The 144,179-nt window shown below is 37.3% G+C and overlaps 6 protein-coding genes across 8 annotated transcripts; 1 reads left to right on the top strand and 5 right to left on the bottom strand.

Moving 5' to 3' along the window:
- Positions 1–2,477: 2,477 nt before the first annotated feature.
- On the bottom strand, positions 2,478–36,584 carry tdrd3 (tudor domain containing 3). 2 transcript variants are annotated; one of them, XM_067387685.1, is made up of 13 exons: positions 36,405–36,584; positions 33,383–33,473; positions 33,137–33,202; positions 31,997–32,157; positions 26,351–26,492; positions 24,302–24,373; positions 24,073–24,222; positions 22,640–22,789; positions 19,932–20,103; positions 17,389–17,511; positions 11,480–12,345; positions 11,263–11,388; positions 2,478–5,575 (listed from the first exon to the last, which is right to left on the bottom strand). In XM_067387685.1, the coding sequence occupies exons 1-13, from the start codon at positions 36,440–36,442 to the stop codon at positions 5,543–5,545; spliced, it is 2,190 nt and encodes a 729-aa protein (XP_067243786.1). In that variant the 5' UTR covers positions 36,443–36,584; the 3' UTR covers positions 2,478–5,542. The 2 variants fall into 2 exon arrangements, with proteins under 2 accessions (XP_067243786.1, XP_067243785.1); XM_067387684.1 differs by lacking the exon at positions 2,478–5,575 and adding an exon at positions 6,926–9,337.
- A 5,647-nt stretch (positions 36,585–42,231) lies between these two features.
- Positions 42,232–43,464, bottom strand: LOC137021834 (GTPase IMAP family member 3-like). Its single transcript, XM_067388811.1, has 2 exons — positions 43,377–43,464; positions 42,232–42,842 (listed from the first exon to the last, which is right to left on the bottom strand). The coding sequence occupies exons 1-2, from the start codon at positions 43,462–43,464 to the stop codon at positions 42,232–42,234; spliced, it is 699 nt and encodes a 232-aa protein (XP_067244912.1).
- Positions 43,465–53,919: 10,455 nt separating this feature from the next.
- LOC137021835 (NTPase KAP family P-loop domain-containing protein 1-like) lies at positions 53,920–58,366 on the top strand. Its single transcript, XM_067388812.1, has 4 exons — positions 53,920–53,935; positions 54,523–54,657; positions 54,772–56,597; positions 58,169–58,366. Exons 1-4 carry the CDS (start codon positions 53,920–53,922, stop codon positions 58,364–58,366), a joined length of 2,175 nt encoding a protein of 724 aa, XP_067244913.1.
- A 9,519-nt stretch (positions 58,367–67,885) lies between these two features.
- On the bottom strand, positions 67,886–74,061 carry si:ch1073-365p7.2 (GTPase IMAP family member 8). Its single transcript, XM_067387686.1, has 6 exons — positions 73,787–74,061; positions 72,908–73,588; positions 70,768–71,577; positions 70,621–70,680; positions 69,106–69,210; positions 67,886–68,176 (listed from the first exon to the last, which is right to left on the bottom strand). Exons 1-6 carry the CDS (start codon positions 73,815–73,817, stop codon positions 68,040–68,042), a joined length of 1,824 nt encoding a protein of 607 aa, XP_067243787.1. The 5' UTR covers positions 73,818–74,061; the 3' UTR covers positions 67,886–68,039.
- A 2,192-nt stretch (positions 74,062–76,253) lies between these two features.
- Positions 76,254–94,762, bottom strand: zgc:158270 (uncharacterized protein LOC791213 homolog). Of its 2 annotated transcripts, XM_067387688.1 has the most exons (13): positions 94,637–94,762; positions 88,716–88,990; positions 88,169–88,303; positions 85,784–85,888; positions 85,651–85,701; positions 84,616–84,672; positions 84,437–84,529; positions 82,985–83,123; positions 82,621–82,748; positions 82,490–82,546; positions 81,104–81,175; positions 80,588–81,019; positions 76,254–77,072 (listed from the first exon to the last, which is right to left on the bottom strand). In XM_067387688.1, exons 1-13 carry the CDS (start codon positions 94,707–94,709, stop codon positions 76,962–76,964), a joined length of 1,728 nt encoding a protein of 575 aa, XP_067243789.1. In that variant the 5' UTR covers positions 94,710–94,762; the 3' UTR covers positions 76,254–76,961. The 2 variants fall into 2 exon arrangements, with proteins under 2 accessions (XP_067243789.1, XP_067243788.1); XM_067387687.1 differs by lacking the exon at positions 76,254–77,072 and having other exon boundaries at positions 79,956–81,019.
- A 5,491-nt stretch (positions 94,763–100,253) lies between these two features.
- LOC137021836 (uncharacterized) lies at positions 100,254–105,340 on the bottom strand. The gene is made up of 6 exons (XM_067388814.1): positions 105,270–105,340; positions 103,353–103,684; positions 101,560–101,809; positions 101,025–101,327; positions 100,498–100,812; positions 100,254–100,405 (listed from the first exon to the last, which is right to left on the bottom strand). Exons 1-6 carry the CDS (start codon positions 105,325–105,327, stop codon positions 100,254–100,256), a joined length of 1,410 nt encoding a protein of 469 aa, XP_067244915.1. The 5' UTR covers positions 105,328–105,340.
- Positions 105,341–144,179: the final 38,839 nt, after the last annotated feature.

Genomic DNA, 144,179 nt, shown 5'->3' on the forward strand with positions numbered 1-144,179 from the left:
AACATTTTTTGTTTTTCATACAAATTTAGCATTTTTCCCCTCAAATTCTCCATACTGAAATGCATAATAATGAAAAATAAATACATTTCAGTATAAAGCCAGTGATACTAAATAATAATAATAATAATCATTAGATGTTTAAATAAAAGTGCCAACATTGTCTCAACAATTTCTTCTAAAATCTGAAATAAAATAAAATATCTTGCATTAAAAAATTAAGCTTCTTTTGGGACCATTACGTTTCCCCTTTAAATTCTCCCAACAATGCAAAATAATAATATTAATAATTAAAATAAATAAATACATTTCAGTATAATCATTAGATGTTTAAATAAAGTATAAACATTGTCTTAATTTCTTCAAAAAACCTGAAATAAAATTGTAAAAAAAAAAAAAAAAAAAAACTTAAGCTTGTTTTTGGAACCATAAAGTTTTTTTTTTTTTTTCAAACAAATTTTGCATATTTTCCTCTCACATTCTCCCTACTGTAATAAATACAAATATTGTGCATGAATGGATTTTTTTTGGAATATTGGGAGTTTTTTGTAATAAATTATTCTAAACAATGTAACGCTCAAAATAACTGGTTTGAGTAGGACAAACTTAAATTATTTCAGTCAAATGAACTTTTAGGAGTATTTATCACTTCAAGCTCACAGAACTGATATATTTTAAGTAAACTGAACTGTTTCATTGTTTTGAGTTTTATTAGCTTCTTTTAATTTAGACAAAGTTAAGTTTAACTGAATCTGGGATTTCTATTTCCCAGCATGCTTTGCCCATGGCACTCAAAAGGGAGAGTAAATGCTAAAATTGTGTTAAAAATTAAGTTTTATACAATGTGTTTTTGTGCAAGATTAATGTTAAGTGGGAGATTTTAGTAGTGATTAATGTTTTGTTATGCTATGTGGGTGTTTGGAGAGTTTCCATCATGGTGACAGTGGTGCACGCGGCTTGGTTTGAGAGCAAGTGTGTCACATGCTTCATTCAGCAAGTGTTTTACCATGCTATTGTTAAAGGGTTAGTTCACCCAAAAATGAACATTCTGTCATTAATTACTCACCCTCATGTCGTTCCACACCCGTAAGACCTTCGTTCATCTTCAGAACACAAATTAAGATATTTTTGATAAAATCCGATAGCTCAGTGAGGCCTGCACAGTAAGATAATTAACACTTTCAATGCCCAGAAAGCTACTTAAAAGTCGTATCTTTAAATACTCAAAGACGTATTTAAAATAGTCATGTGACTGCAGTGGTTCAACCTTATTGTCATGAAGCTTCGAAGCTTTACAAATCTTTTGTTTCGAATCAGTGGTTCGGAGCGTGTATCAAACTGCCGAAGTCACGCCCCCCAGTGGTGAACCATTGAAATTTGGAAACGTTTCGAAACACTTATGTAACGAAGCCTCATACTGAAATCACGTGACTTTGTCAGTTTGATTCACACTCTGAACCAAAAATGCTAATATTCATTAGATGTCAAAAATGAAGCACCAACCTTGTTTCAAATGTTTCTCCTCGAAGTTCCAGGATGAAATAAAAACACAAATACACTGCCCTTCAAAGCTTTGAAAACACCCCTAGCAAAGTGTGGTTTTGGACGATATCAGCATTATAATTTTTTGGTGCAAATACATTAAAGTAACTTGACATTATCATTGAATACCAGCAATAATAATTTTCATTTTGATTACATAATAATGGCAGTATATACATGTCAAAGTCAGACATGCCCCAGCTGTGATGCTGGTTACTGGACTAAACCAGTCAGCACACCTTAATACCTTCAACAATTGATTGCCAATTAAGTTTAGAACACAATGAACCAATCAGAACCCAGTTCAGGTCAGATAGCTGCTAATGCTGGATATTTTGAGGAATCGAAAAGTTTTTTTTTTTCTATGTATAAACTGTGATAATTTTGCACTGATAAGGGACAACCTAAACTACGAAAACATATTTTATTATATAAACAAATTAAAAAGGATTCATGCCAATATTGCCCCAAAAACCCACTTTTCTAGGGCATTTCCAAACTTTTGGAGGGCAGTGTATATGACATAAACTTGATGAGAAATGTTTATACTGAGATCTCTCACTTTTGATGGAAGACTTTGGTACCTTGGATTACATGAGAAACATCTGAGAAGCAGGAGAGCGATCAGAGAACAAGCGTTGAGTGACAGAGAGGAAAAACGAGTGTGGAGAAACCTTGAAAACTGTGATATAACAGCTCAGTGTTATTTTAACAAAGCTCTAATGTTCAAATGATGACGTGTTTAACAAAACACAGAACATACACTGATAATCAGAGGGAAATGAACAATACTAGCATACTGCGTTCTCCATACTGCTCTGTATATGGAAAAAAGCATGCAATGATGAACGTGCCGTTGTTGTCACATGACCTTATTACGTTTAATCTTGTGCATTTTTGTGCAGTCTCACCAAATAATGATCAAGCTGATTTGGCAATGGAGTGAAGTGCATAATGTTGCATAATGTCATCCACTTTATGCATACAAAAAGAAAACATGCTGTGCACAATATGCATGATGCAGCAAAAAAAAAACAAAAAAACAACTGGTAGGATGCCATTCCAAACATAGCGCTGATTTAGGCGTGTCTTCCGAGTTCAATCTTTTACTTAGACTTCTAACAAGTTTAATTTGCATTTTTCCTCTGATCTTAAACTAAAGCTCCATTCACAACCCAACCATTTTATTAGACCTCAGAACTGAGCTTTATAAATGAATCTTCATTCATTGAGTTTGAACTGATTTCCTGTTAAACTGGGTCACTGTTGCTGCATGAATCTCATTCATTGATTTCTGAGGCTCTTTCTCTGCTGCATTACTGCCTGACGTCCACCACTCCGCTATGAAAGTATATATTAATAATATAGTGCATGCAGGGAAATATAACATATAGGTTTGATAATGTGAGGAGAAAGAACTATGGTTTCTTTCAGCCGGCGGTCGGTTTAAACTCTGACTGATGGTGCCGTAACAACACCATAATCCCATTAACAAACTGATGTTTTAATGCTTTTAAGAAACTGGGTCTGAAAATAACCGAGAACTAGTAGCCTACTTAAAGTCTGAGAGTCGGCCGAATCGCTCGCCTCGCTGCGCTCGTGTTGAGTCAGATTTAACAAACCATTGCACTTATCACATGAGTTTTTGAGTGAATTAGAGCTCCTGTACTTTGACTTTCCACATCATTAAAATAGGTTCTGTCTCTTTACAGTGCTTTACGTTCCCCGAGCGCAGAGTCGCTCATCCGGCATGCAGAAAGTCAAAGGATTTGTGTCAGTGGCTTTTTAGCTCGAGTAATACTTCCACAGTTTAATATCTCCAAACCTCAGCGGTGACCAGAAACATCTCACCCTTCAGCTGCAAAAAGTGTTAATATGTGAATATGTTTGCATGAAACCTGTTGATTGTACTAAGCTTTAATTTCAAAGAAACACGCTGAATCATTTACATTATAAAATGGAAAATAAAGCGAGTGATGCTGATTGGTCAATACAGTGTTAAAACAGCTCTGACGTGAAAGTGGATTACATCACAGCAGAAATACAGTAAAACAGTGAAATATTATTACAGTTTAAAATAGCAGTTTTCTTTGTGAATATATTGTTTATTCAGCATCATTACTCCAGTCTTCAGTGTCACATGATCCTTCATGATGATTTGCTGCTCAAGAAACATTTATGATTATTATCAGTGTAGAAGAACAAAATTTATTTGAAATAGAAATCTTTTGTAATATTAAAAAAATGTCACATTGATCAATTTAATGTGTCTTCTTGAATAAAAAAGCATTAATTTCTTTTTTAACCCTCTGGTGCTCCTCACATGGTGGTCAAAAATGACCAAATTTTTTCTTTTATTGTATTTCAATGAAATTAATGTAATATATTTTAGTTCGATAATGTTTTTTTAATTTAATATTTAGTATTTTTAGAAGATTTTATGGTACTAAATCATATTTATGCAGTAGTTATAATCCATTTATTTACTTTTTTTTTTTTTTTTTAATTTTCAACTTAAACTATCATAAATCTAAAATGTTTTGGAGCACAGATTTAAGTTGTCTGTTTTTAAATAAAACACTTGGTAGATTATTGCTGAAGTGAAAAAACGCGGAAAAAGCGAACTTGATGAAATGAAAAATGCACCAAAACACTATTTTCAATTTTTATATGAAATATATATTTTCCAAAACATGTTTTACTTAAAATCAAAGCCATAAATCAAAACAAGTTGTGCTCCAAATTTGAGGCTGATATCTCAAAAAATGAGCTTTCAGTAAGATTTTGTTTGGCCGCAGTACCAAGTGTTTCCACAGCTCCTTATTTATTTCCAATGCGCTTATTTTTGAGCACAAGTGTGACTATTATTTATTTATTCATTTATTTTTGTTCACATAGCAAAACCTTTACCAATTTTTGTACCCTTCCGATGGTACAAAATTTAAAAAACCAAAAAATCAAAAAAACAAATAATTCCAGAAGAAAAGACATTTGATCAGCAGTGTAAACCAACCATAGTTCACCAGTCAGAAACTGCTGCGTCCCATCAGTGATGTACAAGGAAACAAAATGGCAACAAATGTTAACTTTGTGTGAATGTCAATAAAGTCTTCTAGTAAACAAACTGCAGAGTTTAAACAATTCAACAAGGACTAACAGGATCATTTACCCTGTTTTACACCCCTGACTCATTTATGCATCTCAGTGTTTATTCTGAACAGTCGTACAATGTTTGCGTGATGTCGCACACCCACAACCCAACACTGTGTGAAAGAAAACAGTATATAATGAATTTACTTAAGAAAAACCTGCACTGCACGTCTAATAACTGCTGATGTCATAATGCTAACCTGTCCTATAACTAAACAGGCTAATCTATTGAGGAATTTGAACATTTCCATGCCTTCACAGCCTATAATTACATAGGCAACACGAGTCGTGCTAGTTCTTTAGTTTGTGTTTTCTAGGCCAGTTCTCATCACACGTCTAACCTAATTTGTCTGCACTAATCAGTAAAAGTGTAGAAGTACAAGCGCTCTGTCAGGCTGAGACTTCCAGCTATTCAGAGATGGTCTCTATATCACATGCTATGAATTATTTATATATGCAAATGCACAACTTCAACATGCATATGATAAATCCCTCCCCATACTCACTGCCATTTACAATAACAGCAAACATCAGTTTTCTTAAGCAGTGAGTCCTTTTTTCATCATTCTGGATCAGATGTTCACAGATCCGAATGTTTTCCTCGTTGTTATTCCGAGCGAGTCTTTGGCTACGGGTGAAATGTTGTTCATAGTGTCTTTTGTAATGTGAAAAATGATAGCGGCCCACCGCCGAGATCTTGGTTTCAGGCGGATGCTATCGACTTACTGTGTGTTCGCTTCACTGGCTACAACAAATGAAGCTGGAGGGATGGCACACCGGTCCGATGTTTGCTGATAAGGGAAGACACGAGACACACTATCACTGACTTCGGTCCGCACGAACCTTCAGTGTGTTAACTCTGAGCTACTCCTGTCCTGTCTTTCCCCTATGAAATAAAAAACACACACTTCAAAATAGGTGAGCGACAGATGGCAGACGGCACATTTAAACCCTGCTAAATATTAACTACAAGCTACTGTTCGGCGCTCGAACTGTATGCAAACTGCAGCATGTCAGATCTGATGTTTGATTAACTATCAGGCGTTTACAGTTTCATATACTTAATGGGATAGTTCACTCGAAAATAAAAGTTCACCTTCATGTTGTTCCAAACCTGTATGACTTACTTTACTCTAAGTTATTTTGAAATAAGTCTGTGTTTTTTTCCATCCATACAATGAAAGTCAATGGTGTCCATTGTCATTTTGTACAAAACCAGTTGAAATATTATTTAACATCTTTCTTTTGCATTTTGCAAAAGTCAATCAGGTTTGGAACGACATCAATTAATGATGATGGAATTTTCATTTGTGGATGAACGGTCCCTTTAAAGCTGATGCATACACACTTTTCAATGGTAAAATAGTTACTCATATTCCAATTAAACATTAAATGATGACCAAGCAATTTGTAGTGGAATCAAACTTTGGGCCGTTTTCACGAACCATGAAAGAACATATTTGTGAAAAGCATACGCAATATGGATGCAAGTTGTATCACTAAATTGAATATAAGAATAAATTTAGGAACAATTCACGTGGATATGTTACGTTTGTTTCATTAGAGAGGTCGCATGACGCAAACGCTCATTAATTAAATCTCAGTGTACGTATACACGACAACGATGTACTAAAAACGGAAACGTTTTTCGCGTACAGACGTCAACGTTGTCAAACCAATCCCCGTTCACACGGATTCTGCGGCCAAGCCAGTAGATGGCGATATCACTTTGTAAAGAAACACTATAGACTGGACACATAATATGCATGACGTCACTGTTTTTACAAGTTCGCGGTTTTATAGTTTGATAGCGATATAGTTTTCAAAAGCATGCACTCTGAAACACGTTTTTAGGCCCCAAAAGGCTGTTGTCGTGTAAATGCTAAAATGCATGACAAGTTTTCCATTTTTAGTTGTCGTGTAAACGTCCCCTCAATGTGACAGCTCATATCCAAGTGACATTTCACCCCAAGATCAAGTGAAAAAAGTTTTAAAGAAGAAAATGAAGCCTATTTAAGATCATATGTAAAGCAATTCATACGTAAATTGTCTCATTCACACAGATCCACGAAGATGACTAAAATCACTGTATTCTGCGGCCAGGCCAGTAGATGGTGATGTCACTTAATATGCATGTGTATGATGTCATTGTTTTTATAGTTTACGCAGAGACAGTATTATTTTCAAACACTTGCACTTTGAAACTCGTTTTCAGGCCCCCAAAACGCTGTTGTCGTTTAAATGAAAATGCATAAAAAGTTTTCAATTTTTTAGTTGTGTAAACGGACCCTCAATGTGACAGCTCATATCCAAGTCACATTTCACCCCAAAATCAAGTGAAAAAAGGTTTTAAATAAACAAAATAAATCATAGGATCATAAAGATCATATGTACAGCAATTCATATATAAATTGTCGCACTGAATTGAAATGTGGCAACAAATTAATGTAGAAGCAATTCATGCAGACATTTGTACATACAGACAACAACGTTATCTGGTAAATGTTCACACGGATCCGCGAAAACGTCTAAAATCGCTGTATTCTGCTGTCAGGCCAGTAGATGGCGATGTCACTTTGTAAGGGAACTATGTAATATGCATGCACATGACGTCACCGTTTTTATAGTTTACAGGTGGTAATGGTATCGTTTTCAAACACTTGTACTTTGAAACTCATTTTCAGGCCCCCAAAATGCCATTGTCATGTAAATGAATGGCCAAAATGCATAGAAAGTTTTCCGTTTTTAGTTGTGTAAATGGCCCCTCAATGTGACAGCTCATATACAGGTCATGTTTCACCCCAAGAACAAGTGAAAAAAGTTTTAAATAAAGAAAATGAGATCATATTGAGAGCATATGTACAGCAATTCATACGTAAATTGTCCCACTGAATTGAATATGGCAACAAATTAATTTAGGAACAATTCATGCAGACATTTGTGGTTCATTACAGTGTCATTACAGACGCCACATCGAGTGAATCTCAGGGTACGTCTACACGACAATGACGTACTAAAATATGTTTTTCGCATACATACGACAACATTATCTGGTAAATGTTCACACGGATCCGCAAAAACGACTAAAATCGCTGTATTCTGCTGCCAGGCCAGTAGATGGCGATGTCACGCGTGTAAAGAAACCATGTAATACACATTCGCATGACGTCAATGTTTTTAATGGTATAATTTTCAAAAGCTTGCACTCTGAAACACGTTTTCAGGCCCCTAAAACACTGTTGTCGTGTAAATGAACAGCCAAAATACATAAAAAGTTTTCTGTTTTTAGTTGTGTAAACGGCCCTCAATGTGACAGCTCATATCTAGGTCACATTTCACCCCAAGATCAAGTGAAAAAAGTTTTAATTAAAGAAAATAAAGCCTATTTAAGGATCATTAAGATCAAATGTACAGCAATTCATAACAAATAAACAAATAGCCAACAAATAAAAAAAACAAAAACAAATGACGCACTTTGAACAAAAGAGCATAGCGCTTTTATAATTATTAATATCAAGTCCTTTACAAATAGTCTCCGTGTACAGCAGCCGTTTGCATGGCAAGGTTCACAGAATTCATCATACATGTGCTGCAAGCCCTTACGGATCCGTCTCCCATGCCGAGACAGAGATCAGATATTTGAGATATGTTCTTCCGTCTCTTCCGCCAGAGATCAGATCAGTCTTAGAATTTAAAAAAAACATCTTTGAGACAAAACACAAATGTATCAGTTACGGATTAGTTTCCTTTTAACTCGCATGAAGTAGTGCATATCGAGCGCAGTAAAGACCTCGCAAAGGCATGTAACCAAAAGATTTTCATTACAGATAATGAATTTTTTTTTTTTTGCCAATGCTCATTGAGTGAATCTCATGACAGGGTCACATTCCACCCCAAAATTGAAGGAATTTTTTTTTTGAAACACACTAAAGCCTATTAAACATTGTGACATTTTCATGATCATTTTGCACACAAATTCTCACCAACTAAACTTTTACTTTTGATTTTTCATTGATTCGAATTACGGTAATTAATTACAATTAAAATAATTGTATTACAATTATTTTATTTAAATCAAAATAAAAATTCTTAACACTGTTAATTAATTTTCATGCAAATAATGTTAATGCAAAATATGATTTCTTATTTTTTATTTTGGGGTAAAAATTTCTGAGATTCACTCTATTAGCATTTCCTATGTATTTAGCTGTTAATATTGATGCTTCTGAAAAGGTACTACAAACCACATATCATTTTTTTTCCAATTAAACTTGTTTACTTGTGGATAACAAGATGATAATGACCTGCATAGGGAGAGAACATCATGTTGCATTTATACTGTTCTACAGAATCTACACAATGCTAGAAGTGTCTATTAGCAGAAGAGTAACAGCCTGTTTAAGTCCTGACCTAAGTGTGTTGGTTTACCAAAAAAAGAGCACTAATTGTTTTTTCCAGGAGTAATGAGCAATTCAAGTGAGTTGCCTTGCTAGGGAAAGACTGTGAGGATGGGTTTGCGTGCGAGTGTGTGTCAGTCTCTTGCACGGGGCGGTTGATAATATTGTTGCGTCGGTCGAGAGCGTCGAGGTTGTCCGTCTCCTCCTCTTCGAAATTCAAGGGAATTCTCATAGTAAATGTCTTCGTCATCCTGTAAAGAAGTTACCAGGACATGAGTGACTAATGTTACTAATAAACGCAAGTGTACTGCATCAGTCATGGCAAACAGAAGACAGACTGGTCTTTAAATAAATACAACACAGCCAAACTGTAAATTTGGGAATTTGGAACATGCGTGTCTTTAATGGACAGGACTCAACATTAACTTGTCCAGGACAAGTGGATTTTCTGAAGGGGCAAATGAAAGAGAATTTGTAGCCCGATTAAACTGCAATAACAAAAAATAACTAGGGAATCACCAAAAAGGGAGAATGACATTTAGTGTAAATGGCGATCTATAGAGAATAATAATATAATGTACTGACGGTAGCAAGATTGCGCTGTCGAGGCTCGCACAGCCTCTCGAGGAGAAATCGAAACAAATGAGCGCAGCACACACAATGAAACTCAGTTAACGTACTAAAAATTCAAAATGTGGAGTTTTTATATTTATAACATATGATACAGGTTAAGCAACATGACACGACTTCCTGAATACCATCACGACTGAAAATGTGACACTGATTTCATAGACAGTTCAATAAACAAGTAATTAAATCACTTACATTTTAGGCGCAATATTGAATGTTTTTGTTCTATTTTAGCAGCGAAAATAGTTCTAAACAAATAATCTCACAGCAACACTCAACCATGTTTCATCAATGAATAATTCAGCGGTTGAGTGAAAGATTCAATGACCCATTCATAAACAACTGCCTCATTCTTGAATGAATGAGCCATTTGAACGAATCGTTTGAATGAATGACTCAATCATTTAAAAATATGTAAAGGCACATTATGTAAATTTTCACCGCTAGAGGTCGCCTATTCAAAACAAAGCCGTAGCTTGATAACACTGAGACTGAGCACAGAATCACGGGAGATGTCGTCTTCAGCTCACAGCTGGTGGAAAAGAATCGGGATAGGACTCCGGCAGAAATCATGGTGAAAACATGCAGCGCGGAAAATGGCTAAACGTGTTGAGCTATATAACAATGATTAGTTTTCTGTCTTTAAATGTATCCAAACAGTTTTTCCCTTGTCTAATAAAAAATGTAATATATTAAAGTGTCTTTGGTGTTTCCATGGTTTCTACAAAATAAAACCGGGTAATGCGCGTATGATGTCATTGATAGGCAACGCACGGACATGGTCCGAGTCCTGGTTAAAATTGCTTATTTCTCTGGATTTAAACATTCTTGGAAACATCTGGGATAATGTAAGTACACAAGTCAACAAAATATATGACACTGTTCTAGTGGTTTTTGGATATTTTAATCCAAAAATCTTACATATTGTGCCTTTAAGTCACTTTAGACGCAATATTGAATGTTTTTGTTCTATTTGTTCCAAACAAATAACCATAGCGCATGCAACACTCAACCATGTTTCATTCATGAAAGATTCAGCGTTTTGAACAAATTGGTTGAGTCAAAGATTCAATGACTCATTCATAAATAACTGCCTCATTTTTTAATGAATCGTTTGAATGAATGACTCGATGACTCACTACTTAAGACGGTCACTTGTTTAATGTTTATTTTCTTGTTTGGAAGCATCATTTTTTACCCCCAACACTTCTTATTTGTATTTTCAAAAAATATTTAAAACAATTTCATAACATTATTTAATGCAGCGCAGGGGGGGGCTTTATAAAGTAAAAAAAAGTTCACAGTACATCACAACTGTGCATATTGCCACCTAGTGGACACTTCTGTCTCAACATTCACCTTGCCCATGCGCTGTTGTACACGCACCGCCCGCGCGGACACTCAAATTAGGCTGCACGCGGACTGTGTGCTCGGACCGTCCCGATGACGAAAATTATGTCATGTGGACAGTGTGCAAACCGTCGCAGAACGTGGACGGCCGAAGTATAATTTGGGTTTAAAGGATCTCAGGTGATCTGATTCTTACCCAAACATCCATGTGCAGTGGTTTGATATTGTGAAGCAGAACTTCTTCGCAGTTGCCGTAGTCACTGAACACGACCACAGCCGTCGAGCCCGAGGGGTGGACGGCATCGATGCTCGCCCGATAAAACTGCCATAAATAAGCAAGATATTACACAAAATGGAAAATGCAACAAAAGCGTATAATAATAATAATAATAATAATAATGGAAATTACTGACCTTATTGTCTTCCCAGTACAGTGCGAGACATTGGTCACCTGCTTTCCAGTTTACGTAATTATTTGTGTCGGCGGGCTCTCTCGGACCTTTGATTGGGCCGGATCTCTTTTTGGGGGCGGAGTTACGCGTGTTGGTTTGCTTTTGAGGCGGGCCTGAAGACTGCGGCTTGATTGGACCAGTCCGTCTGTGTTCTAAATCTCCATTAGGGAGCTGCGTGTTTGAAACCCCACCCACTTTGATGAACTGGCCTGATCCCGCATCCTGCGAAAAGTCTTTTTTCATTGCATCTTGGGAACGCTCAAAGTACCCTGAATTGGGCCTTTCTGGCCTGCCTTTCCTTCTGTTGTTTGCCTCATATCTTCCTTTAGGATCTGAGCCTGACGCAGCAGGATTTGAGGATTTAGGTGCCGCGGATCCGTTTGATTGGTTTTTCCTAAATGAAGCAGGATCAGACCGTCCTGTTCCATTCTGCTCTTTCCATCCACCATTATGGGGTTCCTGCTGGAAGCCCTTTGATCCACTATGTTCCTTTCCTTGCTGTTCCCTGGACTTCCCTGTCGAGGAAGAGGTGTACGAGGAAGATGCAATTCTAGCATCTTGACTTTCATTCTTCCATCGCTCTGATCCTCCTCTTCCTGGTCGCTCTCCGTCCCTCCATTTCTGTGGCTGGGAGAAGGTGGAAGAGGCTGGGCTAGGTTTAGGGAAGTCTCCGTCCTTCTGGAAACGGGGAGGCCTGTCGTTTCTCTGCGGCCTTCCCTCATTTCGAGGAGGGTGTTTGGACGGGGCACCATCTCTGGATATTTGATCGGTGTTGGGGAAAGTCATCTTAGTTTGGTGGTCTTGTAGTGAAGACTGGTTCTTTGACTCTAGCAGGTTAATTATAAGAAAAACTTGTCAATTGCTGCACAATTTGGGGAAAAAAATCATTCCAAGACTTGTTTAAATGATATAAATGCATGTTTGCTGTATGCTGAGAGCAGATTTAAAAGAATGGCCGCATTTACGTCAGATGGTTTAAGTGACCCAATTCAGATTTTTTCCTCCATGTGGCACAGATCAGATATGATGCAAACATGTAAGCAGAAAAAAGCACAAGGATTCCGATATTCTCAGATCAGTTTCATATGGAAGCTTGTTGCGTGAGAATTGCATGATATAAAATCGCAATTGCGAGTTATAAAGTCAGAATTGCGAGATATGACAATTCAGTAACACTATACAATAAGGTTCATTAGTTAAACATTAGTTTAATGTATTAACTAACATGAATTAACCATGAGCAATACATTCCTTACTGTATTTACTAATCTTTTTTAATGTTAATGAAAATGAAAATACAGTTGTTCATTGTTCATTTTAGTTAACAGTGCATTAACTACTGTTAACAAAATTTGAATAATGTATTAGTAAATGTTGAAATTAACATTAACAAAGATTAATAAATGCTGTATTAGTGCAGTTCATTAGTGCATGTTAACTAATGTTAACTAAAAAACCTTTTTGTAAAGCATTAGCGGCAATTCTGACTTTTTTTTCTCAGAATTGTACACAAACTCGCAATTTGGAGTTTCTCGCAATTCTTTTTTTCCTTCATGATTGGACTTTATAACTCGCAAATGCGACTTTATATGTCACAATCCTGAGAAAAGAAGTCAGAACTGTGAGAAAAAAGTCAGAATTCTGACTTTATATCACTCAATTCTGACTTTATATCAATCAATTCTGACTTTATATCAATCAATTCTGACTTTATATCATGCAATTGCGACTATATTATGCAATTCTGACTTTATAACTAACAATTCTGACTTTATATCATGCAATTGTGACTTTATAACAATTCTGACTTTATATCACTCAATTCTGACTTTATAATGCACTTGCAACTATATTACACAATTCTGACTTTATAGCGCAATTGCGACTTTATATCACACAACTGTGAGAAAAGAAGTCAGAACTGTGAGAAAAAAGTCAGAATTGCTACTTTATATCACTCAATTCTGACTTTATATCATGCAATTGCGACTATATTACGCAATTCTGACTTTATAACTAACAACTGTGAGTTTATATCACTCTATTCTGACTTTATATCAATCAATTCTGACTTTATATCATGCAATTGCGACTATATTATGCAATTCTGACTTTATAACTCTCAATTCTGACTTTATAACTCTCAATTCTGACTTTATATCATGCAATTGCGACTATATTACGCAATTCTGACTTTATAACTAACAACTGTGAGTTTATATCACTCTATTCTGACTTTATATCAATCAATTCTGACTTTATATCATGCAATTGCGACTATATTATGCAATTCTGACTTTATAACTCTCAATTCTGACTTTATAACTCTCAATTCTGACTTTATATCATGCAATTGCGACTATATTACGCAATTCTGACTTTATAACAAACAACTGTGAGTTTATATCACTCTTTTCTGACTTTATATCACACAATTCTGACTTTATAACTCTCAATTCTGACTTTATATCATGCAATTGTGACTTTATAACTAACAATTCTGAGTTTATATCACACAATTCTGACTTTATAATGCACTTGCAACTATATTACACAATTCTGACTTTATAGCGCAATTGCGACTTTATATCACACAACTGTGAGAAAAAAGTCAGAATTTACGAGATAAAAATCTCAATTATCCTTTATATTTTTTATTCTGTGGCGGAATCAAGCTTCCATGGTTTCAGGCTTCATTCATAAGTGGAAATAAATTTGATATGAATCAGAAACGTGCATTTGTGTCTGCCATGTAATCGGACAGATCGGAAATTCCCGGGACGTGCATCATTGAAAAAGTGACGGTGGCGAATAACGTCACCCACTGCGATCACATGACTCTTTTCAATGGAGGACGAAGACTCAACCCAATGCTCTGCTGACCTTTAAAGATGGTGCGGAAAGCAAAAGCTTGTATGATCAAATCGCGTAATTTTTACTTCCTTTTCAGCCTAAGCTTTTCTGGGTCAGAACATCTATTTTGGGTTGTTTCTACAAGTGAATAGTGTAAATGCAGATATTGTATATGGGTCACTTTTAAAAGAAGACATAAGCTGGTCATCAAACAAATATATAGTCACTTATTAGCAGTAAACTAATGGGAGCTCGACGCGGCTAAAGTGCTGGCGTTCTCAACCCCTGCTTCTGACACATCACCCAAATAAAAAAACGTATAAGTTAATGCTGATAATTAAAATGTCAAATATCGTATGATTTATCGGCCCACCACTAATAGAATATTTCACTATTTGCAAAGAAAAACCTCCAAAGATAACTCAAACTGAATAGCCTGTTGTTTTGCATATCTTCAGTGTCTTGCAAAATGAGTGCCACGTCATGCATTCAAATCACTTTGTTGAGAAATGCGTCAGAAATAATAAGTGGTAATAACTAAAAGTTCATTCAAAAACCCAGATAGTCTTTTCATAGAAATATCAACTAATTAAATGCAGGATTCAGTGATGATGCAGTGCTCTTCAAAAGCACAATAGCAGTGTGTTTCAGGTCATTCTGACTCAAAGCAACACACTGAATGTTAAAACATCGGCACTGAAAGAGCGGACAAACGGTTTCTCCACATATTAGCCCTGTCTGTTTTCTCCTAAAGCCATATGTCAGGCAAAGCTTACCAGCCACAGAGACTTATCTAAAGCTGACTAATAGAAGCGCCTTCATTTGGGACTGGCCATCTGTTTGACGCCGCACAGTTCTGCAGCCCACTGGGATTCGAACATAAGAAGAGATTAAAAATCCTGATACAATGTTCCCATTATTAGGACATCTTCCATTGCACATCCAGTAGGAAGGAATAAAGGATAATAAACTCACAGGCTGATCATGACTTTGAAACCAAGCAGGGTCTTTTATCATCCCCATTTTGCAATAATGACGAGCTAACTACATTATCCAATTTTTAACACAGATGCTTACAAAATAAATAAATGTAAATTAAATATTTATTTGAGCTGGAAAATCAGTGAAACTATGTGAAATAGGAAAAGGATGCAGAGTTATAGACTACTTTAATTACTTTAGAAAGTTGGCACAGAAAAAGTTTACTATTCAGTGTTACTGTTAATTAAGAGAATTTAAAACTTATAAGCTGATATAAAATATAAATAATAGATTAAAAACTATTAAGCAACTAACTTAAAAGTTGAAAGGCCTAATAATGAAATACAATTATATTAAATCTAGTTATTAAAAAACACTAACAAAATGTATATAAAGTTACAAAATCTTAAACAATTTAACAATAAAAGCTCATCAGGGTTCCTACTAATTTTCCATTTCAAAATTCCATACTTTTCCCGACTCAAATAATTTCCAAACCTCTCTATAAATCTTTCAGACCATATTTAACATGAATGGTTCATTCAGCATTATTTTCAATGACATAGTATCTAGTACAGGCATCTGTAAATATTTTTATTTTCATGCTGGTTTTATCAAAGTGATATATGAAAAGAAGAAAGCTGAAATGCTTTATTGCAGTGAATGTGGTTTGACGTCACACCAAACAGCAAAGTCTCAGATGACTGTTTGTTTCTTTGCTGGTTGAGTAAATATTCTTTTAGTGAAGTTCAAAAGAGACAGTTTTGTGTGATGAAAATGTGCCTTGAATTCATTCAGTTGTGTTTGACAATCACTAAACTTTTGCCATGAAAACACTCTGCTTGTTTGATAAATTTATTTTTAGTCTTAATTGTATATTTTAGAAAACTGAATAGGTGCAATAGTCTGAAAACACAATGTTTTGTCCATACTTAGCAGTGCTTCCCACAGGTTTGAAATATACTTGTGGTGGTAGCCGGGCGAAAAATCCTCCTATTACCCACAGCACAAAAATGGTCTACTACATGTGACAAACAGATAATGTGTGATTTTTAACAGTATTTTTATTTAATTGAAATTAATTTTAATTACATAGCATATTACATTTAATTACATACTAACATTATGCATTGTAAATTATGCAAAATTACAGCATTTAAATGGTTCACCTTTTCCTATGTTCTCCTTGCTGTCATATAGCGTCTCTCTCAGTGAATGGGACACAGATTTTACTAGTAAAATTTATAAAATGAATAATGTGTGTCAAATAATGTGAGACTACAATAATTTACTATGAATAATAAATCAAATTAAATACAATTTATTGTGTAACCAAAATACCAATAATGCCCAAAAGAAAAAGAAAAAACTTAGCGTGTGACTTTTGATTATAAACAAGACTGAAATACACAGGTACTCTTATTTTGAAATGTCTGTACTCTTGCAGGCTGATCCTTCAGATTCTTACAATCATCTAAAACATTTTATAAAAAGGCCATAATGTAGACATTGTAATATTTCTTCAACTTGAGTTCATTAGCAATCGCTTGGCATAAATCTGCGCTTTTCATTGATTAAGAATCACTTTGAAGCAGACTGAAGCGCTGTTACGCCAGCGCCACCTAGTGACTTTGCAAAATGCAGCGCACACGTAACGAGCAGGTATGAAACGACTAGTTAATCGATCGTGGATGGTTTCATTATCTTGCGCGGATATAAAAGTATAAGAGGATAAAAATAATAAAAGCAAAAATGTGTCTCCAAATATACCTGGGCGGCCGTTATTATACGTGGGCGGCCCGCCCAAGTAAAGTCTATGTGTGGGAAGCACTGCTTATACAGACCTAGAAACAACTCAAATCAAAGTCAATACTTTTCCAAACTGCGTAAGAACCCTGTATAATAGTACATAAACAACACTAAACACTGTCACTATCTGTTTCCAATATTGGCACCAATAATTTAAAGAAGCCCTAATATTGGCCAGATTGTAAAGCACTACAAAAACATAAAAAGGTCAAATAAATTCAAAGTACCGTCAATGGAGAACGTCCCCATTTTTGACTCCAGGAAGTCGAACAGCGTGCTGGGCCCAGATGGTCTTCCTCCTGCTTCCTCATCCTCATCTTGTCTGGAGCGTCCCCTTCCACGACCCTTTCCTGTCAGAAAACAAACAAACTGTCAAATTAAAAGGACAATTGAAGTATTATTAATAAATTAAACAATTAAAGCCTGGTTCAGTATTTTCTGTGCTTTCCTCTCTCCTTTGCTTTCCGTATTCAGCAACGTCCTGTTTCGTAATATTTCCACTAGTGTTGTCAAGCAATTACATTTTTTATCTAATTAATTACGCAATATTAGGGCTGAAACGATTCATCGAGTCACTCGATTAACTCGATTACAAAAATTCCTCAAGGCAGAGTTTTAGCCTCGTTAAATTGCTATGATGCGCACTATACGCACAGGGATCTGATTCACACGGACCATTGTTCATGTTCAGGAAGGACACCATAGCGCGTGACATTTTGAATTTAGTTGGCGCGATGACGGAGAGTAAACATAGATATGATGTTTAGCTTTGATGTTTTTAAGTAGCAAACGTATTTTAAGAGAGTATAGCCTAAAAAAAAGAACCCCTTCACACACACACGCATGCACCCTCGTCTCTCTCACGCGCCAGTTAGACCAATCGTGGCAATGCATCACATATGCTTAAACTTTTTATGTAGCCACGCAACAATAATTTCAGCATGCATTCACTGAAAACACAGGGACGTGATGTTGTGACGCGATTTTTCGAACGGATGCTTCACCTAAAATGCACCGGAATGCAAGTCAAATGCAGCGTTCTATTGAAAATGATTGTATGTAGGCTATTTCTGCCAGACCAAACTGCAATGAAGCAACTGGTCTGACTGGGGCGTCACTCTTCCTCACACACGGCATGGGTTTTTGTTCTCAGGTCGATAATTTGCAGAAGGTGCAATCATTTTTTTGTAATGTTGTATTAAGAAGACAAAACTAAGGCCAAATGGCCTTTACTATTTAAGTTTGTATTCATAGTTTTACATGTTATACATGTTTTACAGTAAGTTGACTTAACTGTATTGTTATATAATTGTTGGTGCTGGCACTTATAAACACTAAATGGGTAAAAATTGCAATAAAAAGGCTTAGTTTTGGAGCCAAATGTTGGAGTTGGAACCAATACCTCTGCTTTTTTTAAGAAATAAAATCCAAATGCTAGATCATTTTATAGCCACATCATTTTCGCTATACATTATTTGTTTTGGCTGTAAAAAAAAAAAAACTAAAATCTGATTAATCGATCGATCAAGTGCTAGATTAATCGATTACATAAAGAATCGATAGCTGCAGCCCTACACGATATGGCAATCTAATTAATTGCATATTAAATATAGCTGAGAAATAACCCCCAAAACAACATTTAAAGTCATTATTGTGTTAAATGAGAAGAGCATCAAACGCTTCAATGGACACGAGGGTGAGTAAATTATTTTTTGGGGATTTTTTTACTATGCAAATATGACATTTTTTTTTTTAAATGAAATGTTAATCTAAATAAGGAACTAAAACTGCCAGTAGGTGGCGGTAAATTACTAAATGAGTAAGTCATTCATTTAATTAGTTCAAACAGCTGATTCATTCAGGAATGAAGTGAACGTTTCTCTTTATGAACGGGCCACTGAATCATTGATTCACCCAATTAATTCACTCAAAACAGATTCATTCAGAAATGAAACACTGCAAAAGTTGAGAAAGCGGACAATATAGTGTCTATAATATTGTATAAAATCAATATCACATTTGCACTCGTGCTATTCGGGACAAAAACAGCACTCGTGTGATATTGCTCAACTATATCATGATAAAAATATGAGACAAAAACTCATCCAGGGGCATTTTTGCCCTGATATCTTGAATTTTAGGGAGTTGTTGGCTCTACTTCATGTTCGTTACCAATCAACTTCATGAAATGTAAGATGACCTACGTAGGTCTGGAGCGGGTGCATTCAATTCAGTGTTGCCAAGTACGCGGCTACTTTAACACTGTTGCCGCAAGTTGTTTTTTATGTCCGCGGGTTGAAGTGACCCCAAATAACATGATATTTAGCCCTTGGAATACAAATTTTACCAAAGGAACCCTGGCAAAATGCAGATTTTACCCCCTGAAACGTGATTGGGCTAGTATTGAGTAGCAATTGGGTGGCACAAATGACATTTTGGGAAATAATTATAATGCAGTTTGTGTGCAAGTTCAGAACAGAGACAGACCAAAATGAAACTGCAGTTTTTCCTCTTAACACACATTCAGCAACCGTCCAGTTCCAATCGATGGCCGGTCAAGTGGTGCATCTCTATCGATGGGTTTTATTGCATTTGATTTTATTGCAGTGAACTGAATAAACAAGAAAAATTGACCTACACAAGAAAGAAAAATGAATCCTACTAGTCTTTAAGCAACCATCACAATCCTGCCGCCTTCTTTCATGAGCAGATGTGTATCTAGAAACTATCTGAAGATTTCTGATCTTTTCTCGGCACACGAAGGCTTTACCTCGAGGAGGTGGGCGGCTCTGCTCCATCTGGGCCGCTTTGGGCTGGTTTGTTCCGGTGAGCAGGAAGTTAAGGGCCACCTCCACGTTATTGTTGTTATCCAGCAGGGCCTGTCTGGCCGCCTCACGGTTAAAGCCCATCTCCATGATGTCCCTCAAAGCTCGCTCATCAACCTTGAAGAGACCGCAGCAACATGAAACAGCAGAGAAGGAATCTGATGAACTTGAGGGTCATCAAGCATTGCATTAAAATCCATCAAGCAGGGACAAAAGAACAGATGTAGAAAACATGCAGAGACCTACTAGAGTACAAAAACATTGACATTAGATGAAAAAAATAAAAAAACAGAAGACGGGGACACAGAGGGGTCACATCTACGGATGCTTACGTCAGTCACCAATTCATCTTTCATCAAGAGAAGGCATTTACTTGTGTCTCTACTGGCATTAGAGGAAAATAATGACATTTAATTATAAATAATAGTCCACCGTACAATTTTTGGGCACTTGAGGTGTTTTTAAAGACTGTTATTTAAAAAACATCAGAATTTGAATCCATTAGCATCTTCATGTCCTTTTTTTTTTTTTTTTTTTAATGAATACTTTTATTCAGCAAGAAAAGATTAAATTAATCAAAATTGACACTTTTTGTTAACATTAAATGTATTAACAAACATGAACTAACAATGAACAATACATTAGATATGGTATTTATTTGTTGATGTTACTCTGTTCAATACATCTGTTCATTGTTTGTTCATGTTAGTTCACTGTGATTTTAATACTGCATTGGTAAATGTTGAAATTAACAGTCATATTGAATTAACTATATAACACGGAATTGGTCAAATTTGATTAATAAATAATAAGTAGGTCAGTACACTTTAATCAAACCGCAATTATAGACTAGTGTCTGTGAATATTAAACTGCAAAATTACTGTTTAAATATGAATCCTGCGTCTGTGTGAATGAATGGTGCAGATGTGCGATTTCATTTACCACACACACACACACACACACACACACACACACACACACACACACACACACACACACACACACACACACACACACACACACACACACACACACACACACACACACACACACACACACAGAGAAGCATGATGCTCGCAGTGTTTTCAGCCTCTGACGCCTCACTACATAAATACATGAATGCATGAACATCATCTCCAGAGCCGCTCTGAGAGTCACTTCATGAGCATTTTTCCATTTTGAGAAAAACTATCTTCATATCATAAACACACAGAAACTCAACGGTCTTCATGGCAACCTGTCAAAATAAAAGTTTGGTTTAACTTGAAGAAATTGTGACATATTACTGTTGTACAGTAGAATCTAGCTGCATCTCAATGTAATAATAATATTAACACTAATAATAATAATAATAAATTATTATTAAAACTTTATTTTAGAAATAATCCATTTTTATTCCATGTTTTAATTGTAACAGTAAAGCTCTGTTGTGCAGCACTTTGTTTGACAAAGAAAAGTTTAATTTCATGATTAAAAGATAATGTTTTATTCCTTCATTTGATTGCCAGACAAATTTAAATACAAAAACAAAACATTTCATAGAAATTTAGAAATTAATAAATGTAGTTGTTTTTATGAATTCAATTAATTAGACATGCTTTTTGATTATTAAAATTTAATTTAACCATTAAAATAGAATCCAGAAAAATTAAAACATAAAGCACAGCATTTGGTAAAAAAAAATAAAATAAACCGTATTTCATAGGGCCCTAAAATATGTATTTTTTTAAACTTCTAATAAATTGTTCTTAAATTGTATAAGTTTCATGATTTCAATTAATTAGACATGCTTTTTGATTATTAAAATTTAATTTAACCATTAAAATGGAAGCCAGAAAAATTAAAACAGAAAACACAGAATTTGGTAAAAATAAATAAATAAAATGGAATTTGAGAAAAAAATAAAATAAACCGTATTTCATATGGCCCTAAAATATGTATTTTTTTAAAACTTCTAATAAATTGTTCTTAAATTGTATAAGTTTCATGATTTCAATTAATTAGATATGCTTTTTGATTATTAAAATTTAATTTACCCATTAAAATGGAGTGCAAAAAAATTAAAACTGAAAAAAAGAAAAATGGGCCCTAGGCGAGCAGAAGAGATTTTGTTCAAAACACTTAAAAACATTAATAAAATCTCTCTGCTCAGATTCCCAGATGATGCTGCTCATCTATGCAACGCCACAGAGAGTCCAAAAACTACATTTTTATATTTTCTGAAGAAAACAGAGTATGAGTGGAGCATGTCCGTGTAAAACTCAACATCATGATGTGTAAGAATCATACATGTCTAGAGAACAAACAGTGCTGGGCGACTTCTGTATCTTAGCGAGCACCACTAATGAACACTGGACGTCCAAGAGGCCTGAATTACAGCTGAATTTACTAATGACGCATTTAAAACAGACAGGTTCAGTAGTGATCATATCACAACAGTGAGGACTGCAGAAAAACAGCAATATATTTTATTAACTGTAAGTATATTGGATCTGAAGTGATACTTGGAGGAAATAATGTCTTAAATAATAGTCATCTGTTCAGATCTTCACCATGTTTTATTATTCATTTCAAGAGGAAGAACTTTTCTGAATCACTTAAAACCTGCTGACAAAAACATCATTTCTTTTTCTGATGATCTTTGCATCTTACCAGATCTCTGTAAACTCCTTCTGACTTGTTCTCCGTCCACGGCTTTTCTCTCTCCTCTCTTTTTCTTTGATAGGGGTCTCGATTCTTGTAGGTGGATCCTGGATTGGCGAGGTTTCCCCCTGCATTGCCTCCACCGCCAAACGTACGCGTCTAGAAGACAACAGAGAGCACTATGAAAAACACAAAACACTGACGCAACTCCAGCATTTTAGGATCAGATTTCTTCCATTAATGCACACAACTATAGCACAATTAAAAACATCATATTTGGACATAATAAGTGCGTTATGAAAGTTCAAATCAAGCTGGGTTTTGAAACAGTCCAGGTGCTGCGGAGGCAAAATGTTTAATCATTTCTCTGGTGTTCACTTATCAGGTTTCATTCGTAATTACACACTCAAAATCAAACATTTTTTAATTAAATATCGGAGAATATTAAGTTCACCCATGGCCTAAGGATACAGTCATGAGAATGATCAAATTCAATTACATATTGCTTTAATACATCAATATTTCATTATCAAAAGGTGCTACTTTGTTTCAGGGGATGAAAACGATATTTATTCTGAATTGAAATGCCAATATCTTTATGCAAGTGTTAATTATGTAAAATGCTGAAATCTGAGGTTTATATGTACACTACCGTTTAAAAGTGTGGAATAATTTTCATGTTTTTGGACGAAGTATTTTCTGCTCACCAAGGCTACATTTATTTCATCAAAAAATTTGAAATATTCTTGCAATTTAAAAGAACTGCTTTCTATATGAATATATTGTAAAATGTAATTTATTTCTGTGATCAAAGCTGAATTTTCAGCATCATTACTCCAGTCTTCAGTCACATGATCCTTCAGAAATCATTCTAATATGCTGATTTGATGCACAATTATTAATAATGGTTATAATTATTATTTTGTTTTTGCAAACCGTTTTTTTTTTTTTTTTCGGATTCTATGATGAATAGAAAGTTCAAAAGAACAGCATTTATTTGAAATAAAATGTTTTGTAACATAATAAAAGTCTTTACTGTCACTTTTTCGATCAATTTAATTTATCCCTGCTGAATTAAAGTATTAATTTCTTTTTTAAACTTTTGCAAATCTATCAAATTCAGTATATTAGAATGATTTCTGAAGGATCATGTGACACTGAACACTGGAGTAATGATGCTAAAAATTCAGCTTTACATTGCAAAAAATAAATTACAATTTACAATATATTTACACAGAAACGTGTTATTTTAAATTATAATAATATTTCACATTTTTTACTGTATTTTTGAACAAATAAAATCGGCCTTGGTGAGCAGATGAGACTTCTTTCTAAAACATAAAAAAATCTAATTTCACAAGAACTACATCTTCAAACATATAGTCCTAGGGTAGGCTAACTCTAAACACATCTCATAATAACGGTTAGGGATGACAGCACACCTCTTTACTCTTGGCGACCTCTGCGATAGCAGCGGTTCTTTGTTTCTCAAACTCATCGTTGTCGTCAGCAGATTTGACAGCGTTCGTGCTCTGAAGGGTCTTCCTCTGATCCAGGGCTCTGCTGTCCACCTGCTCCTTATGAGCACATTTCTACAGAGAGACGACAGCAGATTATATAACTGGAAAATCAAATCAACCTCATAAAGAAACAGATGTAAAGAGTCCTGACCTGTCCAAAGGGAACGAATGGAGGAGGTCCACCTTCTGCACCAACGTTTCTACGGCTGTGCTTGGCCAGGCTCTTGTGAGGAAAAAGATATGTGAATTAGGGCTGGACAATAATTCAATATCAATATATATCGCGATATAATTCTTTTCGATAACGGTGATATGATTTTTAAACACATTTCCGGTATTTCGATATACATTACAGCATTTCTCACTGACTTGAGGCGCAGCGGTTAGAAAGAGCAGAACAAGATTGGCTATTTGCGTGATGACGTACACCACAGAGACACGCTGCCATCAGCGTATCTATTGGTTAATATGGTTTGTTTAAAATAGCAACGTGGAAAACAGACAGAGTTCAGATAATGTATGTTTCAGTCGATGGATGCGCAAAACGTTACAACAACGATAATCAAAAAGCGTGGACAAAACAGTCACTCTTTGTAAAATGTTAACAGCTAACGTTAGTGCCGTCTGCTCTAATGTCCTGTCATTTACGCCGTCATCACCCGGGTGTTGATACAGGTGAGACCTGAACAGCAAACGTTGCTGTCTGTGTTTAAACTAAACTCATTTAAGCCTTGCTGATTTAAACCTTCAAGAACAAGTCGCGAAAGAGAGAGAACTCGCACGCGCTATGAGAAGATTTGTGTGCGCTCATCCGAAGCGCGCACACGCTTATTTCAGACAGCGCGCAAATACTGAGTTCTCTTTCAAGTCTTGCGCTTCGACGGCCACATTCATACAAAAAATTATGTCAACATGCCCGTCTTGTCGAGTATCCTAGCAAACATAGTCAGTTATGTCTTAAGTGAACGTATAACAGTCGAGAAAGACAGCGCATGTGTAACAGTATATGTACTGGTTGTCTTAAAGGGAAAAAAAACTATTCCTGCTGCCTGTTTTTGATGTTAAATCAAATAACAAAGAAATCACTCACTGCTCTTGACTGAATAGTTTTTGTAACTTCAATAATGATTCATCTTATATACAGTAAAGATTTTTTATTTGATTACTTTATCCATTTTCTGTACCTGAAAACTACTGTTACATACCTGAAAAACCTGAAAAGCACTGTTTATTTTATTTGAATATTTGCATTATTGTACTTATTTGTGATGTTGCTTGTAGTTTGATTGTTTGTTCTTATTTTCTTTATTTTTATTTGACAGTAGTCCTATTTTTAGGGTCACGGTTTCGGTGCGGTACAGACATCCATTGTGGCCGTTCTTGGCAGTTTTTCTGAGGCTATTATATAGTTCATATCGATATCGGAATTATATCGTATCGACCGAAATTTAGAATTATATCGTGATATAAATTTTGGCCATATCGTCCAGCCCTAATGTGAATATAGTGTAACATTTAAGGGGAGAAAAATCTTTGGACTGAAGTTATTCACCTATTTAGATAAAGAAATGTGTCTTCATGCTTTCTGGCTTTGATTGATCATTAAAATAATCATCTGTTGCCAGTGTGTCATCCATCACTGAGCTAAAACGTGACAGATGGCTACAGACACTCTTGTTTCTGCTTGACACAGTGGCTTCTGTTTCTTAACTTTTAATTAATGGGTCATATTTTCAATTCAATATTTTACACTTTTGCATCTCTTCATTTTCTCCCTAGAGCCCACTTATAATGTTAGTTAAGGTTTCTTGCACTAAAAACACTTGTGATTTAATTCATTTCATGATTTTACACCCACTCTCTGAAACTCAGAATCAAAACCAATAGTTTAAGCTACTGCGTATTTAAGAATTCTATATGCAAATGTTCTCGGTTGCGATTGGCTGACCTCCATATGCTGATGTCGTTCATCAGGGTGGGTCAAATTGGTGATATGTTAATTAAATTTACAGAAAATATATTAATGAGCTCAAAGTTGCAATAACTATGATGCATTTCAAATATTAACATGAACATTAGACATGTAGAGTGAACCTTTATTTCATAGAAGCAAGAAAAAAAATCCACTTTTCTACAATAAACTGCATTATATTATCTGAATACATTCATAATAACTCTTGAGCAAAAACATGCATCTCACCCTCTGAAACTCCCACTTCTCGATCATGTGATCCACCTCGCCTCCGAGAACAGCGATCTTGGAATCGTCCAATAGCAGGATGCCGTTCTTAACCTGAACGTCCCCCAGAAGTTTCACTTTGGTTCCAGGTGGAGTGTTCAGACTGAAATCAAATTAAAGTGGATCAACAGATTGAACAACAGCAGTGATAAATCAATCACTTCTGTTTAAATGAGGTTGGTAAGATTTTTTAAATGTTTTTGAAAAGAAGCCCCTTCTGCTCACCAAATTTGCATTTATGTGATTAAAAAAAATACAGTAAAAAAGTGAAATATTATTCCAATTTAAAATAACGGTTTTCTATGTGAATATATAGTAAAATATAATTTATATCCAGTGATCAAAGCTGAATTTTCAGCATCATTACTCCAGTCTTCAGTGTCACATGATCCTTCAGAAATCATTGTAATGTGATGATTTACTGCTCAAGAAACATTTATGATTATTATCAGTGTTGAAAACACTTGTGCTGCTTCATATTTTTGAGAAAGACCAAGTAGAAAGAAACCTTAGATCAATAAAGTTCAAAAGAACAGCAATTATTTAATTTTTATGTAACAATTTTTACTGTCACTTTTGATCAATTTAATATATCCTTGCTGAATATAAGTATTAATTTCTTACAGCAACAACAACAAAAAAATCTTTCTGACCCCACTTTCCAGATCATATTTCACCTTAAAACTGAAAGAAAAAATAGGAAATTATATTTTAAACAAATAAAAGCAATTACCACCATTAAGATCTGATAAACATTTTCCACACTTCCTAAAAATGTCTCATTACCGCATTCGATTTTTTTTTTTTCCTCATCAAAATAAGAATTTGGGATTAAAGTCTGCATATTTGTGATAAAGTTAATGTCGGTCTTAAGTCTATATTTGATAAGACTTAAGATTGATAATTTCTGTATTTGGTGACCCAGGGATTTCTTAAGAGACCCAAAAAAATGGGTCGATTTTCCTTCTTTGGCGTCTGCAATGACTTTCCAAAAAGTGGTGGCTAGAGAATTTAAAATTCATAATTGCTCTTCTCTGCTTTACTTGCTTCTATTTCCTGGTTGTCAATCAGGGTTTTTTTTCTCTGATGTGTTTCAGCTTTAGTAAGTGTGCGGCATTTGCTGTAAGTTGGGATTAAGAACTGGCTGTTTGACTTTAATTAAAGATTAAAGGGGGGAGAAGGGATGGATTGAGAGGGAGGAAGAGTCAGAAACTCTATTTTCCCCTCACAAACACTCTAATACCCAGAGGAGAGAAGTAGAGCAGTGAATTTACCAAAACGCAGGCTTATTTCCTCAAATGTGTCCCCCTGCCTGCACCCTGATCAAATGTTAATGCAACTCTCTGCACTGCAGAAGAAGCGCCTGCTAAAAATACATCACACGCACACCTCCCTGCTCTCCTACACGCCAAATAAACTCAGCGGTTAGAGTCGAACTTTCCCTGGTCCTCTCATTAGAAGAGCCCGAGGAGTTTGACAGGACAAACGCCGCCGACGTGTGACGTAACGACTGCAATTACAGACTTTCCTGACCAGTGCGTCGGCACGAAACTCAAAGGGATGCAGGAGCCGATACGAACCCCCTAGAGCCGGCAGACAAAACACTGTTTGTTCCAGTACAATGCTTCTGTTTGCTCAAACATCCCCACTTTCATTCGAAGCTGAAGTATTTATTTGAAACGAGCAACACTGAATTTAAAAAAACTGAATTGAAAAGACATTATGCATTTAACAGAAAGATTAAAAAAGTTCATATTTAAAAGTTTTTTTCCTGTGAATATAATTTCTTTATGCCTTAAAATAGCTTGAATGTAACTCGACACCCTTGCTTCATGAATATGCAAATAAGCCCCGCCTCCACTCAATCACAGCAGCTCGGATGACCTGATCCACTGGCTCAACTGTAGTAAACACTACATGACGCAAGTGGAAATATTGGTTTAATTCAGCCATATATGTGTGAAGCAGAAACTGATCCAGAAGAAGAGGAAGAGTGAATGTTTATCAGAATGTTGATGCATAACGGTAATTAATATGATGATTAGTATTTGGCATGACTACATTATCAAACAGCTAATAATGTTTCTGTTCGACATCTCAGAGTCAGACAGCTGCCTCCGAAAAAAATCAGCATTAAACATCATAGAAAGTCAGTGGAGATCCAGAGGACCCAGTCCTGATGGGATTGGTCACATGTTTGTGACAGTAGAAAACAGGGGCGGGTTTTTGATTCACTGCAGTTTTAAAGAGAAAATATGGTGTCGACCGATGAATTTGCACATGGTTTGTCTTCAAGTATATCAAAAACACCGCATTGACATATAAAAAACATTCAAAAGTTGATTTGCACCACAGGAGGTTCATTATTTTTATGCATTAAGCATTTGTAATGCAAATAACCAAAGCCGGATCACAATGCCATCATATACATGTTGCAATAATGCATGTCCGTCCCGCGTTTGTAATTCTGCGACTGAATGAAGGAGGCTTTGAGTTCAAATGAACAGTGGACAGTTTCATTCTGTATGTTAGCGACAGGGATGGATGTGGAGAGAGAGCGAGCGAAGGAACAGATGAATAAAGAGCGCTCTGTTCTTCAAACGGCACGACAACAGTCTCCACCTGTAGCTGCTGGCCGACGGCCATCGCGACGGCAGAGCGGTAATGGAGACATGGGATTGGTGGGGATTGAGCCAATTAGAAAGTCTGAAACTGGGGTTAAAGGAAGGGGAGTACAAGAAAAGGTCATTTGAATTTGAAGTGGTTTTACAAGATTACGCAGTGTCAGATTTCTTGTACTGAAAGTGTGTTCGAGTCTAAATTGCACTGTAAAAATTTTTTTTTTGAAGTTGCAAAAATTATTGGAGCACGTTTTGCATGAAAATACTATTTCAGTCGTTCTAATTCATTTTTAATTCAATGTGTTACTTGCTGTTTCTTAGAAATTATTTGTTAAACTTGTTTTTTATGCATTTGACACGTTCATTAAAGGTGCACTATATAACTTTTCTTTGTTTAAAATGAACAAAATTTAAATAACGAGTCAATGCATCATCATTCCTTCTTCCAAAATGTGTTTTTGAATTACCCTGATTTAATTCACTATGGTAAGCCTGTTAGAAGTGCTTATATTTTAGACCTGTCGGGATGGTTTTGTCGGGAAATTGCATACATCCGTCAAATGCTCATATCCGTAAATAGAGAAAAGTTGCTCCGCCTACTTTTACGCATGTCTGGTGTGGGGGTGTCATATGTTAGTTATCACAACGAGTGAGAAATGTTGACATGCAGCCGCTAAATCTCCAATCTCTGGGAAATCATCCGTTTTAAACACCGGACAGAGGAGAATCTGCTGGCAAAAAGAGAACACAACAGAGCTTGTAATAAAACAAGAATAAACATCAGCTTGGCTTTTCAGAGACGGTGAGGGACTGAAATGTTGTTAAAGCGACGCAGAGATGATGGTGTTTTTATTACTCAACAGGTGAGTAAAGTGTTTTATTGAACAGATAAATTGCCATGTATCTCTCTAACCCCCCGGGCCCGGTTTTTCAAAAGTAATCCACTAGGATTTTGGATAACGGATTGGATCAAATTGGAGAAACTGTTTTTCAAAAGAAAAAACGGATTACATAATCGGATTAGATCACGTAACCCAATCTTGGTTTTGATCCGGATCAAACCTTTAGTTTGGGTTTTTCAGAACTTTTTTGTAGGATTTGGATCACTTTGATCCAAAAAAAACATGATTATCCTGATCCCAACAGGGGGTAGGATTTCAAGCTGGATTCCAGGAGGAAAATGTAGTAAAACTTTAAAACTAGTCAAAAAATACAACATTTTTATCATGTAATATACATACACATTTTTATCTTGCTCTTGATTAGTTTAAATTAATGCAGACATTAGCCTACATATTTAGCCTTTCGGTAACCTACTCTAAAGTAAAAAGAAATGTTGGTGCCATAAAACAATCCCTAAACAGCTGTAAATATCCAACAAAAATATATTTAATTCAAAACCCATATTCTTTCTATCAACATGTCCCTTTAGGGCCTCCGTAGAGCACTGGAAATCCAGATTTGGTGATCCTGAAAAGTTCCTATCCGGATCAGATTGATCCAATCCGATGTTGCTTTAAAAAACTGGCTCCAAAAGTAAGCTGGATTACGTGATCACGGATCGCAAAAAAAGGATTACTAAATCCAGATCAATTTTATCCGGATTAAACCTTTTGAAAAACTGGGCCCTGGAGCCGTGTGGATTACTTTTATGATGGATAGATACACTTTTTTTGGCCTTCAACATCTCACCCTTCATTCACTGCCATTATAAATCTTGGAAGAGCCAGGATATTTTTAAATATATCTCCGATTGTGTTAGTTTGAAAGAAGATAGTCGTATACATCTAGGATGGTTTGAGGGTGAGTAAATCATGGGATAATTTTCATTTCTGGGTGAACTCTCTCTTTAAGACTAATAGTGAATGTTTTATGATCAGTAGGATAACAACACAGAAAAATGTTCTTCCGCAACATGCATGCAGTTTTGTTTTTTTAACCGTTAAAAAAAGCATTCTAAAGCAATGCAACAAAAGTGACACATTCTTGGCATGTACAAACACTATTTTTCCGCATTTCAAAATGACATTAATGTTTTAGGTTCACTGAGTGCAAGAGAAAATGAGCCCTAAGTAACATCAAAAGCAACGCAATGACATGACCTTGAATGACTCTGTAGTACCGTGAACATCAATTCATAGTGTCTGCAGCAGAAAAGCCTTTTTTATGCAGCTCTCTACTACATCAAAACGTCTTTCGTCTGACTCGAGGCAATTACAGAGCCTCTTATCATATTAAGAGCTATGTTTAATCAAACGATGGGTTTTTGGCCTCATTATGGGCCACTTCACTGTGTCTGACAGGGCGAGACATTATTTCATTAAATAATGCCTAAATGAGCTTCAATTAAATATTTGAGGTACTAGTGAGTGAAATTCTGTGAAGTTTATAACGCAGCCAAATCTTGAAGTTTTAATGTCATGTTTGAAATAAATAAGCTTGATCAAATATCTACCAAACAATCATAAGGTGGAAGGAATGTGCAGAACTTTCTACAGAATTCTGTGGCCACAGATTACACACTATTCAAGTATGTAGTGTGCATAGTAAGCATACTTCCTGTTTGCATGAAACATCCAGATAACCTACTGCATTTGCCAAAATGTCAACTGGAATTACATGGATTACAGTATCCCACAATGCAATGCACTTGATATTGCAGTGACATCAGGTTCCAAGAGAGTGCCAAGAGACACATTTACACAACTTTAAATAAAAAATGCAATATAACAGTATTAATTTACGAGATGATAACGACGCCAATCGCTGAATTAAACATGCAACATAATGAGGTCATGTAACAACAACGCAGCGTACTGTTTAATCGCTGCATGCCGCATACTGTTTCACACTCTACTTTTAAATAATAAGCAGTATGCAACGCACACTAGACGTTTAGGGTAAGCTAGATTTCTTTTATTCAGCCAGAATTCATTAGAAAGTGATGAAAGAAAAGTGCAAATATCCACAGACACACAGGCTTTACCTGATTTTGGACAGATGTTTAAACTCAAGGCCAATGCACAAGGTGTGTCCGTCCGTCATCTGCACTCGCAGCATTCTGGGTGACGCCTGCGACTCCTCATGGTCTTTTGGAGCGGCCACATTACGAATCTTCTGCACCTGAAGGACACACGGACCCTCCAACTGTGGGAGGAAGATGATTTTGTATCATAAACACAGATAAAACACTAAACTAAAATGGATGTAATGCATCAAATGGGTTTAAATTGTTGTAACAGGAAAAAAAGCAGCTCTCAGAAACCAGATCACAGTCATTTTTTAGCTTTAACATCATGTCATTTTGGACAAACAAATGTTATTTTACCTTATATTCACCTCTGCTCTAACATCTATTCTCCTGCTAATGTTCTCTTTAATAACAGCGCCATCTTGTGGGCAGCATTAGCAAGTGCACATATTTATTAGCTGGACAGTGCCATCCATGCATTATTTTGGATTTTAGCTTAAAGGATTAGTTCACTTCTGAATGAAATTTTCCTGATAATTTAGTCACCTCCATGTCATCCAGAATGTTCATGTCTTCCTTTCTTCAGTGGAAAAGAAATGAAGGTTTTTGAGGAAATCATTCCAGGATTTTTCTCCATAAAGTGGACTTCACTAGGGTTGATGGTCCAAATGTCAGTTTCAGTGCAGCTTCAAAGAGCTCTACATGATCCCAGACGACGAATAAGGGTCATGCGTGATCTTTCCAACATGATTACGTCATGTGTGGCGCATCACAGAGCAGTGCAAGATGAGCTTTTGTTGTTAAAAAGTATATAATGTTTATTTTCTTTAGAAAATGAGCGATGGTTTCTCTAGATGAGACTCTTATTCCTCGTCTGGGATCATGTAGAGCTCTTTGAAGCTGCACTGAAACTGACATTTGGACCATCAACCCGTTGAACCCCAGTGAAGTCCACTATATGGAGAAAAATCCTGGAATGATTTCATCAAAAAACTTCATTTCTTTTCAACTGAAGAAAGAAAAACATAAACATCTTGGATGACATGGAGGTGAGTAAATTATCAGGAAATGAAGTGAACTAATCCTTTAAATCCAATGGCAAATCCTATAAATAGTGTAAAGATCAACATAAGTCAAGTCAGTTAACTTTAATACCTTTTCTATTCGGCCACTGTTGATGTCCGCCGGCAGAAAGCTCTTTCCTATGGGTCTCAGATCATTCTGTGGATTATATAATAGTATTATTTGTGTTGTTAATCAAGGTGTGGCGGCTTCTGTGGAGAGCCGAATCCACATGATCACAAATAGACAAAGACACATACTTTATGAATACTTTTGAATATACTTTTGAATATGAATGTCAAATATAAGAGGAAACGAGGTAAAGGTAAAAGCACTTACATTTAACGCTACTTGGATGATGTCAGTCAATGATGTTTTCTCCTTCTCTGAAGAGCTTTTACACTCGTCTATTCCTTCATCTGTAAGGTACCTGTGAGGAGAAGTGTCGATTTAGAGCAGAAGTGTTGTCGTGCAGATGCAACAGACTCCAAACCTGTATTTCTGACTAGGGTTGCAAAATTCTGGGAATTTTCATGGCAATTATTACAATTTAAAAATGTGCTTTTCTATTTTAATATACATTAAAGTGTCATTTATTCCTGTGATTAAAGCTGAATTTTCAGCATCATTACTCCAGTCTTCAGTGTCACATGATCCTTCAGAAATCATTCTGATATGATAATTTCATACTTAATAATCAATGTTGGAAACTTAATTTCTGCTTAATATTTTTTATAACCTGTGATACTTTTTTTTTAGGATTCTTTGATGAATAAAAAGTTAAAAAAAATTATTTAAAATAGAATCTTTTGTAACAATATTCAAAGTTTGGGGGTCAGTAATTTTTCTTTCTTTCTTTTGTTTTGAAAGAAATTAATACTTTTATTCAGCAAGGATGAGTGAAACTGATAAAAAGTGATATTAAAGATTTCTATTTTGAATAAATGCTGTTCTTTTTAACTTTTTATTCATCAATGAATCCTGAAAAAATTATGACAGATTACAAAAAAAAAAAAATATTAAGCAGCACAACTGTTTCTAACATTGATAATTCAGTGTCAAATCAGCATATCAGAATGATTTCTAAAGGATCATGTGACAGTGATATAAATAACAATTGCTACAATAAAAATATATTTATTTTACATATTTACTAAATTAGAATTAACTGGATGCAAAAACTAAATAACTGTTGTTTCATGTTATTATGACCAAACAAAATGTTATATGTACAGTACATTCCAAAAGTTTGGAACCACTAAGATTTTTAATGTTTTTAAAAGAACTTTCGTCTGCTCACCAAGGCTACATTTATTTAATTAAAAATACAGTAAAAAAACAATAATATTGTGAAATATTATTACAATTTAAAATAACTGTGTACTATTTAAATATATTTGACAAAGTAATTTACTCCTGTGATCCAAGCTGAATTTTCAGCATCATTACTCCAGTCTTCAGTGTCACATGATCCTTCAGAAATCATTCTAATATGCTGATTTGCTGCTCAAGAAACATTTATGATTATTTTCAATGTTGAAAACAGTTTTTTTTCAGGATTCCTTGATGAATAGAAAGTTGAAAAGAACAGCATTTATCTGAAATACAAAGCTTCTGTAGCATTATACACTACCGTTCAAAAGTTTGGGGTCAGTAAGAATTTTAATTTTTTTGAAAAGAAATTAAAGAAATGAATACTTTTATTCAACAAGGATGCATTAAATCGATCAAAAGTGGCAGTAAAGACATTTATAATGTTACAAAAGATTCTATTTCAGATAAACACTGTTCTTTTGAACTTTCTATTCATCAAATAATCCTGAAAAAAAATATTGTACACAAATATTTTGTACAATTGTACACATTAAATGTTTCTTGAGCAGCAGATCATCATATTAGAATGATTTCTGAAGGATCATGTGACACTGAAGACTGGAGTAACGATGCTGAAAATTCAGCTTTGATCACAGGAATAACTTACTTATAGAAAACAGTTATTTTAAATTGTAATAATATTTCACAATATTACTGTTTTTACTGTATTTTTAATTAAATAAATGTAGCCTTGGTGAGCAGACGAAACTTCTTTTAAAAATATTAAACATTTTAGTAGTTCCAAACTTTTGGACTGTACTGTATGTATGTATGTATGTATGTATGTATGTATGTATGTATATATATATATATATATATATATATATATATATATATAAAACATTTTGTTTGGTCATAATAACATGAAATAACAGTTATTTCTTTTTAACATAAAATTTATATAAATTTCCCCAAAATTTCCAATTAATTCCATTAAATTCTTGTTAAGTTTCCAGGTTTCCAGAAACTTTTCACCCATTGCAGCCCTAATTTTGACAACTTTTTGATTACTTTTAAATCGTAACAGAACTTGATTTTCACTTAGATTTCAATGGAATTATTATACACCATATTGATAAAACCTTTTCCATAAACAACATGTAATCATGCAATTCATAAAAAAGTAACAGTAATCGGATCATGAGCATTTTAAAATATAATATAATCTAATTTTTATAAGTACTACATTTTTGGAATATGATTACGTAATCCAGATGAAATGTTCATCATCATATGTCACTAACAAAAACATTATTATGACAATACCACATATTTTAAAGCAAGACGCTACAGGCAAATCCATTGTTTTTTCATGCACTGCTCAGTTTTGCTTCCATAACTTGACACTTACGTGTTTATTTTATTGCACTTTATCTATTTGCATCTGTAGATTTCAATCACAACACATATCTTTAAGTTTTACCATAGTAATGTATATGCAATGAGTAAACACCAATGCATCAAAATACCATGGTATTAGCACTGGATATCATAGTACTTCAATATAACACTCATTCACAATCAAGTGTGAGATCTAAAGGAACTGAACTCAAGATCTGAACACATAAATTAATTAATATCAACTCTTCAAACACTGAAAGATGCTGTTAATTGTTCTTAAATCGTTTAATTAATGGAGATTGTGAAACTTGACATGACAGTCCAGACTGATTAAAAGGGTATTAATTAGAAAACTCAGCAGCTGATTATTAAAACTTCAGACATGACATATATATATATATATATATATTTATTAATAATCTACTGATAGCAAATGTTGAATATCGTGCTAATGATTTAATCGCTATCTGCACCCAACAGACCGGAGACAAAGACATACACCAATGAAGTGATATAAACTATACGCTGTTAAATTAACTCATAAAGTCACGGTAAAAGTAGAACGGAGAGAGTAAATGAATGTAAACATGAGTTAGCATCATTAGCATGCTAACACATTAGCCGTTAGCACTCAGTAGTGACTCACCAGCCCTCTCTAATGAGCGCTGAGCTCAGATCGCACATCTTCACATATACTGATGAGTCTGTAAGGATTTCACTGTCTGGAATATCGCTGGATTCCCATTCTGTGTTATTCGGGATTCAGTTCCACAGCGTTAGCGGCTCCTCCAGCTGCTGGACAAAGACAGATGACGTCACGCGCAAACTTCTGACACTTCAGAGGTCAAAGTGGAGCGGCGCTGACGTAAACATTAGCGTAACGCAAAAGTAACGACGCTATGATTTTTAAATTATTCTGGTGTGATTTTGAGGTCTTTTTTAAGGAGATCTCTGGAACTGACATTAATCTGGAGGACAAAAATATATATATATATATTTTTTATGACAAGCCTTTGTATATTTATCCTGTATTATCTGTCTTTATTTTTTATTTAATTTTATTTTTTTAATTTTATATATTTTTTGTACTATTGTTATTTTTGTTTTGTAACGTATGTTTTTATTGAATTTCTGCTTTTTATTTTGAATTGCTGCTGTTATTCTTTTTTGTTACTGAATAAAGCATAAAAAAAAAAAAAAAAAAAAAAAAAAAAAAAAACGATGCTATGATTTGCTATCGGTCCTCCAGATCAAAAGCTTTAAAATCTACAGTTTACATTTTTATAACAACATTCATGTTTATGTATAAATATATTATTGTAATTAAGTAGGCTTATATTATGTTTATGTATAGGGGTGAATTCAGGGAGATTGGGACACTTTTTGCCATTGAGATGACTTGTGTGTCCCTAACAACCTGTATTCACTCTACATAACTTTAATATGCCACGGACCTCATGAAAGGGACCCCTATACTAAAACCTAAATGATATACACTGCCCTCCAAAAGTATGGAAACGCCCTAGAAAAGTGGTGTTTTGGACAATATTGGCATGAATCCTTTTTAATTTGTGGTAATTTTGCACTGATAAGGGACAACACAAACTACAAAAACACATTTTATTATATAAACAGTTTATACATAGAAAAAACTTAAATTTTCGATTCATCAAAATATCCAGCATTAGCAGCTATCTGACCTAAACTGGGTTCTGATTGGTTCATTGAATTCTAAACTTAATTGGCAATCAATTGTTGAAGCTATTAAGGTGTGCTGACCCAAAAATCTTTTACAAACCCCTGTTTATATTGCCATTATTATGTAATCAAAATGAAAATTATTATTGCTGGTCTTCAATGGCAATGTCAAGTTACTTTAATGTATTTGCACCAAAAAATAAGGATTTATGCTGATATCGTCCAAAACCACACTTTTCCAGGGGTGTTTCCAAAGCTTTTGGAGGGCAGTGTATATTCTAGTATAAAGACCCAAATCATACTGCGGAAAAGAAATATTATAAATGTGTCAATAACGTTACATTGAGTTTTGTATTTTCTGTAGTAGTGTAGTGTTATATTTATATTTATATCAAAATTTATTTAATTTTATATTTTACATATACATTTTTATTTTTTTTGTGGGCTTATTTAAATCAAACTTTTTTTTTTTCAATGTATTATTTCCCATTATTATTTTAAATGTATTTATTTCTTTAATTGGTTTAATCTTTTTTATTATTTATTTATTTTTTTACACACCAGCATGTCTTTGGACACATTAAAACAAACATTCCAAATGCATTTGTCCTGTTGTCAATAGACATGAGTGTAACCTTCCAGTTTACACCAATGTGACTAAAATGTGTAAGATGAATAAATTTATCTTTGGAGCCACAAGGTATTTTAAAAGAAACTTTTAAATATGATTGAAAATATCATAAAATCAAACTTGATTAAAATCATATTAAAAATATGACAAATTAAAAAAAAAAAAAAACTTTTTAATTTTTTAAAAGACCTTAACATTGCCAAAAGCCATAAGCACTGAAAATCAACAATACTATGCTTAAAAATGTTGTAAAAAAAATAAAAATTTTTTTAAACTTATTGTCAAATAAATGTAATGGATTTTTCTTTGATGGAAATTCCGAAGCAGTGGATTCTGATAAAATAAATTGAACACATGAAAGCAAATATCATTTTATTATAGCAGATGTTTCACCAGCATTCTAAACTACATAAAGTATATATAGTCCATTTTATGCTTATATATATATATATATATATATATATATATATATATATATATATATATATATATATATATATATATATATATATCATTCACACCTGAGTTCACAAAGTAGTTTTTTAGAAGATATTAATTACAATATCAGTTGTCTAACTGAGCTTCATTATTAGAAGCAGTTTCAAACAAGCTGCTGCTGATGCTAAGAGTGCATATTTTATCTCCATCATTTTTTAAATGAGCAGCAGACAATAGTAAACTGCCATTATAAAATAAGAGTACAGGTTTAATTCTGGATTGTTTATAATTAAAAGTCCCATATATGCATAAAAGTTTATTCAGTGTATATGTTTATGCAAAAAAATTAAGCAGAGTAATAAACAGAGTAAGAAATAGTTTTGATTTTTACTGGCATGCATCATTTTCACACTGAAGTTTTGACGTGTGTGTTGTCTCAGAAATCAGATCAGTTTCTGGAAGGTCAGAGAATTCAGAGCTTGTTTCATATCCTGATGTTTCAGATTGGCTGTAGTCCTCATATTTTTTAAACCAGCCCAACACATTTTTTGCAAGCAAATCTTCATCTGTATGGGGGATGCAGAGAATATTAATTTTACCAGGATATATATATATATATATATATATATATATATATATATATATATATATATATATATATATATATATGAAATTGCTTTAAATACTGTATTTCATGTAAAGCTAATACATGCTTCAGGATTCTGAATGTTCAAGACGCTATCCATTATAATTGTTTCCCATCTGCTTCCTTCTCTTCTTATCTTCTCCATGATTTTCTCATCAGCTGACACTGAAAGAGGAAGATGACACAGAACGAGTTAATTTAACATGTTCCTCTGCTGCTTGCAGCTATATGAGTATTAAACAGAATCGCCAGTTTACATTCTGGACGGCCATCCATGCTATTAAAACTTTTGGCTTTGGCTCCAAAGTCCATCCCTTGCTTCCTTTTGATCTCTTTACGCCTGTTTTTCATCTCCTGGTACATCAGTTTCAGTAACTGGTCAGTGTTCAGACTTCTTTCCTCGTCTTGTTGTGTATCCGTCTCGTGGACATTCACTTCTGCAGCACATTGAGTTTTGAGACAGAACAGACTGTTTTCTGCCACCATCTCATCGATCTTCTGGAGCAGCTCCTGGACTTGATCTCTGTTCTTCTTGTCTGTGTTGTCAAAGACGTGATATCTGTTCCTGCATTTCTCAATCAGCCACTGGAGGGCGTCACCTTCACTCTCAATGTGCTGCTCGATTGAAACATCTGGGATCCTGTCGCCCCATGTGAACAGAACTATGGTGTGTTTCCACATGTCTTCTCCAAGAATGGCCATATACTCTTTAATGATACATTTCTGTTCATTCTTGAATGCAGTATCAACAGGAATCACCAAGATCACGGCATGAGGGAATTGCATATGTTGTGACCGGCCGATGCTCTCCAGGATTGCAGCCTGCAGAAACTTTGGGTTGAATTTAGGCGAGAAATACTTTCAGCAGCCTGGAGTGTCCAACACAGTTATTTTTCTGCCATGATTTGAATATATTGGGCATTTTTCTGTGTCTCCTTTTTCAACCTTTACATCATTAAAGATAGTTTGTATGGTTGAACTCTTCCCAGAAAGGATCCAACCAAGCAGTGCAATCCTTATTTCTGAGAAAGGAGCCACAGCTTCTTGAAAAAAATATAAAAATGTCAGGATTTAATTAGGCTTTTTAGAAAAAGTGTACTTATTTACATGTTTTAAAAAGTTCTCATTCTTGAAATCTACTCATTCTTTATTCTGGTTATTTTCCATGTGTAAGACCAATAATAGTAAAAAAATATATAGCTGCAAGCAGCAATTGCGGGGCCAAGCTCAAAAAGCGGCGCAAGAAGCCAGCCAACACGGCCATGAGCATCAGACCAACTGCAACCGTGAGCAATTAAAGACCTATTAAGATCATTGTAGGCAAACGAGCTGAAAAATGATAAAAAATGAGGATTTACTAGTTCATCACATTTGACCAATAGGTGGCGCTGTGACCAAATTAATGTGGTATGGTCAGAGTGAGGTGACAATAACACTTGCAAAGTTTGGTGTCTATATGCCAAAGCATTGCAGCTTCAAGAGTGTTTTTTGCATCATGCCTGAAAATCATTGCTCAGGTATATGAAAACGGTTTGATATATCAAATTGAAATCCATAACTTTTTTTCGACATGGTCTGAAGATGATACTGTTCGATTTTGGTGAAAATCTGAGCAACGTTGTAGGAGGAGTTCGAAAAAGTAGGTTTTTAAAGAAAAACAATATGGCGGACAGGAAGTTTACTATGTCAAATTTGATATCTGTGTTCTCAGCATGACCCAAGGAATATACCAGTTTCATTACAATCAGTTAATATTGTCAAAAGTTATCAGCAATTTTGTAAATTTTGTTATAACTTTTGAACACAAGGTGGCGCTGCACCAAAACTTTTTGAGTATTGTAAGGACATGGTGCCAAAGACACATACCAGTTTCGTAACGATGTTGCTTGGACAAAGCCATCAGAAGTTATAAGCAAAAATAGCCATTTTTCATTTCTCCGCACCAGTAGGTGGCGCTGCACCGAAACACTGCATGATGCCTCAGGTCATGCTTATGATGACATGTACCAAGTTTGGTCTGAATACGATAAAGCGTTACAGAGATACAGCCTCACTTCTATTTTCGCAAGCACTACGTACAATTCGTTTGCGTGTTTTTCGAAAACGGTTTGAGGAGTCGACTTGAATTCCATAACTTTTTGTCGGCATGGTCTGAAAATGATCTGATTCAATTTTCATGAAAATTGGAGTAATGGCTTAGGAGGAGTTTGAAAAAGTAGGTTTTTCAGAAAATTCAAAATGGCGGAAAAATTTTCATGATGGAAAATTACGTCATAGGGTGCTTGACCCAAGGAATCAGAGGGAAAAGAATTTTGTTTCTATCCCTTACGGTTCAAAAGTTATTAGCATAAACATTAGTGCAACTTTGGACAGCTGGTGGCGCTAGAGGGATTGAGTTAGAGACTCCAAATTTGCTATGGACAACGGTCAGACTGTCCTCTAACTGTGTGCCAAATTTCACAACTTTCCCGCAAGCGGTTCTATGGGCTGCCATAGACTCCAAGAGCAGAAGAAGAAGAAGAAGAATCGAAAATAAAAAGAACGCCAACAGATGCAATAGGTACCTATGCACCGTTGGTGCTTGGCCCCTAATTATGATGATCAACTCTTAAATAACAAAAATGGAAGTCTGAAAATGATGTAATGACTGAACATGATACACAAATTAATTTGTATAAACTCCTACAATTTAGCTAGCAACACCAAAGTCGAGTTATTGATTCACAACTGATAAAATGTACACATTGAATGCAATGCAAGTCGTTTTGGGTAAAAGCATCTGAGAAATGCGTAAACATGTAATTTCAAACATAAAAAAATAACTAAATTTTTTGAAGCATCATCAAGTGCTCATCAACACACAGTCCATCTTCAATTTTTTTTTTTTTTTAAAAAGCTACACTTTTAAAAACAACTTCAGTTTTGTTAATAATAAGATTTGTATTTTGAACTTCAAATTAGTTTTGTAGACAAATATTAATCATGTCAAAATGTTCATGAGAAACATAAATCCAGTCAAATGTATTCAAACATTTAACTATTACTGCACATTTCTATGAATTACTTACTTGATTCTTTCAGCAGTTTTCTTTTGTCCTGCAACCTTTTTTGTCTAGCTTTTGCTTCATTTTCGTTTTCATCTCTCTTTCTCTTTATCTCCAGTAGCATGTCATCATGTGTTTCAAAATGCTTGTCACTGTTTGTTGCTACAACATCATCAATCTTACCAAGCAGTTCTTTGACTCCAACACTTTTGTTTTTGAAATCAAAGATGTGATATCTTTTTCCACATCTCTGTATGATCTGCTGCAGATCTTGATTCTTTATGTGCTGCTCAATGTTTCTGTCCTTCAGTGAATCGGCTCGTGTGAAGAGCACTATAGTGTGTCTCCAGATCCTCTCACCAAACAGACTAAAGTGCTTCTCAATGCTGAGTCTGTTTTCTTCAGTGAAAGGCAAACTGAGGTTAATGACCAGCAGAAACACATGAGGTCCCGGTGGACACTTGAAGACACTGCAAACCAGCTCCTGTTTGACGACCTCTGGTGAATCCTGCAAACCAAATATCTGCCACCAGCATGGAGTGTTAATCAGAGTGATCTTCCTTCCATTCACGTCACCGTCATTTCTCACAGACTTCACAAAATGTCTGTCAGATGCAACTTCATCACCTAAAAGCCTGTTTATCACAGAGGCTTTATCATATTTTCTGCAACCCCAGAACAACAACTCTTAGTTCTGTCAGAAAAAAAAAACATGAGGAAATCCAAAAGATAAATAAATTAAAAGAATATTTTTAATAATACTAATTTAATATAATTTAATAATTTTAATAATTTTACAAACCATTTAAATATCCATATGTGACTTGAAATCCAGTTAAATCTGATTTTTGGAAACATGTCTACAGTAAATCAGATTAGATTTCAAGTTTTTTTTTTCTGTCTTTGTTTATCCAATGTGTACATAATGTTATACACAAATTATCTACAAAAGTGTCTATGTCACAGACACGTCAGGTTCCACGTCACTCCCTTACCCGCGCACTCAATCACCGGAATTCTAATCACCGCCACCTGAAGCTCATCACCACAGTCATCAGTCACACTATAAGAACCCCACACTCACACACACACATTGTCCGGTCTCGTTCGTGATACTACCTGTGGTACACTTACCTCAAGGACTCTCAAAGTGATACTTACCTGTCTTCATCATCTCCTTCGTCTCCATTGTCTCCAGTACTCCTCGTGTTCCTACCTGCTTGTGTGTGTGAGTGTTCCAGTCAGCCATCTCCAGCGTCTCCTTCCACCATCACCGGCAACACAAAGAATAAGGACAGTATTACCTCTCATTCACCTCCAAGACCTTCATTATCACCATTCACTTACCTGTTTGCTCTGCTGATTGTCTCAATAAACAACCCAACTGCTTTTATCTCTGCTTCCGGTGTCTCTGTTGTAACAGAAGACCGGACCATAACAGCCATACATCAGCATGAGCTACCATGACCCATTTCAAGAGCTCGTGGACGCATTGCGCCGAGCACTCACCCCTCAACCACAGTCACCGTCGCCAGGACCCCTCACCGCTGCCACTTCCGCATCCACTGTCACCGCTGCTTCACCTGTTTACACCGCCAGTCCCATGGCCAAACCAGCGCCCTACTCAGGATCGGCAGAGGATTGCAGCGGATTCCTTCTTCAGTGCGAGTTGGTCCTGGAGATGCAGCCGCACCTCTATCCCACCGAAACGGCGAAGATAGCGTTCATAATCTCCCAACTGCAAGGTAAGGCCCTTCAATGGGCGGATTCCCTCTGGACTCAAAAAGGCTCAGTCGTAAAATCCTATCCAGCGTTCATCTCCCACTTCAGAGAAGTCTTCGGAAGACCTTTGGCTGATTCTTCTACTGGTGAGAAACTGTACAATTTAAAACAAGGAAACCAGACTGTTAACGGTTATGCCTTGCAGTTCAGAACGCTCGCCGCAACCAGCGGCTGGAATGAACAAGCCCTCATCACCACCTTTCGACAAGGTTTGGAGCCTAATGTGCGGTTGCATCTCGCTGCATACGAGGACTCCATGGGACTCGAACAATTCATCCAACTCGCCATCCGTGTGGGTTCTCGTATGCAGTCGTGTCTCCTTGAGCACCAGGGCCAACCACTGACCACCACCCTCCTCCGTCGGTCCGAACCCGTCAGCTCTCCAGAACCAGCCACCGAACCCATGCAAGTGGATAACTCACGTTTGTCTCCAGCAGAAAGGCGGAGAAGGCTGACCCTGAATCTTTGCTTGTACTGTGGATCCCCTGGGCATGTCATCTCCACATGCCCAACCCGTCCTCCTCGACCTGTGGTGAGTGCTATCATTCCTTCAATCCAAAAGATGAAACCACTCACTACTATCGTAAACCTTACTGCTGCTAATGCTTCCGTTCCAGTGGTGGCGCTCCTCGATTCAGGGTCAGCAGGAAACTTCATCTCCGGCGCCCTCTGTCGACACCTCGGGCTCAAGACCTCGCCTTCTCCGATTAACTACCAGGTCCACTCCATCACGGGCAAACCCCTAAGCCGAAAGATGGTTCGTCGCGTTACTGGTCCCCTTCTACTGCAAGTGGGTATCTTCCACTCTGAGACCATCCATCTGCTGGTTCTGGAGGAATCCACCGCTGACGTGGTTCTAGGGCGCCCGTGGTTGGAACTCTACAATCCCACCATCTCCTGGCGCACGGGCGAAGTCCTGAAGTGGGGCGACTACTGCTTCTCCAGCTGTTTCCCAGAACTTCCTGTTCCAAGATCTCCTCTCTCCAAGAATATCTCCGTGAACGCTACCTCCATCGAAAGTCCTGTGGAAAAACGCTCCGTCGATGTTCCACCCGACTACGCCCCCTTCAGTGACGTCTTCTGCCCGCAACGCGCCTCCAAGCTTCCTCCACACCGGCCATGGGACTGCGCCATCGATCTGTTACCGGGTGAGCCAGTGCCTAGGGGACGCATTTACCCCCTATCTGTACCGGAGGAGAAGGCCATGGAGGAATATATTAAAGAGGCCCTTAACCAAGGATACATCCGCCCGTCTACTTCCCCTGCTGCTTCAAGCTTCTTCTTCGTGGCCAAGAAGGACGGAGGCTTGCGGCCCTGTATCGATTATCGCTCACTGAACAAGATTACCGTGAAATTCAGGTATCCACTTCCCCTCGTCCCAGCGGCCCTGGAACATCTCCGCGGTGCCACTGTGTTCACCAAGCTGGACCTCCGCAGCGCGTATAACCTCATCCGGATACGCGAGGGGGACGAGTGGAAGCCTTCGTCACGCCCACCGGCCACTATGAATATCTTGTGATGCCGTATGGTCTGGTCAACGCCCCCTCCGTATTCCAGGATTTCATCCATGAGGTGCTCCGGGAGTTCCTCCACAAGTTCGTTCTGGTGTATATTGATGACATCCTCATCTACTCCCGGAGCTTGGCCGAACATCGCCACCATGTTGCGGAGGTCCTCAAACGCTTACGGCAGTTCCAACTCTTCCTAAAAGCAGAGAAGTGTTCCTTCCATCAGTCCTCTGTCCACTTCCTGGGATATGTGATTGACCACAGTGGCATCAGGATGGACGAGGGGAAGGTTTCCGCCATCCAGAACTGGCCAACTCCCACTACCATTAAAGAACTCCAACGTTTCCTCGGCTTCTCCAATTTCTACCGTCGCTTCATCAAATTACAGCACCATCGTCAGCCCACTCACCAACCTGCTCCGTAAACAGCCCAAGTCTCTGTCCTGGTCCCAGCCTGCCACAGAAGCTTTTGAGACCCTCAAGAAAGCCTTCACCACCGCTCCCCTCCTCGTCCACCCCAATCCAGAGTTACCATTCGTCGTGGAGGTGGACGCCTCCACCACCGGAGTGGGAGCGGTCCTCTCACAGCAGCAGGGGAATCCAAGTAGGCTCCATCCATGCGCCTTCTTCTCCCGCAAGCTCAACCCGGCGGAGGTAAACTACGACATTGGGGACCGTGAACTCCTGGCTGTCAAGCTCGCCCTTGAGGAGTGGAGGCATTGGTTGGAGGGAGCTAACCACCCTTTCCAAGTTCTTACTGACCATAAAAACCTTGAGTATCTGAAAGCCGCCAAACGACTCAACCCACGTCAAGCCAGATGGGCAATGTTCTTCTCAAGATTTAACTTCGCCATATCATACCGCCCCGGGTCGAAGAACCTCAAGGCCGATGCTCTCTCACGTCTCCACGCTCCCGAGGAGAAGAATGATGACCCTGAAACTATCCTGCCCGAGTCTCTCTTCATGAGCCCCATCGAATGGTCGGAAGAGACCTTACCCTCCTCCAATGCCTCCTCACGCACTCCGCCGGGTTGTCCCCAAGGCTTGCGTTACATCACCAGGACACGACGCACTCCACTCCTGCACTCCGTTCACTCATCACTTGGCACTGGTCACCCGGGGGTCAATGAGACCCTCTCGCTGCTCAAACAGCGCTTCTGGTGGCCAAACATGGCCAGCGACGTCAGAAGGTACGTGCAGGGCTGCAGGGAGTGCACCATCTCCAAGAGCCCACGCCATCTTCCTACCGGCAAGCTCAATCCTCTGCCCGTTCCTGAGAGACCCTGGTCACACCTGGGAGTAGACTTCGTTACCGACCTCCCTGAATCTGATGGTCACACCTGTATTCTGGTAGTCGTAGACCGTTTCTCCAAAGCCTGCCGTCTGATCCCCCTGGAAGGTCTACCCACTGCCATGGCCACAGCGGAATTAATGTTCAACCATGTCTTCCGTCATTATGGAATCCCCGAAGTCATAGTCTCTGATAGAGGACCTCAATTTATCTCTCAAGTCTGGAAGGCGTTCTTCTCCCTCCTGGGTGTGACCGTCAGCCTATCGTCTGGATACCATCCTCAGTCGAACGGGCAGACGGAACGGAAGATCCAGGAGATTGGGCGCTTCCTGCGTACCTTCTGTCATGGCCACCAGGACTCCTGGAACCAGTACCTGGGCTGGGCCGAGTACGCCCAGAATTCCCTCCGTCAAGCTACTACAGGATTAACACCTTTCCAATGCGTGCTCGGCTTCCAGCCCCCACTGTTCCCCTGGGACGGGGAACCCTCCAACGTGCCAGCAGTCGACTACTGGTTCCGGGAGAGCGAGAGGGTATGGGACTCAGCTCATCACCAGCTGCAGAGAGCCCTGCGCAGGCGCAAGATGACAGCCGACCTTCGGCGCTCCCACGCTCCTAACTACCAACCGGGGCAGAAGGTCTGGCTGTCCACCAGAGACCTCAGGATGCGCCTGCCCTGCAAGAAGCTGAGTCCCCGCTTCATTGGCCCATTCATCATCCTCCGACAGATCAACCCCGTCACCTACCGGTTACAACTTCCTGCACAATATAAAAGAATTCATCCAACCTTCCATGTGTCACTCCTAAAACCTCACCACCCTTCTGTTCTTCCTTCCACAGAACCTGACGTGGCAGCCGTCGAGCCCCCCCTTCCACTCATCCTGGACGATGGGACTGCCTACGAGGTTCGAGAGATCCTGGACTCCCGGCGCCGTGGTGGTCTTTTAGAATATCTGGTGGATTGGGAAGGCTACGGTCCCGAAGAACGCTCATGGGTCCCTAAGAATGATATCCTTGATCCTACTCTGTTACAGACTTTCCACACCAACCACCCGGACAGACCTGCCCCACGACCTCGAGGACGACCACCACGACGTCGGGGTCCTCGGCCCTCAGGAGCGGGCCGTGGGAGGGGGGGTACTGTCACAGACACGTCAGGTTCCACGTCACTCCCTTACCCGCGCACTCAATCACCGGAATTCTAATCACCGCCACCTGAAGCTCATCACCACAGTCATCAGTCACACTATAAGAACCCCACACTCACACACACACATTGTCCGGTCTCGTTCGTGATACTACCTGTGGTACACTTACCTCAAGGACTCTCAAAGTGATACTTACCTGTCTTCATCATCTCCTTCGTCTCCATTGTCTCCAGTACTCCTCGTGTTCCTACCTGCTTGTGTGTGTGAGTGTTCCAGTCAGCCATCTCCAGCGTCTCCTTCCACCATCACCGGCAACACAAAGAATAAGGACAGTATTACCTCTCATTCACCTCCAAGACCTTCATTATCACCATTCACTTACCTGTTTGCTCTGCTGATTGTCTCAAACAACCCAACTGCTTTTATCTCTGCTTCCGGTGTCTCTGTTGTAACAGTCTACAGTGTCTTATTGTTAAAGTGTTTTAATTTAACCATCATCATGCTAAACCATAACATTTTCTGATACCATCTGAGTGAAAATCATAAAATAAATGCTCTGGAAGCATGCCTAACTCTGTACATTAAACATTTAGGTTTGTCCACAGATATAGGGTATAACAAGATAAAGGACTAAAGTTCAGAAAGAAAGAAATAAGTAAAAAGTTTGTTTTTTTTTCCAGTTTTTGTATATAGAATGTATTTAGAATAAGGAAATGATAAATCACAATAAATTGCCCAATAAATTTACCTTGTTACATCTATGTTGCCCTTCTTTTTTGTTATCCAACACTCAAAAAAAAAAAAAAAAAAAAAGATTTTTTGATGCTGTTCAGTTTATTTAAACAATTTATTTTGATTCAACACCATTGTATCAGGTTTCTGGTTTAAATGTGATCGATTCATGTTAAATTGACTTGAAACGATTACTCTTTGACTTAATTTGATGTTTTCATATTAAAATAACATGTTTCAATCAAGTAAACCCAACCAGGACTCAATCAAACAGGATTTTCACTTCCCATCATGCTTTGCAAAGAGGCTGAACTAGGAGTGTAAATGTTGAAATAAAGTGTTATTTTAAGCAGTTTTTAGGAAGATGAGAAAATGGAAAGACATTTTAATGTTTACTGTTCTATTATGTTGGTATTTAAAAGTTTCTGTTAATTAATAGTTTTAGGGTTACCATTGTGGTGAAGTGTTGCACTTGTGCTTGGGTTGAGGACCTGCTAACAAACTTTCAAATTGCTTTAATAAGAAAGTAATCACTGTGGTAGTGCTCTGGGTTGAAACTCCCAAAAGCTTTGTAAGCCTATGTTGATTTTAAAACCATTGCCATCAATGAACTTATGTACAATTAAGGCTTTACAATGTTTTTGGTTAAGGCAATTTGGGATGAATCCAGTATCACATTTCTAACACAGAACATCACAAAAGTTATGTAAATCACAAAATTAAACAAGAAGAATTAATTGTAAAAATCAATGTATATGAAAACTATTTATTTATTATTTATTTTCCAAAACATTGCAAATTAGTTGGGCTGACACTATTAAATTAAGCTCTGCCCAACCATAGTAAATAAGTTGAATCAACCTTAATAAATTAAGTTGACCCAAAGTAAGTACATTAAATTGGAATAACAGAATTGCATAATGCTGAAATAAAGCAACTTAATCATGTGGAAATCCTTTCTGTGATTTTTTTATGTTCGTTCAAAGAGTTTTTTTTTTTTGAGTGAAACAAGAACTTTAAGACCTGAAAGGTCTTATAGACTGATAGAAATAACTTCAGCTTGACATTCTCAGAAATGAAGTGAGTTTCAACTGGAGACCTGTATCTTTCCCTTTGTAAAACTGGAATATCAAGTGTCTAGTTTTGTTTAGACCATGTGATTTACAGGAAGATGAACAACACTTGGCATGAACAAAACATGACAAACATAACAAAGAGTGTCATCATTGTGTTTCAAAATGCTTGACAATATTTCTAAAACTCAGACACCAAGATCAAACCAGCAGATATCTGAAATTAAAAGAATTAAATATTAAATAATAAGAAATCATATTTTTCTTTTTTATTGCTGTTGAATAGAATAAACTACAAGAGAAGACCCTCATCAACTTTACAGCTATGAATTTACAGGGAAATTCATTAGTTTGAACCAATAACTGGCTGTTAGAAGCTGATAATTGTTAATTATGGCTCTTTTTGAAGATTAATCCAATGATCATTATCTAAACATTATTTGCGGGAACATATACAATACAGATAAAGGCCTTATCTTCCTCATTAGCAGCTTTTAACCTTTTTTTATTTTAACAAATACAAAACAAAATAAATTGCCCGACACACATCGAGGATAAACACAAAAGTATACATAAAATAACAACAAGGCATTGTACTATGTGCAAAAATGTGCAACAGGACCAACAAAGAACAAGGAAAAAACAAGACAAATAAAAGCTCTGGAGACATTATATCATACCAAACTTCAGAATATCACAGATTGAGGCATTTATACTGTCCAAATATGGTGTCCAAATGCAAATAAAATTATCAGTTGTAGAGTGAATAAAACATGTTAGAAGTTCCAGAGGAATAATTTCTCTAATAACTGAATGCCATCCCTTAATAGAGGGAGGTTTATCAATGATCCACAACATTAGTAAATTCTTCATGGCAGCAAAAGTTAACAGGCTAAAAAGACGTCTTTTATGCTTATTTGAAATAAGCTTACATGGAAAACCCAGGAGAAGAGACAAAGGGTCAGGATCCAAGGCCAAACCTAAGATGTTATTCAACTGAGCTACGATTCTGGACCAGTAGGTCTGGATCAGATGACAATCCCATACACAGTGAATATAATCTCCTATGTCAGATTTACATTTGGGGCAGAATGGTGAGTGAGCTGGATTGTATTTGTGTCTTAAATGAGGCGTAATATGTATTCTGTGGAGGATCCTAAGCTGAGTGGCTCTTGCTCTATTGCAGACTGAGAGCCTATTGGCTAGAGACCAAACCATCTCCCATTCATATCCACCCCAAGCTCTGTTTCCCAGGTTAATCTGAGGCGCGAGGTGTTATCTGTACCATATGAGCACAAAGCTTTATAGAAAAAGGAAATTAACTTTTGTGTAGGAGGGTTTAAAAGTATCTTCTCAATTACTGAAAGTGAATATTTGGAAGTAAGTGTAGTATTTCTAAATATATAATCTCTTATTTGCAAAAATCTAAAAAAATGTTGCCTAGGTAAGTTATATTTTGAGGTTATAATATCGAAGGACAATAGTGATCCCTCCTCAAATAAGTCACCTATTCTACATATACCATAAGCAGGCCAAAGGTCGAAACCAGAGTCCATAGTACTTGGCAAGAACTCTGGATTGTTTAGGATTGGCAAAAGAGGAGAGGTTGTGTCGATCCTATCTTCCAATCTTTGAATAGCACGCCATGCTTTGAGAGTATTACGTACTAAAGGACTATCACACATACAGTAGCTCTCCTCATCTTAGAATTACGGACAAATAATAAAAAGTTTTGTAAAGGGCATTTGGACTGTGAAGATTCAAGATCAAGCCAGACTGATTTAGGATCTTCATTAAGCCATTCAACAATGAATCGAAGCTGGCAAGCCAACTGGTACAGTTTGAAATTTGGGAGATCCAAACCGCCCTTTGCACTAGGGCACTGAAGTTTTGATAATTTTAACCTGGGTTTTCTTTTGCTCCAGATAAATGAACTTAACCACCCATTCAACTCTTTTATGACCTTATTAGACAGTAAAATAGGAATCATCTGCATTGGATATAGTAAACGAGGTAGGACATTCATCTTTATCAAGGCAACCCGTCCCAGCCAAGACAGAGGGAGAGTCATCCACCTGGTCAACTCATCTCTAATCTTTTCAAGCACTGGTGTAAAATTGGCTTTGTACAAATTCCTAAAAATAGGGGTTATATTAATACCTAAATAAATAAAACCATCCTCGGAATATTTAAAAGGAAAGGAGGAAGGTTGATTCATGGACTTCTCATTCCCTATAATTAAGGCAACAGATTTAGAAAAATAAATTCCTGAATGAGGTCAACAACCGCTGGCACAGAACTCTTGGGGTCCGAAAGAAAAAGTAACACGTCATCTGCGTATAGGGAGATTTTGTGCCGCCTACCTCCCAGAGACACCCCAGACACAGCTGCACTCCCCCTTATCCTCTGAGCAAATGGCTCCATTGCCATTGCAAAGAACAATGGAGAGAGGGGGCAACCTTGCCTAGTACCTCGAGATAAAGAAAAATGATCAGATCTGTGACCATTGGTAATGACCGCGGAAAGGGGATCCTTATAGAGCAGTGGTCACCAACCTTTTTAAGCCCAAGATCCCTGACCTCGACCTTTATGAAAGACAAGATCTACTTGATAGAAAAAGACAGCCCAGATTGTATTTAGTATTTTTTTCGTGGCCAATTTAGATTCTGATTTATTTATTTTTACAAGCAAATTGGCCGAAATGAAGTAAAAGAAATGTAATGTATTTTTGCACTTATATTTCTGTTGTTTTCGCGAGCTACTGGAACAGTGATAAAGAGCGACCACTGCTATAGAGTATTCGCACCCACTTAATGAAATATTCCCCAAGGCCAAATTTTTCCATTGTGTAAAACAGATACGGCCACTCCACAAGAATCGAAAGCTTTTTCCGCATCCAGGGACAAAATAATAGAGCTAGTACTGAGGTTATGGGAAAGCTCAATAATGTTTAAAAGCCTCCTGACATTATGGGAGGAGCTTCTACCTTTAATAAACCCCGTCTGGTCTTCATGAATAATAGATGGCAGAACCTTTTCCAATCTTAGCGCTAAAATTTTAGATAACAATTTTAAATCTGAATTAAGTAAAGCAATAGGCCTATAGGAGCCACAATTTTCTGGGTCCTTGCCCTTTTTTAAAATAAGAGAAATATTTGCCTCGCGAAGCGAGGGGGGCAACCTGTCACTCAAAAATGAATGATTAAGCATAGCTAAAAAAGGTGGAACACAAACTGTTAAAGAGGTATGTTTTATGTACATTAAAATATTTTATATTTATAAGGTAATACTTTATACATGTATATAATACATTACTGTCAGCCAGTGGTGGTTCTGGACCACAGTAATTTGGGAGGGGGCACACTTTAACAATTATCTTAAAGGTATATTTCAGCAAAAAAATAAAATTCTGTCATAATTTACTCACCCTCAATGTTCCAAATATGATTTTCTTCTGTTGAACATAAAAGATAAGACATTTCTCATGTTTTTTTTTTTTTTCATTTTTTTTTCATCCATACTATGGAAGTCAATGGGCACCGAAACATTTTTGTTACAAAAATTCTTCAAAACATCTACTTTTATGTTTAGAAAAGAAAAAGAAACTTATACAGGAACAACATGAGGGTGAGTAAATTACAGAATTTTAACCTTAACCCTTTAATATTTTCAGGATTATTGAAGTCATTTTTAACTGGATCATGTATCACTCTGCAATCTCTACCTGTGAACTAAAATGATTTCAAGTTCATTTATTTATTTGACAAGTGATCTTGTATTGTAGTGTGATAATGGGCACTTGGGCAGTAATGACATAACACATGTTTAATTTCTGGGCATCTGTAAACTTGGCACATACTATAACACAAAACAAATTGATAAAAAAAAAAAAAATCGAACCTGCATTCGTGAACGATCACTACTCAGGTTCTTCATGTGGATTCGCTTCGCTGCATTGGTCGTTGAGTAATTTCATCTTCTTTGTAAAAAGATATCGTGGCACAAAACATTAGCCTACTCTTTTCATCACCACAGCAAAAAATGCATATTGGCATATATTCGCTATATTCTCTGGTATGCTTGTCATTTCTTGTAATGTAATTGATCTGTATTTCGGTTTCATTTTCAGGAACATTACAGAACAAAAGATTTTGTGTTTTGTGACAGAACCGATGGCAATCGAAAAGGGTACGCAATACATAATACAAAAGGAATTGCAAACTCAATATTCAAGCATAACTGAGAATTATTTAGAGAACTTTACAAACAAACAATTCAGCCATTGATAAGGATAAAAATGATTTTTAAAAAAAACAAACAATAGCTACAGCAATATGCTAGTGGTACAAAAACAATGACTAAATGCTTCAACTTCAGCTTTACAGCACTATCTGAGAGTCCCCCCACCTATTATTAACATTTAATCCATTATTCTTATTCAGTTTTAATAAAACGAGGACTTTGCCCTTTCAGATAAACCCAATTGTCTTCTGCACATTTATTGCACTGTGTTTAGTCATTGGTCTTATTTACAATTATGTGACCTGCTTCACCCATGTGTCAACACCATTGTTATGCTCATGCTTGAAAACAAATAGACTTCACCATGAAAACAAATAATGGCCAACAAATAGGTTAGGAGTAATTATTCCTTGTAATAGTAAAGGCATACATCTATGTGTTTTAGTAAAGATAACACAAATATGTTATGAAAGCTCAAAATTAGTTACAGAAAAATATAAATGACAGTGTTTTTAACTTTGTTTCATTTGTAGTGACATACTTTCCCTTTGATAATGTGTATGCTTATGCATTATCAAAAACCCTCACAAAGGTTTCTTCCCCTGTGACGGTGGGTCTGTATTCAGAATGTCACAACAGGATCAATATGGTGCTCGAGAACATTGAGGGTAAGTGTGGATACTTTTTTCAAACAACTTAAAATGTCTGACCCTACAAATCCTCCCAGATGTCCTCCAAGTCTTGGAAATTTTGATGATTCTGCCTTTATCTCCTAATTGCAGTGCATATGAATAAAGAGGCAAAAAGTAGAGCGGAGAAGTACACCCAAGAACCAAAGCCTCGCTCAATTATAGCATCTATTTCTAACAAGCTCTCTCTGATTTGGCGGCTCCTCTTCTACCAGCCTGTGTGGACAAAGCAGAACCAGAACACGAAGAACATTCGATTTCTGTTTGTGAGGTTCAGTGCATGGCATTTTGCAGGCAGCGACCTGCTTTGGGCTGCACTGGTAATGCAGTTGTGCACGGCTCTTCAGAACAGCTTTGGTAAGCTCCATCTGGGCCTTTTCCGGATCGTCCAACACAACGAAAAGAAAGATGCAGGGAAGAAGAAGATTGAGGACATTACAGAGAACTGGAGGTCCAAAATGTTGGGCTGCATCCCCATTTGGGTATTAATACTGATAGGATTACCTGTTTCACTCATTGTTCTGGTTCCTCTGATCATATATGGATTTCCTTATCTTTTGACCCTTCTTGGTGGTCCTTCAAATGTGACGTCAAGTGGGTATGGTGTGCTGGAAGGTGTTGCCATCGCTTTACTTGGTGTCCCTGCATTTGGAGTTCTACGATTCATATTTTTGTTGTTGAAGAACCTCCTCTTCAACCAGGACCTTAAGATTAGACAAGGGCTGGACAACAAGAAGGTAAGTCAGCAGCTGGGACTAATGCATGAAGTTCGTAAGGAGATGAGACTGCTGTGCTGCTTCATCTACTTCATGGAGATCTTTGAAAGGAAGAGGATCAGGGTGGTGTTGGAGATCACCAACTTGGATCGTTGCACACCGATGAAAATTGTAGGTGTTTTGGATGCCATCAACATTCTCCTATCTGATGAAGAGAGTCCCTTCATTTCTGTGCTGGCTGTTGATCCAGAAGTCCTGGTTAGGCAGGTCCAACAGGCAGAAGACTGTCTTAGCAAAAGAGACTCGGCATATGACTTTCTAGATCGTATAATCACACTGCCCTTTACCATACCTCCATTATCTGATGCATCAAAGTCCAGGGTCTTTAAAAACATTGTACTTGGTCAGTCTGAGAACCCTGAAGACATTCCTCCTGAAGAGACTGTAGAATATGCTTCAGGACATCCCAGGACATCGTTTTCTGCTGAAGATGAATATTCTGTACTTTACAGTACTGAAGAAGTTTTTATTAATATCCCTTTGATTTCAAAAACGAGAAACTTTGAAACCTTTGCTGCAGAAGAACTTAATCTAAACAAAGTGGACACTTTAATCGAGTCTGCATTTTCTTGCATCTTCTCAAGAGATAAAAGCAAACTTCAGTCATATATATCTGGTGACACCATGTCAATGAGACGAGTGATTAACTCAATTCGAGTAACTATTATGATTATAGAGATCCAGAAATTGGAGCCTCCCCCTCCAGAGAAAATAGCAGCCTGGGTGGTTTTAGTGGACCGCTGGCCTTGCAGATTAAGTTGGATTATTCAATGTGTTGAAGATGACCAACAAAGTGCAAAGATAGATGAATCATTCTGTGCTGCTTATAATACCAAGACACTATGGGAAGTGTTCAATTACAACAGTCTGGAGCTCTGCATCATTGGATATGAGGTGGAGAACTTTCTGGAAAACGATGGAGACCCTGAGCTGTTTGAGACTTTCCTTAGGAAAGACTTTGTGTTCACTGTAGAGGAGTTGGAAATGTTTAAGTTTTGCACAGTGAACTTAAATTACTCTATGAAGAATGAGCTGACCAGGGTTCGTGGGAGCCACAGACTGAAGAAAGCAGGGAGGAATGCTTTCCAGTCCCTATCATCACGAACTGTGATGAACATGAAAACTGAAGATATTTGTCAAGAGGTTTGTAAGAAAAAAGTCAGTTCTGACATAGCACCCTTTACATTATATATATGTATAATCAAATGTGTGGGGTTGGTAAGGTTTGTTATAATGATTGTTTAATGAAAGTCTCTTATTTTGCTTTAAATTTTAATATATTTTTTAAAAATTGAATTTAATGGAAAAGCCATTACTCCAGTTTTCTGTGTCACAAGATCCCTCAGAAATCATTTTAATGTGCCGATTTAGTGCTTGAAATTTTTTTATACAATTATACCCCTAACTTTGAACAATAAAAGGATATATATCATTCTTTATTTAACCAGGTTAAAAACTCTTTGAGATTAAAATCTCTTTTACAAGAGTGACCTGGCCAAGAAGGCAGCAACAATAATATAAACGTACAAATACACATCAAAAACAAAAAAGCACAATCAAGGATCACAACAGTTAAACACTAACTCTTACTTTAAATCTGTTACTAGTTAATCTCATTTAGCTTAAAGATATTTTGTAAATTATTCCAAGCAGTAGAAGCCTTATATTTAAAGTCTTTTTTTTTTCCTAGCTCTGTTCAAACTTGAGGAACTTTAAGATATAACAAATTGTTTGAACGAAGATTGTAGCAGACTTTTGCATTAGAAAAGCTGAGAGACAAATAAGATGGAGCTAAAGCACAAATAGACTTATAAATAAAACAATAGCAATTAAAAGTTATTTGAGTATGGCAACTCAGCCTTATCATATAAAGTGCAATGATGTGCTTGAAAGATATAACCTGTATTAAAATGTAAAGCACTATGATAAACGGTATCGGTATCAAGTTTTTCTAAGTAATGCACTGGGGCATTCATATAAATCAGATCTCTGTAATCCAACAGTGGTAAAAAAATACCAAATATTTCCTTGCACTAAAAGAAAATAAAGATCTGTTTCTGAAATAAAAACCCAATTTAAGCTTAAGTTTATAAAGTAGTTGTTAATTAAATTTTTGTTTATAGAATGTGTTGAACAGTGTGGGTGTGTGTGTGTATATATATATATATATATATATAAATAATACACACACACACACACACACACAGCCCTCTTTAAGTTTTGGGACAGTAAACAGTAAAGACATAATTGCTCTGTTAGCTGTGGTGCCAAGACATCTATAAATATGATTACAATATTAATAAGGGGCAGAAGTACAGAATGTCAGATTGTATTACTGACGGTTCCAACACAAAATGTTTTGAAGCACTTTTAGAGTTTCATCCCTCTGCCTAATGTGAGCATAAGAATTGGAACAGTTTAACTTAAAGCAAATGCTGAAGTGTAAAAGCTAATATTTAATTGTAAATCCCTTGCAAGTAATCACAGGAGCAAGTCTGTGACCCATAGACATCACCAGACTGTTGGTTTCACACTTTGAAATGCTTCTCCAGGCATTTCATACAGCCATTGCAACGGTTGCTTGTTTTAGGGAGTTTCTGCCTTTAGTCTCCTCTTCAGCTGCTGAAATGTTTGTTCAATAGGATTTAAATCTAGAGATTGACTTCCAAATTGATATGGTCTTTTATATAAATATGTGCTTTGTTTCCTTTTAGCTGAAAAATCTAAGCTTCCCAGAGAAATACCTTAAAACGGTAAGGAAACATTTTATAGATGGCAGAACAATCCTCTTCGGTGACCCTAAAGAGCTCAGGAAAGTCCTGCAAATGACTCTGGGAGAATGGACAGCTTTTAAAATTCATTTCCTAGGGGTCATGACTCCAAGCATGGCAAAAACTCAAGACGAACCCTGAAGTGGTCATATGCCCATCCGGCGTTGGCCAGTAAGCAGTACAGCTGACCTTGAGGTTTGCATCCTGTGTATGCATTCAGTGGACTAAGATTGCTTTTGTTTTTTGATTGTTTTTATTCTCTTTCTCCATCTATTTGTGTATTAAGAAAAAAAACGTCCTTGCTATGAGCATTTTACTGAAGAAACTGTGACTTGACACAGCACTTACTATTATACTCAAGTTGATTTGATTGCTTCTACTGGAGAAAAGCGTCTGCTAAATGACTAAATGTAAATGTACACCAGTAAATCTGACTATACTAATGACTAATGATGATACTTAAAAATAGAGCTTTGTTATGCAGAAAACTCTTTCCGTATTCAAACAAATCACATTTGTATGCATTAATTTTAATGAGAAAAGTATGTTTTATTTGGCTTAACTATTAAGATTTTGCAATGACTCTATGAAACTATTCCTGAATGTAATTTCTGTATGAATACAAATTTAAAAAAACAAAGGCACTTATTCCCACACATCCATCACTGAGACCCCATAATAATATCACCATTCATCAGGTTAATACTGTCTGACCAACAATACGATCTGTGAAGAAAAAGCTAATGTAATCACACAAGGCTTTGGACCTTATAGCTCCAAAGTTTGTGTTTGGTAAATTATAAGGTTTCTGAACTGTATTGCAAAACTAATAACTGTTTTTAAACTGGTTTCCTGAACACTCCACCAGTCTGCCATTGGTCAAACAAACAGATAGTCCCGCCTCAAGCTCATGCTATTGGTTTAGCCAATGTCACTGCAAATAGTTTTTACTGTATTACATGTTTAATTTTTTTTAATAAAAAAATATTAAAATGAGACATAAGGCTCATAAGGAGCCTAAAATAGAACAGCATGGCATATTTTGACAAATATCTCAGGGTTCATTGTACTAGGTTCATGTAGCATTTTCCTATTCAGGCTGTTGTTGTGTTCTGCAGGGGCCGTTAAACACAATGTGCATTTGCATCAAAAAAAACTTGTGAAAAATGATCACAGCAGAGTAGTAATGTCTGTATATGATCATATAGTTTTAACAAAGACGCTGTTCAGATTGCATTATTTCTTGAAGAACAATGATGGAGAGCAGGTCATTCAAACGAAATGTGATGCAAACAATGGACAATATATCAATATTTAATGGATTTAACGCTTTTGTGTGAAAGAATATAAAGCAATTATTGCGATTATTGAATGAGTTTGTATTTGGGGATTTATGAGTTAAGAAAAGAAAGAGTTCTAATGGATTTGGGGTTGTTTTCATTCCAGTCAGAAAGGGAGAAAGACTTTCCCTTTTTCTTTTACTGGATTTTGTTTTTCTTTTTTGGTTGAGAACATTAGACTTTGTGACTTGAGCTTGATTATGATCCTACATTTCTCAGATAGCCACTGGAGGGCGTCACATGTACTCTTCAAAACTGCTTCAGTTCAGTCCTCATATCTCTCTTATTGCTTGAATAATGAGCAGAAAGTGTTTCCAAATTCTGTGACCAAAGACACACTGGTGTTTCTCAAAGCTGTGCTCTAGAGTAAAAGGCAAAGATTAAAAAAATAAATGAATGTCTAGTAAAATTACATAATTCCCTGGTGGACGCACTGAAAACCAGCTCGTTTCTCAAATGATCAGACTGGAGTGTGAACAACAGTGACTGATGTCGATTCATTCACTTCTCTTCAAACTAAATGTCTGTTAATGAAATCCTGTCCGATGTCTTGTCAGCTTTATTTCCAGCTTTCAATTCATTTTGAATTCCATCTGAAATCATCTATTAGTTTTCTTTTAAATGTGTCAGATAACTGAGCACTTCAGACTGATTTAAGCACAAGTTTTTCTTGTTTCTTCTTTCCAAAAATATACTGATTGAGTTTCTTTACCTTTGACCAGCTGTATATTGCTTAATTTTGACCTTCCTTCTTGTACTTTAAAGATTTGCTTGCTCTTCACAGTCCATTTAAAAAAATGCTGGCCTCAGTTTGTGGACACAATAATGTTCGGGAACCTGCAGAGAGAATCTGAATAGTTTCAGGTTAAGAGTTTAAGTTTGTCACTATTTTGTCCTTAACCTAAAAGTGTCTTATAAAGTAAATTACTACCCATGAACACACAAAAAAAGAAAGAAGCTGAGAGAATCCTATTCATATTGAAACTGACAGTCTCCTATTTATTAATAAATTAAAATAACATTGCTTTATAAGATATTTTGTCTACTTTTATTCTTATGTTTCTAAGGCCTTTGTCCATCAAAGATCATTGTTTTCCGTACACATACTAGACTTCATTTCTGAGCCTTTTTGTTTAATTTAGAAGAATAAAACCCTAAACAACAAAAATCATTTGCTGAAAATAATGTATTTACAACTCAAACAGCAGTTTAACATTTTATACTAGCTACACTAGAAAAAAATATGCAGGGTTAATTAATTGACATGTGTTGGGCTAATTAGTGAAGACTTTAAAACCCTCAGTTTGTCCTTCTTCTAGAAAAGAGATTGTGTGAGAGTGAAATATTGTACAATAAGTGTGAAAATATGAAGCAATTATTGTGATTATTGAATGAGTTTGTATTTGGGGATTTATGAGTTAAGAAAAGAAAGAGTTCTAATGGATTTGGGGTTATTTTCATTTCAGTCAAGGAGGGAGAAGGACTTTCCCTTTTTTTAACTGGATTTTGTTTTTCTTTTTTTGTTGAGAACATGGGTGCGTTCACACTTGTCATGTTTGGTTTGATTAAAACGAACCCTGGTGCGATTGCTCGGCGCGGTTCATTTGAACGTATGTGAACGCTGCCATCCGAACCCTGGTACGCACCAAACAAGCGGATTCAGACCGCTGAAAAGATGGGTCTCGGTCCGCTTCCAAATGGACTCTGGTGCGGTTCTAATGATATATGAACGCAACACGGACTAAATGTAAACGAACCAAAAACAGGAAGACGAGACCCTAAAATGGACAGAATCCTCATGCATGTCTGTTTTTCTCGTCATAGACGCGAGTTTGCCCATCACAGGCATCAGACGCGCGTCTCCACGCAGCAGATCATTTGTGTGCATGATAGATGGATTCCCGCTGCTGTTTTGACTACTTTGCACATTTTATAAGCTCTTCATGAGTTCCCAGCTGGCCAAAATACCATCACATACGCACCGCTACACACACACAACGAGCGCATTTATCTCAGCACACAGCATTGTTTTGGATGTTCGGTAAGTTCCGTCTCAAAATAGGCAATACGTCATAAATCAGACCAATCACGTTGTGAATGTATCCCTATGCCTTAAGGTTCGGTATCTTTTGGTTCGGTGATAAAATTGCCAATCTGAACGCTAATCGGACCAGGACTAAATGTTTTTTTTTTTTTTTTTTGTCCGGACCAAATGAATCAAACGAACCGAACTACAAGTGTGAACGCACCCAAGTCAGACGCTTCAGACGCGCGTCAAATTCGCTTTATTCGCGCGTCTAAACAAAGTGTGTTCAGACGCGAATTGGCGTCATGGGAGGGGCTTCCATCTCTTTCTGCACAGATCCTCTGAATAAACGCATCATCTCGTCAGTTGGAAACTAGTAGCTGCAACTTAACTCGGTTATGCTGGCCGGCTTTTGATAGCAGGTGGGCTAGTATCAACGGCTAAAATCATGCAAAGTGTTTTACAACTAACCAGACTACCCTATTTCTTCGCTTATCCTCTTCCAGGCAAGGTCCTTTTTATTCCTGTCTCGATAAAAATATGATGACACATCATAGAGCTCAGGGTGGCCACACACAGCGACTATTAGTTTGTCCTCCATCTTTGTTGTGGTCTCCACCGCTGATCACGTCATAAACACATTAAAGGTGACATTGAATTGTAAATTGAATTTACCTTGGCATAGTTGAATAACAAGAGTTCAGTACATGGAAAAGACATACAGTGAGTCTCAAACTCCATTGTTTCCTCCTTCTTATGTAAATCTCATTTGTGTAAAAGACCTCAGAAGAACAGGCGAATCTCAACATAACACCGACTGTTACGTAACAGTCAGATTATTAATATGTATGACCAGGGGTGGAAATGGGGGGTAACGCGAGGGGACAGCGTCCCCGGAGTGAATTTCCAGTTCAAATTGTTTTGATTTTTTTTTTTTTTTGAATAGAAATGAAGGGATTTCTGTATTTATTCACTCAATAGCCTACGAAAACGAAACCGATTCAGCGCAAAAACAGCGCAATAAAATTGCATGATTATTCATAAAAAGATTGCAATCTGAATTCAAACACCCACGCGATCTTACTCAGTGCTTGAAGTGGGCCGGTACGCATTCTATTCAGAATGTAGTAAAACTTTATGGAGAAAGTCATCATGATCTAAAAACAGCCAGTAAAAAGACTGATAAAAAGAGGGGAAAACATGATGATTATCTTGCAAGCTTTTTAAACTTCTCATTACCACCTTTACTAGAATTGATCACGTTCTATTGTATTTATTGTGGTACATTTTAACTAACTTGCTTGAAGAATTTAAAATATATAATCTATTAAGGCAATAGATTTAAAAAAGAGAAAAAAGTTAACATTGCCCTAAGCATGCAATGAGGAGCCATCAATGGTCTAGCTGTAATTATATCCTTATTGTAACAATTACAAGAACTACTTTTTCATAAGGCCAAGTACAAGTTAAAATCATGGATCTTCTTGAATTATTGACTAAACTTTAGTTTTCCTCATGTGTAAAAATGTGTTCTGCTAATATGACAGATATGCCCATTAGGAAAAACCTGGCTGTATTCCAATAATCAACAAGTTCGGTATAAGAACATTTGAAGTAGATAGTTTGACTTCCCATGGTACTTTGTAAACAAGCAATTGTTAACTATAGGCTGTTACTTTGTTGCAGTTGTGTTATCAACCAACTTTGCATGTGTGGACCATTTTTCAAAAATAAAGCAACAAACAAATAAATAAACCTTGCGAGGGAGCAAACCCAAACTCCTTCCATCCCAAATGGAAGTGAACAAAATAGAGTAAATTACCCTTTGAAAGTAACTTGATACTTCAAATAAAGATTGCATCAATTACATCGTTACACCAGTAGGTGGCGAAAAATGATCGTTAAAAATGTATTCATCATTGAATCATTCATTACAAAGAATTATGATTTATCTATGAAACAAGTGACATCTTTATAATTGAGTCATTGAATCATTTATTCAAACCGATTTTTATAACATAATTCATTCAAAATAATTAATGTTTTTTTGTAAATAGACTGCAGAAACTAACATGATGTCAGAATCAGTAAATTACATTTTTTTTTTAGTTGTCTATTTAGAATCATGGGAGAATTGTGGAAAAAAAAAATGTGATTCTCAATTTCCAGAATCTTGCAGCTTATTGAGTAAAAATCAGCAGTTGAAATTATTTCAGCGAATATTAGAATAAAACTGCATGTTCAGGTAGCAATGTTTTTTTTTTTTTTTTTTTTTTTTAAACTCCATGTCTATGGTAACATCCTCAAAAAGTTTTATAAAATGATAAACATCACATTTCAACCCTTTTAACCATTGTTTAAGAAAAGGGATGAGTGAATATTATTGTATTCACATTATTATCCAAATTATTTTGCTTTTTAGAATGCACATCAGCTTCATTTTGCATTCAAACTGAATTCCCTTTTAAATGTGTATTTGTTGATTTTCAAAGTATACTAAAATGAGCGGTAGCCATCCAAAACATTCAGTTTTTAACCTGAGGACAAATGTATTTAAAATGTTTGTGACCTGTTCAATTCAGTCTGCACTACATATGCAAATTCCTAGACAATGTATCTTTAATTTGGCCAAACTTAAACAGGTTATTTTATTTTATTTTATTCATATGTTTGTGCCACACACAATTCATAAATGTTGTTCATTGACCTTTCAATGTGCTTGCTTGATAATTAAGAAAATATTGTTTGGAGGAAACATGAAATAGGCCTGTTTAATGTTAGCATATTATATAATTGTATAATATTTTATACTTAAATATATCTGAAAAGTCATTGAAAGTAAAAGAAAAAAAATCCTTCCCATACAGAGTCCCCCCAGTGCATCTCAGCCATTTCCAGCCCTGTGTATGACCCCAATATTTGCATATGCCAGCTCATGTTCAAGGCATTACACAAGGGCAGCCAGTATTAACGTCTGGATCTGTGCACAGCTGAATCATCAGACTAGGTAAGCAAGCAAGAACAACAACGAAAAATGGCAGATGGAGCGAAATACAGTAATATCTTTTTAGATGAATTCTCTGCATTTTTAACCTCTCTATGTACCTTTTCACCTAATATTATTCTACTGGGTGATTTTAACATTCATGTGGACAATGTCAGTAACCCACTCACAAGAGACTTCATTTCTTGCCTGGACAGTTTTGGTCTCCAGCAATATGTGGACTTTCCAACCCACTGTAGAGGTCACACTCTGGATCTTGTCTGTTGTTCAGGTGTTACACCCATGAACTGTACTGCAGCTGCAACACCCATTTCGATCATAAATTGCTTTCTTTTAATGCTAATGTTATACTCTCTAAATCCAAACAACAACGCTTGATGACATTTCGGAATATAAAAAAGATTAACCCTTCACTTTTTACTGCTGCAGTTACTAATCTTCCACATAGTGACCATATCACTTCTCCTGAGGACCTGGTCTCCTTTTATAATTTTGAATTACTACAGCTCCTTGACACTCTTGCACCTCTCAAAGTTCGGACTGTATCATTTACTCACTCTTCACCATGGTTCACTCCTGAACTTCGCCAGCTCAAAACTAGAGGACAGCACCTGGAACGTCTTTATAAGCGTACTGGACTTATGGTGCATAAAGAGATGCATAGCGAACATATACCTTATATATATATATATATATATCTTTATAAAGATGCTCTTTCTGCTGCAAAATATGATTTTTATTCACATTTAATTGAGTCCGGAGACGGTAATACCAAAGCTTTATTCTCCACTGTAAATCGTATTCTGAAACCTCCTGCACACCTGTACTGCACTGCTCAATGTGACAAATTTATGTCTTTTTTCAATGATAAAATAACCGCCATCCACCAACAGTTGGCCTCTTTGGCTACTGTTCATTGTAGTTCACCAAATAGTGACAATTGTTTTTCCTCCTATTCCTCTTTCTTCGTTTGACTTGCCATCTGAAAAAGACATTTTTCATATCATTCACAAATCTAATTCTTCCACATGTTTACTTGATCCTATACCAACCCATTTGGTAAAGGCCTGTTTTCCTCCTCTTTCTTCTCTTATAACTCGTATTATTCACACTTCTCTTAGCTCCGGCATTGTTCCATCATCTTTTAAAATAGCTGCTATTACCCCAATTCTTAAGAAACCTGGCACAGACCCTAACAATTTGGATGATTTCCGTCCTATCTCAAATCTTCCTTTTATTTCCAAAGTTCTTGAAAAAGCAGTAGCAACACAGGTCTATGCTCACCTTAGTAACAATAACTTATATGAGTGTTTTCAGTCAGGGTTTCGTCCTAAGCATAGTACGGAGACTGCATTATTGTGAGTGACTAATGATCTGTTAATGGCTGCTGATGGCGGATCATTATCCATTCTTGTTTTGCTTGACTTGAGTGCAGCTTTTGACACCATTTCACACAAGATTCTCTTGCACCGTTTGTCTGCCATAGGTATCACTGGTATTCCTCACGCCTGGTTCACTTCATACCTTTCAAACCGTACACAGTTTGTACAACTAAAAAAATTTCAGTCTCAACCTTCTTCTGTTAGCTGTGGTGTCCCCCAAGGTTCTGTCCTAGGTCCCCTACTGTTCCTTATTTATCTTCTCCCACTTGGTAATATTTGCTCAAAATACGGTATTAAATTCCACTGTTACGCTGATGATACACAGCTTTATGTATCCATAAACCCTGAGTCCACTTTTCCACCTGCCTGTCTTACCAACTGCCTTCACGAAATTAAAGACTGGTTTTCTGCCAACTTTCTCAAACTCAATGGCAGTAAGACTGAAGTACTCCTTATTGGCACTAAATCTATTCTCTCAAGGTCTGGCAGTTTTTCTTTATCCATTGATGGTTCTTCCGTTTTCCCTTCCAGTCAGGTTAGGAACTTGGGGGTTATCTTTGACAGCACCCTTTCATTTGAAGCTCACATTAATAATATAACCAGGTCTTGTTATTTTCATCTCCGAAATATCGCTCGTCTCTGTCCATTTCTCACTCCGCACTGTTCTGCTATTCTTGTTCATTCACTTGTAACCTCTCGCATTGACTACTGTAATTCTCTCTTATTTGGTTTACCACACAAATATCTTCATAAACTTCAACTGATTCAGAATTCTGCTGCTCGTATCATAACCCGGACTCCATCTATACAACATATTACCCCATCACTTCAACAGCTGCATTGGCTTCCTATCAAATTCCGGATTTAATTTAAAATTCTTCTCCTCACCTACAAATCTCTTCATAACCTCTCTCCACCTTACCTTTCAGATCTTTTACAGCCTTACATTCCTTCTCGAACTCTCCGCTCTTCTTCTCTGGGTCTCCTCCATACACCTTCTGCTCGTCTTACCACCATGGGCCATAGGGCCTTTAGCCGTGTTTCTCCTCACCTTTGGAATTCTCTCCCAGCCAACATCCGTGATTCATACTCCTTATCTCAATTTAAAGTTAAACTTAAGACTCATTTATTCAGAACAGATTATCCTTCATGATTACTGTTTGCACTCAAGTCTAGCACTTTTGTTTTTTCTTATATCTGCCATGTTTTGTATTTGCTACCTTTTACTTAAGTTATTGACATTTACTGTTATTTATTATTTTTAACATTGTTCTTGTTGCTATTTCTTGTTGTATGGCGACCTTGAGTGATTTGAAAGGCGCCTAAAATAAAATGCATTATTATTATTATAATAACTGACATGATCCATGATAACTTTATAAATCTCTCCAACAGTGTAGCATTAGCCGTTAGCCACGGAGCATAGCCTCAAACTCATTCAGAATCAAATGTAAATATCCAAATAAACACTATACTTACGCGACTAGGCATGCTGCATGACGAACACTTTGTAAAGATCCATTTGAGGGTTATATTAGCATGAATCGGCGCATTTCTAATTATGCCTCAAAATAGGCAGTTACTTTTTCTTTCTTTTTTTTAAATCGATGAGGTATTTTGAGCTGCAACTTCACAGACACATTCAGGGGACACCTTAGACTTATATTACATCTTGTAAAAAAACAATCTAGGGCACCTTTAATAAATAAAAAACAGCATTGCTGTTAATTTTTTTTTTTTGGTCTACTTTTATTCTTATGTTTCTGAGGCATTTGTCCCTTACTGTACACAGACTAGACTAGACAAGTCTTTTTCTTTAATTTATAAGAATAAAACTGAAAATTCAGAAAATAATGGATTTACAACTCAAACAGCAGTTTGATGTTTTATGCTATAGCTAGATTTTATTTTAGAGGAACATTCTTGATGAATTCACAACAGATGAAGAGTAGAATAAAATGAGAAAAATAGAAAATCTGAATAAATAGTTTATAGTTTACTAGTTTACTAAAGGTTTAAACACAGTAAATATATATGTACACACACACACACACACACCACATCATCGAGTAATCACTGTATCTTCACTGTCCAGATCCCTGATTCTGGAGCTTGTATGTTCAACATAAAGGCGGCAGTTCTGTAGCCACTTCTCCACAGAATTCTTTGTCATTTGAAGCTTTTCAGCCTGAGAGAGCTCTGGAAATGACAACGTAAATGTGAGTACAGAACAAATTACATTTAATTATGAAGCATCTACATTTAGATGTGTCTTCTATTATGTTGGTTTGACTAATTTTCTTTAAAGGGTCATGAAACCCCAAAATACTTTTTTTGAGATGTAAACAGATATGTATAGGCTGCACATCATTGAAAACACTAAAGGTACTGAGTCGGAGCAACGTCATAAAATCTGATGTAATCGTGTACTTTCGGCCCAAGTATGGGCATGGTCGAACATGCTGATGTCGACCGCTTCGAGCAATTCTCAACATATATTCATGACATGAAGCTCATTTAATCCGATCACTGCGCTGTAGTATGCATAAGATTATAATTGCGGTATTATGCATGAGGAAGAATCACTTCTCTCGCCTCGTCATTGGTGTTAGTTTCCTCAGTGCTACAACACAATGTTTTCCTGTGACGCGACCAGAGCAGAGATTTGTGTGCATGTGGATTGTTTTGCTGTAACCTAACAGCACAAATGGAAAATATGTTCGTGTGAGATCACATTACAGCGGAGAATTTAAATGTCACAAAAGTGCGGCTCATTCTTAGGACTGGGCGATATATTGAATGCTTTTGTCACGCGCTTTTCGTCAGTAAAGCCGGTTCCCTGATTACCGCTAAATCGCCATCACCTGCTTTCAAATGAAGTGGCATTTAATAGACAGAGCCGTAGATCACTGATAAGCCATCGCGTTCAATATCGACGGCGATACATATCGATATTGAAGAGCTTTACACGCCCATTTTACAGAGTTTTTGCAGCTCAGAGGTGTGAACGACCAGGGTGAAACAGGGGGGTTTCATGACCCTTTAATGTGTCGAGTAATTGTCTTTTATTTGTGGAACACAAACACGTGATCAATTCTGTGTTGATCTATTCTAGTTGAATGACTCACCAAATGATGATTTAATGTCCAGTAAACTTTCCCGGACACCTTCTATGATTATACTTTCCCATCTGCTGAACTCTCTCTCCAGAAGTGATTTAATCGGCTCAGGAACTGAAGGAAAATGTTCACACAACATACTGTTAGAGATGAGGATCCTCCACATTTGATTTTAATGTTTAGTTTTCAAGAGGTCCAAAGATAATCTGAACCCAGTTAACATCATTCTTCAGACTCTATACTGCACAACCACTGATCCTTTACTGCACATATGCCTACATTTATTAGAAATATTTTGTCTTATTCCATTGTGGTAACACTTTACTTGAAGGGGTGTGCATAAGACTAACATGACACCTTCATAATCTTGACATGACACATATCATGAATATGAAGGAGGTTTTATGAATGTTTATGACAACTGTCATTAAATGTCATTCGCTCAATTATGTCATTTTTAACGCAAAGATGACATTGTTTGAGATGTCTTTGTTACGACAACTTGACATTAGCAAAACATCATAACCTGTCATAAACATGACATAGCAGATTAATTATCAAACTTAAAAAACTACTTAGCTTTATGGATTAACATTACATTACATTATTTTGGTAACATTTCAGTATAGGGAACACATATAAACGATTAACTATGACTTTCTCTCAATAAAATCTTAATTTACTCTTAATTTAGTTAATTGTTAGGTTTAGGTATTGGGTAGGATTAAGAATGTAGAATAAGGTCATGCAGAATAAGGCATTAATATGTGCTTTAAGTACTAATAAATAGCCAATATTTTAGCCATATGAATGCTAATAGTAATAAGCAACTAGTTAAAAGACCCTAAAATAAAGTGTTAACATTATTTTATAACAGTGTCATCTTTTTTACGAAATTTGAAATTGTCTATTATCTGACCTTCTGTTGGAGGAAACTTAAAAAAAAAAAAAACATGAAATGAAAAATAGTCATGACGCTGTTATAAAATTATTTGTCAGAGTATTGTCACTTAATGACATTTTAATGACAAGTTCAATTTGTACCACTGTACTTGAGGTCAAGATACATATTCATGACAATATTACAATGGCCTCATGACAGCCAATGTCAAAACCAACCACATGACAGTTTAATGCAATGTTAACCCATAAAGCTAAATGATGTCAAGTTGTCATGACAAAGACACTGACAGGTTATGATGTATTGGTCTGTGAAGTTGTCATAACTCGGACATCTCAAACAATGTCATCTTTTAATTAAAAATGACATAATTGAGCGACTGACACGTCATAAACATTCATAAAAACTCCTTCATATTCATGACACGTGTCATGTCATGATTATGAAGGTGTCATGTCAGTCTTAGTGCACACCCCTTCAAGTAAAGTGTTACCTTGATTGTTTTTAGTCGTCAATAAGGGTGTATAACTCTCAACTCTGCTTAATCGTTTTTAGCATGTTTGCACCCATTCACAGGAACTGACGTTTTCAGCACAATTCTTTTAAAATATACATCAACTTACTGTTCTCCTGTTGAGATGGAATGGTCACTTCTTTTTGGGAATTAAGAGGTTCATCCTGAACTATAAATGAAACAAAATTTTGAACATAAATCAGAGAAACATCTTCAGAAATTTTATCTGAGAACACAAAATTGAGTAAAACCTTACAGTTAAGAGAAGAATTCTTGCTGCTACTTTCATCAAGGTTTAGATGTTCTTCCATATCCTTGCGTAAGTCTTCTATCTTCTTTTCTATCTCTTTAGCTTTTCTCTTAAAGCCCTCATCCAGAAAGTGGCAGACATCCTTCAGTTTGATCTCTGTCATCTGATCTTCATGTTTGTCAGTTCTCTGAAGGCTTTTCTCTGCATCACTGTTTTTCTGTTTCTTGAAACGGAACAAACTGTTTTCTGCCGCCATCTCATCGATCTTCTGGAGCAGCTCTGTGACTTGATCTCTGTTCTTCTTGTCTGTGTTGTCAAAGACGTGATATCTGTTCCTGCATTTCTCAATCATCCACTGGAGGGCGTCACCTTCACTCTCAATGTGCTGCTCGATTGAAACATCTTTAAATCTGTCGCCCCATGTGAACAGAACTATGGTGTGTCTCCAGACATCTTCTCCTAATATAGACATGTTTTCCTCAACGATTCTCTTTTGTTCTTCCAGAAATGATGTATCTGCTGGAATCACGAGCAGCATGGCATGAGGGAATTTCTTACACTCCGAAACATTTTCTAGGATCGCAGATCTAATAAAGTCTGGGTTGAGTTCTGATGTAAAATACTTCCACCAGCCTGGAGTGTCCAAAACGGTCATCTTCCTTCCGTCTACATCTCCGAAACCTCTCTTTCCCTTTCCGGTTTTTCCTCCTATGTCAAATTCCTCCGTGTTCAAGATGGTGTTTCCAGCTGAGCTCTTTCCAGAAAGGATCCATCCCAGCAAAACAACTCTGATCTCCTCAAGACGACGCACATATGCTGAAATGAAAAGACAAAACTAAAGGATCAAACCTCTGGTTTTCAAGGCTGTAAGCATGTCTTTTACATTTAAATCTTTTAATTAAATAATTAAAGGATTTAAATTGATTTTTTAAAAAAAAAAAAAAAGAAAAGAAATAAGAACAATAATTAAAAACAATTTATCAATTTTTTCTTTTCTTTTTTTAAATATCCATGCATTTATTCTTTAGTATGCTTAATATTTCGAAAATGCAATATGGCAAAATCCCAGCTATTAGGGAATGTTCTAAGAACTTTTGCTAATGTTCTGGCAAGGTTCTCTCAAAGTTCTGAACAAACGTTCTCCCAGTAACATTAATAGAACATTCTACAAAGTTGTCTAGACTTTATCAATGTATGTATACATCATTTATGGAATGTTTTTCTCTGGTACGTTTCAGTTGGACATTCATGTAACATTTTTAATTGTTACTACCTGTTTCAAAAGTAACCATCCCATGATGTTTGCAAAATGATCCCTTAGAATCCCTAGAATGTCCCCTTGATGTTCGCATAACCAAGAAATAAAAATTTTTTAACATTTGAAGGATTTGTCAGAATTTTCATGTATTAATTGCTTTTTATTGGGTCATTCCAAATTTCACAAACTTCTCTAGCTCAAATTTTTTTAGTATTTAATATGAAGAAAGAAAAACATAAATAATGATGAAAGCCAAAATATTAAATATCACAGACATATATTTACAGAGTAATCCACTGTTTTGTAGAAGGGGTCAAAATGACAATTTTCACCTTTTGGAGTCAGTTTTCAGGGGTGTAAAAATGACTTTACAAAGATGGCAGCATCATTATTTTATTTTTACACAGAGATTGGTAGGTCTATTAGTAAAATCTGTTGACTTTAGCAATCTTTGTTTAAATATACGTCAACAGTGACAGTTCAAAAATGGGAAAAAAGCACCTCTTGTGTGTTTTTGCCTCAAGTTTGCATGCCTGTAGTTTTAAAGATATCTTAATATCCTTTTATATTTTGGTTTTTAATAAAAATATTCTTTTGGAATTTTCATTTCAAAGGCTCTCGATGGTTCAATCCCAGAGATATGGAGATCTTAACTTGGCTCCATGAGTAAATTGCACACATTTTCAGTGGCCAAAAACCAAATGTGGTTCTCGTTCGGTCTCTTTTGATCGCTGAAGTTCACTTAACGCCCCCCGGTGTCGCTAATCACATGGGTTTCTGAATTCTAAACATATTGTGATGTTTCTTGTCTCGTCAAATTCAGTTACTAATTACTTCAAGCAAATTATTCAATCTATACTTTCAATTCAAAAAGGCAAAAAAACGTACCTTTTTCTTGAACTATTGACCGTTGCTTCTGTACTCTGGATTTTCTAGAACTTGCTTTCGTCTGAATTTCCTCCCACTCTTCATTGACCTCCTTTACTTTCTCCAGGTCAATGTCAAAGTGCTTGCCATTATTCTTCCCAACAATTCCTTCAATTTTCTTGAGCAGCTCTGTGACTTGGGTTCGGTCATGATGGTTTGAATTATTAAAAACGTGATATCTATTTTCACATTTTTCAACAAGTCGCTTGAGCGCTGACCCAGATTCCTGAATATTCTGCTCAATGTGTTCTTGTTTAATTGAATCTCCTCTTGTGAAGATTACAAGGGCGTGAGTCCAGACATTCGGACCCAACATCTCCACATACTCCTCCAAAAACTTCCTATCAGTGTCGGTAAATGTGCAATCGGCCCGAATCACAATCATGACAGCGTGAGGTCCGGGTGAAGTCAGGGACATCCTGCGAACCAACTGCTGTTTGGAGATATTTGATAAATCATTCAGACTGAACGTTTTCCACCAGCCAGGAGTCTCAACCAGACTGACTCTCCTGCCATCAATAAATCCCTCTCTCTTCACATTATCTTCAGGTCCTTTAGCTTCTGTTTCACTGGTTTCCAGTATAGTGTTGATCACTGACGTCTTCCCAGAATGATGCCTTCCAAGCAGCACCGCTCTCAAGTCTTGAGACACAAAACATGAAGCAAAGCAAATAATATCAAAGCACATTCATTTAGTGCACATTTCACAATATAATACAAGAGATTTAAATTGAGCATAAATCAATAATTCAGGTTGATTGGGTCATCTTAATGACAAAAAGTATCCCAATCAACCAAAATTCACTCTATTTACCTTGGATGATATGCAAATATACTCACCCATTTGTTTGTTTCCTTGATGTTTGGACATTTTCACACTTTTGTGTCCAGATGTATTAAAGAATATAAAATGAGAATGTGAAAAACAGGTAGAACAAGATGAAAATGGAGAAAATCTATTAAAGAAATAATAAATACGAATAAGACACTACATAAAGAGCACAAAGGAACAGAAATAAGTTAAAATTTTTAAGAAATGAAAACTGAAGTAATTAATAAAAAATATTAGTCTGATTTTTATATGTAAACAGAATGTATAACATCCTACCTGTAACTTTGGCGTTGGTTTCAGTTGTTTAAGGTCAGTGTGGATGATCTTATAAGCTTGCAGATGGATTGTGTGGTTAGCGGGGAAAGGGCAGCATAAACAATGGTTAGGCTAATATAGTTTAGCACTTGGTGTGACAGCGTCCTCTTCTGGCCACATTAATTAAAAGAGGAAACCTATTTAGACCAGGAGTTTTAAAAATAAATAAGTATAAATGTGATTATACTATGATTGTGTGTAAAATAAAAAAATATTTATAAAACTATTAGGTTAAAATAAATATAAAAATATTAAAATTCAATAACGTTTACTAAAGTACATTACTATAGTGAGTAGAAAACAATGTAATGCAACTTAATAGAAACTAATTTTAGATTTACAAAATTTATTTTTCAGTGTATAAATTGGGAGTTTTTAAAATATTATATTTGGGGGTCTGTGGCATCTAGTGACTTTTATTATGTAACCTCTAAGTGTGAAAGATTTTAAGTGATCATTCTTTCCGAGTGAACTTATGTTTATTATAGTCATATTAATGTAATCTATCATTTGTGACTTTTTTTTTGTGCACTCAACTGATTATTGACAATGTAATGTAACTTTTGGCTCTAGCATTTTGCGGAAGAACATTGTATTGGTTGTGCTTCAGCTCTGTGTGGATGAATATGATTATCCTTCTGCTCATAAAACATTCACTACTAGACTTAAGAGATGTAAGCAGTTTAGATGGAAAGGATCTCAAGCTGACGAGCTGAAGATGTTGCTGTAGCTTCACCCATTAATAGACATAAAAGACAACTACAATGAAATGAGCTTCACTATAGACAATGCTTTACAGTGAAGTCTGTTAGAGAGATAAATATGGCAATGTATCTGTTCAAAAAAACACCTTACTCACCTGTTGAGTAATAAAAACACCATCATATCTGCCTCGCTTTAACATTTCAGATCCCTCAGTTCTCACATCTCCAAAAAGACAAGTTGATGTTGATTCTTGTTTTATTACAAGCTCTGTCACGTTTGCTTTTTGCCAGCAGATTCTCTTCTGTTTGTTTAAAACGGGTGATTCCCCAGAGACTTAGCGACTCCACGTCAACCTTTCTCGCTCGTTGAGACCACTAACCTGCCACACGCTCAAAGCAGCCGGATCAACTTTTCTCTAAGGATATGACCAGACATGCACAATGCAATTTCCCGCCAAAACCATCCCGACAGTTCAAAAATATAAACGCTTGTAATAAGCTTACCATAATGAATCAGGCAAGACAAAAATACATTTGGGAGAAGAATTATTCATTATTTAAATACTGTTAATTTTGAAAAAGTTATATCGTATTCCATTGATGTTATCTGTTTGTTGTTTTAATTAAAATCTACACATTCTCTTTGATTTCCAGAGCATTTCTGCCTGTTATATAATAATAATATATATATATATATATATATATATATGAATTTGCAGTAAATGTGGTCCACATATGCAACATTGGGTTTGAATAAATATCATCTCTCATCAACCAAGAAAAACAAAACATTTTTAAAACACTTAAACTGGACATTCAGAGATAATACCAAAATAATATCATAACTTAATGTCAGCAAGTGTCCCGTCAAATTCATTTATGAATTAAATTATTCATGCAAATAATTACTCACATATTTCCAATTCAAAACAGCAAAAAAAAAGTCAAGCAGCAAAAAAAATAAATTAAGGAATAGTTCATCCAAAAATGAAAAAAAAAAAAAAGTTACTCATGTCGTTCCAAATGATTTTTGTTCATCTTTGGAACACAAATTAAGCCTAAATTCAATCAGCTCATCATATAAAGCGATAGTCTCTTCAAAAAATTTGCACTAAACCGCTAGATTCATATGGATTAGGTTTACGATCTCTTTATGACCTTTTTGAAGTGGCAAAGTGGTCACATAGCAGTCAATGGAGAGACAGAAATCTGTCAGATTTCATCAAAAATATCATTTGTGTTTTGAAGTTGAACAAAAGTCATGCAGGTTTGTAATGACATCTTGAGTAAATGACAGAATTTTCATTTTTGGGTTGAACAATCCCTTTAAAAGCACATTACTATAGTCTAGTGAGTAGAAAAAAATAAATGTAACTTAAAAACAAATTTAGATAATAGATTTATAATTGAAATAATCTGATATCTTCCTCAAAAAAATAAAAAATAAAGGGTCCAGTTTATTAAAACATTTACACCGCCCTCAAGTCACTCATGAACAAACAAACACAATCCACACAAATATACAGTGATTCATTTTAATCAAATTGAAAAATAAATTAAAGAAACAATTATAAATGAAAAAGAATGAAACATTCCAGAATCATAATGCTCAAGGCAGATGACATGAATGAAGATTGTATAAAACTAAGCGTGTGTGTGTGTGTGTGTGTTTCTCTCCAACATGGACACGAATCACAGAAGCATTCCTGCAGATAAACATGAAACCATCATTTGTCCTGCTACAAAAGAAGAGTGCAGAAATCCTGGAGTTACACACAGATCTCATACAACATGCCCTACACGTGACCAGTTTAAAACCTAATCTGTACAGGAAAACACATCTGGATGGAATGATCGAAGCCGAGGAAGTTCATCTGTACAGCAGAGAGACAGAAATCATTGGTACAGTTCAGCGTTCTCAACTAGGTCCTCTACCGGTAACACTGCTCAAGGTCTTCCGGAGGACTGATGGAGGCCGAACGCTTCTCCATGAACACATACGGGACAGACGAGACGGACAGCATGGGAATGACATGAGAAAGAGGAAACCCCCGTGAAACCCCCAGAATCCTCCGTCCGAGTCGGACAGAAGAGGGTGAACGTGCCGACCTGCGTTCACGGCGCACTTGGTTTCTTCAGCTGGAGCGTGACACTGCTAAAACGGCTAGTTCCTCTTCTTGACGTTGTTGTTCGATGACAGTCTCTGTCGCTGTGTCGGCATCAGGGCGCCCAGCGTCACTTTGCTCCTGGCAACTTCAAAAAGTTTGGAAAAGACCTAAAACGAGGGATGAGTGTTAGTACCGCGCACACACGTGTGTGATTTGAATGAAGAGGTCAGAGGCCACTAGAGGGCAGAGGTCACGTCTCACCTTCCTCGGCGTCCTCTGTGCGAGCGTGAGGTGAGAAGAGAGCGAGACGTTACAGAGACACACTACATTCGCTGACAGGTGTTTGCTTAAACTCATTTCTCTTAACTTTAAGAGGAGATAATGACATGAGGCAGGACATTCTGAGAGCTTTAAAAAGGCTTTTCATGAAGGAAATCAAACATGCGGCTGGTGATGAAGCTCTTCAGTGTAAATGAAACATGAAATCTACAGTATCAAAGTGTCTAAATCATTATGAGGTGGAGCTATTGTCTGGTTCTGGGGACTGATATGATGGGAAATATTCCTAATCTATAGTCGTTTGGTCAAATAAGTAAATAAAATATTATAAATAAAATTATTATAATATTTTTTGTCTAAAAAAAAAAAAAAAAAACAAAAAAAAAAAATATTATTTGACACCTGCCTTAGAAAGTTTACTAGGGAATAATAAAATTAAATCATTAATAAAAATGTAAAAATAAATAAATAAATAAGTAAAATAAATTAACCCTTGTGCATTAAAAAAAAAAAAAAAAAAGTTACACTTAGTTTTTTGGCATGGACATTTTTGTCCATTTTTAACCTGTCATAGAAATATGATTTATTAATATTTTTTTTCCACTTTCACTGATGTCAATTTTTTAACCAGCATCTGTTCTATCCATAGATACCAAACATTCATTAATTTTAAGAACTTTAACCCTTTAAATGCTGGTTTGTTTACATAATGCCATAGGTGTTTTTTATGAAAAAATTTAAAATAGTTAATTTTCATAAACTAAATGCTAAGCAGAATTTTTTTTCTTTGCTTATTAGATTCTTGGGTGGGTCAATGAAGAACAACAACATCAATTTTGAGGCATTTATATTTTTTATGTAGTGTCAATTTTTTAAAAAAACTAACACTTAGGTTAAAAATGGACAAAAATGTCCATGCCAAAAAACTGTCACAGAAATATGATTTATTACTATTTTTTCCACTTTCAGTGATGTCAATTTTTTAACCAGCATCTGTTCTATCCATAGATACCAAATATTTATTCATTTTCAGAATTTTAACACTTTACAAATCGGTTTCTTTACATCCTCAGCTTCTAATGCACCTGTGTGCTCAGTGTCAGTGGGCAGCACTAGTTTCAGAGCTTCCTCTGCTGAGTAACGTCTCTTCAAACAATGAAATGATCAACCACTCAAGCACCACATATGTATAGGTTTGGCTGTTAGGATACCTGTGTGAACTCAAACTTTGTATAAAATCTACCAGACTAAAAAATCAGTATTTTCTTGTGGTGAAAACTAAAATAATGTGTTTAGGGGCTTCTGAACGTCTACTTCAAATTCAAGCGTAACTTTTATCTCCGTACAAAAACAATAACAAATGAAAAAGTGCAATCAAGGGTTAAGATGCGTGTTTGGTCAAAAAGAAGAACCTTAAAGCCTTCTTTGACCTTTTTCATAGTTTTCACATGACCCTATGACCCTGCCAAGGGTGTGACTCATACAAGGAGTGGGATTTTTGATTGCCAGTATGATATAATTTCTTTCAAACTAATTACACAAATTAAATTTTCAATAAACACCTGCAAACTACACTCTGACATCCTTACCAGTATACCCACACAATTATAGCTGCATTATTTTTCAAATTGACTTTATCATAGACTATAATATGCATAAGCAGAAAGCTCAAATAAAGCGAGTATTTCTTTTATATGCCAAATTTGAAAATATGGCACAATCTAGTAAAAAATGGTAAAAATGTAAAATTTGAAGCCTTGCCGATAGAATGAATGCCTATTTGCAAATATTGTATCATTTTATAGTCAAATGGCCCTGGGTTAAAAAATTGCAGTTTTAATGGGTTTCAATGTGGACATTTTTGTCCTTAAGGTCCTAAGTGTGAGTATTTTTTGTACAGAGGGTAAAATTGATTTTTTGAAGGAAATGAGGGTAAAATATTAAAATTCCAATAAAAATAAACACCTGAGGCAAAATTCATGTAGTTGGCATTAACAAAGGCACACTTATAACAAAAAACAAAACTGAAATGGACAAAAATGTCCATAAGGATGCACAAGGGTTAATAAAACATAATATAATAAAGAGTTTACTGGGGAAAATATTCCAAATAAATAATTTATAAATAAAAAAATATATATTATACATAAAGTAAAAAAAAAAAAAATATTATATTATATATATATATATATATATATATATATTTTTTTTTAATAAAAATGTATATAAATTTATACATTTACAAAATTAAATATATGCATGTATATTTATTAAATATAAATGTAAATAAATGTATTAAAAAGTGTATATATATATATATATATATACACTTTTTTAAAACTTTATTTAAATATATTTAAAACATATATATATATATATATATATATATATATATATATATATATATATATATGTTTTAAATATATTTAAATAAAGTTTTAAAAAAGTGTATATATATACACTTTTTATATATCAATATATTTTTAATTTATATATAAAAATGTATACATTTTTATTTAAATAAAGTGTAATATTATATATATATATATATATATATATATATATATATATATATATATATATATATATATATATATATATAAAAATACTATGTGAAAATAATAATAAAAAAAAAAGTAGTATTTGACACTTGCCTTAGAAAGTTTACTAGGGAATAATAAATTAAATCATTAATAAAAATGTAAAATAAATAAATAAATTAATAAATTAATTAATAAAACATAATATAATAAAGAGTTTACTGGGGAAAATATTCCAAATAAATAATTTAAACAATAAAAATAGAAATAGAATAATAAATTAAAAATTCACAAAAATAAATTGATAAAATATATAACAGAAACAATAAGAAAAAAATATTTTAACAAATTGTTAGTGCTTGTGACACCTGCCTCTTTTACTATATTGTTTACTATAAAATTAATATAAAACCAAAATATAAATAATAAAACTGAAATAATAAACACATGAAATAAAATTGATATACAATAGAAAAAATTAAACAATAAAAATAAAAATATATACAATAAAACAGAAACAATATCTGAAAATAGATTTTGACACCTGCTTTAGAAAGTTTTTTTCAGGGGAGTTCAAAATAAAATCTAAATGCTAAGCACTTCTAATTTCACCTTAATCTGACATGATCATAAAATACACAAAGGTCATAAAACACGAGTCTTTAGTACACCTGGACAAGCGTTACAAAAGAGGGGAAGAGGGGAAACTGCAGAATAAGAGTCCTATAAATAAGACAAGGAGAAAAACCACCTTGTGATGCAATACAGACAGACAGGAAGGAAAGGCACAAATCAGCAGTTGGGGAAGCGTTTGGATCAGACGCAGGAAAGCACAGGTGCAGAGGAGGAAGTGTGATACGCACCTGTTCCCACAGGGTTTCCGCCACTTGGTCGATGAAGCTGCCCACCTCTCTGAACTCGCCTGAGTATTTGACGTACGCCCAGGTGCACAGCGACACCAGCGCTACGCCCATCATCATGTTACACATCGTCGCCACAGAGTTTATTCCCACAAAGCCCGTCACCACAGACACCACGTACATGATGAACATCACGGCGAAGAGCGTGGCGGGCGTGCGCGCCGCGAAGAAAATGTTCTTTCCGTCGTTGTGTTTGACAAAGTTTGCGTAGGCCTCGTCGAGCTCCTGCTCCAGCTGCTCCTGATAGCGGCGGCAGAACTCCTCTCCGCCCATCTTCTTCACCGCGCGGAACTGACGCACGCAGGTCACCTTCAGCTCGTTGTGGCTGCGCTCCAGATCGGCCGGCGCGATGTAGGGTTTGTCTCCTCCACACACCTGCACGTGAGAAACGAACAGGCGTCACGGGCATGAGGAGCAGCAGGCTGAGGTCATGTGATCGCGTGTTTGTGTGTGACGTACCTGCTCCATGCTCTTGTTGTACGTGTCTTTCGCTCCTGCTACGGCTGCCAGATTATTGGCTTCAGCAGTTGCCTGCGTCACATGATCAAAACCAGATCATTCACATGAGGATCACACAACACATGCTAATAAAAAAAAAAAAAAAATATATATATAAATAGAATAATAAATTTAAAATAAATTACAAATAAAATAAACAAATCAATTGATATAACATTATAAAACAAATAAAATAGGGTTATTTAGGGGGGAAATATTCAAAATAAATAAAACATAAGCAAGAAAATAATAAATGCACAAAATTAAAATTGATAAAATATATAAAATATATAATATAACAAAAAAAATAACTGAATTGACTGAACTGAATTGTAAAATGTTTAGTGAAAAATTTAAAAAATAATAAAAAAAACAATAAATAAAATAGAATAGAATAATACATTAAAAATAAATAACTAAAATACACAAAAATAAATTGATAAAATATATAATATAAACAGAAGAAATAGCTATGAGAAATTTTTCAAATGTTTAATGCTTTTGGCATTTGCCATAAGGGGAAATATTGAAAATAAATAAAAAATAAGCAATAAGTGTATATATATTTATATATACCAGTTTATTTTTGTGTATTAGTTATATATATATATATTATATATATATATATATATATATATATATATATAAAATAAATAACTAATACACAAAAATAAACTGGTATATATATAATATAACAGTAAAGAAAAGAACTGAATTTTAAAATGTTTAGTGAAAACGGTTTAAAGGAAATAAAAAAAAAACAGTAAGTCAAAAATAGTAACATTTAAAAAATAAACAAATGAATTGATATATATATATATATATAAAAAAGAAAAAACTACGAAAATTAATGTTTAGTGCTTTTGACATTTCCCTTAAAAAGTTTAATGGGGGAAAATATTCAAAACAAATAAAAATAAACAATAAATAAAATAGAACATTAAAATAAATAAATAAAATAAATGCACAAAAATAAATTGATAAATTATGCAACAATAAAAAACTGTGAGAAAATGTAAGAAATGTTTAGTGTTTTTGATCACATAAGAATGTGTTGTGATTCATGTTTTTCTGTCTCTAAATTTAAAACATCTTAAAATGAGAATTAAGCCTTTTGTTATATTATTTAAGATATTTTTATGACCTTAAATAACTGATCAAACTGAATTGAGTGAGCCGGAGGACAACAACACACAGAAAACATTAAAAGAAAACTCAGTGAGATGGAAATATTAGATGATTTAAGAGAGCTCATCACAATGCATTCTGGGATTGAACTTCTCTATGAATGATTCATGCAATAAGCCTTAGAATTGGGTCAAAGCAGTATTTTCTACACGTGTGTACCTGTAACATGGACTTGGGGTGCGGCAGCTCTTCGCCCTGATAGATCTTCATGTAGGCCTGCGACAGAAAAACACACGGGTCAATCCCAGCAGACATCTGAACAAAGGAGACCGGGTGGATACCGCTCTTACTTTGAAATACTGTAGGAGATCTCGACACGTGACTTTGGAGCCGCTGATCTCCTTCTCCATCAGGTTCTTCGGAGCCAACAGCAGCGGCACCAGATTCACCAGCTCTCTCTTGAACTCGTCATCAATATCTACACACACACAGATGCATTAAAACTCTTGTGCAGCACTTTGTTTGCTAAAAATTTCCCTTAAAAAAGGTTCCTAATGTTGCTTTGGAGATTCCTACAATAGGTTTCCATGCATCAAAGGTCAAGAAACACCATTTCCTCATAAATCAGGGCTTGACAGCGCAAGCGTTTCACTCACATCTAAATTTAATTGTGTGTGAACTGCAAGTGTCCCGCAGGGGGTGCTGAGCTCTCACCTCGTAACCGTCCGTCAAAGTGAGGGTTGGTGGCCACTTTGAGTCCGGGGTGCGGCAGGAGGAAGCAGTTGATGTTGGAGAAGCAGGAGTGGATGTGCTTCCTGACGTTCTGAAGTTCTTCATGTTGATTCTGTTTCACCTGAGAATCACAGAATAATTCAGCACATGTGATCGAGACGCTCTACGTCAGCAGTTCTCAACCTTTCTGACTCTAGCAATTATCACTGCACAACAATTACAACTGAATATAATGATATATTCAATTCTTTAACATGGTTTATTAAAAATATTAAATTAATTTTGTGAAGTTATTATCGTCAACTAAAACTACTAAAAACATTTCTGTTAGTTGAAATAAAGCTGAAATAAAATAAAAAGATAAATATTAATTAATTGAAAAATGTAAACTTATTTCAGTTTACTGCCAAGGAAAGATTTCTAATTTTCATTAAGTTTAAGTTGATGCTATGAAATTATTCAACATAAATAAATAACTAAATAACTAAAACCAAAATAAAAATGATAGTCATTTAAAAAAATAAATAAATAAATAAACAAAAGTGCATGATGCAATTACTAAAATGTAAACTAAAATTAACATTAACAAAATAAAACTAAAAATATAAAAATAAAACCTAAATTCAAAATATTAATAAAACTAAAATGAAAACTGAAATAAAATAGTTTCAGAACTGTATATTCTTCGATAAAAACATTTAGCTATTGATGGAAAATAGATTTTTATAGGTTATTATGTAATTATAACAAAGCTGCTTGTTTTTAAAACTTATTAACTTTATTTATTAACATGGTAAATTATTAATATATTAAATTCATTTTTTTTTTGTGATTCCACAAGTTATATACTCCAGAACTGTATGTTCTTCAAAAAAAAAAAAATAAATAAATAAAAAAATAATAAATAATAATAATAATAATAATAATAATAATAATAATATTATATTATATAATATAATGTACTAATAATAATTTATCCCTTTAAATAACTCAAAGCAGTGGATTTCAACCTTTCTGACCTTAAGCCTCCCCTGAAATAATAAGAAATATCTTAATATTCACTGTTTTAGTTTATTTTCATGAGTGTTTTGTCTTTTTAATAATAATAATAATAATAATAATAATAATAATAATAAGTCATCTTAAGGCCCCCTGGTCGAGAACCGGTGAACGTGATTTCATCAAGTACATATTCCCGGACCAACCAATCAGATTTGAGGGTCAAGTTTACAGTTTATGTCAAGTTTAGGCTTATAACCAGGGTTAGGTGCTTCTATATCGATGTTATTCACCTTTCTTTTTCCTCACCTATCATGGTTATGGGTTAGCCCTTAATTTACAGACAGGAATGTTGTTCATAATATGCAACATGTCTTGGCAAAAATCATGGTGACGGTTGAGAACCAGTTTCCTACAGTATCATGTATCACCCACCTGCAGTCTCTTCTCCAGAAACTCATTTCCCCCATCCAGACCGTAAGCGTGTTCGTACGGGTAACTCCAGTCTCGGATGAGAAACATGAGGGACTGTGGACAAACAAAGACATGCATTGTTACTGAAGTATCACACACACACACTCAAGTGTGTTTACGGTCCGTTAAACACGCCGTACCTGGAAGGGTTTCAGGTAGATCTCCTCCATGGCCAGTCTGCCGTACTCTGTGAAGAGCTGAAAAACAAGATGAAAAAGCAAAAACAAACATTATAATAACCGTTTGTAATGCAGTAACATGACGACATCAACTTCACCTGTTAACTGTCCACCCCCATTTTTTATTATAGATCTGAACTTAAATGATTGTAATTCATGAATGCTTTGAAATCTAAACGTCTTTTTAAAGAAGACACTCAGCAGATTATTGCAGAAGTGAAAGCACTTGAATGTGTAAAGTTATAGACGTTTACTGTGAAGCAAATTACCTTTTTATTTTACGCAAAATATACATTTTATAAAATAATTTGGACTCTGAACATGCTTAAATCAACGTCAACTGAGTCGTGAAGTTGATATCACAAAAAAAAAAAAAAGAGTTGCTAAAGTATTGTTTCAAAACGCTTTTCACAGGATGAACTCAGTGGTTAAGCTTTCAAATGATAATTTATGATGCTTACTTAAATATGTCATAGGCAATTAAAGAAGCACGCCAAGTGTGACATTTAACAGGCTGAGACAGGTTTGAAATGCTAAAGATCTTGTTTTGATAATGTGAAGTACATCTGTCACATCTATTTACATATTTCTGCAGAGCATCTAAATCACAGCAGGCCTTTAAAGGTTTTTAAAGTGCAACCTTTTAATTCAACAAAGCATCTATTCTCGTAAAGACACCTTTAAAAAGAAAAGATGCCAAAGACATCCATCTGACACTTGAACCTAGACCAAGAATGAAACAACAGCACAGATAGGAAGTGAAAATATCATATACTGATTATTATTAGTAGTTTTTCCATGTAACATGTATGGCCACATGACAACTTAAATGTTAAAATAATCCACTGCTGATAATTTCAAGACGTTACATGTGAAGAATAAACCAGGTTGGGCACTTTTATTTGATGTGTCACTCAACACAACGACATTCAGCCGTTCTCAAGCCTGACTCAACCTGTAAACACTCACGGATCAGGACTGAACAGTGCGTCTCACCTGAAGATGCTGCAGATCGTCTTCTTGAACGTTTTGGGACAAATTATAGACCTGTACATAGAAACAGAAGCATCAGGACACAATATTCTGGCCACATGATCTCTCCCAGACGCACATGTGACATGTGTCGTACCTGTACGGAGCTGGTCATGGTGCTGAGGGCAAACAGGGTGGCGCAGTCTTTGATGGTGGACTGACTGTCAAACGCTCCCTGCGTGTCCAGGAGCAGCACTGCCACCTGCGGACACACAGATGGTCACGGGTTACTGAGCCAGAACACGCCTGATCTCACACACAAACACAACACGAGTGAGAATCACTTCATAACTAACGGGAGGTTTAGATTATCTGCGCACATCATTATTTTGTAAAATCATGTTCCTCAATTTTTAATCAGAATAACTTCCTCTTGCAGCATCTCTTCTCTGATGAAGAGGGCGGGGCAACCTGTCACTCACATGAGATCCACCAAACCGAACCACAATCAATCAATCAATTCCCCACAGACAAATCAAGCATTTGTTCTTGTTCCAGAAGCCGTTTCACTCGGATATACGGCACAATAGGGAAGAAAAGATGCAACTTCCATGTTTTTTGGCTGATGAAAAAGGTTGTTCAGTGATTTATTTGAGCTTTATGAGAACTAGGACTGAGTTGAGTAAACATTAGTCCAAAATTTGATTAGTTGGTTAGTCACAGGAAAAAAAAAAGTGGCGGTTCCTTGTGATAATTACAGTATGTCGGGCAGGAAATCCAAACGTTCGCCTATCATCTATCAACCTCATATATGGCTTATCATTTGAAACATACAAGTAGTGGCGACTTTACATGGCCGAACATAAATGTGCGCTACTATTATTATGCACATATCAAGTGTTCATGCAGAGTGAGGAAGGTGAAGTATTAGGGTGCTTTACTGCAAGACATGGAGGCGCCGGCGCGATCACTTGCATTTTTCCTGATAACAGCGGAAACAACTTAAAAGGTGCCGTAGAACGTCTTTTTAAATGATGTAATATAAATCTAAGGTGTCCCCTGAATGTGTCTGTGAAGTTTCAGCTCAAGATTTTTTTTAATTATTTTTTTTAACTGCATATTTTGGGGCATCATTAAATATGAGCCGATTTAGGCTGCGGCCCCTTTAAATGCTTGTGCTCCACGCCCCAAGAGCTCGCGCTTGCCTTAAACAGTGCTTAAAGTTCACAAAGCTAATATAACCCTCAAAATGGATCTTTACAAAGTGTTCGTCATGCATCATGTCTAATCGCTTAAGTATAGTATTTATTTTGGATGTTTACATTTGATTCTGAATGAGTTTGAGGCTATGCTCCGTGGCTAACGGCTAATGCTACACTGTTGGAGAGATTTATAAAGAATGAAGTTGTGTTTATGAATTATACAGACTGCAAGTGTTTAATAATGAAAATAGCGACGGCTCTTATCTCCGTGAATACAGTAAGGTATGATGGTAACTTTAACCACATTTAACAGTACATTAGCAACATGCTAACGAAAGGCAATTTACAAATATCACTAAAATATCATGATATCATGGATCATGTCAGTTATTATCGCTCCATCTGCCATTTTTCGCTGTTGTTCTTGCTTGCTTACCTAGTCTGATGATTCAGCTGTGCACAGATCCAGACGTCCTGCCCTTGTCTAATGCCTTGAACATGGGCTGGCATATGCAAATATTGGGGGCGTACATATTAATCGTACATATTAGGTCTTTTAAACAAATGAGATTTATATAAGGAGGAAACAATGGAGTTTGAGACTCACTGTATGTCATTTCCATGAACTGAACTCTTGTTATTCAACTATGGCGAGATAAATTTGATTTTTAATTCTAGGGCACCTTTAAAATACCCTGTCATTTTTGGTCATACAGATAAGATTGAAACATCATTCAAAACTTTTAAGGGTCTACTTTTATTTGTGTAAACTCACAATAACGTTGTGCTTTTGTAACAAAGAAAACAAACCTAACCAGACACGACACAATAAAAGGTTCTATAAAGTTCTTTAAAGTTCTATAAACATGCAATTAATTGACAAATGGTTTAAATGAACGACTACTAGTCAACTAGAAAAATCTTTAGTCAGGGGCAGCCCTACTGAGAAGACGGGTGACAAAAGCCTAGTCCAAATACCCACACTTGCTGTCTTTGCACTTGACCACTTGTCTACTTACATGACGTATTTCCTGTATTTGGCCCAAGTGTTCATGTGGACGTGAAGACAGCAAGCAATTTCGGGACATGCGAGTTCCCGAACATGATGCATGATGGGATACACTTAGCCTCGAATACCGTTCAGAAGCGGTATTGAAGGTAGTGTGGGTTTGGTGTGCATCAAGGGCAATGCACATGGTCATTTTTAAGACATGGGACAGTCTTGCGCACTTACTTCCTGTCACGTAAACAAGCTTTCAAGTGGCCAAGACCGCAAGTGTGGGTATTTGGACTACAGTTGTTGTTTTGTAGTGAACGCTGTGATGTGGGCTGATTTTTACCTTGCTGCCATCCGGTTTCTCCACCACAAACACCTCACTCCAGGCCTGAATGCCCGTCGTCTCCCGCTCACAGCCGCCCCGCCAGGTGAAGCCCGTCAGCGGCTCTTCATTCCCACCCAGCCAGAAATCTGAGCTCTGACAGACACAGACACACAGACATGTTCAGATCCACAGGACCTTCATATCACAGCAGACCCGAAGCCACCTGATGTCAGACTTTTTCAGCAGTTTTCTGAACTGCTCCAGTCATGAGACACCTGTGCCCTGTATGTTCAGAGTGAGAGGTCAGTCTAATCTTCAAAACAAACTGAATAACACTCAACAAAAGACTCTTTCAGACAAACACAAAACATTAGTGTTTCACAGTAAAGCGGCTGTAATGGATTAAAGCAGATCGGCAGCGTCACAAGAGCTGCTGTATGAACGTTCACAATGTGTGAAGAATCCAACACTAATGAATCTGGACCAAAACACACACAAAAGTGAAGGTTACCGTTCTTCATATGCAAGTCTGTTGCAGTTTCATGATCCCGGTGGCGATTCTCACCTGGTTGTACATGTATCTGAGCATGAAGTCCAGCAGGAAGGATTTGCCCTTGCGGAAGGCGCCCGCCACGGACACCACCACCACGTTAAGATCTCGCACGTGCTCCTGCAGGAGGAGTCGCTCCAGCGCCTCTTCGTCCAGAGAAAACTCATGATTATCCTCATCTGCAATTACGATCTGGATCGGCCCGTACGCCTCCACCTCGTCCAGCAACGGTTCCTCGTCCAAATCATCAGAGCTCATCTTCCGCTGGACATCCTCCACCCCAGACACACCTGCACACAGAAAACAATCATGCATGGACATGAGAACTGATTTCCCGAGTATTTGTCATCCGATTCCTCTAAAAAACAGCTCAAGCACGGTTATAGGAAGTACCAATAATCACTTAATTAGACCGATTAACCCTTTCCAAACCAGGTTTTGTTGTCATTAACGTGTGTAAAACGTTGCAGCCCAATGGACAAATAGGGTCCTATGATTTCCGAGATGTAGAAGAATCCAGTCATAAAAATGGAATTTAATGTATAACGCTGAATTTGTTAAATTTGATGAATAAATAAAAATTAGGTTAGTACACTATGTCGCGATATAGACTAGTAGTGTCTGTGAATGCTAAACCGCAAAAATGATTTAAACATGAATCCTGCATATTTTGTGTGAATGAATGGGCGCAGACGCGCGGTTTAATTTCCCACACTGAAGCACACGTGACACTCGCGGTGTTTTCAGCCTCTGGCGCCTCACTATATGAGGACATGAATGCATGAACTTCATTTCCAGAGCCGCTCTGAGAGTCACTTCATGAGCGTTTTACCATTTTGAGATTTTTATCATATCATAAACACAGAAACTCAACGGTCTTCACTGCAACCCATCAAAATAAAGGTTCGTTTTAACTTGAAGTAGGGATGTGCAACGATTAATCACGATTAATCGTTTGCAAAATAAAAGTCTGTTTACGTATTATATGTGTGTGTTCTGTGTATAATAATTATGTATATATAAAAATACACATACATGTATATATTTAAGAACATTTTTTGATTTATATATAAAATATTTTTATGTAATATATAAAAAAATATATATATATATATATTTATTTAAGCATGCATACATTTCTTAAATTTATACATGTGTGTGTATTTATATATACACATAATTATTATACACAGAACACACACATATAATATGTAAACACAGACTTTTATTTTGCAAACAATTAATCGCGATTAATCGTTGCACATACCTAACTTGAAGAAATAGAGACAGAAATATATTACTCATGTACAGTGGAATTTAGCTAGGTCTCAATGTAATAATAATTTATTATTATTAGTGTTAGTATTATTATTAAATAAAACTTATTTTAAATAATACATTTTTCCTCCATGTTTTAACTTTAACAGCTCTTTTGTGCAGCACTTTGTTTGACAAAAAAAATGTAATTTCATATTACTAAAAGATAAATTAATGTTTTATGCCTTGATTTGATTGCCAGAAAAATTTAAATACACAACACAGAATTTCTTTAAAAAACAAAACTTAATAGAAATGAATTTTTGCTTTAGACATGCTTTTTGATTATTAAAATTTAATTAAACCATTAAAATGGAATTCAGACAACTTAAAAACAGAAAACACAGAATTTGGTAAAAAATAAAATGGAATTTGAGAAAAAAAACTTATTTCATAGGACCCTAAAGAATGTATTTTTTGTTAAACTTAAAATAAATTGTTGTTAAATTGTCTAAGTTTCATGATTTCAATTAATTAGACATGCTTTTTGATTAATAAAATTTAATTTTCAACCATCAAAATGGGGTCAAAAAAAAAAAAAAAAAAAAAAAAAAAAGGATCTACAAAAATTAAAACGGAAAAAAAGGAATTTGAAAAAAATAAAACTGAATGTGTGAAAAAATAAAACAGATTTTATAGTGCCCTATAAATGTAAGTTTGGACTCTGGAGCGCTACCGTCACTACTGTAAATCACTGATCAGTGTGAGAACAGAAGCAGATGATTCACACCTGACGGTCAGATCCATTATTTACAGCCATAAACACACACACTTAAGTTGAGTGATCAAGAGAACATGGAGGAGTGTGAGAGGAGACTGAGGCATCACATGTTCTCATGTCCCAGAGGTCCTCCTCCATTACTGGATCACTGCGTTTGACCTCAAAAAAAAAACATGAATGCAGTAAACGCAGTGACCCACATCAGCCAGTCTAAAGTTACCCACAAACACAACTAGGGCTAAAACTAGAGACGTAAACAGGCCAAAACCAGTTTAACTTCCCAATAACAGAACCTTTGACATAAAAACACTGATCCAGCTGATGAGATATATTGACAGAAAAGACAAATGCAACACAGTTTCATTAGTATTTGAGTCACATCAATGTTTCCATCCCAAGTCATTTTGTTCTGGTTATCCATCTAGATTATCAGCGCATTAATAAAGAGTGTTTTCCTGCATGAACGCAGAGGCAGTGAGGTTATTTAAAGCAACATCTCGTGTAGTACACGGAGGAGAAACACAGAGAAACAACCCACCAACGCCCTGAACAAACACTCAACATGTAATCTTATACTCGTACATAAAATATGTGCTTCTATTAGCTGAATCCACATGACCTGCACATTAAGATCCTTGATAGTATTGTGCTAAACAGTAAAAGCTGTTAAAGGTACAGTAAGCAATTTCTGAGAAACTCTGTTTCTCTGAATTCAAATATCAACAAACATGCCTCTACCCAAAAGTATCATACCCTATTCTGATAGCTCCACCCCCAAATTCACAAACACGCTATGCAGCACAGGCACCTCCCCCTAATGAGTGGACACGCCCCTTACTGCTGATTGGCTATGAGTGTGTTTTGGTGCACCGTCTGATCCACTTTCAACAACGTTTCTCAGAAATCGCTAAATAAGACTAAATCACTTACAAAAATATTAGAACATTAATAAAATAGACAAATTCATGGTTCAAACAGTAAGGATGGCGCTGCGCTCACCAAATCTTGGAATAATTTGCTGCAATTTACTAACCAACCACTAGTGTTTTGAATCATAATTTTCCCGCGAAATAAGAGAGGTTATGGTTTTGTTTGCAATTTAAAAACCTTTTTTTTATTGTAAAGAAAGCATAACATTTATTTTTTTCAGCACATATAAAATATATATTTCTAAAAACAAAATGTGTAATTATTTATTACAGTAATACAAATACAAAAGAAACCAGCCTTACTGTTGCCACTAATATGTGCAAACAAAACCAATAAATCCCCTCATAACACTGAAGCCCTGTGAGAGGAAATATTGCTCAGATATGGGAGATATTAGTTCAGGCGTAAAAGAAGGAAACCCTCATGAATGAAACACGGATATGAGACAATATAAAAGCCACAGCACTAGTGATTTGCTGGAGGATTCTGGGTGAATGTTAGAGCGTTTCAGTCAGAGCTCAGTGGAACAAAACTACATTTCCATACATGGAAAGAGTCCAGCAGCGTTGAGAGCACGATGACCCGTACTGACTACCTATGCTAGCTTAACTATAAAAGCAGAATACCAGAGCGGAGATTATACAGATCAAATCAAATAACACACACAACAAACTCAAACTCACAGAAATGAATGAAAGCATTGATAAAGCTCATGATGTTGAAGCACCTGACAATCAGCTAGATTATATACTAAGGCCGGGCACTGACACAAATTTCACAATTCGACTAACAAGCTTGCGTTTCAATTTCGATCTTAATTCAGTTTGATTTGATTTATTTGGAAATTTATATATATTATATATATCAGGCAAAATATAGGAACCCTGTCAGTGCATTACTATAATATTAAAGGTTAAAATTAACAACTGATTTGTATAGAAGCATTTAAAATTGCACATAAGGCAATTTTTATAATAATAAAGTTATAATAATATCTTCACATTTCTGAACATGTAATATAGTGCATATGTTTATCAAAATGCACCTCTCTAGACTTATTTTTTCAGGCTAACTATCAAGTTTATGGCCTTTTGTGTGTTAAATGTAACGTTACGCTGTTTTATTGATGGTTGAAACACTGACTAAGCGATTACACGAGACATGATTCATTTCAGTAAGCTGTATTGTATCTTTCAACATTCATTCTGATGCTCATTCTTGTTTATTTGGTGCTATAACTAATAGTATGATAGGTTCACATGCCACTTGAACTGAAGAGCTACAGCAATCTGTCACGACATGTTAAAGAGCGCCAAAACTATTTTTATTGTTGTAATAAAACTGACATAATTTGAAAGCTGAGAAAATTACAACGCACAAAACTTATTACAATTATTGGATGGTAGGAACGCTACAAAATAATGTTTAATGAAGCTTTTTTCAACTGAAAACAACAGACTAAAAGATTGATTCTTGGGATTTAGGATTTGATATCGAGATAATTATAGAATAGATTAAAATCTATCATACACACACACACATACATATATATATATATATATAAAAAAATACATTAATACTTGTATTGCAATAAGGTACTCGAAGCTGTGCTGTATCGTGAATAAGTCACAGCTGAAGAGCGTTGTTAGGCACGGCACAAAGCGGAGTAACCCCTTCAGCAGTGACTTATTCACAATACAGCACTAGCCTCGAGTACCTTATTGCTTTTATAAAACGGTTACCACACAATACAAATTTTAAAGCCAAAAATATGTATAAATGCAATTTTCATGAAGTAAACTTTCACTAAAAGCCTTCCTTCCACCGAAAAAATAGTTTCTGACTATGAACAGCAACAGACGTTATTACGCCATTAGATAAAGGCAAAGATTGTCTTTATGAGTGTGTCAGTCAGAAGCAAAGAATTTTATATTGAAGACTGAATTGTTGTTAACATGGAACAAGACGCAACTGACAAATGCTTTGACTAGCGCTGTCAGTCATGGGAAAACCCCTCAATTGTTAAAAGGACAAGATATTGCAGCGGACATTTAAACTGATTTTTTATTATTAACATAGGACTGATCTGAAGGAAAATGCAGGTAATAAACTCGCTCAATTGATCTCTTTCTCACAATACTCTTCTAGTTTACGTTGCTAAGAGTGGTTGATAATGGTGTTGTGTAGTGATACACAGAATCGTTGGGTGAAGCGGTCGTGTTTTATCATGAATAAAACAGCTATTGACCAATCAGAATCAAGGACAGGAACCATATGTATGTATGCATGCATGTATGAGATTATATATATAATACTCAAGATCTTTTGAATTTTACAAAATGATAGTAAGCTAAACATAATTCAACATATGATCCACAGAAACCATCATATAACCTTTACACAACCCTCTAGAAACACAACACGAACCTGTCAAACAGAAAGCATCTCTATATGTCAATCTTTCTACTGAATTCCTGTGATTTATATCTGAAATCTCCAGTTGTTTGTGTTCTGATATATTTTCTATATTTCCGTGTGGCCTGATGAACACAAACCACTGAAACTGACACTCGCACTGACAGGAACTATTAAAAGTATAAACGCCCATACAGAGCTTTAACAATAACAAACACACTCAAAATAATCAAATCAAATCAAATCGATGCTTTAGTCGGTTGTGAAATCCTCTGCATCAGTCCTCAGGTGTTTTTCATTCACCGATTTATGACGGTCAAATTTAATTCGCCGTTATCTCACTCCGACTGAGGTATTTTCTTTACTGATGTTTATTTAATTCTAATGCTGAATGAATTAATTCTATTATTATTGATTTTACCGCAGCGCGATCGCTGGCCTGCACGCGCCTCCCGCCAAACGGCCAGAACGCGACGCTCGCGCTCCGCTGCAGTTAAACGTGCACTGCCCGTTAAAACGCGCACACAATCTCGCTGTTTTCCGCCGGATTTACCTTCGTTATATCGGCTACTTGTGCAGTTCTGTCCGGTGTGATTCCGGTGCTTTAAGCTGCTCTCCTCCGCCATCTTGACCCCCGTTCAAAATAATCGCACGCGCCTGACGTCACGAGCACCGCTACACTCTTGCGCGTTCGTTGCTTTATCACGGCCGCGCGCAGCTCGTTCATGTATCCATGTGTGGATGGATACATCATTCACTACCTCATCATCATACAGTAATGATGAACGTGGATTATTATGGAGTGAAAACTCAGAATTATGAGATAGAAACTCGGAATTGAGGGATAAAAAAAGTCGTTAAAGCGAAAAAATATTTTTTATTCGGTGGCGGAAACAAGCCTCTAAATTATTCATATTCATACATGAATAATTCATGAGGTTGAAGTCGAATTTATTAATTTTTTATTTTTTGTATGATTGCGATGCTATTATATTTTTATTAATATTTTTATATTTTGTTTTTATTTTAATTTACGTTTTAATTATGTTTTTTTGGAATTAGTATTAGTTTTTTAAATATGTCTATATATTTTTATTTATTATTTCAGTTTTAGTTATTTTAGTACATCAACTTAAACTAAATGAAAGTGAGAAATATCAGCTTTTATGTGTTTATAATCAGGATTACTTCACATTCCACACAGATTTGACTATTATTTTGTGTGTGTGTGTGTGTGTGTGTGTGTGTGTGTGTGTGTGTGTGTGTGTGTGTGTGTGTGTGTGTGTGTGTGTGTGTGTGTGTGTGTGCAACATGTGATCAGGCATGTGCTGTAGATATTCTGTGTGAAATGTGAAGTTTCACACAACAGATGTTTGTTTGTATGGCTGCTTTTGTTCTGCAGTGCTGCTGACGCCCGTTTCATTTGTGTGTCCAGAGGTCAGAGGTCATGTGGGTGAACAAGCTGTGTGATAAAAGATTCAGTCCAGAAGAAACTGTTCATCTCATAGACTTCCATTGTTTTTTCTACACTCAATAAAATCTCTAAATGTCACTTAAGTGAATGTTTGAGTTGGACATACCAAAATAAATGAAAAGTAATTTTGTCTAAAAGTGTAAAAATGTTACATAAAAAAGTGAATTTAATGTCAATTTAATGTCAGAAAGACTAATGTTAAATTTTGAAATAAAAATTAGGGTGATGGCAAACATTGGATCCCTGACATCAGAACTAACATGCAACCAAATATCAGTGTCTTATGATGATTATATTTATGCCCTAACCTTCATAACCTGTGCGTGTTATTAGATAAATAAACATGATTTGGCTGATTTATGAGCATTTTTAACTAGTGAGGACACATAAAATGTCAGTTACCATAATATTTCACTATATTAGCCCTCACAAGTATTGCAAAAACATGAAGATTCATTAGCACTGAATGCTGGGAATTGTGTGTCCGGTTGAGGAATCGATATGGATCACATCGCTCTTCAGCCGTATCGATCAGCAGCTGTTAATGGATCAGAATGTCACAGCGGCTCATTACTGACTCGGAGGAAACCAGTGGAATATGAAAGCATGCATGAAATCAATTACAACCTTCTCTGTCTGTGATACAGTATGTTAATGAGGTGTAAAATGAGCCCCTCCCCAGCTGACAAAAATATGTTTAAAGTCCCCCTGTGGGGAAAATCAAGTTTTTAATGTTGTTTATATGTTTATGTGGTGTTTTTAAGTTGACTGAGTGGATCTCTGAGCTTGTGCAAGTGAGTGGAGGCGGGGCTAATTATCATATTCATAGATCGGCGTATAATAAATGAGGTAAGGGTGTAGCATTACATTCAATCTATTTTAAGGCATTAAAGGATTAGTTCACTTTTTAAATTAAAATTTCCTGATAATTTACTCACCCCCATGTCATCCATTCTCTCTTCAGTCGAAAACAAATTAAGTGTATTACTGCCCTCCACAGGTCAAAGTTTGAATAGATAAGATCTAGATAAGACCCTTATTCCTCGTCTGGTATCATGTAGAGCTCTTTGAAGCTGCACTGAAACTGTAATTTTGACCTTCAACCGTTTGGAGGCCATTGAAGTCCACTATAAGGAGAAAAATCCTGGAATGTTTTCCTCAAAAACCTTAATTTCTTTTCGACTGAAAAGAGAAAGACATCAACATCTTAATTTGAATTAATTTTGGACATTTTAATTTGAAAGTGAACTAATCCTTTAATATATAATTTTTGTGATCAAAGATGAGTTTTAAGGGATAAAATTATTGACTACAGGGGAATTTAAAAACATTTTGCCCATTAAGTTATGAAAACGTTATTTCCAAATGTTCTCTTTAAAACTTTAAGGGAACATTCCATTGTATCATTTTGCAAACATTTTGTGAACGTTACATTTGAATGTTCTCTGAACATCCTGATAAAAGTAGCAATATTTAAAAACATTATACGATTGTGCAACTAAAATGTTTCAGAAAAAAAAAACATTCCATGAACGACGAATAAATAAATTTTTTTTTGTAGATTATTAAAGGTGTATATATAATGAAATATTTGAATTCACCAAAGCAAACTTAAAAGGACCACATCTTGATAGCTCTGCCCCCAAATTAAAAAACGCACTATGCAGCACAGGCACTTCCCCCCTTAATGAGTGGACACGCCCCTTACTGCTGATTGGCTACAAGTGTGTTTTGGTGCTCAGTCCGATCCACTTTCAACAGTGTTTCTCAGAAATTGCTTTCTGCACCTTTAAAGACCAGATAACTTTGAACAAACATTCTGTCAATCTTTCTGAGAGAACATTTGATCATAACTTTGCCAGAACGTTCCATTAGGCGAGTCTGCGTCACGCGTGTGCACGAGCTTCATGACCCGATTACATGTGAGGATGAATCTGCTCCATGATGAAGTGATCTGCTCCTGAGAGACTGAAGAGCCAATGAGGTCAGAAGAGACAGCTAAGATAAAGAGAGTGAAACCTCATTGGCTGAAGCAGATGCAAACGAACCAATCAGGATGCATATCCTCTGTGATACACTGCATTGTGCAGCTTGAGAAACAGCTGAATGGTTTCATGTGTAAAACATCCACTTCTTCTTCATGTAGTGAGTGGTGGACAGAAAGAACATCTCATGAAATGAGATCAGACTAAACTAGGACACGGACTGCAGCTGACGTGACACTTGCCTCAGAACCCTTCCTTCATGAGCCACAGAAACAGTTCTGGAATATGAAGTGTGTCGAGAAGGACCTGAGGGTTTGTTTCATTTGATTTCGCTTCACTGTGCTCCTGAACCGTGACTCTTCTAGGGATTCAAGCTCAGCTTCGTGTGCTTTGAGTTCAGTACCGTGTCTAAAGATGGTTTAAAGGGCTGGTTGATTATGATTTCACTTTTTTAACTTTAGTTAATGTTGCTGAGCATAAACAACATCTGCAAAGTTACGACGCTCAAAGTTCAAAGTGTCTAGTTGCGACTACATTAAGCTTCTTCACTGGTTGGTGACATCACTAACCCTAAAACTGACATAAATCCCGCCCCTGAGAACACATAACAAAGGGGGCGGGGCCATGTTGGGCTGCTTTAGAGAAGAGGAAGAGTTGTTGTTGTTGACATGCCGTCATTTTATGCCGGACTGCTCCACAAACGAGGATCAATTCAACACAAAAGATGAACATGACGGCACATGCTAGTGGATGAGTTGAATCAACTCCACAGCAACTACATCAATTTATCCACTAACCATTCAGAAACGTCTAAAAGTTGTAACTTCTTCCTGAGTCTCTCCATCAGTGTCGACTCCGGTTTGAACAATGTAAGGCTGAACACTTTCCTCATTTTGGCTGTGTGAGATTCTCCAGCTTTGTTGTTGTTGAGCTGTTAAAGCTGCTAAAGCAATTTTAACCTGGTTAAAATTGCTTATTTTTCTGGATTTAAACATTATTGGAAACATTTCTGATAATGTATGTAAGTTTTAATCCAAAAATCTTACATATTGTGCCTTTAACATTTGAAAAAAGAGTATATACAGAATATTCAGAAATAATGTTTCACAGTTACACAGTCGAATGCAATTTAAATGTGTATGTGCAGCTTGCACATTCACAGTAACAGAAATCCGGAGGAAATTATAAAAAGTTACAAATATCGTTATGCTGACCCTCACGTACGCATAAAAAGTGAAGTATACTTTGGCCTTTAGAATGGTAATGACACACACATTCAAAAAAATTAATTCAAAAAGAAAGGAAAAATTAAAATAAGGATTTGGTTATTGAGTAATAGATGAAATAATGAATGATGAAATTAATTTATTGTAATATATGCAATATAGAAAGTAATAACTCATTCAGGTCACTATAGACCCATGCTGTATATGTCCAAAACTGTTACTTTTCAGGAACACTGACGGGCTTAAAGGGTGACCAATTGCATTGATTTATTAAAAATTATGAAATATATAGCCTAATATATTAAATATAATAAGACTTACATCCATCAAATATACAAAAGTAGCCTTGTTAAGATGTGAAATGGGTAGCAGATGAACAGTTGTCTGCAGTAAATATGTTCCTACTTGCAAAAATTTGCAAATATTAAAGATTTCTATATGGGTCATTTTTGACCCATGTATGTAAAATTGATGTAGAAACTGTGTTTGTTTATAAAGTAATAAACACAATTATTTGTAGAAAATCAAAAACAATATATTTAAGGAATACCTGGAATAAATAAATGACAAAAATAATTTCTTTCAAAGATTCAGCGAAGAAACACTCAGTCATGACTGAAATTAAATGAATAAGGGTCATTTTTGACCCATGTGTGTAAAATTGATGTAGACAAACAAAAACTGTGTTTGTTTCTAAAGTAAGAAAGAAAAAATGAACATAATGATTTTTGACAATCAAAAACAAGATATTTAAGGAATACCTGGAATAAATGAATCATAAAATACATTTCTTTTAAAGATTCAGCAAAGAAACACTCAACCGTTATTGAAATTACATAAGAAATGAATATTTTTGACCCATGTTGCGCATTAGAAGGGTAGTGATACAAAATGATTTTTTATTAAAAAAGTAAGAAAGACTTAAAAAGAAAAAAAAAAGAGGATTTGTGATGATCAAAAACAAGTTAATTGAGGAATACCTGGAATACTGAATGCCGGTGGTAAACACTCGTGTTCCAATACGAGTGTTTATGAGTTTTGGGAGGCGTTCCATTGAAATGTGCTGTGAAGGAGGGGTTGTTCTTACGCATGCGCTCATTTCAAAAACTCAGTAAGTCTTTGGATTCTCAGTCGACGAAAAAATCCTCTCTATCACCTTTAAACCAAATTACTTTTTGATGACAAATTTTGTCCATCTTGTAAAAAATAACAAAAGCAGTGTTAATTGATTATAAAAACCACATAATCTCATCATTAATACTTAAAGGTGCCCTAGATTCAAAAATTGAATCTACCTCAGCATAGTTAAATAACTAGAGTTCAGTACATGGAAATGACATACAGTGAGTCTCAAACTCCATTGTTTCCTCCTTCATTAATAAAACTTTGAAATTAATTATATCTCCATCATGTTTTTTTTACACTTTTAAAAATCTCATTCGTCAATCACCCAAATATGCAAAACAAGTTTGTGAGAAATGAAAATTAGATTTCTGAAGTGTGGATATGTGCTCGATCTCGTTCAGCTCTTCTGGATCTGATGTCATAAACCAGAATAATGGCAGTAGCCACGCCCACCAGAGCAGAGAGGACCAATCGGATCACAGCTTCAGTAGGACCACAACAGTGGACAGAGTCTGAGGAATAAAAATATCAAACTGAGATCAGCTCAGACAATGAACACTAATATCAAAATATCTGAAGGGCAGGACAAATGATCTCTACTCACCACTGACAGAAACTCTGAAAGCTTTTAATGATATTATCCGAGATGAAATTTGTAGTTTATAATCTCCAGCATGTTCAGTTGTGATGTTTGTGATGGTCAGAGATCCAGTTTGATTGTCCAGCTTCAGTCTGCCTCTGAATCTCCCATCAAGAACATCATCATATACAGTGAATCTGTTGAGCCGTTTATTGATTTCAGCTATTAGAGTACGTTCAGTTCCAAACCACCACTGAATCTGATCATAATAATAATACTCCATTTCAGTAAGACTAGAGTTCAGAGTGACTGAATCTCCCTCCATCACTGAGATTTCAACTGTATCACCAAACAGAGAACAAACAGAAACAGGGTTTGTCACAGATTAATACTGTTAAACAACGAAAATATGTTTTACAAAAGTGAAAGGTTTTAAATTTCAACTTTTGAACAATATAATAAACAATAGATCAGGGCAAAATAATGGTGTGTGGATTGATATTGTATCTGGTGGTTAAAAAACAAATCAGTGAAACAAAAATGTAACTCACCATAGAGAGCAAGAGCGAAATTTATGAACACAAGGTAGTTGTTTAATACCCAATAAACTCCAGCATGTTCAGTTGTGAGGTTTGTGATGGTCAGAGATCCAGTTTGATTGTCCAGCTTCAGTCTGTCTCTGAATCTCCCATCAAGAACATCATCATATACAGTGATACTGTTGGTGTGTTTAATGATTACAGTTGTAATAGTGTTTTTATTTCCAAACCTCCACTGAATCTGATCATCATCCTCGATTTCAGTAAGACTAGAGTTCAGAGTGACTGAATCTCCCTCCATCACTGAGATTTCAACTGTATCACCAAACAGAGAACAAACACAAAGATTCAACACAGATTTATTAATTTGCAAAAGTAGTTTAAAATGTAAAACTGAAATGAAAATCATCATTATATGGGTCTAACACAAGCAAAATGGAGTTTGGATCCATAATTGATCTTTGTGCTGACTAAAAAACAAGCAAACAAACAACCAAACAAACAGTTGAAACAAATAACTCACCATAGACAGTGAGGAAGAAATAACGTTTCACAGTGTTGACCCTATAATCTCCAATATGTTTCATTGTGGTGTTTGTGATGGTCAGAGATCCAGTTTGATTGTCCAGCTTCAGTCTGTCTCTGAATCTCCCATCAAGAACATCATCATATACAGTGAATCTGTTGAACCGTTTATTGATTTCAGCTATTAGAGCGTTTTCAGTTCCAAACCTCCACCGAATCTGATCATCATCCTTCATTTCAGTAAGACTAGAGTCTAGAGTGACTGAATCTCCCTCTATCACTGACTCTGCATGTGGAGCAAACGACCTCCCTGAAGAACAGAGTTTTTCACAGATTAAAACTTTAAAATCACTTGTCACTCACAATTATCTGGTCTTTGGCAGATCTTAAAATTAGGTACTTGTACGACCTCAGATGAACAAAAACACACGACGTATTACACTGTGTCATTGTTTATTTAAAGTCCCACTGTAGTCAATTATTTTATCCCTTAAAACTCATCCTTGATCATCAACATTTTTTTCCTGTGAAAAAAAATTCTTAATGCCTTAAAATACCTTGAATGTAGTGAATAGCTACACATTAATATTAGTGATTAGCTGAGTGCTAAAGTGGGCTAAGAACTCTATAAAAACCAACCACCTAGTAACATCATAGCAACCACCCAGGTTACCATAGCAACCATCTAGCAATCGCCCAGAACACCCTAGCAACCACTCAGGTTACTATAGAAATCACCTAGCAACCACCCATGTCACCATAGTAACCACCTAGAAACCAAACAGAACACCCTAGCAACCGCCTAGCAACACCTTAGCAACCACCCCAAGAACCTTAGCAACTTCCTAGCAACACTCTAGCAAGCACCCAGGTTACCATAGCAACCGCCCAGAACACCCTAGCAACCACTCAGGTTACCATAGCAACCACCCACAACACTTAGCAATTGCCTAGAAACACCCTAGCAACCACGTGCAGAATTTTGCCACTGCAAGCACCATTCACATTTTCTTCAGGAAATGTACGTTCTAGTATTTCATGTGTTGTTGTTCATCTGAGATCTTACCTAATTTTAAGACCTGCTAATGACCAGGTGATTATTTTATATCCTGTCACATAAAACTACAAAAGGGTGCACATTTGCTGTGAGATGTCAGATTGTGCTTCTTATTAGCAGGAGAGAAAATGAAGAAACGCTTCAGCCACAAACTGCTGACACACACAGTGATGCAGAAGCAGTTTATCCACCAACAGATCAAACCAAACACACTGATGTTCCTACAGATAAAATAAAAGAGATAAAACATATAGCAGGCTCCATTTTGACTAAAAAAAAGTGAATCACACATATAATGTTTGCCTTTGTTGATATTACTAAATTAATTAGTGAACATTAATGAGAAAACACAGTAACCTGTAAATGTTAATTTAGAGGAATTTGCATTTGGTTTCCAGAATGATTCAGTATTGGAAAAATTTGACAATAATTTTTTGAGTTCATAATGAGATCTCTTGCTTTTGATTGTAGATTTTGGTATTTTAGTGAATCTGAGGCACAATAAGTTGAGTTTTTAAACTCTGAGCGAGTTCATCTTTTCATCTGGAGAAACTGAAAAGTGTAGATTTGATACCAAAGTGTAGAAGTGATCTTCTATATAAACTTTCTTTTGAAAGCCACATTTCTGACATTTGTAAAACCACTCCAGAAAAAGTTAATTAATGCATTCCTGACCTGAAGGTTAGATTATTGTAGTGCTTTACTGGGCGGTTGTCCTGCACACTTAATAAACAAACTCCAGCTGATAGAGATCTTACCAAACTATTATTTAACTTACCGGTGACAGTGAGAGAAAATCTCTTTCTCGTACTGTTGATCTGGATTTTATAATCTCCATCATGTTCAGTTCTGGTGTTCGTGATGGTCAGAGATCCAGTTTGATTGTCCAGCTTCAGTCTGTCTCTGAATCTCCCATCAAGAACATCATCATATACAGTGAATCTGTCGTCCCGTTTACTGATTTCAGCTATTAGAGTGTTTCCAAACATCCACTGAATCTGATCATCATCCATTATTTCAGTAAGATTAGAGTTCAGAGTGACTGAATCTCCCTCTATCACACTCATCTCTACTGCATCATCAAACCCACCTGAAGAACAGAATTTTTCACAGATTAAAGCTTTGAAATCACTTGATGTTCATTTAATGAAGTTTCACAAAAATACTTTTAATCATTTAAATGTGAAGTTAATAATATTCTGCAGCAGTACAAAGACAAAACTTGATATATAAAAAGAGAAATTGGTCATCTCATGTCAAATCAATTAAATTTCGGCATCTTTGCTGTGTCAAATGTTTGATTTTGTTAATATTTTTTCTGTAGAAAGACAAACTTACATAGTAATGAAAGCTAAAATATGAAATGCCTCCTATGTATATTTACAGAGTAATCCACTGTTTTGTAGAGCGGGGTCAAAGTCATGACCCCAGCATCATAATGTTATTTTTACAGAGATTGAGTCAGAGGTTTGTCCTCTTTAAATGAAAAATCAGCTGTATGCAAAGTGACCGACATTTGTTTTTGTTTTTTTGACTGAAAATGTGAACAATTTACCAGTTTACTCATGGAGATTAAGATATCTTTAAAACTTCTTGAGTTACAGTCATGCAAACTTGAGGAGAAAAACACAAGAAGTGCTTTTTGCCATTTTTGAACTGTCACCGTTGGTATATAATGAAACAAAGATTGCTAAAGTCAACAGATTTTACTAACAGACCTACCAATCTCTGTGTAAAAATAAAATAATGATGATGCCATCTTTCTAAAGTCATTTTTACACCCCTGTAAACTGACTCCAAAAGGTGACAATTGTCATTTTGACCCCCTCTACAAAACAGTGGATTACGCCGTATATATAGTGGCAAAAATTATTAGAACTGTAAGATCTTTTTTAGTTTTAAAAAATACAGCAAAAACAGTAAAATTGTGAAATAGTTTTACAAATTAAAATAATGGTTTTCTATTTTAATATATTTTAAAATGCAAATTTATTCCTGTGATCAAAGCTGAATTTTCAGCATCATTACTTTCAGCATCATCACTCCAGTCTTCAGTGTCACATGATCCTTCAGAAATCATTCTGATGTGATGATTTGCTGCTCAAGAAACATTTATGATTATTATCAATTTTGAAAACAGTTTTGTACATTTTCTTTCTTTTCTTGATGAACAGATCGTTCAGAAGAACAGAACTTTTGCAAGATTATAAATGTCTTATACTGTCACTTTTGATCAATTGAATGCATCTTTCCTGAATAATTAAAAAACATAAATAAAAAAAAACCTCTTACTTATCCCAAACTTTTTAACGGTATTGATAATGTTACAAAGGCTTTCTATTTCAGATAAATGCTGTTCTTTTCAACTTTTTTATTCATTAAATAATCTTGGGGAAAAAAGGTACACAACTGTTTTCAACACTGCAAATAATATTAATAAATGTTTCATAATAAAGGATCATGTGACACTGAAGACTGGAGTAATGATGCCGAAAATTCAAGTTCAAGTAACTGAGATTAGACCTGAATTCAAACTTGATCTCACAGTAAAGTCACAGTATTTCTCTATGAGAATAACAGTGAATGTTAATCCTCTCTGACTAATTTAACCAGTAATTTATTACATTCCATCAGAACAGAAACAACTGAAGCCATAAAAACAGATTTAAACTCACCAACCAGACGCCACAAACACGAACAGAACAAAACTAATCTGAGAAACATTTTCTTCATCGGTTCACCAAAAAGCCCACGATAGTAACCCTTAAAATGTCTGAAAACACAACTGAACTGTGATATTTATCTGGTTGAGTGTGAATCCTCCCCCAACCTCAGTTTCCGTTCAATTACAAAATTCAGCAAGATTTTGCTGATCTTAAAGTCATGTGAAAAAACAGGACATTCAATTAAATTTTAGGGTTTTACGTATCAGGAGATGATAAAAAGGGTCTTGAAGTCTTGAACTGTTGCTGCCATCAATCTGGAAAGGGTTTTAAGGCCATCATTCACAGGGAGGAAGATTATTCTCAAGAGGAAAACATTGAAGACAGTTGACAATCTTCCCAGGAGTAGATGTCCCAGCAAATTTACCCCAAGATCAGACAGTGTGATGCTCAGAGAAATCATAAAACACCCAAGAGCTCAGACTCTACAGGCATCAGTTAAGATGATAAATGTTTAAGTTCATAGACTGGACTTAAAGGGATACTCCACCGTTTTTTCATATTAAACTATGTTATTCCCTTAAAGGTGCCCTAGATTGTTTTTTTACAAGATGTAATATACGTCTAAGGTGTCCCCTGAATGTGTATGTGAAGTTTCAGCTCAAAATAACTCATAGATTTTTTTTAATTAATTTTTTTAACTGCCTATTTTGGGGCATCATTAACTATGCACCGATTTTTTCAGCACGGCCCCTTTAAGAGATGCGCTTCCTCTGCCAAACGAGCTCTCGACTATATATACATTGCATAAACACAGTTCACACAGCTAATATAACCCTCTAATGGATCTTTACAAGATGTTTGTCATGGACTATGCTCCATTCAGCTTAAACACTCCCAAGAAACTCCAGGACACAGATGATTCATTTCCATAAAGTTTACTGGGAATATTGTGAAACTGTAATGCAATACAAATAAAATGTATATTAATATTAAATCCAAATACAAAGTGACAAAGAAAACAGCATGGATTATCTACACAGCGGTGATCTATATGAAAATGCAATCGAGCTAATAAACAATCAGCAGTATGAACATATAGCTAACTTAGCGGTCTCAATAATCTTACAAGGATGAAAATAGGCATCATGTAATATCCCAATATTACATGATAAGAAATACTCACAGACGTTGCTTTGGCAAAGAGAAGAGGAAAAAGTGATCGCTTGAGAAACGTATTACCAGGAGAGCTCGTGCACTGCTGCAACTGACTACCGCACGGCGATCTACTTCCTGATTCAAGACGTGCACTGATATTGCGTTACTATAGTTACAGAAATAAACAGATCGCACTGTACTGCTGAAACAAACAAAAAATACTTTTTTTTCTCAAGCGGCATGACACTCCCCGCTTGGGGTCTTTATAGAGCCCAGATTAATTAACAGAATCAGTCTTTGGAGAAAAAAGCAAAACCACTTCTGTAACGGGCCGAGAAAAGGTCTTTCTGATTCCATCCTTGACAATTTCTACTTGAATTTTCCGAACCAATCCATCTTCCCCTGGAAAGGTTTTTGTGATGATGCCTTTAGGCCATTGATTTCTCTTAGCTTGATTGTCTTTCAAGAGAACCATGTCTCCTTCTTGTAGATTCGGCCTCTTTCTTTGCCACTTATGCCGAAGCTGTAATGTTTTGAGGTATTCATGTTTCCACCTGTTCCAAAACATGTCTGCTAGGCCCTGAACCCACTTCCACTCTTCTCTGATGAGATGTGCTTCCTCAAAGCTTCCTGACGGAGGAGGAAGTGCAAAACCTGTCTTGAGGGTCAGAAGCATCGCTGGAGTGAGGATGAGAAGCGATTCCGGATCCGATGACATTGGGATGAGCGTTCTAGCATTCATGATTGCGGCTACTTCGGCCATGAAGGTAGTCAGGACTTCATGTGAAAGATGAGACCTTTTCTGCTAAAGCAACATGCAATCCAAAATACGGCAGGCAATGCCAATCATTCGTTCCCACGCGCCGCCCATATGAGACGCATGGGGCGGGTTGAATACCCAGGTGCAGCTCTGTGTGTCCAAGTACTCTTCCACTTTTTTGAAACCTGGATTCGACTGATCCATCTCCAGTTCACGAGAAGCGCCAATGAAGTTAGTTCCGCAATCGGAACGGATCTGCTTCGCGGGGCCCCTGATTGCAAAGAACCTCCTCAAGGCATTGATAAAACTGCTGGTACTCATGGCTTCAATCACCTCGATGTGGACTGCCCTCGAACACATACAAGAGAACATCACAGCCCATCGTTTAGAGTTGGAGACTCCTCCTCTTGTACGACGTGAGACAATTTCCCAGGGTCCAAAGACGTCGACACCTACATAGGTGAAAGGAGGCTCTACTTGTAATCGTTCAGCTGGCAAAGCTGCCATCTGCTGATGTTCCATTTTTCCCCTCAGTCTTCTACAAGTGACGCATCTATGAAGCAAACTGCTGATGCAGCGTTTAGCTCCCACCAGTCAGAATCCTGCCGCTCGAATGGCACCTTCGGTCAGATGTCTTCCTTGATGTTTCACTGCTTCGTGATAGTGAGACACAAGCAGGGTAGCAAGATGATGCCGGCCAGGAATTCATGCTCAGATCCGACTGCTCAATACGACCTCCTACTCTAAGAAGTTGATTTTGGTCCATGATGGGGTGCAGTTTCCAAAGGCTGCTGCTCGGTGGAATGTTAGATCCTGAGTTGATACACTTAAGTTCCTCTGAATAGCACTCTTTCTGGACGCTCTTCACAATACAGACTTTGGCTCTCAACAACTCTTCCTCTGTAGGTCGACAGAAGTGGGCGAAAGAACGAGACATGTGGATGAGGTGAGCTATGGCTGTGAGGAGAGTGCGGAACTTGGAGAAGCGTTCGAAGCGTTGTGGATGTATCTCTGGTAACATGAGTGAAACTTGCCACCACCTGGGGACGCACTTCAGAGTCGGCGTCAGGGTCGATAAGGTCGTAAGTCTCTTGAAGCTCAGGCGAATGTGAAGATACATCATGAAGAAAGGCTGGCCCTTTGAGCCAAGTTGTGCTGCTAAGCAAGTCCGAAGTCACAGTTCTTGACCCAATGTCAGCTGGGTTGAGGTGCGTTGGAACGTACTTCCACGGGCCGGAACAAGGTGATTGACGGATTCTTTGGATCCTGTTGTGTACATAGACATAAAATCTCCTTGACTGGTTCTGGATGTATCCCAATATGACCTTGCTATCTGTGTAGTAAGTGATGTTGTCAAACGTTGTGTCCATCTCTGAAACTACCATCTCAGCGATCTCGACGGCGAGTACAGCCACACAAAGTTCAAGTCTTGGTATAGTTAAATCAGGCTGGGGTGCCAACTTCACCTTCCCGAAAACAAAGCCAATCTCAGTCTGTTCTTCGTGGCTTGTCACCTTGATGTAGACTACGGCTGCTATTGCCTTGACCGATGCATCTGCGAAGATACAGAGTTCTCTTCTTAGAGCACCTGCGGTGGAGAATGATGTATATGGACGTGGTATCTGGAGTCCCTCCAGGTCTTGAAGTGATCGTTTCCATCTAGTCCATTCAGTCTCCATGTCTTTGGGTAGAGGTGTGTCCCAATCCTCTGCTTGCTTAGTCAGTTCTCTGAGTATTAGTCTTCCATGAACAGTGATGGGTGCAAGGAATCCTAGAGGATCGTAGAGGCTGTTCACGGTCGAAAGTATTCCTCTACGAGTGAATGGCTTCTGGTCATCTTCGATTTGAAACATGAATGTTTCTGCTCGCATGTTCCAGAACAATCCAAGGCTACGTTGTATTGGCAGATCATCAACGAAGAGATCTAAGCTGTTTATGTCCTTGGTGCGATCTTCAAATGGAAACGCTTCGATGACTGCTGGTCGATTTGAAGCAATTTTGTGTAGTCTGAGGTTAGAAGCTGCAAGCATCTTCTGTGCTCGCCCGAGGACGCTGATGGCCTCTTCCTCTGTGCTGAAGGACTTCAAAGCATCGTCAACATAGAACTCGCGGTCAATGAATCTTTTTGCATCACTGCCATAGTCGGCTTCTGCTTCCTTAGCTGCCCGTCGCAGACCATACACTGCAACGGCAGGTGAGGGACTATTCCCAAAAAGGTGAACCCGCATTCTGTAATCTATGATGTCGGAGGTAGGATCGTTGTTCCTGTACCACAGGAAGAGGAGAAAATCACGGTGGTCCTCCTTGACGAAAAAGCAGTGGAACATGTGCTCAATGTCGGCAGTGATTGCGACCTGTTCCTTCATAAACCTCATAAGAACACCTAGCAGGCTATTGCTATTCCTTCATATGATGCACTGCTGTCGAAGACCACACAAATCCTATCCGGTTTCCTTGGATGATACACACCGAACAGGGGTAGGTACCAACACTCTTGTCCAGGCTGTAATGGCGGGGCAACTTCAGCGTGTGCCTTCTTGAACATCTTCTCCATAAACTCTAGAAAATCGCCTTTCATCTGTGGTCGTTTTTCCAATGATCGCTGGAGCGAGATAAGACGGACGAAAACCTGCTTCCTGTTGTTAGGCAGACGTTGTCTCAGTGACCGAAAGGGTAAAGGTGCAACCCAACTTTTAGAACTGTCCTGATAACACTCAGCTTCCATTATCTTCAGAAACTCTAGATCCTCCACGGATGGAGCGAGTCTATGGTCGTCGGGAGAACAAGTGAAGACAGTTTGCCCTAAGCAGACTCCACCAAGCGTCATTGAACCACGGATGTAGGTTGGTGCTGGAAGATGCTGAGGTCTAGACGCTTGACCAAATACTTCTTTCACTCTGATCTGGTTGTTGCATGGTTGAAGATAACTCGTACGACCGTTCTCTAAGATGGCTGTTTTGTAGCTTCTCACCTCTTGCGTTCTGTGAGCACCTCCAAGGCAAACATCACCGATGACGACCCATCCAAGATCAAGCCCTTGTGCAAACGGTGCGTCTCCTGGGCCACTTATCTGTTCTCGGACCTTGTGTACTTGTAAGATGTCTCTGCCCAGTAAGAGGAGAATTTTGGCATCCGGATCTAAAGGCGGAATCTTTTCAGCGATGCGCTTCAGGTGGGCATGATGGTAGGCTGATTCCGGCGTAGGAATCTCAGTGCGAACATTAGGGATTTGGTTGCACTCCAGGAGTGTAGGCAGATGAATGCTTATTTTCCTGTCCACTGACTCCACAGTGTAACCACTTGCTCTCCTCCCCGCCATCTCTGAACACCCTGCACAGGTCTTGAGGGTATACGAGTAGGGACTTCCAGAGATCTTAAAAACCTCAAAGAACTCTGATCGCACCAGGGAGCGTTTGCTTTGTTGTAGTATGGCGTACATTCTCTTGGACTCCTTCCTGCAGCCGTTGGGGAACGCACTGACAAGGCAGATCTTAGCACATGTTCTGGCACTCAATCCTTCACCGCATACTTGAGTGCACGTTGACTTGACCTCCTGGATTTCTGCTTTGTCCTCCTTCCCGCCATCCTCTGAAGTGGAAAGGGACGACTTAGATTTCCAGGCAGGTGGGTAGGGGTGAAGTGCTGTCACATGAGCTGCACTCCCACACTCTGTACATTTTATCTCAGCAGTGCAATTCTTTGCATGATGGTCAGTGGAGGAGCAACAGCGAAAGCAGATGTAATGCTCTTTCAAAAGCTGTTTGCAATCATTTATGCTCTTCTCACGGAAGCCTCTGCATTTCCTCAGAGGGTGGGGCTTTCTATGCAGAGGGCAGTGTTTGTTAGGATCAATACGTTCCATACTTTCTCTACACTCGGCCTTAGCAGTTCCTGAGACCTGCGTCTTGTGAACGTATACAGATGTTTTAGTAGGTTTCTCCCACTTACTCTTTCTCTCTGCTGGAACTTGCGCGAAGAAATTAAAACTTGGGTCGGTACAAGCCCTTGCTTCCGTGGCGATGAAATCTACCAACACGGAGAAAGGTGGAAAGCTAACTAAATGTTCCTGTTTGTATCTTGTGCCAAGGTAAAGCCACTTTTCTTGCATGTTGTATGGAAGTTTCTCAATAATAGGCTTAATACCTCTGGAGGTATCCAAATACGACAAGCCTGCAAGGTAGCCATCTTCTTTGGCCGCTTGTAGCTCCGACAACAGGTCGGCTAGATCCCTGAGTCTTTGTGGATCTTTCGTTGTAACCTTCGGAAAGTTTTCTAGCTTGTTGAACAAAGCCTGTTCGACAGCCTCTGGTGAGCCATATATTTCGTCGAGGCGTTCCCATGCCATACGCAATCCAGTTGTTGGATCCTTAATGTTAACTGTTTTAATTCTTCTCATTTGTTCTGTCGACTCTCTTCCTAGATACTTAGTGAGGAGGTCGAGTTCACCTTCAGCAGCAAGGTCAGCGATAGCGTTCAGGAACGATGTTTTCCAGGCCCAATAGTTCATTGGCTGGTCATCATATGCGGTTAGACCTGAAGTCACCAGGCTGCTACGAGCTAGGTATTTAATGAGATCTCCAGTGGATGTAGAATAGTCATAGCTAGCTCGATAAGGTGTCTTGTGAGCATGCTTGCGTGCAGGAGGTGAGGGATCCACTTTCACGTTCTGTTGCAAACGACTCCCACCACGCTGAAACACTGGGGAATAGTTAAGCACTTGATTGTAGCTTTGTTGTAGCGGCGCTCCACTGGTCTGAGGAGCTTGATGAACTTCATGTGGCATAATGTCTGCGGAAGCAGCAGCTTCATTTTGACTCGCGCTGAGTGGGTGAGGCGTTGAGAAGATATCATCATTAAGTTGAGAATGTGGAGGATGCAGCGTTGGCGGAGCGTAATCACTACCTCTTCTGACTGATAAATCTCTGCTGCATAGGCTGGCTTGTACCGACACATAAGCGGCGACTCGCTGGTCTTTGACCGATTGAGGAACCTGGCTGCTAGCCTTACTGCATACTTCAAAACCCATATCTTGTAGACCAGCCACGAGGGCATTCGCCTCTGCTATGGCGGCATCCTTTTCTTTCTCAACATTTAATGTATCAAGATTAGCTTGAACGTGGGCCTGCTCTACTTTAAGTTCGATTTCCTTCTGCGTGTGTGCTGCTCTAGCTTGCGCTGCTTCCGCCTTCTCCTTTGCCATGGCAACAGCCATACTAATCTTCGAGCTGGACGATGAACCAGATGAACGACTGCTTCTTGAATGCACAGTATCAGATTGGATATCTTCGTTCCTCTTTCTACTGTTGCTATGTTGTGACATTGTGACTCACTGGGTTGTCAATAACAGGATAAGAGAGCTATTGTGTTGCTGACAGGGTGCTGTAGCATTAGCCACTTATCTCTGGGTATTAAGTTGCACCGTAAGATGGCGATCCTTGTGACCCTCGTTGGCTGCGTCGCCGTCTTTTCACTGTCATGGACTATGCTCCATTCAGCTTAAAAACTCCCAAGAAACTCCAGGACACAGATGATCCATTTCCATAAAGTTTACTGGGAATATTGTGAAACTGTAATGCAATACAAATAAAATGTATATTAATATTAAATCCAAATACAAAGTGACAAAGAAAACAGCATGGATTATCTACACAGCGGTGATCTATATGAAAACGCAATCGAGCTAATAAACAATCAGCAGTATGAACATAAAGCTAACTTAGCGGTCTCAATAATCTTACAAGGATGAACATAGGCACTATCCCAATATTACATGATAAGAAATACTCACAGACGTTGCTTTGGCAAAGAGAAGAGGAAAAAGTGATCGCCTGAGAAACGGATGACCGGGAGAGCTCGCGCACTGCTGCAACTGACTACTGCACGGCGATCTACTTCCTGATTCAAGACGTGCACTAGTATTACGTTACTATAGTTACAGAAATAAACAGATCGCGCTGTACTGCTGAAACAAACAAAAAATACTTTTTTTTTCTCAAGCGGCATGACAATGTTCATCATGCATGCTGCATGCATGCTTTGAATTATGTGAGTAAAGTATTTATTTAGATGGCTACGTTTGATTCTGTGTTAGTTTGAGGCTATGCTCTGTGGCTAACGGGCTAAAGCTAACATTACACACTGTTGGAGAGATTTATAAAGAATGAAGTTGTGTTTATGAATTATACAGACTGCACGTGTTTAAAAATGAAAATAGCAACGACTGTCGTCTCCGTGAATACAGTAAGAAACGATGGTAACTTTAACCTCATTTAACAGTACATTAGCAACATGCTACTGAAACATTTAGGAAGACAATTTACAAATATCACTAAAAATATCATGATATCATGGATCATGTCAGTTATTATTGCTCCATCTGCCATTTTTCGCAGTTGTTCTTGCTTGCTTACCTTGTCTGTGCACAGATCCAGCCGTTAATACTGCCTTTCCTTGTCTAATGCGTCGAATGGGCTGGCATTATGCAAATATTGGGGTCATACATATTAATGATCCCGACTGTTACGTAACAGTTGGTGTTATGTTGAAATCCGAGTGTTTTCTGGAGGTCTTTTAAACAAATGAGATTTACATAAGAAGGAGGAAACAATGGGGTTTGAAACTCAATGTATGTCCTTTCCATATACTGAACTCTTGTTATTCAACTATGCCGAGGAAAATTCAAATTCTGATTCTAGGGCACCTTTAACTAAGACGAGTTGATACATACCTCTCTTGTCTCAGTGCGTGCACTAAATCGCTCTGTCTTGCGGTGAAACTTTGTTAGCACTTAGCTTAGCCCAGTTCATTCAATAGGGGCCAAGCAGAGAAGCTACCAAACACCTCCACGTTTTCCCTATTTAAATACAGTTACTCGAGTAGTGTAACTCGATCTAGGACAGTGACACAAAACAAATGTTGCGCTTTTCTAAACGTGTAAAATGGATAACTATATTGTATGGCGGAATACCATAGCAAGTGCTCGGGAGCACTTTGACTTGGCGCAGTAATATCTTCACTCGTGAAAAGTCCTCTCACCGGCCCCCGCTCCCTCTCCTCCTCCCTCTCATTTCCGTCAATAGAACCAACGTGACTTTTACCACCTGTGCTATTAGCAAACTGCAAGAGATCATTTGCAATGGCGGACTTTGTAGATGATTATGATTTGTTTGTAGCAGACCCAGAGCCATATCTGTTTGAACCCGAGTACACAGAGGAGGAATTAGCTCTTATGGACCGTGAGAGGGAAAAAAGATACGAACCAGAACAGACCGGAGCCGGCGAAAGAACACGGGCAAACAGCAATTGGTGGTGCAAGTGTGACTGTTGCGAACAGCAACGGTGTTTTTGGATTCTTGTTCAAAGCAGCTAACCAAGCTCTCCGCTGTATGTGGTGAGTTGGAATTCTGTGAAACATGACGCCACTATATACCTTCTCCTTGTTATCACAACCCTTTACGATGCACGTTATAACCATGATTGTCCACAAACTATCTTCCTACAACCTGATACTTCGTCAACTCTGCTCAAACTATTACTACTGATGCAGGTCATGTTGGTTCTATTGACGGAAATGAGAATATCTTCACGTGTGAAGATATTACTGCGCCAAGTCAAAGTGCTCCTGAGCACTTGCTATGGTATTCCGCCATACAATATAGTTATCCATTTTACACGCTTAGAAAAGCGCAACGTTTTGTTTTGTGTCACCGTCCTAGGTCGAGTTACACTACTCGAGTAACTGTATTTAAATAGGGAAAACGTGGAGGTGTTTGGTAGCTTCTCTGCTTGGTCCCTATTGAATGAACTGGGCTAAGCTAAGTGCTAACAAAGTTTGCCGCAAGACAGAGCGATTTAGTGCACGCACTGAGACGAGAGAGGTATGTATCAACTCGTCTTAGTTAAGGGAATAACATAGTTTAATATGAAAAAACAGTGGAGTATCCCTTTAAAGAGACTTCTTCTCAGCTGGCTAGTTTTGCAAAGTTGCATCTGAACAAACCACAAGATTTCTAATATAGCTGCGAGCAGCGATGGCGGGCCCAAGCCCGGTGGCACCGCCACCCAGGTGGCTTCAGGGCAACTGTGCACAGCGGGCAATAGGCACTTAAAACGGTTAAACATCAAAGGACTATGTCAAATTCACTCCACATTTACTGCACTACAAGGTGCCGCTATAGAGCCCCTCCTCCCTGCCCATTTTCAAAGGATTACATGTGCCAAGTTTTAACATTATTCTGATGAATTTTGAAGCAAATCAGGTAAAAATAAGAGGGTGATCTCAATGTATGCTGAAAGTGACACATTTTCTGCTTCCAGTTGGTGGCGCTATGACTTTGAATCACAATAGTAAAATCCATGTGATCAGCCTTGTACAACGAAGACTAAGCCAAAGTTTAATCAAAATCAATTAATGTATGCAGAAGTTATAACACTTTGTTTCCCTTTTCTTGCCATAAATTCGTTGCCTCGCCACGGCCAAACCCTTTGAGATATCCAAAATCCGTTTGCAATTAAACAACTTCAATGTGTTAGCAACAAGTTAAAAAAAGCTTGGTGTAAATTGGATAAACTCTGTAGGAGTAGTAGTATAAAATTCATAGCCTGTTTTTTCAAAAAATGAACATTCAAACAAAAATAGCCGACTGTTTGACCTGTTGCCATGGCAACAATATTTCAAATATCAAAAATCCTGTCATAGGTCTACATTTGCTGTGTATTGACATTACACTGATGAAGTTTGAAGCAAATCAGGTAAAAATAAGAGGGTGATCTCAAAGCATTTCAAAAAATGATACACTTCCTGCTGCCAGTTGGTGGCGCTATAACTTTGACTCACAATAGTCACATCCATGTGATCAGACTACTACAACCAACACACTCGTGAAGTTTCATAAAGATCAATATATGTATGCAGACGTTATAACACATTTCCTGTTTCCTTTTTCTCGCCATAAATTTGTTGCCTCGCCACGGCCAAACCGTTCGAGATATCAAAAATCCGCTGGCAATTTTTAATCATCAGTGAATTAACCATAGAATTCACAAGGGTGCACATTTTCAAATGAATTCTGGTCCTGAATGAAAACTAATAGCAGAAGAATGTATATTGGATTAGATATCTGTGTTATCTGGAGCTTCTTATTAGCTGGAAAAAAACTTAAAAAACACCTCAGCCATGACACACACGGTGATGCAGAAGCAATTTATCCACCAACAGATCAAACCAAACACACTGATGTTTCTACAGATAAAATAAAAGAGAAAAACATATAGCAGGCTCCATTTTGACAAAAAAATGAGAAAACACAGTAACCTGTAAATGTAATTTAGAGGAATTTGCAGTTGGTATTGGAAAATTTGACAAGAATTTTTTGAGTTCATAATGAGATCTCTTGCTTTTGATTGTAGATTTTGGTATTTTGCTGAATCTGAGGCACAACTTTAGTTTTAAAACTCTAGTTGAAGCACATGTGAGTTCATCTTTCTTTTGAAAGCCACATCTCTGGCATTTGTACAACCGATTTTTGTAACCTTAAAAATATCTCTAAATGATGAAAAATGCTCTCAGGGGCGAATGCAGAAAAATGTATGTGTTTAGGACCTCAAGGCTAGTGTCACAACAGCACTGCCTACACCATTGGACACGGACCAATGGCATGTACTCCAAGTCCTCCAAAAGCTACGTGAACATCACCTGTATCTCAAGTTGGAAAAGTGTGAGTTTCATACCACCTCAGTCCAGTTCCTGTTGACAACCATGGCATCAAGATGGATCAGAGGAAGGTGGAAACCATTCTTCACTGGCCATTACCCAACACCATCAAAGAACTACAGAGATTTCTGGGATTTGCCAACTTTTATCGCAGCTTTATCCACAACTACAGTCTGCTCAGCTCACCTCTCACCTCCCTGTTAAAGAACCGGCCCAAGTCTCTGTCCTGGAACCCCTCTGCCAAAGAAGCCTTCCACCAGTTGAAGCTCGCCTTCCAGTCCGCTCCGATCCTGGTCCATCCAGATCCTAACCGCCAGTTCATCGTGGAGGTGGATGCCTCGGAGTGGTGCTGTCACAGAGGCAGGGAGAACCCTCACGACTCTATCCATGTGCCTTCTTCTCGAAGAAGCTATCCACGGCAGAGCAGAATTATGATATTGGTAATCGGGAACTCCTGGCTATAAAGCTCTCCCTGGAGAAATTAAACACGGGCTGGAGGGAGCTAAACACCCCTTCTAAGTGATCACCAATCATCGGAACCTCGAGTATCTGAGAGATGCCAAACGGCTCAACCATCGCCAAGCAAGATGGGCCTTATTCTTCACTTGCTTTAACTTCAAGGTCACGTATCGTCTTGGAGACCAAAACAACCGAGCTGATGCTCTATCTCATCTATATCAAGCGGATCCTGAACCGGAAAACCCCGAGACCATTCTCCCTCCAGCCATGCTCGTCAGTCCCATTCAGTGGGCCATCCATCAACAGATCCAAATAGAAAACACCCACAACCCTGCTCCGCCGGGAGGTCCAGATGGCTGCCTGTATGTGCCACCTAACCATTGCCTTCCCCTCTTGGACTTAGCTCATTCTTCACCGGGCTCTGGACACCCAGGCAGGAGAAGGACCCTCTCGCTCCTACGTCAGCGTTACTGGTGGCCCTCCATGCCTCAGGATATCTCCCGTTACGTCAAGGGGTGCTCAGTCTGCGCCATTGCAGATACTCCTAGGAGATTGCCTGAGGGAAAGCTGGTGCCTCTACCCATCCCAGAACACCCGTGGACTCACATTGGGGTGGATTTCATGACGGATCTCCCCCTATCTCAAGGATTCACCTGTGTCTTGGTCGTAGTGGATCGCTTCTCGAAATCATGCAAGCTCATTTCCCTCAAAGGGTTGCCTACCACTCTGGAAACGGCGTAAGCACTCTTCCAACATGTCTTCCGTCACTTTGGACTCCCTGTGGACATCGTATCCGACCGTGGACCCCAGTTCATATCTCGAGTCTGGTCAGCCTTCTTCCGCCTCCTAGGAGTATCCGTCAGCCTATCCTCCGGGTACCATCCTCAAACTAAGGGCCAGACTGAGCGCAAGATCCAGGAAATCGGGAGATTCTTGAGGGTTTACTGCCATCGAAACAAGGGCAGCAGGCAGTCCGGAGACACAAGGCACAAGATTTGGTTATCCACCCGGGACATCCGTCTCCGGCTGCCTTTCTGTAAGTTGAATCCCCGCTACATTGGACCTTTCACCATCGAGAGGCAGCTGAATGAAAAATGACTTACCGACTCAACCTTCCTGCACAGTACCGTATATCACCATCATTCCACGTATCACTACTCAAACCCTTCACTGACCCTTTGTCTCCTCCTTCCACAGAGCCTGGTGATGATGCCGTACCTCCTCCTCCTGTCATCGATGAGGACCCCAACATCTACAGGGTGAGAGCTATCCTCGACTCGCGGCGATGGGGATCACAGCTGGAATACCTTGTGGACTGGGAGGACTACGGGCCTGAGGAGCGGTGCTGGATCAATCGGAATGACATCCTTGACCCCAATCTTCTGACTCAGTTACACCAGGACCATCCTAACCGACCCGCTCCTCGAGGCCGTGGTAGACCCCGTCGCCGCCAACCATCGCAGTCGTCAGGAGTCGCCCGTGGAGGAGGGGGTACTGTCACAACCGCACTGCCTACACCATTGGACACGGACACTTACACCATGCCCACTCGTTCGCAATCACCGGAATTCTGATCACCTGTGCATCATCACCAGAGCCACATATAAGCACGCCACACTCTACCACTCGCTGTTTGGTCTTGTACCTCACCTCTTATGTTACCCGCGTCTACTAACCTGTGGATTACCTACCTGTTCCTGTCTTCCGCCTGGTCCTCATCTCCTGCCTCGTCTTCATCGTATTCCTCGTCCTCTCCACCTGCAAAGGAAAGTAAACAGTTATCATCCATTAAGTGTTCTACTTGTCAAGATATCCTCCTGTGTTCAGCCTGTGTCCGATACCTCTGTTTAATAAACTGACTCACTTGCACTGACCTCTGTGTCCTCGTCTGTGTCTGACAGTTGGAAACATTTCTGATAATGTAAGTTTTAATCCAAAAATCGTACATATTGTGCCTTTAACATTAAAAAAAAGGGTGTATACAGAATATTCAGAAATAATGCTTCTTAGTTTAATGGGAACGTGAGCAAAATATTCTTAGATCATATTTTGGTTTGATGGGAATGTACGCACAACTGGACACTTACTAAAGGCAGGACTTAATGTCTTAAAATGTTAAAATGTCTTTCTCTCGAGACATCAGTATGTCTGTGTAACGAGGTTTCATAGATACGGGAAGAAGGAGACGGGAACCGGCGAACATTCAACAAAACTTTAATATAAAATAAACAAAGAACAAAACGAAAGTAATGCCGGCAGACCCTCGCGGACGTCTGCCGGCCACACAAACATAATAAGACATAAAATAAAGTCCAGGCCTGGTCCTCTCTCATCCTTCACTGATGTCGCTCCTCCTTTTATGCCTCCGTAGCTCCTCCGTGAGAGACTCGAGGCTGGCACGCCTCGCAGGTGACACTCATTATCACTCGCGCCACCGGCCTCGCGCCGTTCCCTCATGGCCCTCGCCCGCCCTGCTCGTCACAGTCTGAAATAACATGCTAATGTTTATTGTTGTAATTAAGACCCCATCAGTTAAAGTGTTGACTATTGACCTTTAAGGCTTACTATTGTAAAATTTAAGACATTTTAAGAAGAAAAAAAGTGCAAGAAAACAGACAATGCTTCAGCAAATGTGTTAAACAACGTTTAATATACACTGAAAAATGTTTCACTGACTGCATATAATTAAAAAAACTGATCTCAACTATGCAACGTTTTACCAACAATGTCAAATTTAACATTTCATCTCACTTAATCCAGTATGCAATAGCGTAGAGCTTTAACTACATACAGCTCAATACAAGTACACAGGATGAATCAAGGTTAAAACAAAACCTAATATATACATAACTTTCCCTCGTATGACAATGACGTGACTGAAATAAAGCAAATAGACTACAAAACATGAACCTATCCTATTAATAGCGCTGCATTGTTTTGTCGAAAGGCCTTAATAATAATAATAAATAAATCTTTAAGCTACATATAAAGATTTTGAAGTGTCAAAAGGTCACTCGGTTTAACCGTCCAAAGGCCAATACAGCCATTTTATTTGTAATTAAAATATCTTAAAATATAATAAATGTATATATTTTTTATTTTGGCATGATTTTATAATATCATATATTAACAAAGTGCAAAATAGTTTGATTGTCCAGCTTCAGTCTGTCTCTGAATCTCCCATCAAGAACATCATAATATACAGTGAATCTGTTGAGCCGTTTATTGTTTTCAGCTATTAGAGTACGTTCAGTTCCAAACCACCACTGAATCTGATCATAATAATAATACTCCATTTCAGTAAGACTAGAGTTCAGAGTGACTGAATCTCCCTCCATCACTGAGATTTCAACTGTATCACCAAACAGAGAACAAACACAAAGATTCAACACAGATTTATTAATTTGCAAAAGTAGTTTAAAATGTAAAACTGAAATGAAAATCATCATTATATGGGTCTAACACAAGCAAAATGGAGTTTGGATCAATAATTGATCTTTGTGCTGACTAAAAAACAAGCAAACAAACAACCAAACAAACAAACAGGTGAAACAAATAACTCACCATAGACAGTGAGGAAGAAATAACGTTTCACAGTGTTGACCCTATAAACTCCAATATGTTTCATTGTGGTGTTTGTGATGGTCAGAGATCCAGTTTGATTGTCCAGCTTCAGTCTGTCTCTGAATCTCCCATCAAGAACATCATCATATACAGTGAATCTGTTGAGCCGTTTATTGATTTCAGCTATTAGAGTGCGTTCAGTTTCAAACCTCCACCGAATCTGATCATCATCCTCCATTTCAGTAAGATTAGAGTCTAGAGTGACTGAATCTCCCTCCATCACTGACTCTGCATGTGGAGCAAGCGACCTCCCTGAAGAACAGAGTTTTTCACAGATTAAAACTTTAAAATCACTTGTCACTCACAAAAACATGAACACATCACACCAGTCCTCAGGTCCTTGCACTGGCTTCCAGTTGCATTTAGAATTGATTTTAAAGTACTGTTACTTGTTTATAAATCACTCAATGGCCTAGGACCTCAATACATTGCAGATATGCTCATAGAATATAAACCTAACAGATCACTCAGATCATCAGGATCAAGTCATTTAGAAATACCAAGGGTTCACTCAAAGCAAGGAGAGTCTGCTTTTAGCTGTTATGCCAGCCGCAGCTGGAACCAGCTTCCAGAAGAGATCAGGTGTGCTCCAACAGTAGCCACATTCAAATCCAGACTCAAAACACATCTTTTTATCTATGCATTTGCTGATTGAGCACTGTGCTATGTCCGAACTGTTTGCACTTTATTGTATACGTATTATCTTTTTATTCTTTTAATTCCTTTTCCTGTTTTTATTTCATTTTTAATGTATTTTATATCTTTTATGTATCATCTTGTTATTCTGACTTTTAATGCATTATTGCTGTCTGGTTGAAAGAGCTGGGAGAATTGGGAAGAAATTGATTAGGCCTGTTTCTTAACTGATCACTGGCTCGTCCAGGATATTCCCAAGAAACACGGGACTGGGGGACTGAGAGGTCATCCTTCATCACAGGTAAGTTGTTTTTTAATAATTTCCTGTGGTGGTAGGATTGATTGAACTCATCCCATGTTATCCTTGGATGCAGCTCTAAGAGTTAGTCCAGGAAGATTTGTCTGGAAGGGTACTGTTTAAACGCACAGCTACCTGGCAAATATTTTGGTAATCCCTCTGGTGCGAGGAAGATCCGTGCAGATCCGCTCTGACGGATATCCGTTTAGATCCGCTCTGAAGGAAAATAAAGTGTTGATGGGAATATTCCGGTTGATAAATTAATAAAACTGGCTGAATAATTATAATTAAAGAATTATAAAAATACCCCTTTGGTGTGGAGTAGTTTAGATCCAACTCTGATGGACGACAACAACAACAACAACAAACTCCCTGAGACTTCCTAGCTCTTCCATCCAGATAGCAAAATTCTCTGTTTTTACTGTTATTTCTATTCCTTATGTTCTATTTTTATTATTCTTTTTTATGTAAAGCACTTTGAATTACCATTGTGTATGAAATGTGCTATACAAATAAAATTGCCTTGCCTTACAAATAAATTGCCTTACAATCCCTGCCTGTGTTCCCTATGTCTGTCATGGACTGTATTTTTGGTTTTCCTCGTGTTTTCTCTTGTGTTCTTGCCTTGTGGATTCCTTTAATAAATATTACTGTGTGAATTCATCTGATTGAATCCTAGGGTTTTCTGTATCAGGACATAATAAAAAATTATCTGGTCTTTGGCAGGTCTTAAAATTAGGTACTTGTACCTCAATTTGTTCTGATGCTGGGGTCATGACTCAAAGTGACCCCAGCATCATAATTTTATTTTTACAGAGATTGAGTCAGAGGTTGGTCCTCTTTAAATTAACCCATTTGTGCCCAAATTTTTCTGAATGGTTTCATGCATATAGTCCTGTTAATAGTGTCCTATGTGAACATGTTCTGCATTTATTTTTCCCAGGTTTTTTATTTTTTTCTTAAAAAAACGTGTTTGAATGTGCGGCAACTATAGTTGCTGGTGGGCAAATATGTTGTATGCACCCCTCAATGTAAAATTTGAATAGGAGGAGAGCATTTATGCATCTAACTAAAAATAACTGCTTTCAAAAGATCAACAGATCAATCAAAGTTGAAGAACATTCAATGTGAACACAAAAAAACTGCATCTAGCTTATAATCTCTTGAATATGAAAACACAACAAACAACAAATCCATTAGACTTAAAGTGGTGGAACATAGTGCAGAACAAAGTGCAGCTGTTTAGTTGCTCCAACAGAGCATTGTGAATTAAAATATTAAATTACATTGTTCATTAGAAAAAATGACATCTATATGTGACCCTGGACCACAAACCCAGTCATAAGCAGCACAGGTATATTTGCAGCAATAGCAAACAATACATTGTATATGTCAAAATTACTGATTTTTTTTCTTTAATGCCAAAAATCATTAGGATATTAAGTAAAGATCATGTTCAATTAATATATTTTGTACATTTTCTACTGTAAATATATAAAATATTTTTGTAAATGGATATACATGGTTAAGGACTTCATTTGGTCAACTTTAAGGCAATTATCTCAATATTTCAATTTTTTTTACACCTTCAGATTACAGAGTTTTAAATAGTTGAGTCTGGCCAAATGTCATATCATAAACCATACATCAGTGGAAAGCTTATATATATATATAATATATATATATATATATATTCAGCTTTCAGATGATGTATAAATCTTAATTTAAAAAAATTGACCCTTATGAATGGTTTTGTAGGCCAGGGTCACATATAACAAACAAACAAAAAATAAATTAATTAAAAAATAAATTAATTAACAAATAATAATATATGATATATAACAATATAAAATATTATGAAAGCAAAAAGCACTAAACAAGACCAATAACCTTGATTTTTTAACCCATTAAACAAAGTATAAGTCATTTGCCCACCGGCAACTATAGTTGCCGCTTGGACTTTTGACTAAGTACACAAAAAACTATAGATCTTTTGTAAGATTTGTTTTGTTTGGATGATTCTAGAGACCCTCATGATTACGTAGATATATATATATATATATATATATATATATATATATATATATATATATGTCAACAAAAAATTGCTAATATTAACATGAAATTTACTTTTCTTTTGGAGGGTTTGTCTTCACTATGCTTCCTGGAAGTAGGGGTAGGAAGTTGACAGCCTCATGTCACAGGAAGGAAGTGAATACCTTTTTTTTTTTTTTACCTTTGTATGCAAAGTGACCCACATTTGTTTTATTTTTTTTTTTTTTTTTTTTTTTTTTTGACTGAAAATGTGAACAATTTACCAATTTACTCATGGAGATTAAGATATCTTTAAATCTTCTTGAGTTACAGTCATGCAAACTTGAGGAGAAAAACTCAAGAAGTGCTTTTTGCCATTTTTGAACTGTCACCATTGGCATATAATGAAACAAAGAAGTCAACAGATTTTACTAACAGACCTACCAATCTCTGTGTAAAAATAAAATAATGATGCTGCCATCTTTCTAAAGTCATTTTTACACCCATGTAAACTGACTCCAAAAGGTGAAAATCATCATTTGGACCCCCTCTACAAAACAGTGGATTACGCCGTATATATATACACTGCGTTCCAAATTATTATGCAATTGACATATCAGTAAGATTTCAGTACAATAAACATTCAGATTTTAGTTTTTCTAAGAAAATGTTTGTTCGTTTATTTATCCATGTCTTTTTAGATAACTGGTATCAATCTCAGACAAAATAATTTGCCAGATCTATGGAAACCCTACTTAGAGGTTGTTCCACATTATTAAGCAAGTCACAGTTCTAATGCAATATGAGGAGGAAGAAAGATCTTTCTGAAGATGAAAGGCATGAAATGGTGCAATATTGTGCAAAAGGCATGAAAACAACTAATATTGTGTGAAACTGAATGGAGATTATCGAATTATCATAAGATTTGTGAGTGATTTAGAGCACAGCAGAACTCGGTCAGATAAAGGATTATTAATGAAAGTTCCTGTCAAAAAAATGTATTGTATTAAAAGGGCAGCTATAAAAAAAAAGCCAGTGTTGAGCAGCAAACAGGTATTTGAAGCTGCTGGTGTCTCTGGAGTCTCAAGAAGCTCTCCATGCAGGCTGGCAGTTGTGCGTAAAGATGCATTTTAGACACTCCAAACCAAACCTCACAAAGAGAAACATTTACAGTGGGTGTAGAAATACATTTTCAAACAGTTTTATTGCTGTGGTGTTTTATTGCAGCATGGGATAGTCCATAGTGCATTGCATTTCAGAAGGCACTATCCTCCTTTTTATACCAAAGCTAAAAATGGCCAGTTATGAACTGCACATATCTTGCAAAAGTCATTTTAATACCCTCAGAGACCATAAAGGGACCTTCATCTCACTTCCCAGTATTCCAGCCCAAACCATCACCCGCCAGCTCCTTGTTGACGTCGCAGTCTTATTGGAACGTGGTGGCCATGCACCAACCATCCAGAAATCCATCCATTTAGACCATCCATTGTAGTACAGCATTATTCAGTGAATAAAACTATTTAAAAATGAGTCTTTCTACACCCACTGTAAATGTTTCTCTTTGTGAGGTTTGGTTAGTGGTGTCTAAAATGCATTTTTATGCACAACTGCCAGCCTGCATGGAGAGCTCCTTGAGACTCCAGAGACTCCAGCAGCTTCAAATACCTGTTTGCTGCTCAACACTGGCTTTTTTATAGCTGCCCTTTTAATACAGATCTATGGAAACTGATTTGTCTCTTGCATAATAATTTGGAACGCAGTGTATTGGCCAAAATTATTAGAACTGTAAGATTTTTTTAAGTTTTAAAAAATACAGCAAAAACTGTCAAATTGTGAAATATTTTTACAAATTAACAGTTTTCTATTTGAATATATTTTAAAATGTAATTTATTCCTGTGATCAAAGCTGAATTTTCAGCATCATTACTCCAGTCTTCAGTGTCACATGATCCTTCAGAAATCATTCTGATATGATGATTTGATGCTCAAGAAACATTTATGATTATTATCAGTGTTGAAAACAGTTTTGTATATTTTCTTTTCAGGATTATTTGATGAATAGATTGTTCAGAAGAACAGCGTTGATCTGAAATAGAAAGCTTTTGCAACATTATTAATGTCTTTACTGTCACTTTTGATCAATTTAATGCATCCTTCCTGAATAAAAGTATTAATTTATTTAATTTATAAAAAAAAAAAAATAAAAAAAAAACTAAAAAACCTCTTACTTACGCCAAACTTTTGAACGGTATTGATAATGTTACAAAGGCTTTCTATTTCAGATAAATGCTGTTCTTTTCAACTTTCTATTTATTAAATAATCCTGAAAAAAAAAAAAAAATGTACACAACTGTTCAACACTGCTAATAATAATAATAATAAATATAGCTGCAAGCAGCAATTCGGGGCCAAGCCCCAGAAGGGGCAGTAGCGCAATACGGAGCAGGAAGAGCAAAAACAGCAGAAATTGAATGTACATGCTAAACAGCTCGTTCAGAAGGACAGGTGGAAATGAAATGAAAATTAATAGAAGTTCAGAGAATGAACACGGAATGAACTAAAAACACTTGTATCTCATTCAAGAGGAATAAAGATTAGTACAATGCTTATTTGGATAAAAAAGGTATCAAAATGACTCATTACACACAATTGTATAAAGGCACCACACACGGGATTCGAACCCACAACCTCCGGGTCCAATGTCCATTTCTCATCTCATTGCACCACTGTGCAGGTGAATGTTGGCACACCTGCCGAAGTTCATTAGTTCATGTGAAAATGAACTCAAAATGAAGAATTTTTATAAAACTGCACTGAATGTTATATTTAATAACTACTTTAGATCATTCTGCAGCTCATCATGCTGTAGCGCAATACAGAGCAGGAAGAGGAAAAACAGCAGAAAATGAACAAACATGAAACAGCTGGTTCAGAATTACGGGCGAAAATGAACTCAGAACTTATGTACATAAGCTTAGATGAAAATGAACACAGCATGAAACAAAAAGCATTTATTTCTAATCCAAGAGGCAGTAAAGGAATCAAAACACACTATTTCATAAAACCGCTCCACCTGGGATTCGAACCCACTATCTTGGGGTGCAGAGCTCATCAGGTAACTGGCTTTACACATTGAGCTACTTGAGGATGCACATTCAACAATCTGTGGAAGAGAACTTTTAGTGTAAGAAAGAATTTACAAAAAAGCATTACTTAGCATGCTAACCATATTAGCATGCTAAGCTAACTTAATGCTAATGAAGCTCATGGTTAACTTGATAGCTGAAGAGCCACATTAAAGAGAATGACAACTGGTTAGCATGCTAAGCAATTAGCATGCTAAGCTAACTAGCATAAGACAACAAACACAAGCAAGGTCACATTCAGAGATGAATATCTTGGGAATGGTAGCGAATATCAAAAATCCATTCAGTCATTTCTGTGCGGCTCGGTCCAAAGATCACCTGAGCTGATTTTGGACAAAATTGGACAAAAATTGTAGGAGGAGTAGTGAAAAAATGGAATACTGTACTTTTCAAAATGGCCACTACTGTACTGGGTGGAGTCTTAATGTAAGATATTGAATGTGATCAGTATGAAGAGAGGAATCAGTTGTATTGACATTCATTTTTCTGGAACAAAGGGTTCAAAAGTTTTACCTTTACAAAAGTGAATATTTGAACTGGTGGTGGCGCTATAGACTTAGTCCTAGATACTCCAAAGTTGGTCAAATTACTTTTAATTACTATCGCTACAAGCATGCCAAATTTGATAATTTTCCTTCTTATGATTCATTGATTACCATACAGGGGGAAGAAGAATAACTACGAATTTGGACATAAAGGAATTGCATGTGATAGCTTCAGATTAGACCAGTTTTAGGCAGAATGCCTAGAACAGACACAAGTTCTGCATCTTTTCCTGCCACAGTACCTCATGCGGTCTGGGCATGTGTCACACTGAGTTTCGAACCCACGATGCAGAGCATTCGGGATCCGTGGCGTAACACATTGAGCTAATCAGCCATGCAAGTTCATCAGTATGCTAAGCAGAGGTTTCAGTGTGAGAAAGAGTTCACAAAAAAAAAAGCTTCATAGCATGTTAACCATATTAGTATGCAAAGTTATTTAATGCCAACTAAGTTTTGGTTAACCTGTTGACTGAAGACCACATTAGAAAGAATAGCAATAGTTTAGCATGCTAAGCAATTACTGTGCTAAGCTAACTAGTATAAGACAACAAACACAAGCAAGGTCACATTCAGAGATGAATATCTTGGGAATGGTAGCGAATATCAAAAATCCGTTCAGTCATTTCTGTGCGGCTCGGTCCAAAGATCATCTGAGCTGATTTTGGACAAAATTGACCAAAATTTGTGGGAGGAGTAGCGAAAAAACTGTTTTTGATTTAATTCAATATGGCAGACAGGTACATTTAAGGAAAATGACAAATGACACATTGTCGGAATCGGCATAAGCCAGGGAATAAAATGACATAAAGCAGACAAATTTTGGATGTTTTCAAAAGTTATAAGCAATTTTGCAAAAATCATTATATCTGTGGAACAGTAGGTGGCGCTGTGCTGAAACTTCTCATGTACCTTCAGGACACTCTGATGGTCATATGTACCAAATTTTGTGATGATATGTCAAATTGTTTAAAAGTTATTGCAATTTATGACAAAATTCAAAATGGCGGACACGTGGTTCATCCGATGTTGACGAATTCGATATCCTCGGATTCGGCATGGCACAGGGAATCCATAGACACCAAGATCTTGATTTTCTAATAAAGTGTTCAAAAGTTATTGGCCAAAATAGCCATTTTTCAGATCTCATGACCTGTAGGTGGCGCTGTTCCCAAATTTGGCATGGAACCTCAGATCATGGTCTTGATCAAGTGTACCAATTTTAGTTTTGATTGCTCAAAGTTTTGCCGAGATACAGCCTCTATAGCAATTTTGGGTCAACCTCGTTAACTTCGTGACATCATAACTTTTGAACAAAGATGAATAAAAAAAATCTGTTCAGTCATTTCTGTGCGGCTCAGACCAAAGATCACCTGATCAAAGTTTGGACAAAATTGGACAAATTTTGAAGGAGGAGTAGCGAAAAAACTGAATACTGTACTTTTCAAAATGGCTGCTACTGTAATGGGCGGAGACTTAATGTAAGAATTTTAATAGAATCAGCATGAAGAGACGAATCAGATGTACTAAATTGTATTTTTCTAGAGCAAATGGTTCAAAAGTTATAAACTTTAGAATGTTGAATTTTTGAACTGGTGGTGGCGCTATAGAGTTGGTCCTAGAGACTCCAAAATTGGTCAGATTTCTAGACATGACCATCACTACAAGTGTGCCAAATTTCATCATTTTCTCATGTTCCATTGATAGGGCTGCCATAGACTCCCATTCGGGAGGAAGAATAATAATAATAAAAGGGAAAACGTACAATTACAATAGGGGCTACAGCCCCTTCGGGGCTTGGCCCCTAATAATAAATGTTTCATAATAAAGGATCATGTGACACTGAAGACTGGAGTAATGATGCTGAAAATTCAAGTTCAAGTAACTGAGATTAGATCTGAATTCAAACTTGATCTCACAGTAAAATCACAGTTTGATTATTTCTCTATGAGAATAACAGTGAATGTTAATCCTCTCTGACTAATTTAACCAGTAATTTATTACATTCCACCAGAACAGAAACAACTGAAGCCATAAAAACAGATTTAAACTCACCAACCAGACGCCACAAACACGAACAGAACAAAACTAATCTGAGAAACATTTTCTTCATCAGTTCACCAAAAATCCCACGATAGTAACCCTTAAAATATCTGAAAACTGTGATATTTATCTGGTTGTGTGAATCCTCCTCCACAGTTTCCGTTTAAGATTTTGCTGATCTTAAAGTCACGTGAAAAAACAGGACATTCAATTTAAGTTTTTTTTTAAGGGTTTTATATCTCAGGAGATAATAAAAAAGGTCTTGAAGGTCTTAAAATTAGGTAAATACAACCTCAGATGAACAACAACACGACATATTACACTGTCTCACTATTTATTTGACAAAAAAAATTGGCCAAAATGGAGACACCAGGTGTGACAAACTAAGTTCACCAACTAATTCGCACTTACATGGATATTTTTATAAACTTTTTATTTTTTTCTTCTTTTGTTTAAAAAAAACAATCTCTGTCCACATGAAAATGCTAAAACACACTATGAAGCGCTGTCAAGAGCAATCCAAACCAGCAGGTGGCGTTATAATCCTAACCATAAAGCCATGTTGGCCAATCAGAAGCCTGAAAAAAATGTAATTACCAGTTCCAGTGTCAAACAAAGGAGATAACAGCTGAAATACTGTCATTTTTAAGACCTGCTAACGACCAGGTGAATTTTTTATTATGCCCTGATATGCAAAACAAGGGTGCATATTTTCAAATGAATTCTGGTCCTGAATGAAAACTAATAGCAGAAGAGTGTATATTGGATTAAATATCTGTGGTGTGTTATTTAATGCTGTGAGATGTCAGATTGTGCTTCTTATTAGCAGGAGAGAAAATGAAGAAACGCTTCAGCCACAAACTGCTGACACACACAGTGATGCAGAAGCAGTTTATCCACCAACAGATCAAACCAAACACACTGATGTTCCTACAGATAAAATAAAAGAGAAAAAACATTTAGCAGGCTCCATTTTGACTAAAAAAAAAGTGAATCACACATATGATGTTTGCCTTTGTTGATACAACTAAATTAATTAGTGAACGTTAATGAGAAAACACAGTAACCTGTAATTGTTAATTTAGAGCAGGGATGGACAGCTCCGGTCCTGGAGGGCCAGTGTCCAGCAGAGTTTAGCTCCAACCCTAATCAAACACACCTGAACCAGCTAATCAAGGTCTTTAGGATTAGTAGAGTTATAGCGTTATAGGCAAGTGAGTTTTTAACAGGGATGGAGATAAACTCTGCAGGACACTGGCCCTCCAGGACCGGAGTTGTCCATCCCTGATTTAGAGGAATTTGAAGTTGGTATTGAGAAAATTTGACAATAATTTTTTGAGTTCATAATGAAAATTCTTGCTTTTGATTGTAGATTTTGGTATTTTGGTGAATCTGAGGCACAATAACTTTAGTTTTGAAACTTTATTTGAAGCACATGTGAGTTCATCTTTCTTTTGAAAGCCACATCCCTGGCATTTGTAAAACCAAATTTTGTGACCTTAAAAATATCTCTAAATGATGAAAAATTAAAGGTGCCCTAGAACGTTCTTCCACAAAATGTAATATAAGTCTAAGGTGTCCCCTGAATGTGTCTGTGAAGTTTCAGCTCAAAATACCTCATCGATTTTTTTTAATAAATTTTTTTAACTGCCTATTTTGGGGCATCATTAACTATGCGATTCAGGGGCTGCGGCCCCTTTAAATCTCATGCTCCTCGCCCACCGAGCTCGCGACTATAATATACAGTGCATAAACAAAGTTCACACAGCTAATATAACCCTCAAATGGATCTTTACAAGATGTTTATCATGCATGCTCCATGCATGCTTGGGGATGTGAGTATAGTATTTATTTGGATGTTTACATTTGATTCTGAATGAGTTTGATAGTGCTCCGTGGCTAAAGCTAATATTAAACGCTGTTGGAGAGATTTATAAAGAATGAAGTTGTGTTTATGAATTATACAGACTGCAAGTGTTTAATAATGAAAATAACGATGGCTCTTGTCTCCGTGAATACAGTAAGAAACGATGGTAACTTTAACCACATTTAACAGTACATTAGCAAGATGTTAACAAAACATTTAGAAAGACAATTTACAAATATCTCTAAAAATATCATGATATCATGGATCATGTCAGTTATTATCGCTCCATCTGCCATTTTTCGCTGTTGTTCTTGCTTGCTTACCTAGTCTGATGATTCGTGCACAAATCCAGACATTAATACTGGCTGCCCTTGTCTAATGCCTAGAACATGGGCTGGCATATGCAAATATTGGGGGCGTACATATTAGTCAAGTCAAGTCAAGTCAAATTTATTTATATAGCGCTTTTTACAATTGGTAATTGTTTCAAAGCAGCTTTACATATTAGAAGGACAGAAAAAAAGAGAAGTGGTTAAAAATAAGCTGTACAAACAACATATACAAGATGGTGCTACATTAAGCCAATGTCGGCTGACTCCCAGGGGTGGAAAAAAACCCCTAGAAGAAAAACCCAGCGTGCTAACATTGGGAAAAAAGTCCTAGGAGGGAAAAAACCCCTTGGAAGATATATATAATATATGTAAATGGATATGGAGATCAAATTCTGAATTATACATTTTTATTATAGAGATTAAAAATCGATTATATATAAATATATGTAAGCGGATACGGGGATCCTGGGCTACGTTGTAGTCAGGTCCAGACACAGGTTCTCCATCTGACCTGGATACGGCCTGGATCCAGCACCCGGCGAACCTCGGGATAAGCAGAGAGACTGATATTAGCGTAGATGCCATTCTTATTCTGATGTACAGGTATATCTAGTGTTATAGGAAATGTTCTCGGTTCCGGCCGACCTAATTATTGCAGCGTAACAATCCTTTAACGGATTTGAAAAATGTTAATGTATTGATAATGTGTTATGTGTATGCAAGAGCAAAGAGATGTGTTTTTAGTCTAGATTTAAACTGACAGAGTGTGTCTGCTTCCCGAACAATGCTAGGAAGATTGTTCCAGAGTTTAGGTGCTAAATAGGAAAAGGATCTGCCGCCTTCAGTTGATTTTGATATTCTGGGTATTATCAACTGGCCTAAATTCTGAGATCGCAATAAACGTGAAGGACTATAATGCATTAAGAGCTCACTTAGGTACTGGGGAGCTAAACCATTTAGAGCTTTATAAGTAGCAAGATTTTAAAATCTATACGATGTTTAATAGGGAGCCAATGTAATGTTGACAGAACTGGGCTAATATGGTCATACTTTCTGGTTCTAGTAAGAACTCTAGCTGCCGCATTTTGGACCAACTGTAGTCTGTTTAAAAGGCGAGCAGAACAACCACCCAGTAGAGCGTTACAGTAATCTAGTCATATATTAATGATCCCGACTGTTACGTAACAGTCTGTGTTATGTTGAGATTTACCTGTTTTCTGGAGGTCTTTTAAACAAATGAGATTTATATAAGAAGGAGGAAACAATGGAGTTTGAGACTCCATTGTTTTTGAGAGAGGGGGTGCGGGTATTGTTGTGACCACGGAACATGCTAATGGCCAAAGGAGTTTCTTTGAAAGGCTTGCTCGCGATACTGAGCAGAACATAGGAAATGGAGCTCACGGTTCACATCGGGAGAAATGGGAACGCGGGGACACCGCGATGCAACTGCAAAGGGCACTTTCACTTTCGCGATCAAAGTGCACACCACTGATAAGCTTTGTAAATGCAGTATTACAGTATACACATACCAATTAAACGCGCAGACTAATACACAGATGTTTCAGAGACCTTTTCATTCAAAACTTTATGTACTGTTTACAGTTTTTACAAGAATAAAGTTCAACATAAGCATATGTATTTAAATAACAATGTAGTAGGATCCGTTTTTATTTTGATAAACACAATACAACATCGCGATTACATGAAAAGAGCTTTAACTGTCATAAAAACACAGATTTTTGAGCATTAGTGGAGCTGAAGGCGTGAAAATAAACACGAAACACACGTGATCATTGTCATGCGGTGAATCCGGCCAATCATGAAACAGCTGTGTCGTCATCAGCGCTCGTGCAGCTCCTCTTGAGAAACTGTGCTGGCTAACTCAGGCGGCTGATCTCGAATCGCTCTCGCGGTACTTTAAAGCCATACGTCACAGTCACATGACTTCAGCGCTGTATTAAGTCGGACAACATTTCTTACCGGCATGCACTGCTTCAAGTCAGCCGCTGATCTGTCTTTGCGGCGCTGCATCAAGTCGAACAAGCCTAATAACGTTAGTCCTAGATGAATAGCTTTGCTATAGGTTGTTTGCAATCACGTGGTTCTGGTGATGCGCGAAATACCGGTGGAGCGCAAGCAGAGAAAATTAGACTGGAAGAGATGGAGAAAAGTCCTTTCTGTGTTGGTTTAGAAAGGTATAAACAGAAAATCACAACATATGTTGGACGTGATCTTTATGTTATGAAGATGAGCGACTTTCCCAATGAATTGAAAGACTTTCCTGCCATCGAGGAGGTAGATTTAGAGAATGTAAAGCTGCCGTCACGCCGCGTTCAGGTCTAGTCTGGGTTTGTTTACATCGCGCTGCCTTTCCTCTAGCGAAGTTAGGGCAGTATTTTGATTTTCTGTCGCGATTGTGAAAAATGTCGCCATTGTAGGTAATTTATGCTGAATCGAGAATTGCAACAGGAGCTCACATCATCGTTCAAAGAAAAAAACGGACAGTGTAATACAATTGTTGCCTTTTATACGTGTAAAAACACACTAAGTAAGGGAAGCAGGTTGAGGAGGTGACGGAAAGACGCCGTATATCAAATCTAATAATGTCACTGATTTAACCCACTCCCTCGCTCAATAAAATAATCACATAGCTGAGTGTTTTTGAAAGCGTTGTCTTTGTTGTTGAATCGACTTCTGTCAGCTTGTTAAACATTTATTTATTTGGACATTTTCTACCATATGATGGCTGAAGCAGCAGCGTGTGACACTGTTCTCATGGTAACCAGATCAACATTGTGAACGAAATACTACAAAACTGAAGTGAAAACACCAAATTATCATTCAGTGGGATAAAATAGCTTCTCTTCCCTGCAAACAATACCATGAAGAATGTGGATATTTAACCAAGTCAAAAACAAATAAGGTAAGCACGTATCCATATTAATTTCAGTATCAGCAGACACAAAACGCTATTAAAGGCGACAACTTTTAAAGTTAAAAAATGATATAAGTTATAAAAAATGGTATAAGTTATGTAAACGATATAAGTTATAAAGCTATAAGTTATTGCGATCCATTGTTTTCCTATTGTTTATATTGATTGCACTCCCTTGAGTTACGTCACTTCCGATTTGGCATTTTTCAGATGCGGAAGTAAAATTTTCTCACAAAAAAATGACTCCAGAAGCCTATGTAGCGTGTTTATACGTGTTTTTTCAATAAAAATCTATTTCATACATTATTTTTCTATACATTGAATCACTGAAGCTCTAACCTGCAATATGCCCTTTAAAGTGTCAAATTTCTCGGTTTCTGAATGGATGGTTTGGCTTGACTGACAAGCGCTAATGTTCGGGCATGATTTATATACAGGTGCTGGTCATATAATTAGAATATCATCAAAAAGTTGATTTATTTCACTAATTCCATTCAGAAAGTGAAACTTGTATATTATATTCATTCATTACACACAGACTGATATATTTCAAATGTTTATTTCTTTTAATTTTGATGATTATAACTGACAACTAAGGAAAATCCCAAATTCAGTATCTCAGAAAATTAGAATATTGTGAAAAGGTTCAATATTGAAGACACCTGGTGTCACACTCTAATCAGCTAATTAACTCAAAACACCTGCAAAGGCCTTTAAATGGTCTCTCAGTCCAGTTCTGTAGGCTACACAATCATGGGGAAGACTGCTGACTTGACAGTTGTCCAAAAGACGATCAATGACACCTTGCACAAGGAGGGCAAGACACAAAATGTCATTGCAAAAGAGGCTGGCTGTTCACAGAGCTCTGTGTCCAAGCACATTAATAGAGAGGCGAAAGGAAGGAAAAGATGTGGTAGAAAGAAGTGTACAAGCAACAGGGATAACTGCACCCTGGAGAGGATTGTGAAACAAAACCCATTCAAAAATGTGGGGGAGATTCACAAAGAGTGGACTGCAGCTGGAGTCAGTGCTTCAAGAACCACTACGCACAGACGTATGCAAGACATGGGTTTCAGCGGTCGCATTCCTTGTGTCAAGCCACTCTTGAACAACAGACAGCGTCAGAAACGTATAAAGACTAAAAGGACTGGACTGCTGCTGAGTGGTCCAAAGTTCTGTTCTCTGATGAAAGTAAATTTTGCATTTCCTTTGGAAATCAGGGTCCCAGAGTCTGGAGGAAGAGAGGAGAGGCACACAATCCACGTTGATTGAGGTCCAGGGTAAAGTTTCCACAGTCAGTGATGGTTTGGGGTGCCAAGTCATCTGCTGGTGTTGGTCCACTGTATTTTCTGAGGTCCAAGGTCAACGTAGCCGTATACCAGGAAGTTTTAGAGCACTTCATGCTTCCTGCTGCTGACCAACTTTATGGAGATGCAGATTTCATTTTCCAACAGGACTTGGCACCTCCACACAGCCAAAGCTACCAGTACCTGGTTTAAGGACCATGGTTTCCCTGTTCTTAACTGGCCAGCAAACTCACCTGACCTTAACCCCATAGAAAATCTATGGGGTGTTGTGAAGAGGAAGATGCGATATGCCAGACCCAACAATGCAGAAGAGCTGAAGGCCACTATCAGAGCAACCTGGGCTCTCATAACACCTGAGCAGTGCCACAGACTGAACGACTCCATGCCACGCCGCATTGCTGCAGTAATTCAGGCAAAAGGAGCCCCAACTAAGTATTGAGTGCTGTACATGCTCATACTTTTCATGATCATACTTTTCAGTTGGCCAAGATTTCTAAAAATCCTTTCTTTGTATTGGTCTTAAGTAATATTCTAATTTTCTGAGATACTGAATTTGGGATTTTCCTTAGTTGTCAGTTATAATCATCAAAATTAAAAGAAATAAACATTTGAAATATATCAGTCTGTGTGTAATGAATGAATATAATATACAAGTTTCACTTTTTGAATGGAATTAGTTAAATAAATCAACTTTTTGATGATATTCTAATTATATGACCAGCACCCTTATTGTGACAGATTGAAGCAGCCCTTATCAAAAGTGTGGGAGTCGATTTATGTCTTTTCAAAACTGCGGGGGTGCTGACCCCTCTGTCCCCCATGTCAACGGCTCGCCTGCTTCCCGGGTCAGTGACATTACTAACCCTAAAATTCACATAAACCCGTCCCTGAGAACATACAACAAAGGGGGCAGGGCCATGTTGGGCTGCTTTAGATTAACATGACGGCACATACTAGTGGATGAGTTGAATCAACTCCACAGCAACTACATAAATTTATCCACTAACCATTCAGAAACGTCCAGTTTCATTCTAAAAGTCGACTTGTTTCATCAGTGTCGACTCCGGTTTGAACAATGTAAGGCTGAACACCATTACTGACAATCCTCATTTTGGCTGCGTGAGATTCTCCAGCTTTGTTGTTGTTGAGCTGTTAAAGCTGTTAAAGCCATTTTAACCTGGTTAAAATGTTGACTTTTTCACCTTTAAGGGGCTTAACAATGCTTCAGCAAATGTGTTTAACAAAGTTTAATAAACACTGAAAAATGTTTCACTGACTGCATATAATTAAAAATATTTCACATTTAAAATATTTAAATGATCTCAACTATGCTTATAATGTTTTACCAACAATGTAAAATTTAACATTTCATCTCACTTAATGTCATAGTTTAATGCCATAGCGTAGAGCTTAAGCTACATACAGCTCAATACAAGTACACAGGATGGATCAAGATTAAAACATGACCTAATATATACATAACTTTCCCTCCTTTGACAATGACGTGACTGGAATAAAGCAAATAGACTACAAAACACAAACTAACTATGGTGTCTATGAAAATAGCTTCTCAGCAATAACACTAAAGCTAAAGCAAAACACACACAAAAAAGACTGAAATTTCCTGGAATTTGAGCTGCTGTCATCGACAAGATCATGAATAAAGTAATCAATCATGAGGTTTCTAATAAATATTGTGTTGTGTGGCATTGTTTAGTCTTCACTGATTTCATGTTTTCTGCTCTGAGCTGAGCTTAAAAGATCAAAAACACACTTGAAGAACCTTGAAAGTTAACTGCTATAGATTTCAATACTTTCTGAAAAATATGAACACATAAAGCCATAATTTATTAATTCTCACAAATATGCAAAACAAGTTTGTGAGAAATGAGAATTAGATTTCTGAAGTGTGGATATGTGCTCGATCTCGTTCAGCTCTTCTGGATCTGATGTCATAAACCAGAATAATGACAGTAGCCACGCCCACCAGAGCAGAGAGGACCAATCGGATCACAGCTTCAGTAGGACCACAACAGTGGACAGAGTCTGAGGAATAAAAACATCAAACTGAGATCAGCTCAGACAATGAACACTAATATCAAAATATCTGAAGGGCAGGACAAATGATCTCTACTCACCACTGACAGAAACTCTGAAAGCCTTTAATGATATTTTCCAATCTGCAATTTGTAGTTTATAATCTCCAGCATGTTCAGTTTTGGTGTTTGTGATGGTCAGAGATCCAGTTTGATTGTCCAGCTTCAGTCTGTCTCTGAATCTCCCATCAAGAACATCATCATATACAGTGAATCTGTTGAGCCGTTTATTGATTTCAGCTATTAAAGTGCGTTTAGTTCCAAACCTCCACTGAATCTGATCATCATCCTCCATTTCAGTAAGACTAGAGTTCAGAGTGACTGAATCTCCCTCCATCACTGAGATTTCAACTGTATCACCAAACAGAAACAGGGTTTGTCACAGATTAATACTGTTAGACACCGAAAATATTTTTTACAAAAGTGAAAGGTTTTAAATTTCAACTTTTGAACAATATAATAAACAATAAATTAGACCAAAATAATGGTGTGTGGATTGATATTGTATCTGGTGGTTAAAAAACAAAACAGTGAAACAAAAATGTAACTCACCATAGAGAGCAAGCGCAAAATGTATGTTCACATGCTTGTTATATACATTATAAACTCCAGCATGTTCAGTTGTGATGTTTGTGATGGTCAGAGATCCAGTTTGATTGTCCAGCTTCAGTCTGTCTCTGAATCTCCCATCAAGAACATCATCATGAAGATCATCATCATAAAGCTTATCTTCGCCATCAAGAACATCATCATTGATTCTGTTGGACCGTTTTTTGAGTTCAGCTATTAAAGTTTCTTCATTTCCAAACTTCCACTGAATCCGATCATCATCCTTCATTTCAGTAAGACCAGTTTTCAGAGTGACTGAATCTCCCTCCATCACTGATATTTCAACTGTATCACCAAACACACACATGGAGAACAAACACAAAGATTCAACACAGATTTAGACAGTAATTTGCAAAAGTAGTTTGAAATGTAAAATTGAAATGAAAATCATCATTATATGGGCCTAACACAAGCAAAATGGAGTTTGGATTAATAATTGTATATTTGTGCTGACTAAAAAACAAGCAAAAAAACAAACTAACAAACAAAAAAAAAACAGTTGAAACAAATAACTCACCATAGACAGTGAGTCTGAAATAATGTTCCACAGTGTTGACCTTATAATCTCCAGCATGTTCAGTTGTGATGTCTGTGATGGTCAGAGATCCAGTTTGATTGTCCAGCTTCAGTCTGTCTCTGAATCTCCCATCAAGAACATCATCATATACAGTGAATCTGTTGAATCGCTTGATTTCAGCTATTAGAGTGTTTTCAGTTCCAAACCTCCACTGAATCTGATCATCATCCTTCATTTCAGTAAGACCAGAGTTCAGAGTGACTGAATATCCCTCTATCACTGACACTAAACGCCCCAAAATCATCCTCCCTGAAGAACAGAGTTTTTCACAGATTAAAGCTTTAAAATCACTTGTCACTCACAATCCCTGCCTGTGTTCCCTGTGTCTGTCATGGACTGTATTTTTGGCTCCCCTCGTGTTTTCTCCTGTGTTCTTGCCTTCAGTGGTGGTTCTAGACCATTTCAACTGGGGGGGGATAAGTTGGGGCCAGTTGTACTGTTAGAGGGGCCAGTTACATTTAGACCTTATTGTTGTCATATCATTTTCTGCACTGGGTATCGTTAAGGTTTTAATGGTATTACTTCTTTTATCAATACTGCTTATCGATTCGGTACTTTAACATTATTCTTATTGGTACTTTTTGTTTATATATAATTGTTACGTCCCAGGACGTATATCGTTCATTGTTTTGTTATTCTGTGAATGTGTATGTGACACTGTTTCTCTGATGCCCAACAGCCTGCTGGGAAGTGTAGTTTTTTTTCCCTGTTTCCTCTGTTCCTCCCTGTCCTCTTGCAGGAGCCCAATTGATGCCACCTGTTCCTCGTTAGAGTATGGAGAGGAGCTTGCATTTTCACAGAGGGAGCTGGCTGTTCCTCAGAGAGAGTGTGGCCTGTCTTCCCTCCCAGAACTTTTGTTGTCTTTGCTGCTGTGAAAGCTTCTTTAAGAGAAACCAGGGGGGTATTCCAGAAAGCAGGTTATGTGACATACCTGGGTATGTTTAAGAGTAAATAAGCGGATAACCTCAACTTTCGGTTCTAAAAACGGAGGTAACTTTTAGGGTATGTAAGTAACCATAGCAACTTGCTCTCTGAACATAACCTGCTCCGGAGCAGGTTATGTTAAAGGGTTAGTTAGTTTAAGAGGAATTCAGATGCATGTTATATTATCAATATGGTTATATTAATGTATCTAAATTTGTTATATAGTTACAGTTATATACACAATGTTATATTATACAATATATAAATGTTTATTCAATTCTAATATATGAATTTTATTGTCATCTCACACATGGATCTGCTTTTTATCCTTTATAACAGGGCATTTTCTATGCTATAATTTCTATAATAAAATACATATCATATATGTGATATTTTATTAAATAATTAGCATCAAACAAACAATATTAAGATTAAAAATTATTGCACAACCACCCAATAGGTGGTGATGTGCACCAAGTAGGTTATGTAAATCGCCATTAAACAAAAGAAGAAGAATGAAGTAGAATGGCGCGCATGGCGAATCATCGATTCGTCGCTCTGTTGAGAATGTCTTGTGTGTAAACCGGGAACATACTCTGGGTTGGCTGAACTTATTCCCGGACGCATTTTTGGAACCAGCATACCTTAAGTAAGCAAGGTTTGGGTTAATCAACCGAGAGTTCAGGGTATATGTGACAGTAAGTTAAACCTGCTTTCTGGAATACACCCCTGTTGTATTTGCTGATGTGAAAGCTTCTTTAAGAGACATCTGTTGTATCTGTTGTTGTGGCAGTGTGTAATTGCCCCATTATCAATGTTGCAGACGCAGTAGGGAGGTGGGTGCCCTTTTGTTTTTACTAACCCCTGTTTTCGGTTAGTGAGGCAGTCAGGTAAGAGATTTGTTGTTTATTTGATGTTTTGTTTTGATAGGTTATTTAGACTCCCTTACTCCAGTTAGCTTACTCCTTTTGTTTGATACTTTGGCTTTAACCCCCTCCCGAAGCTAGAAGCGTCTTGTTAGTTATCCTTATTATTTTGCCTTATCCTTGATTGTTATAAGAGACTTTATGTTAAATAAACCTTTTGAAGAGTTATTTTGTGTTCGTGTGAGTTCTGGGAGTGCAGACTGAACCAACTCTCTCTCATTTTTGCCCTGTGTCTATATCTTTTATTACTTTTTATTTCTATATGTTACTCTCCCGCCACCCCTAGACAAAAGGGGGACGTAACAATAATATAATATAATATAATATATAAAAAGATCTGAATTAACTTTGCTTTATATTTTAGTGTCCGGCATTTTTGGTCTTTTATTTAAGATACAGTAAGAACATGAACAAAGAAACAAAGTAAAACAAAGTGACAAATACAATAAAACAAAGATACAAATGAAATAAAGTGCTTTCATTTATTTATGTGTTCAGGTAAGTAATATAGGCCTATATAAAAGAAATCGAAGTAAAGTAACCAAATGTAAAATAACACTGCATGGTTCCCTTTCGATACTTCACTCGTACTGCGTATGGGGAAAGGTCTCCCTTTTTCCCCGCTGCTGAAGCCTTTTTCAATAACGCAGTGTAACTGCACCGTCATTGGTTCACTCATAGACAAGTTGTTGAACCAATGGCGGCGCGGCATAGCTGCGCGGCCTATGGCGACAAAGCGCGCGAATATTCCCGCCGAAATGGGCGGGGTATAGGGCTATATAAGCAGGCGTTTCGCCATAGGATTTCAGTGTTTTCTCCTTCAGCGACGACATCTACTTCTCTTCGCTGATCTCCGCCTGAAGCCGAAGAAGCTCGCCGCCTTCTGCTCTCGCCGCCGTCTGAAGAGGCTCCCGCAGCGGACTCGCCTGGACTCGCCGGTGGAAGAAAGCGCCGGCGCCCTCGCGGACTGCAGCTTCTAGCGCCGTCGCCGAGCCGCCGCCTCCCGCTTCCCGCTTCCGGCCGCTTCCTGTGCGTCCCCTGCCGCCATCCGGCGCGCCGCCTGAGAGCTTCATCCGCGGCTTAAACGCCGCTCTAAAAAGAGCGATTTCCAGCGGTTTTCACCGCTTTAAGAGCTTCCGCGGCCCTCGCCGCTCTAAAAGAGCCACCCAATTGCCGTTTTCACGGCAGCGGCGTCTCACGATGCCCCGCCACTCATGTGGTACTTGCAGGGCCCCCTGCACGACGACGATGGACACAGCGAGTGTGTCGCTTGCCTGGGCAAGCCCCACGCAGCCGGCGCGCCCGCTGGAGACTCATGCCCGCACAGCGAGTGTATGAGTCTCGCTTCTCCTGCGCCGCGGGTCGCCTTCTTCACTGAGGGCGATCTCGCCGCCGCGCCCTCCCGTCTCCTTCCTCCCGCGGTCCGGCGAGGAAAAGACAGCGGGGTAGAGCGACTCAGCGCCAGGAGTTGAGCGAGCTCACGCCGGCCCAGCCCCCGCGTGCCTCGCCCTCTCCTCCCAGGGAACTCTCTCCAGTTCTGTTCTCTCGCCCTGAGCAGCGTCCCTCCGCAGAAGCGAGTGACCTCGCGTCTCATTCGGGGGAACAGACGACGAACAAGACGACTCCATGTCTCTTGCGGCTTCCGAAGCGGAAGGATGGGCTGGCGAGCCGGAAGACCCCGCTCCACCGCCTCCCTTGGAACCCATCGAGCATGGCCAGGGCATGGATGCCGAGCTCTTCCGCATCCTGTCTAGAGCCGTTGAAGAGCTGGACCTCGAGTGGGCCCCTCCAGAGGAGCCGTCTCCGCAGCCGCCTGGACGAATGGTTTCTGCCAGGCCGCCGCCAAGCACCTCGCCAGCGTTCAGCGCCCTTCTTTCCTGAGGTCCACGAAGAGCTGACGAAGTCGTGGCGCGCTCCTTACTCTGCCCGCCTCCACACTACGCACCGCTCCGCCCTCACCGCCGTCGACGGCGCCGAGGAGAAGGGATACGAGCGCTTGCCACCCCTAGATGAAGCGGTGGCTGCTCACCTCTGTCCTCCCGCGGCTGTGGGTTGGAAGACGAAGAGGGCCCTTCCTTCCAAGCCCTGTCGGACCACCTCTACTCTGGCTGGACGGGCTTACACCTCGGCGGGCCAAGCTGCCTCTGCGCTCCACACCATGGCCATATTTCAAGCATTCCAGGCCAAACTCCTCCGCTCTCTGGATGAGTCTGGAATCGACGCGCCAGCCTTCAAAGATCTCCGCAGCGCCACGGATCTTGCCCTGCGAGCTACGAAGGCTACGGCCCAGGCCATCGGTCGTTCCATGGCCAGCCTGGTCGTGTTGGAGCGCCACCTGTGGCTCAACCTAACGGAGATCAAAGACCTAGACAAGACGGCCTTCTTAGACGCCCCGGTCTCGCCTTCTGGTCTCTTCGGGCCTGCAGTGGATGGCTTCACTGAGCGCTTTACTGCCGCGCAGAAATCGTCTCAGGCTATGAGGCATTTCTGCCTAAGCGCTCCAGCTCCGCTTCTGCGTCTAGCCGCCCCAGGACCGCGCCGGCTCAGCAGAACAAACCAGCCCCACCTGCAACACAGGCAGCGCCGCCCAGGAGCATCGCCAGCGCTCGCGCCCTGCGAAGCGCCCTCCCTTCCCGAGGCGCCAGGGACCCCGGCCCAGGATTGTGCTGGACCCGGTGCCTCCGAAGTCGTCCTGATTCGTCGGACAGGAAGAGGATGGGGGACCGTCCCGTTACGACCGGACCACCCCAAAAGCTCCCACGGATAATTTCCCCTCCGCCTCGTTTATTTCCGGGCGTGGGAAACATACTCCAAGTGACAGCTGGGCCCACACCTGTTGCGCCCATCTAAACGCCGTTTTCACGGCGGACAAATTTTTACCTCATCACAAAAAGAGCAAATTTCCTTCCACCCTCGCGGTGTACGACCCTCTCA

The sequence above is a fragment of the Chanodichthys erythropterus genome, chromosome 6, assembly GCF_024489055.1.
Source record: "Chanodichthys erythropterus isolate Z2021 chromosome 6, ASM2448905v1, whole genome shotgun sequence".
NCBI lineage: Eukaryota > Metazoa > Chordata > Actinopteri > Cypriniformes > Xenocyprididae > Chanodichthys > Chanodichthys erythropterus.

Excerpts from the sequence above, each read along its gene's own strand:
- tdrd3 (XM_067387684.1), bottom strand. The coding sequence starts at position 36,442 with ATGTGCGATCTGAGCTCAGCGCTCATTAGAGAGGGCTG. Across the intron at positions 24,374-26,350 it reads AGAAGTGGGAGTTTCAGAGG|AGCCTGGCCAAGCACAGCCG; the intron begins GTGAGATGCATG and ends TTTCCTCACAAG. Across the intron at positions 12,346-17,388 it reads GGGGACGTTCTCCATTGACG|AGTCAAAGAACCAGTCTTCA; the intron begins GTACTTTGAATT and ends TTAACCTGCTAG.
- LOC137021834 (XM_067388811.1), bottom strand. The coding sequence starts at position 43,464 with ATGGCTGACTGGAACACTCACACACACAAGCAGGTAGGAACACGAGGA. Across the intron at positions 42,843-43,376 it reads GAAGGAGATGATGAAGACAG|GTGATGAAGTTGCATCTGAC; the intron begins GTAAGTATCACT and ends ACAGGCTTTTAG.
- LOC137021835 (XM_067388812.1), top strand. Across the intron at positions 54,658-54,771 it reads GGTGCTCGAGAACATTGAGG|TGCATATGAATAAAGAGGCA; the intron begins GTAAGTGTGGAT and ends TCCTAATTGCAG. Across the intron at positions 56,598-58,168 it reads CTGAAGATATTTGTCAAGAG|CTGAAAAATCTAAGCTTCCC; the intron begins GTTTGTAAGAAA and ends GTTTCCTTTTAG.
- si:ch1073-365p7.2 (XM_067387686.1), bottom strand. The coding sequence starts at position 73,817 with ATGTCCAAACATCAAGGAAACAAACAAATGG. Across the intron at positions 70,681-70,767 it reads CAAGAATTCTTCTCTTAACT|TTCAGGATGAACCTCTTAAT; the intron begins GTAAGGTTTTAC and ends TTTCATTTATAG. Across the intron at positions 69,211-70,620 it reads TCCATCTCAACAGGAGAACA|TTCCTGAGCCGATTAAATCA; the intron begins GTAAGTTGATGT and ends ATTTTCCTTCAG.
- zgc:158270 (XM_067387687.1), bottom strand. The coding sequence starts at position 94,709 with ATGGCGGAGGAGAGCAGCTTAAAGCACCGGAATCACACCGGACAGAAC. Across the intron at positions 85,889-88,168 it reads AGAAACCGGATGGCAGCAAG|GTGGCAGTGCTGCTCCTGGA; the intron begins GTAAAAATCAGC and ends GTGTGTCCGCAG. Across the intron at positions 85,702-85,783 it reads CCATGACCAGCTCCGTACAG|GTCTATAATTTGTCCCAAAA; the intron begins GTACGACACATG and ends TTCTATGTACAG.
- LOC137021836 (XM_067388814.1), bottom strand. The coding sequence starts at position 105,327 with ATGAAGAAAATGTTTCTCAGATTAGTTTTGTTCTGTTCGTGTTTGTGG. Across the intron at positions 103,685-105,269 it reads GTGTTTGTGGCGTCTGGTTG|GTGGGTTTGATGATGCAGTA; the intron begins GTGAGTTTAAAT and ends TCTGTTCTTCAG. Across the intron at positions 101,810-103,352 it reads GTAAGTTAAATAATAGTTTG|GGAGATTCAGTCACTCTAGA; the intron begins GTAAGATCTCTA and ends TCAGTGATAGAG.